Source organism: Salvelinus alpinus, chromosome 35 (assembly GCF_045679555.1).
Source record: "Salvelinus alpinus chromosome 35, SLU_Salpinus.1, whole genome shotgun sequence".
Lineage (NCBI taxonomy): Eukaryota > Metazoa > Chordata > Actinopteri > Salmoniformes > Salmonidae > Salvelinus > Salvelinus alpinus.
The window spans coordinates 15519383-15638759 of record NC_092120.1 but is presented as its reverse complement, the minus strand read 5'-3'; the positions used below and the strand labels follow the sequence as shown (position 1 = coordinate 15638759).

Genomic DNA, 119377 nt, shown 5'->3' with positions numbered 1-119377 from the left:
CCCTGGCTGTGTGTTTCGGGTCGTTGTCATGCTGGAAGACCCAGCCACGACCCATCTTCAATGCTCTTACTGAGGGAAGGAGGTTGTTGGCCAAGATCTCGCGATACATGGCCAAATCCATCCTTCCCTCAATACAGTGCAGTCGTCCTGTCCCCTTTGCAGAAAAGCATCCCCAAAGAATGATGTTTCCACCTCCATGCTTCACGGTTGGGATGGTGTTCTTGGGGTTGTACTCATCCTTCTTCTTCCTCCAAACACGGCGAGTGGAGTTTAGACCAAAAAGCTCTATTTTTGTCTCATCAGACCACATGACCTTCTCCCATTCCTCCTCTGGATCATCCAGATGGTCATTGGCAAACTTCAGACGGGCCTGGACATGCACTGGCTTGAGCAGGGGGACCTTGCGTGCACTGCAGGATTTTAATCCATGACGGCGTGGTGTGTTACTAATGGTTTTCTTTGAGATTGTGGTCCCAGCTCTCTTCAGGTCATTGACCAGGTCCTGCCGTGTAGTTCTGGGCTGATCCCTCACCTTCTTCATGATCATTGATGCCCCACGAGGTGAGATCTTGCATGGAGCCCCAGACCGAGGGTGATTGACCGTCATCTTGAACGTCTTCCATTTTCTAATAATTGCGCCAACAGTTGTTGCCTTCTCACCAAGCTGTTTTTCTATTGTCCTGTAGCCCATCCCAGCCTTGTGCAGGTCTACAATTTTATCCCTGATGTCCTTACACAGCTCTCTGGTCTTGGCCATTGTGGAGAGGTTGGAGTCTGTTTGATTGAGTGTGTGGACAGGTGTCTTTTATACAGGTAACGAGTTCAAACAGGTGGAGTTAATACAGGTAATGAGTGGAGAACAGGAGGGCTTCTCAAAGAAAAACTAACAGGTCTGTGAGAGCCGGAATTCTTACTGGTTGGTAGGTGATCAAATACTTATGTCATGCAATAAAATGCAAATTAATTACTTAAAAATCATACAATGTGATTTTCTGGATTTTTGTTTTAGATTCCATCTCTCACAGTTGAAGTGTACCTATGATAAAATCTATGACAGACCTCTACATGCTTTGTAAGTAGGAAAACCTGCAAAATTGACAGTGTATCAAATACTTGTTCTCCCCACTGTATATATGTGTTTCATATACTAGCAGATTATCCAGAGGACTGAAGGTATGTCGGTAGCACTGTAGTTTACAGTACAGAAATATTTTTGGAATTACCTAGAAATGACATGGTAATAATTGGTTGTTTCTGGTAATTGTTTGTACATGTTTTAGTGACAGTAATAGGTAACTTATTGTAATTACCTAGAAATAACCATTTTAATATTGTTAAACAATCTTTATGTTCTTGATTTCATTATGCTCTAAATATTGTATTATGTGAGGCACTTATTGCAACAAAGGGCCAGGCAGCAGATTATTCATATGCCATCTCCAAAGTGACCTCTACTTATGAGGTCATACAGGTGAGAGCACTCTTTAGGCTAGTATTTGTGATCATTGGCATACATAAAATCACTATAGTTTTCACACTTTTGGAAATGTGTAAATAAGGAATATTTATTTGACCATATAACGTGTGTGTGTGTAAGTGTGTGCGTTTGTGCATGTGTGTGTGTGTCAGATGAAAATGTGGCAGCAGAGGAGCACAGAGAGAGACCAGTAGTAGTGATATGTGAACACTGCAGAGGGGACAGCGGCAGTAACACCATGAGGGTAACTCAGGGATTCACGGTTTCGGCTCTACCTGAGAGACGTGAATACAGGGAACGTGGTAGTAGACCTCATCAAAATCGTTTTAATCTATCAGATACATGTAAATAACAAGCTTAAATCAAGCTTTTCACTTTGTCATCTCCAAATACTTTGGTTTTACCATCCATTTCCACCCTTTATGTCTCTTTCAGTTCATCTGTATTTCAGATTTTATTGCACATTTGTATATTCATTTTGTAATCACATCACATCTATTCATTTCTTGATGATGATTAGGATGATGATGAGTAATTGGTTAATTGTGCTAGATAGTTCTTCACTTGTGGTCCTATGCAGCTCAGTTGGTACAGCATGGCACCAGGATAGTGGGTTTGGTTCCCGGGACAAACCGTATCTAACATGTATGCACACATGACAGTAAGGGACTGTAAAAAAAAGTATTGGGGGAGACGGGATGTCATTAAAAACTATAACAAATAAACATTTTCCCGTGACCCTGCCCTTTGCTTTACCCTCCCTGCGCGACTTCTGTTCTAACTCGCCCTGGTCAACTGTAAGTGCTGTTATTTTGTGAAGTGGAAACATCTAGGAGCAAAAACGTCTCAGCCACAAGGTGGTAGGCCACACAAGCTCACAGAACGGGACCGCAGAGTGCTGAAGCACGTAGCGTGTAAAAAACATTTGTCCTTGGTTGCAACACTCACTACCAAGTTCCAAACTACCTCTGGAAGCAACGTGAGCACAATAACTGTTTGTCGGGTTTCCATGGCTGAGCAGCAGCACATAATTCTAATATCACCATGCGCAATGCCAAGCGTTGACTGAAGTGGTGTAAAGCTCGGCGTGGAAACGCATTCTCTGGAGTGATGAATCAAGCTTCATCATCTGGCAGTCCAACGGACGAATCTGGGTTTAGCATATGCCAGGAGAATGCTAAATGACCCAATGCATAGTGCCAACTGTAAAGTTTGGTGGAGGAGGAATAATGGTCTGGGGCTGTTTATCATGGTTCGGGCTAGGCCTCTTAGTTGCATTGAAGGGAAATCGTAAAGCTACAGCATACAATGACAATCTAGACGATTCTGTTCAACTTTGTGGCAACAGTTTGGGGAAGGCCCTTTCCTGCTTCAGTATGACAATGCCCCCGTGCACAAATCTGTTAATGCAGTATGCGAATTGGAGTGTGTCCATGGTGTCTGGGATGACGGTGTTGATGTGAGCTATGACCAGCCCTTGAAAGCATTTCATGACTACAAATGTGAGTGCTACAGGGCGATAGTGTTGATGGAATTTATATGAATGACTAGAATAGTCCACCCTCAACCCAGAAGCCGTCTAATCGTATGAAAATGAAATTGATTAGAATTATGTATGATCATAGTCTGTACAATATGTCTATAAACCTTATTTGAATAACAGACAGACTGTCTGAGCAAGATTCAGTGCCGACCTTGGCTGGGGACACTGAGAGTACTTTCCAGCGTCTCCCTATCAACACTGAAGGGTTAATATATTGTGTAGAGTAACATTTACATAAATTCATCATCAAAGATACTTTTATTAATTTCTTCATGTAATTTCTCTCTTTCCAAGCCCTTTGAATTGTACGTTTATCATATCCACATAAAGTTTGCTTTTACTTCTTCTTTGAATGGTAGCCCATTGAGTAGTAACTATGGAAAGTAACAAGTTATGCAACATATCAAACGTGTCATTTCCTGCAGCCAAAGATGTCTTGAGCAGTTATTGCCCCATTAAACTGGAACTCGCTGTAAAAATAGACTTGAAACTATATCATTACATTTGTGGATTTAAATCTCTGTATGAATTTCAGTTGGCTGTATTCCTTTAAAATTAAAATTAAAAATTAAAAGAGAAATAAAGAGAAATATTGCAAGGGGCTTTCTGTGTAATTTACAGGTCACTGGGTTAATTGTCTGCATGTATTTCATCTGGAATCATAGGATGTTGCCTTCCTTGTGAAGCTTGATATATTTCACTAGTAAATATGATTAAAAAGAAAATCTGAAAATCATTTGATACTACAGATGAAGGCTAGCGCTTGTGGGTTGACACTTATTCAATGAAGGAAAATGCTGTGTCTCGCAAACAGCAGTGCCACTTCTTCTGAATGTCTGCAGTGACAGGCAGCTAGACAACAGACAGCACTTCAGGTGTCATTTATAAAGCCTGAATTGTGCATTGGATTTGAACAGATGACCATTGCGTGAATACTGGTAAGAGGTCGAAGACACTATTTCTGTTTGTACTATTTCTGTTATGGTAATTAATGTGACTGTCCCAATTTTGTAATGTGGAGAAGCATTTTAAAATGTATGTACATGTGTCCCCACGTGTTGATATTTTGGGATGAGTTGGATTTGGGAACACATTTCAGATATTGATAGCATCTAATTAAAATCGATTGTAGATATTGTCAAGTTCAACCAGGCTACATTTTCTTTAGTGGGTCAGGTGTAGTAGGCTACATCTACATTTTCTTTAGTGGGTCAGGTGTAGGTTACATCTACATTTTCTTTAGTGGGTCAGGTGTAGGCTACATCTACATTTTCTTTAGTGGGTCAGGTGTAGGCTACATCTACATTTTCTTTAGTGGGTCAGGTGTAGGCTACATCTACATTTTCTTTAGTGGGTCAGGTGTAGGCTACATCTACATTTTCTTTAGTGGGTCAGGTGTAGGCTACATCTACATTTGCACAAATATCAACAATATCAACTTTACACTTCATTAATTTGTATTGGTCAGTATTTTCAATGGAAATGAATCTACACCCAAAATATGAACCTGTTTGACTTTATTATGCTTCATTTAGGTATTTATACTTACTCAGAATCAACACAGCTTCATTGGCTTCAGGGTATAATGAAATAATGTATTTTTTATTCTATATTTATGTGAGAAATATGTTCATGTTACTTTGATTCAAATCTCATTATGATACAAATGTTTGTAATGTAGCCAACATGTCCAATAAAAAGCAAGAACACTCACACTGTCTTGTGGAGAATAGGGTCAATGTTGTTTCAGTTCCCTACAATCAAAATCTGTGCGAATCATTCTATTAATGACAAATCAAAACTAAAATGTCAACATTTTGATGTGTTTAACTTTATTTAAAAGTTATTTTCACTGTTGGTTTTATGTTTTAAAATATGAAGACAATGTAATGAAGTGTGTCTGCTGCCTCTGTACTGAACGTGTATGTCTGTCTGTCTGTCCAGACAGTGTTTCATATCAGGTGAGCTCATCTGACCCTTTCTGATACAGAGAATCATGCACATCACAGGAGCTGAAAGACTCATCCTCATTGGTGGTCTGCTGCAAGGTGGGTCGCTGTGGGAAACGCTGGGTCTGATGAACTGCTTTCTTGCGTCTCCCATTGTACTTTACCATTTACGTTTGATAGGTTATCTGTAGCTCGGTTCCCATCCAATTGACGGGATGGGAATATTCAAGTAAATATTAAAAAATCTGCATAAAGAAAATATGAGTTGAAAATGCGATGGAAACACTATGAACTTTAGATTTTGATTTGGTACATAAAAATTTAAGCAAAAATGTACATTTTGTGTGCACTATGTCATCATGCACTGATTTTTATCCACAACAAGTCTATTTGGTGGAAACACACCACTGGTGGGAAAATGCAAATTTTTTCTTTATCGGATTTTAGAATATTCACATGAAAATCTGTCGCCGATTGGATGTAAACCTAGCTACTGCCATCATGATTTTTTGTTGTTATACGGTATGACTTTACTCGCATATAAACTGTGGATGGAAACATGATTAGTGTTCTGATCCTTATTAACAGCCCAGCGCAGTCAACACTCAGTTTTTCCTGTGTTTAGAATCATATTTATACAACAGCTGATGAAACTAACGCTGTAATAATGTGATCGGTGTTATTTCCCGAGAGTGGCTGGTTGAAATACAGGACCTTCTAATCAGCAGGTTGTGCATGGGTGGAGTTTTGTCTTGCCTAGTGACATCACCAGGGGGGTAAAGTTAATAGACAAATACAAAGAGCGTTTCAAACCTCTCTGCCAATAACTTAGTTTTAAGGTTACATATCCCTTCTCTGCTCAGGTGGATTGAGCCACACTGTGGTTAATGCACCATTATGTGCCCTTCCCCACTCCCAGACAGTCCTAGCACAATTCTTGCTTGAGAAATAAATAAATAAAAATTGCTTTATTGTTACCCAGAAATAATTTGATATTGAGATAAAAACGTTTGCGCTGGGCCTTTAAAAGGATAGTTCATACAATCCATGTCTACTAGCATTGCTACATCCCCCCAAAATGCTAGCCAGATTATTCTGCACATCGCTAAATAACTAGCCAACATATTCTTTTACGGTTTGTAGGAAAAAACAACACCCTAGTGAAGTTGAAAATGACCTAACACCCAGTCTAATTTTTGGTTGTGTGTATTTCAGGTGTTCTGTGCCTAGACTTTGCAGCTCTGATGCCTCAGAATATAAAGGCTCTGAGTGGATCTTGTGTGGCCATTCCCTGCTCATTTACACTGCGATCTGGATTTGAGTCGTTCCTCACAACTTCATGTAAAGGAATATGGAGGAAAGGATGGACAGGAGGAAACGTGTTTGATTCTAGTCTCACAGGAACAGGCTTTAACACCATTCAAGGGAATCTAACTGGGAACTTGCAGCAGAAGGAATGCACCACAATCCTGAATGACTTATCTTTTTTCAATGACTACTTTTCATTCAGAATTGAATGTGACAATGCTCTGAGTTATAGTTTTCCAGAACGTGTCACAATTTACGTAAAAGGTAGAGTATCATTAGAATATGCTAGTTTTGTGTTGTGTGTGTAGTGTTCATTTAAGTTGCAGGTTTGAACTGGCTATATTTAATGCACTGCTCATGTTATAAAAGTTATTTTTTTTATTCCATCAGAAAATCCATCCAAACCCACTCTAAGTCCAGAAACAGTAAATGTGATGGAGGGGACCACAGTGAATTTGATCTGCTCTGCTGCAGCCCCCTGTCCCTCACTCCCTCCAACTCTGACATGGACCCCCACATTGACTGACAGTGTGGAGGATTTGCAGGAGACTCCGAATCGAGTCATAACTTCTCTCCTGAACTTTACCGCTTCACATGTCCACCATGGAGAGAATATCTCCTGCACTGCGCTGTACAAACGACAAGCTGGCAAGAGTGATAAATCATCCAAAACATATCTGACAGTCACTGTTCTTTGTAAGTTGATTCATGCATGGTAAGTTTGATTCATGTATGGTAAGTTAATTATTTCTATAGAATTTGACAACTTTCTGTGCACTCTCCCTCAGACTCTCCCAAGAACACCTCAGTGTCAGTCAGTCCCTCTGGTTCAGTGGCAGAGGGCAGCTCTGTGACTCTGACTTGCAGCAGCAATGCTAACCCAGCAGTGGGGCGCTACAACTGGTACAGAGTTATTGGAGAGCAGGTTTCAACAGTGGGGGCTAGCAGAATGCTAACTGTCCAGTTACCAGCAGACAACAGTTATTTCTACTGTGAAGCCATCAATGACCATGGAACCGAGAACTCATCTGCCATTCAACTAGATGGAATGTGTATGTACACAATGAAACCAAATATGAACAATAGTTTCAACTACAGACAGTATCATAACACACACTATATTGACTCTTGACATACAATATCTATTGTTTCTTTTCCCCAGCCCCTCCCAAGAACACCTCTGTGTCAGTCCTTACATCTGGTTCAGTAGGAGGGGTCAGCTCTTTGACTCTGACTTGCAGCAGCAATGCCAACCCACCAGTGAAGACCTACACCTGGTACAGAGTCAATGAGAGCAAGAGGGTCCCAATGGAGTCTAGATCTCCGTTTCTGGTTCTGCAGGATATCAGTGAGAGTGGACTGTTCTCCTGTGAAGCGCAAAATAGCTATGGCAAAGACAGGTCCAACATCTTTCTGTATTTTCACCATTGCCCCTCCACAACTACAGGTAGGCCTACTGCTGTAACAATGAAATTGTACTTAATTTCCATCATAGATTAAACAGATTGTTGTGTATAATTAAACAATTCAATTAATGAAGATGAAATTAATGTTACTTTAAGCAATTCTACAATTTAACGATTATGCTATTACCTGTATAAATTCATTACAAAGACTATTGGTAAACATTCAAAAAGTATAGAGAAAGTGGACTTGGCAACTAACAAAGTAACTCAAACATGTCTTGTAGCAGTAACATCAGTTCCATCCATAATCTGTGGAGTGGTCATTGTCCTGTGGATTCTAACAGTCATCTTCGGAGTCTATAAATATATCAGGTAAAATGGATTTACTGTAATTGCTAAGCAAGTAGAATCTTGTATTTCATTATTTCATGGACATTCTTCAGAAATAGTCTTTTATATAATCTTGGTTAACCCAGAACTAAAATCTAGCGTAATTTGGTCATTGGTAGTCTGTCAATGAGAGATTAATATATCCATATGGTAATATTTCACTTTCAATATTTCCGTTCTAATCTTTGTCTTCATCTCTATTCACTATCAGATTATCCAGAGGACTGAAGGTATGTCGGTAGCACTTTATCTCACAGTACAGAAAATACTTTGGAATTACCTAGAAATCACATAATAATACTTGGTCATTTCTTTTTGTTTGTACAAATTATGAAGACAGTACTAGGTAACTTATTGTAATTACCTGGAAATAACATGGTAATCGTCTTGTGTCTTCTTTTTATTGTGCTTTTGCTAATAAATACTGTATTATGTGTGAGGCACTTACTGTGTGACATGTCCCCATGTCTGCCAACAGGCAGTAGGTGACACATACGCCACACTACAGATCTCAAACGTGACCTCTACTTATGAGGTCATACAGGTGAGAGCACTCTTTAGGCTAGTACTAGTGATTTGCATGTCCAAAAAAGTCCCTGCAGTTTTATCACTTTTGGAATTGTGTATACAAGTAGCATTTATTTGACCACACATAACATGTATGTGTGTGTGTATGTGTGTGTGTGCGCACGTCTGTGTGTGTGTTTGTGTGTGTGTGTGTGTGTGAACGTGCATGTGTTTGTGATGTGTGTGTGTGTGTGTGTGTGTGTCAGAGGAAAGAGTGTGGCAGCAGAGAAGCACAGAGAGAGACCAGTAGTAGTGATATGTGAACACTGCAGAGGGGACAGCGGCAGTAACACCATGAGGGTAACTCTGGATTCACGGTTTCGGCTCTACCTGAGAGACGTGAATACAGGGAACGTGGTAATAGACCTCATCAGAATCGTTTTAATCTATCAGATACATGAAAATAACAAGCTTAAATCAAGCTTTTCACTTTGTCATCTCCAAATATTTTGGTTTTACCATCCATTTCCACCCTTTATGTCTCTTTCAGTTCTTCTGTATTTCAGATTTTATTGCACATTTGTATATTCATTTTGTAATCATATCACATGTATTCATTTCTTGATGATTATTAGGATGATGATGGTTAATTGGTTAAATGTACTAGATAGTTCTTCACTTGTGGTCCTATGCAGCTCAGTTGGTACAGCATGGCACCAGGATAGTGGGTTTGGTTCCCGGGACAAAACGTATGTAAAATGTATGCACACATGACAGTAAGGGACTGTAAAAAATTATTGGGGGAGACGGGATGTCATTAAAAACCAAAGAAATATTTTCACGTGACCCTGCCCTTTGCTTTACCCTCCCCGCATGACTTCTGTTCTAACTCGCCCTGGTCAACTGTAAGTGCTGTTATTTTGTGAAGTGGAAACATCTAGGAGCAACAACGGCTCATCCACAAGGTGGTAGGCCACACAAGCTCACAGAACGGGACCGCAGAGTGCTGAAGCACGTAGCGTGTATAAAGTGTTTGTCCTTGGTTGCAACACTCACTACCAAGTTCCAAACTACCTCTGGAAGCAACGTGAGCACAATAACTGTTTGTCGGGTTTCCATGGCTGAGCAGCAGCACACAATTCTAATATCACCATGCGCAATGCCAAGCGTTGACTGAAGTGGTGTAAAGCTCGGCGTGGAAACGCATTCTCTGGAGTGATGAATCAAGCTTCATCATCTGGCAGTCCAACGGACGAATCTGGGTTTAGCATATGCCAGGAGAATGCTAAAAGACCCAATGCATAGTGCGAACTGTAAAGTTTGGTGGAGGAGGAATAATGGTCTGGGGCTGTTTATCATGGTTCGGGCTAGGCCTCTTAGTTGCATTGAAGGGAAATCGTAAAGCTACAGCATACAATGACAATCTAGACGATTCTGTTCAACTTTGTGGCAACAGTTTGGGGAAGGCCCTTTCCTGCTTCAGTATGACAATGCCCCCGTGCACAAATCTGTTAATGCAGTATGCGAATTGGAGTGTGTCAATGGTGTCTGGGATGACGGTGTTGATGTGAGCTATGACCAGCCCTTGAAAGCATTTCATGACTACAAATGTGAGTGCTACAGGGCGATAGTGTTGATGGAATTTATATGAATGACTAGAATAGTCCACCCTCAACCCAGAAGCCGTCTAATCGTATGAAAATGAAATTGATTAGAATTATGTATGATCATAGTCTGTACAATATGTCTATAAACCTTATTTGAATAACAGACAGACTGTCTGAGCAAGATTCAGTGCCGACCTTGGCTGGGGACACTGAGAGTACTTTCCAGCGTCTCCCTATCAACACTGAAGGGTTAATATATTGTGTAGAGTAACATTTACATAAATTCATCATCAAAGATACTTTTATTAATTTCTTCATGTAATTTCTCTCTTTCCAAGCCCTTTGAATTGTACGTTTATGATATCCACATAAAGTTTGCTTTTACTTCTTCTTTGAATGGTAGCCCATTGAGTAGTAACTATGGAAAGTAACAAGTTATGCAACATATCAAACGTGTCATTTCCTTCAGCCACAGATGTCTTGAGCAGTTATTGCCCCATTAAACTGGAACTCGCTGTAAAAATAGACTTGAAACTATATCATTACATTTGTGGATTTAAATCTCTGTATGAATTTCAGTTGGCTGTATTCCTTTAAAATTACAATTAAAAATAAAAAGAGAAATAAAGAGAAATATTGCAAGGGGCTTTCTGTGTAATTTACAGGTCACTGCATGTATTTCATCTGGAATCATAGGATGTTGCCTTCCTTGTGAAGCTTGATATATTTCACTAGTAAATATGATTAAAAAGAAAATCTGAAAATCATTTGATACTACAGATGAAGGCTAGCGCTTGTGGGTTGACACTTATTCAATGAAGGAAAATTCTGTGTCTCGCAAACAGCAGTGCCACTTCTTCTGAATGTCTGCAGTGACAGGCAGCTAGACAACAGACAGCACTTCAGGTGTCATTTATAAAGCCTGAATTGTGCATTGGATTTGAACAGATGACCATTGCGTGAATACTGGTAAGAGGTCAAAGACACTATTTCTGTTTGTACTATTTCTGTTATGGTAATTCATGTGACTGTCCCAATTTTGTAATGTGGAGAAGCATTTTAAAGTTTATGTACATGTGTCCCCACGTGTTGATATTTTGGGATGAGTTGGATTTGGGAACACATTTCAGATATTGATAGCATCTATTTAAAATCGATTGTAGATATTGTCAAGTTCAACTAGGCTACATTTTCTTTAGTGGGTCAGGTGTAGGCTACATCTACATTTTCTTTAGTGGGTCAGGTGTAGGCTACATCTACATTTTCTTTAGTGGGTCAGGTGTAGGCTACATCTACATTTTCTTTAGTGGGTCAGGTGTAGGCTACATCTACATTTTCTTTAGTGGGTCAGGTGTAGGCTACATCTACATTTTCTTTAGTGGGTCAGGTGTAGGCTACATCTACATTTTCTTTAGTGGGTCAGGTGTAGGCTACATCTACATTTTCTTTAGTGGGTCAGGTGTAGGCTGCATCTACATTTGCACAAATATCAACCTAATCAGCTCACAGCTCTTTACACATCATTAATTTGTATTGGTCGGTATTTTCAATGGAAATGAATCTACACCCAAAATATGAACCTGTTTGACTTTATTATGCTCAATTTAGGTATTTATACTTACTCAGAATCAACACAGCTTCATTGGCTTCAGGGTATAATGAAATAATGTATTTTTTATTCTATATTTATGTGAGAAATATGTTCATGTTACTATGATTCAAATCTCATTATGATACAAATGTTTGTAATGTAGCCAACATGTCCAATAAAAAGCAAGAAAACTCACACTGTCTTGTGGAGAATAGGGTCAATGTTGTTTCAGTTCCCTACAATCAAAATCTGTGTGAATCATTCCATTAATGACAAATCAAAACTAAAATGTCAACATTTTGATGTGTTTAACTTTAATTAAAAGTTATTTTCACTGTTGGTTTTATGTTTTAAAATATGAAGACAATGTAATGAAGTGTGTCTGCTGCCTCTGTACTGAACGTGTATGTCTGTCTGTCTGTCCAGACAGTGTTTCATATCAGGTGAGCTCATCTGACCCTTTCTGATACAGAGAATCATGCACATCACAGGAGCTGAAAGACTCATCCTCATTGGTGGTCTGCTGCAAGGTGGGTCGCTGTGGGAAACGCTGGGTCTGATGAACTGCTTTCTTGCGTCTCCCATTGTACTTTACCATTTACGTTTGATAGGTTATCTGTAGCTCGGTTCCCATCCAATTGACGGGATGGGAATATTCAAGTAAATATTAAAAAATCTGCATAAAGAAAATATGAGTTGAAAATGCGATGGAAACACTATGAACTTTAGATTTTGATTTGGTACATAAAAATTTAAGCAAAAATGTACATTTTGTGTGCACTATGTCATCATGCACTGATTTTTATCCACAACAAGTCTATTTGGTGGAAACACACCACTGGTGGGAAAATGCACATTTTTTCTTTATCGGATTTTAGAATATTCACATGAAAATCTGTCGCCGATTGGATGTAAACCTAGCTACTGCCATCATGATTTTTTGTTGTTATACGGTATGACTTTACTCGCATATAAACTGTGGATGGAAACATGATTAGTGTTCTGATCCTTATTAACAGCCCAGCGCAGTCAACACTCAGTTTTTCCTGTGTTTAGAATCATATTTATACAACAGCTGATGAAACTAACGCTGTAATAATGTGATCGGTGTTATTTCCCGAGAGTGGCTGGTTGAAATACAGGACCTTCTAATCAGCAGGTTGTGCATGGGTGGAGTTTTGTCTTGCCTAGTGACATCACCAGGGGGGTAAAGTTAATAGACAAATACAAAGAGCGTTTCAAACCTCTCTGCCAATAACTTAGTTTTAAGGTTACATATCCCTTCTCTGCTCAGGTGGATTGAGCCACACTGTGGTTAATGCACCATTATGTGCCCTTCCCCACTCCCAGACAGTCCTAGCACAATTCTTGCTTGAGAAATAAATAAATAAAAATTGCTTTATTGTTACCCAGAAATAATTTGATATTGAGATAAAAACGTTTGCGCTGGGCCTTTAAAAGGATAGTTCATACAATCCATGTCTACTAGCATTGCTACATCCCCCCAAAATGCTAGCCAGATTATTCTGCACATCGCTAAATAACTAGCCAACATATTCTTTTACGGTTTGTAGGAAAAAACAACACCCTAGTGAAGTTGAAAATGACCTAACACCCAGTCTAATTTTTGGTTGTGTGTATTTCAGGTGTTCTGTGCCTAGACTTTGCAGCTCTGATGCCTCAGAATATAAAGGCTCTGAGTGGATCTTGTGTGGCAATTCCCTGCTCATTTACACTGCGATCTGGATTTGAGTCGTTCCTCACAACTTCATGTAAAGGAATATGGAGGAAAGGATGGACAGGAGGAAACGTGTTTGATTCTAGTCTCACAGGAACAGGCTTTAACACCATTCAAGGGAATCTAACTGGGAACTTGCAGCAGAAGGAATGCACCACAATCCTGAATGACTTATCTTTTTTCAATGACTACTTTTCATTCAGAATTGAATGTGACAATGCTCTGAGTTATAGTTTTCCAGAACGTGTCACAATTTACGTAAAAGGTAGAGTATCATTAGAATATGCTAGTTTTGTGTTGTGTGTGTAGTGTTCATTTAAGTTGCAGGTTTGAACTGGCTATATTTAATGCACTGCTCATGTTATAAAAGTTATTTTTTTTATTCCATCAGAAAATCCATCCAAACCCACTCTAAGTCCAGAAACAGTAAATGTGATGGAGGGGACCACAGTGAATTTGATCTGCTCTGCTGCAGCCCCCTGTCCCTCACTCCCTCCAACTCTGACATGGACCCCCACATTGAGTGACAGTGTGGAGGATTTGCAGGAGACTCCGAATCGAGTCATAACTTCTCTCCTGAACTTTACCGCTTCACATGTCCACCATGGAGAGAATATCTCCTGCACTGCGCTGTACAAACGACAAGCTGGCAAGAGTGATAAATCATCCAACACTTATCTGACAGTCGCTGTTCTTTGTAAGTTGATTCATGCATGGTAAGTTTGATTCATGTATGGTAAGTTAATTATTTCTATAGAATTTGACAACTGTCTGTGCACTCTCCCTCAGACTCTCCCAAGAACACCTCAGTGTCAGTCAGTCCCTCTGGTTCAGTGGCAGAGGGCAGCTCTGTGACTCTGACTTGCAGCAGCAATGCCAACCCAGCAGTGAAGAACTACACCTGGTACAGAGTTGAGGGAAGTGAGAAGGACATTGTCGGGTCTGATAAGGACCTCAACATCTTCAATGTGACCAGGCTTTCAAATGAACAGTACAACTGTGAGGCTCAGAATGTCCATGGACTGCAGACCTCTGAAGCCATCAGTATCAATGTAACGTGTATGTACTGTATAGTATTTATTCTACTGATTATGAATCACAATCACTCATTAATCTGAATGAACTATTAAGAATAATCGTGTCCTCCCTGTCTGTTCGCTGTAGTTGCTTCAGAGATCCTGAACACCTCTCACTGCATCAGGATTTCAGATACATCTCAGATCAGATGTTTCTGTGATAGCTATGGAAACCCTGCTCCCACACTGGTGTGGCAACTGGCTGGAGAGCCTGTCAATCACTCCACAAACACCATCATCAGGGAGGAACCAATAGGCCGAGCAGGCCTGAGGAGCTCCCTCACCATCCACCAATCACAGGAAGAGGAAATACCGAGTCTGGTCTGCCTCAGCTCCAACTTTGATGTTTTTGACAGCTTCTCATTTGACTTAACATCAATGAAAACATATGAAGGTACAGGTAGGAGACATTTGTCCTGCTCTACACCAGAATTAGTTCCTAACAGTTCCCCGGTCCCACTAACCATTCAAGAGCTTGGTACAATAAGGTTCTATCTTTGTTTTTGTCCAAATGTAATTATTGACATAGCCTTGTTCTGTTTAATGTTCTCTACGTATATAGTAAAAAATACCTCTATTCATGTTCAAAAGAATACAAAATAAAAATGTCTGACACAATTCAAACCAATGACGGTTCGGAACTTTAAAGCCAATTATCTCAGAATCATCTTTTTGAAACAAGAACCTTATAGTCCCAAGCTCTCACATTGCCAAATAAGAAGGATTTTTAGTACTAAGAAGGAATTGTGGCGCTTGTTTTACACCTCATTTGTTTGCGCTATGTTGTGATTGCACAGGTTTCCATCTTCTCTCTCTGTTGATCGGGGCTGGTGTGGGGGCAGGAGTGATGATGCTCCTATGCATCCCACTGCTTCTCATCTGCAAGTAAGTGACTGACACAGGGGCTGGACTGGTATTTGACGCCATTATCTTAACATCTCTGTTGTTTTGCTCTCAGGCATAGGAGAGCCAGGCAGTCACCAAACAAAAGACAGAAGGACACAGCAGAGTTCATAGTGACTGATGAGGTAAGTAACTACACTGACATTCCGACATTGCACATGTGTATGTGCTTACAGTCTAACAATGTGGAAAGGCGTTGATATACATATCTCACAGAAGAGCGTGCATGAACACCCTATTACACATCCTAGATGGCGCACACATTTCAGCACTGGTATTTTTGTTGCAGTGAAAGATAAGAGGTAGCTTGGCTGTGAAAATGCAAAAATCAACCGTGTGCATGAAGAGGAACTCAAGTCAGTTTAGGCTGCGGTGGTACATTACTGTAATCAAGTCTTTTGCAACCATATTGTCTGGATCTCATGTTAAACAACAAGCTAACAACTAGCCCTTTCCTATCCAGTGGTTGACTTGCTCATATGATTGTTTTGCATTGTTTTGTGTGGACACCAGGAAGTTACAGCTAATAGGAGTCCACATAAAAAAACTTGGCCAATAAACATATAAACCCCTCTAATGTGATGCTTACCCCTCAGTCCCTCTTTCAGGAGGAGGACAATGTCTATGCCAATAAAGCCATGCTGGACGAGGCCCTCTGGCCCAACAGGACAGTGGACAGGGAAATTGACGACACAGACCTCCTCCACTACGTCAACTTGAACTTATCCAAACTCCAGGCCAAGGTGGCCGAGCGGGGGGAGGGGGAGGGAGAGATCAGGGGAGTCGCCTCCAAAACGACAGAGTACGCAGTGATCCGCCTGCACTCCACAGGTAGTATCGAGGGAGGGGCTGAGAAGAAGGAGGCCAATCCTGCTCTGGAGCAGGGGGATCACGCTGAAGACCATGGAGCTAAAGTCTTGGAAGAATCCCAGGCAGGGCACGAGAGTGACGGGGAAGAAGAAGTTGCAAAGGATTCTGCGCTGCCTGAGCTACAGGGCGTGACTAATTCTGCCCTCAGTGTCCAGGAGTCTCCAGAGGCCCCACTGGGAGAATCTGAGCAGCACACCACAGCAGAAACCGCTGTGGATGAGGTGACACTGCTTTCTGAGCCGAAAGATTCCTCTAATGGTGAAGAGGAGGAAATGTATGGGAACATATGTCGTGGTCAGGTCATATCTGAAGCAAATTATGGATAACCTGAGTTAGATAGGAGGAAGAGTAGGAGAGTGCACAGTAAGCTGCTGTATAGAGGGAGGAAAGCTTAAATCAAAATCAAATCAAATCAAATCAAACTTTATTTGTCACATACACATGGTTAGCAGATGTTAATGCGAGTGTAGCGAAATGCTTGTGCTTCTAGTTCCGACAATACAGTAATAACCAACGAGTAATCTAACCTAACAATTCCACACCTACTACCTTATACACACAAGTGTAAAGGGATAAAGAATATGTACATAAAGATATATGAATGAGTGATGGTACAGAACGGCATAGGCAAGATGCAATAGATGGTATAGAGTACAGTATATACATATGAGATGAGTAATGTAGGGTATATAAACATAAAGTGGCATAGTTTAAAGTTGCTAGTGATACATGTATTACATAAAGATGGCAAGATGCAGTAGATGATATAGAGTACAGTATATACATATGAGATGAGTAATGTAGGGTATGTAAACATTATATTAAGTGGCATTGTTTAAAGTGGCTAGTGATATATTTTTACATATAATTTAGCCCAAACAACTACCTCTTTACCTACTGTATTCATTTATTTATTTTGCTCCTTTGCACCCCATTATTTCTATCTCTACTTTGCACTTCCTTCCACTGCAAACCAACCATTCCAGTGTTTTTTTATTTTATTAATTTTTTTATTAACTTGCTATATTGTATTTACTTCGCCACCATGGCCTTTTTTATATTTTTATTTATTTATATATATATTTTGTTTGCCTTTCACCTCCCTTACCTCACTTGCTCACATTGTATATAGACTTATTTTTCACTGTATTATTGACTGTATGTTTGTTTTACTCCATGTGTAACCATGTGTTGTTGTATGTGTCGAACTGCTTTGCTTTATCTTGGCCAGGTCGCAATTGTAAATGAGAACGTGTTCTCAATTTGCCTACCTGGTTAAATAAAGGTGAAATAAATAAAATAAATAAACATAAATTTCCATCAATTCCCATTATTAAAGTGGCTGGAGTTGAGTCGGTATGTTGGCAGCAGCCACTAAATGTTAGTGGTGGCTGTTTAACAGTCTGATAGCCTTGAGATAGAAGCTGTCTCTCGGCCCCTGCTTTGATGCACCTGTACTGACCTCGCCTTCTGGATGATAGCGGGGTGAACAGGCAGTGGCTCGGGTGGTTGTTGTCCTTGATGATCTTTATGGCCTTCCTGTGACATCGGGTGGTGTAGGTGTCCTGGAGGGCAGGTAGTTTGGCCCCGGTGATGCGTTGTGCAGACATCACTACCCTCTGGAGAGCCTTACGGTTGTGGGCGGAGCAGTTGCCGTACCAGGCGGTGATACAGCCCGACAGGATACTCTCGATTGTGCATCTGTAGTAGTTTGTGAGTGCTTTTGGTGACAAGCCAAATTTCTTCAGCCTCCTGAGGTTGAAGAGGTGCTGCTGTGCCTTCTTCACAACACTGTCTGTGTGGGTGGACCAATTCAGTTTGTCCGTGATCTGTACGCCGAGGAACTTAAAACTTACTACCCTCTCCACTACTGTCCCGTCGATGTGGATAGGGGGGTGCTCCCTCTGCTATTTCCTGAAGTCCACAATCATCTCCTTTGTTTTGTTGACGTTGAGTGTGAGGTTATTTTCCTGACACCACACTCCGAGGTCCCTCACCTCCTCCCTGTAGGCCGTCTCGTCGTTGTTGGTAATCAAGCCTACCACTGTAGTGTCGTCCGCAAACTTGATGATTGAGTTGGAGGCGTGCATGGCCACGCAGTCGAGGGTGAACAGGGAGTACAGGAGAGGGCTCAGAACGCACCCTTGTGGGGCCCCAGTGTTGAGGATCAGCGGGGTGGAGATGTTGTTACCTACCCTCACCACCTGGGGGCGGCCCGTCAGGAAGTCCAGTACCCAGTTGCACAGGGCGGGGTCGAGGGTTGATGACGAGTTTGGAGGGTACTATGGTGTTAAATGCTGAGCTGTAGTCGATGAACAGCATTCTCACATAGGTATTCCTCTTGTCCAGATGGGTTAGGGCAGTGTGCAGTGTGGTTGCGATTGCGTCGTCTGTGGACCTATTGGGTCGGTAAGCAAATTGGAGTGGGTCTAGGGTGTCAGGTGGGGTGGAGGTGATATGGTCCTTGACTAGTCTCTCAAAGCACTTCATGATGATGGAAGTGAGTGCTGTGGGGCGGTAGTCGTTTAGCTCAGTTACCTTAGCTTTCTTGGGAACAGGAACAATGGTGGCCCTCTTGAAGCATGTGGGAACAGCAGACTGGGATAAGGATTGATTGAATATGTCCGTAAACACACCAGCCAGCTGGTCTGCGCATGCTCTGAGGACGCGGCTGGGAATGCCGTCTGGGCCTGCAGCCTTGCGAGGGTTAACACGTTTAAATGTTTTACTCACCTCGGCTGCAGTGAAGGAGAGCCCGCAGGTTTTGGTAGGGGGCCGTGTCAGTGGCACTGTATTGTCCTCAAAGCGGGCAAAAAAGTTGTTTAGCCTGTCTGGGAGCAAGACATCCTGGTCCGCGACGGGGCTGGTTTTCTTTTTGTAATCCGTGATTGACTGTAGACCCTGCCACATACCTCTTGTGTCTGAGCTGTTGAATTGCGACTCTACTTTGTCTCTATACTGGCACTTAGCTTGTTTGATTACCTTGCGGAGGGAATAGCTACACTGTTTGTATTCGGTCATGTTTCCGGTCACCTTGCCCTGGTTAAAAGCAGTGTTTCGCGCTTTCAGTTTCGTGCGAATGCTGCCATCAATCCACGGTTTCTGGTTTGGGAATGTTTTAATCTTTGCTGTGGGTATTACATCGCTGATGCACTTTCTAATGAATTCGCTCACCGAATCAGCGTATTTGTCAATGTTGTTGTTGGACGCAATGCGGAACATATCCCAATCCACGTGATCGAAGCAGTCTTGAAGCGTGGAATCAGATTGGTCGGACCAGCGTTGAACAGACCTGAGCGCGGGAACTTCTTGTTTTAGTTTCTGTTTGTAGGCCGGAAGCAACAAAATGGAGTCGTGGCAGCTTTTCCGAAAGGAGGGCGGGGGGGGGGGGGGGGGGGGGGGCACAAGTTAGAATAACAATGATCTAGGGTTTTACCAGCCCTGGTAGCACAATCAATATGCTGATAGAATTTTCAGATTAGCCTTGTTAAAATCCCCAACTACGATGAATGCAGCCTCAGGGTGTGTGGTTTCCAGTTTACATAGAGTCAGATAAAGTTCGTTCAGGGCCATCGATGTGTCTGCTTGGGGGGGAATATATAAAGAACGTTACAGAACGTTACAGTCTCTGATGTCTCTCTGGAATGCTACCCTTGCTCGAATTTCATCAACCTTGTTGTCAAGAGACTGGACATTGGCGAGTAGTATGCTAGGGAGTGGAGCGCGGTGTGCCCTTCTCCGGAGCCTGACCAGAAGACCGCTTCGTTTGCCCCTTTTACGGCGTCGTTGTTAAGGGTCGCCGGCTGGGATCTAATCCATTGTACTGGGTGGAAGGCAAAACACAGGTCCGCTTCGGGAGAGTCATATTCCTGGTCGTAATGATAGTGGGTTGACGTTGCTCTTATATTCAGTAGTTCCTCCAGACTGTATGTAATGAAACCTAAGATTACCTGGGGTACCAATGTAAGAAATAACACGTAAAAAAACAAAATACTGCATAGTTTCCTAGGAACGCGAAGCGAGGCGGCCATCTTTGTCGGCGCCGGAAGTAGAAGCAGATAAATGCAGATAAGGTTGTGAAAAATCACCCATAATGCACTGCAGAGACATCCTCGTCACCTTCCAAACTAGAACCAATATGTCCACCTTTTTTTTAACACCAGTTATTCTACAGTGTCTGTTCATCAGTTGGATTTTCATCTCTATATATACAATATATACAAAAGTCTGTGGACACACCTTCAAATTAGTGGATTCGGCTATTTCGGCTTAAAATTAAATCCAATAAGGAAATACATTATATTTTGTCCTGCTGATCTACACAACCAACTCCACATTTTCAAAGTGAAAGAACAATTATATATATTTTTTTCCAATTGAATAAAACAAAAAACAAAGATGTCTTGATTGTGTATGTCTTCACACCCTAGAGGTAATACTTGGTGGAAGCACCTTTGGCCGCCATTATAGCTGTGAATCATTTTGAATAAGATTCTACTAACTTTGCACAACTCTTAGGCTAACACATACCCATTGTTTTTGTCCAAATAGCTCAAGCTCAGTAAATTTGGTTTGGGAGTCATTGATGGACAGCAATATTCAAACATTCTCTAATTGTCAAGCAGATTTAAGTCAGCACAAGCCACAATACTTGAAAATACAGAGGGTTTCACTCTGTGTTGTGTAGTTCTGGATTTGGCCTGTGGTTTTTAATTTAGGCCAGAAAAATGTATTTGCCGTGTTGTCTTGCAGTATTACTTAACAGCCTTGTTGCAAACAGAATGGATGATTTGAAGGTGATTTTTTTTAACACAGGCTTCCTCCTTTTCACTTTTCTATACAGGCTAGTAATGTGGAGTGAATGCAATGTTGTTGATCCTCCTGTTTGTGGTGGAAACATTGTGTTATTGGTGTGCTTGACCTCGGCAGGGATTGGAGAGTTTGTCAGGATCATAATAAATATGAAAGGAGCAAAGCCCAGATAAACAGTTAGAAACCCTCAGTCTTCTGAATACCAAACACTGGGATAGAGTTGTAGTTTTCAGCGAGTCAATTGCACACATTTTAATCTCAAAGACACACAAGAATGGCTTTCCAATAGCTGTTGACTGCTTCTGAATGGTCCAGTGTGGTTCAGTCCTGACTTAAATCTGCATGAAAATTTGAGACAAGGGGCTGGATTCAATCCGTATCGCTGTAGTCAAATCCAATGAAAATCAAATCAAGAAGCTGATTTTCAAGGTTTGAATATTGCTGTCCATCAATGACTCCCAACCAAATTTACTGGGCTTGAGCAATTTTGACAAAAACAATGTGTATATGTTGCCCTATGAGGTGTTCAAAGTTGGTAGAATCTAAATCAAAATGATTCACAGCTCTAATGACTGCCAAAGGTGCTTCCACCAAGTATTTACTCTGGGGTGTGAAGACATACGTAATTAAGACAGCTCCGTTTAATTTTTTTATTTATTAATTTGGAAAATGTTCTGTATTTTTTCTTTCACTTTTAAAATGTAGAGTAAGTTGGGTACATCAGTAGGAAAACTATCAAATGTCATACATTTTTTATTTAATTTTAAGGCACCAAAATGTGAAGACTGTGCAAGGGGGTCTGTACACTTTCACTAGGCACTGTGTATGTTTTTTTATTCTGACTTTTTAACTGTGTTTTTATAGATTAGTGTTGTTCCTTACATACATTTTCAATTAATTAAATGTTCATCTTGCAACAGTTTTTAAGAGTATAATATTTGTTTGTTTTTCAATGAGTTGTTACTCTTCTATGAATTTGTAACTTATTGTTACACAGAAAATGTGTATTTATGAACTGACAAAATGTGTGTGATGGTTATGAATCACTTCAACATGTTGTATTATTGTTTTTATTGTCTTTTTTTATTGAAAATGTATTTACAATGTTTAAAGCGGAATACAGGTGAATACAGGTTAAAAGCAGTCAGTAATTTCAGCATGATTCAGTAACTATGTGAAGTCAGAAGTCAGTAATGATGCACATTGCAATGTTAAACAAATATGAAGACATGGTGTTAGTTGCATAGCATCTACACAATAGCACATCCTGTAATATGGGACATTTCTAAACAGTGAAGCATTTCTGTTTTGACAGCCAAGTAAGCACACATTGCATTGATGTACCACACGATGTTCAAAGCCACTTTGAATGACGTCAATAAACTCTGTTTTCTGCCATTTTGGTCTTGACTGACTTGTAATTTCAAAGTACAGTTAAGGCAACTACCGGTACTTGAATGTGTTTTTATTGCTAACAATCCAGATATAAAGCACTAGTCAAAAGTTTGGACACACTCATTCAAGGTTTTTCTATATTTTTACTATTTTCTACATTGTTGAATATTAGTCAAGACAACAAAATGATGAAATAACACATATGGAATCATGTAGTAACCAAAAAAGTGTTGAACAAATGAAAATATATTTTATATTCTTCAAAGTAGCCATCCTTTGCCTTGATGACAGCTTTGTACACTCTTGGAATTCTGAGGAATGCTTTTCCAACAGTCTTGAAGGCGTTCCCACATATGCTGAGCTCTTGTTGGCTGCTTTTTCTTCACTCTGCGGTCCAACTCATCCCAAACCATCTCAATTGGGTTGAGGTCGGGTGATTGTGGAGGCCAGGTCATCTGATGCAGCACTCCATCACTCTCCTTCTTGGTCAAATAGCTCTTACACAGCCTGGAGGTGTGTTTCGGGTCATTGACATGTTGAAAAACAAATGATAGTCCCACTAAGCACAAACCAGATGGGACAGTGTATCGCTGCAGAATGCTGTGGTAGCCATGCTGGTTAAGCGTGCCTTGAATTCTAAATAAATCAGGGACAGTGTCACCAGCAAAGCACCCCCACACCATAACACCTCCTCCCCCATACGTCACGGATTGGAACCACACATGCGGAGATAATCCGTTCACCTACTCTGCATCTCACAAAGACAACAGTTGGAACCAAAAATCACAAATTTGGACTCATCAGACCAAAGGATAGATTTCCACCGGTCTAATGTGCATTGCTCATGTTTCTTGGCCCAAGCAAGTCTCTTCTTATTATTGGTGTCCTTTAGTAGTGGTTTCTTTGCAGCAATTCGACCATGAAGGCCTGATTCATGCAGTCTCCTCTAAACACTTGATGTTGAGATGTGCCTGTTACTTGAACTCTGTGAGGCATTTATTTGGGCTGCAATGTGAAGTGCAGTTAACTCTAATAAACTTATCCTCTGCAGCAGAGGTAACTCTGGGTCTTCCTTTCCTGTGGCGTGTCCTCATGAGAGCCAGTTTCATCATAGTGCATGATGGTTTTTGCGACATCATTTGAAGAAACTTTCAAAGTTCTTGAAATGTTCCAGATTAAATTACCTTCATGTCTTAAATTAATGATGGACTGCCATTTCTTTTTGCTTATTTGAGCTGTTCTTGACATAATATGGACTTGGTATTTTACCAAATAGGGCTATCTTCTGTATACCACCCCTACCTTGTCACAACATAACTGATTGGCTCAAACGCATTAAGAAGGAAATAAATTCCACAAATGAACTTTTAACAAAGCACACCTGTTAATTGAAATGCATTCCAGGTGACTATCTCATGAAACTGGTTGAGAGAATGCCAAGAGTGTGCAAAACTGTAATCAAGGCAAAGGGTGGCTACTTTGAATAATCTCAAATATAACATACATTTTTATTTATTTAACACTTTTTTAGTTACTCCATGATTCCATATTTGTTATTTCAGAAAGTTGATGTCTTCACTATTATTCTACAATGTAGAAAATAGTAAAAATAAAGAAAAACCATTAAATGAGTAGGTGTGTCCAAACTTTTGACTGGTACTGTAGTTGTGATACAAATATTTACAAACAAACCTTAATACTTTTTTTGGACTATGAATGAAACTTCCTCTTATATTTTAACATCAGAGTACTGGGTTGTGTAGTCTTCTTCATCTGAGCTGCTGCTGTGGCCTGTCCTGCGGTGGCGAGGGTCAGAACTACAGACTGTCTGGTGTCCTGGCTTTTCTCTGAACATGACCTCAGAGTAGCTGATCTCCACGTCCTCCTCACTGCTCCCTGTCTCCGTGTCCATGTTTGGCTCGATGGGGGGCTTCGAAACACACACTTCCTTAATGTTCTCGTAGTCATTGCACTTATTAGTCTGAATATAGAAAGAGATTCATACAAATGAAGCAGCTCGAATGTTGCTATTTTGTAAATCTGGACAATATTAATTGTCTTGGGCAGTCATATTTTTTTCAAAATTATTCTTATCAAATATCTTAAAGCTGTACGAGTTCATTTGCCTTTTCCAAACTATCAAGTGCTAACATCAAGGTCCAGTAAAACACCTTAAGTACTTTTCCAATTTTCTTTGCGGTTGTGATACCCCCTTCTGCTACTGCTGGACTGTCCTTCTAAATGTCCTCTTGCTACAAACGTCCTTCTAAATGTCCTCTTGCTACAAACGTCCTTCTAAATGTCCTCTTGCTACAAACGTCCTTCTAAATGTCCTCTTGCTACAAACGTCCTTCTAAATGTCCTCTTGCTACAAACGTCCTTCTAAATGTCCTCTTGCTACAAACGTCCTTCTAAATGTCCTCTTGCTACAAACGTCCTTCTAAATGTCCTCATGCTACAAACGTCCTTCTAAATGTCCTCTTGCTACAAACGTCCTTCTAAATGTCCTCTTGCTACAAATGTCCTTCTAAATGTCCTCTTGCTACAAACGTCCTTCTAAATGTCCTCTTGCTACAAACGTCCTTCTAAATGTCCTCTTGCTACAAACGTCCTTCTAAATGTCCTCTTGCTACAAACGTCCTTCTAAATGTCCTCTTGCTACAAACGTCCTTCTAAATGTCCTCTTGCTACAAACGTCCTTCTAAATGTCCTCTTGCTACAAACGTCCTTCTAAATGTCCTCTTGCTACAAACGTCCTTCTAAATGTCCTCTGCTTTTTTCCCATCAGTATTTCTCCAACTACACATTTTCTATGATGTAAGATGCACCACAAATAGATTTACATAATTTACAGGATCTCTGTGTACTCTTACCTCAATATCCTGTTTCAGTAACAGCGGAGTTTTGGTTTGTTAGTAGATTTGCAACAAAGTGATTATGACACGTCACTTCAAAGTTTCCATTCACAATTTTTAGTTTAACTTTATATTCAGTCCAACGGATATCATGTGTGTTACATAGTTGCAGAGTAACCATACAAATAATTCAATTGAAGCAGTATTTGACTAGCTTCCTTTAAATTCACTCATTATTATATGCAGCCCTATCTTAGATGCAGTTACAGTGTAAAGCTGAATAATGACATTCTGGTGATCAATGAAGTTATAGTGTAACTTCATGGCATAAGGGCCAATGTGTGATGTTGCCCATTGTTTTGGTTTACACATTTGTTATTACGGTTGACTGACCTTTTCCTTCAGCTTTGGCTTGCCAACCTTAGCATAGACGTCATCCTCTCTCGCTTGGTCTCTAGGACCCAAGCTACCCCTGGAAGACAAGTTGTGTCATTGTATGCGTTTGACTCATATTTGTTGTCTCATCAGGTTATTTCCCTACGTACGTGTTGGTCGACTACTACAGTCATTTTCACATTAGTGGTTTCAATACATTACTACATTATGGTAGGATAATATCAATTTATGATGTATTTGAGGTCATTTGTATGTTTTCCCACATCATATGCATTCACCTTTTGGAATGACTGAAGAATGCTCTCTATTGTACTGTAGTTCGGTGTTGATTTTAGGACACCCTCAGCCTCAAAGGGTTAGGCTGGAGCCTGGGGGTGCCCTAAAATGGACACCATACTGTCAATGTGAAGTGATTTGTTTTTTATTATTATAATTTTTTGGTACTTTTTACCCGTTTTTCGTGATATCCAATTGGTAGTTACAGTCTTGTCCAATTACTGCAACTACCGTACGGACTCGGGAGAGGCGAAGATTGAGAGCCATGCATCCTCCAAGCCACACTGCTTCTTGACACACTGCTCACTTAACCCGGAAGCCAGCCACACCAATGTGTCAGAGGAAACAACATACAGCTGGAGACCGAAGTCAGCATGCATGCGCCCAGCAGTTACAAGGTGTCGCTAGATGGGACAAGGACATCCCGGCCGGCCAAACCCTGCCCTAACCCGGACAATGCTGGGCCAATTGTGCGCCACCTCATGGGTCTCACAGTCCCAGCCTGCTGCAACACAGCCCGGGATCGAACCCGGGTCTATAGTGACTGCGATGCAGTGCTTTAGACCGCTGCCCTACTCGGGAGGCCAATGTGATGGGTTTTAATTTGAACCTATCCTGGTTTCATCTGCCTTCCCCACATTCTCAGAAAAATGTTCAATCTTACATCTCCTGGCCCCTGAATTGCAGCGAGGCATAGTTGACTTCAGGTTCCTGCGTTTGTCCAGTGTGTTCATCTTTGTTTCTGATTGGATGGCTTGGTGAAAGACCCTGAATAAATGAGATGGAATGCATTAAAAAGAATGTCAAGAATTGAAATAGTTAATTCATCCCTTCATTCATAACTGTACAATATATATGCTACTTATTTGTTTATATTTAACTAGGCAAGTTAGTTAAGAACACATTTTTATTTACAATGACAGCCTAGGAACAGTGGATTAACTGCTTTGCTCACAGTCAGAAAAACTGATTTTTACCTTGTCAGCTTGGGGTTTTGATCTAGCAACCTTTCGGTTACTGGCCCAACGCTCTAACTACTAGGCTACCTGCCACTACGCTCAGTCATTCTTGCCATACTGAATACTGAATGATTGTAACAGTCATTGATTGAGTAAACTCTAGAGTTACAGTATACACAGCAAATAAAGGCCTCTTTCGTCCATATTTCACCCCTTCAACAACATTGTTCGATTTCTCTCACCTGCTTTCCACCTGGTACCTTCAGAACACTGTATGCAGTGTATATGGCAGAGGTCGACCTTTAAAGAAAAAACAAACTAATTGAATCACTCTGACAAGTAGACACAGGTCTATATCTTCCTTTAGATGTTCAAACTGAGACAGAAAGTAGTGGTGATCCACAGTAACTTGTATAATGGAATCCCATTGTGAGTGAGGGAGGCCTGCTAAATTGACTCATTGAGATTTCCGTATGTCTGCCCAACCAGATGTGTGTGTGCATGCAAACGTGGGTGCTTATGTGTGTTTGTCTACAGTGGGATCTTGTCTGTGTGAGACCATGTCTGATGCTCTTACGTGCTGTCTGGACACGACGTCCTGCTGGGATGAGGATGCTGCGGTTGGGGCAGAGGCTCTGGGTGGTACGGGCCGTCTGGCCACAGCTGATCTCTGCTGCTCCCCGGGGGGTCTGATGCCGCTGCACCCCCTTCACTCACCAGGTTCTCACTTGTTCCATTACGCCAGCCCTGACGGTGACACAGACACACACATGTACAATTAACTAGGGGTTTTCACAAAATGAACTACAGAATAAATAGAAGAGAATAATGCAGTATTTGTGAAATGCAACAGTACCAGAAAACCAAAGTGAACACAACATGGCAGTTTATTTGATGTCCCCTGCTGGATCGATTTGATTCTCTTGTGTCTGAAAAACGCAAAACAAAAAGTGGATATTTCACACAAACAGTGTTGTGGTGAGTTTCCAGTCATTGCTAACTGTAGTCAATACGTATGTTTAAGAAATATATGTATTTTCTAAATAAGAGGAGTGAAGTGAGTGTTGACGGAGGACTCACCTGTAGACCAGAAAGATGAGTAAAAGAAGAAGCGGAACACAGCAGAAAGGAAGGACGAGAGAGAGGACATGGAAGACACTTCCTGTGATGAGAGAAGAGAGGGAGGAGAAACGATAAAGAGAAATGGATCAATATTGGACCATTCAGACTCTGGCTACAGTCTTTGGCATTTTGTGTGGAACTGTGACTTTAAATGCCAATGCCACCTATGTGTTGTTACATACTCTCTTACTGTATGCATACAATACATTTCGCATCTTGAAGGATGGTTTTTAAGGCCTGTATCATCATTGATTCATACATTTAGGTAGCATATCAGGGGGAGAATGAAATATGCAACACTCTTAGAAAGAAAGGTTCTATCTAGAACCTTAAAGGGTTCTTTGGCTGTCCTCATCGTAGAAGCCTTTGAAGAACCCTATTTGGTTCTAGGTAGAAACCTTCTCAACAGAGGGTTCTACCTGGAACCAAAAAGGGTTCTATCTGGAACCAAAAAGGGTTCTATCTGGAACCAAAAAGGGCTATCTTATGGGGATAGCCGAAAACCTCTTTTGGAACCCTTTTTTTCTAAGAGTGTAGGCATCAGATGAATATCAAAAGTGAGATAGAAATACTGAGGTAAAAATGTTAGTCAGAATAAGTCACACTTCTGTACTCTATTGATTTTCCAAAGTGGCTGTCAGTCACTATGCACTCACGGTTGAGAAACAGCTCGACTCTTCCAGATTCTTTCCCCCCCATGTCATTGATGGCGACACAGTAGTACGTCCCGGGCTTGTCTGGGTGAACAGTGATGTTCTGGTGATTGATAATGAAATGCTCCCTTTCCTCGACCAGCCTGTACCACTTGTAGTTGTCGACAGGGGGGTAACTGTGACTGTGGCAGGTCAGTGCCACAGGGCTCCCTCCATCACTCTGCCACCTATTGGTCATGTTGTGAATGACCTCTGTGAGCTTTGGAGCATCTGTGATGGAAGATAATGGAAGAAAACGATTCTTATACATTTGAATAGAAATATGCATTTGCATTTTCCTCGTGTTGAATTGTCTTTAGTTATAGTATTAGAAGAATATAAGTTCAAGCTCTACACAAATTACCACTTAAGTCTTTATTCCAGAAAGTTATAGAGGACCTGAACCCATTTGAAAGGATGACTCTGATCCCAAATGTAGATCTGAGAGGATTGCAGTAAGCAGTATGGTTCATCTCCCTCCATCTTGCCCTCTGATAGGCCAGGTGGAATTATCACCTTATTAATAACATCTATTCATTCCTCTCAGATCTACATAGGGTGTATATTCTATGGGTAGTTGTCATAAAGCAGCGACAGATATGTACTCACACTTGACTTTAATGTCAACCTCTTGGGATTTCCCAGTTCCTAAGGGGTTCTGGGCAGTGCACGTGTACAGTCCACTATGGGATGGGGTTGTGGACATCACCGTCAACTTCTGGACCAGCCCCACTATCCTGGTCTCTCCTGCGATGATCCGGAGCCAGGTGTAGTTGGTGGCACGGGGGTTGGAACGAGTCGTGCAGGTAAGAACCAGCTGGCTGTTTTCAGTCACGACCGTGTCAGGGTGAGCAGAGGCCGTCACATTTTTGGGGCTGTCTGTAGGTGTCATAGCAGAGAAAGCATCATGGAAAATGTTTATCTTGGAAATCAAATATGTTTGACTATTTCATCATCATAATAATAGAAGGATGATGATGGTGATGATGGTGACGATGCGTTGTACTCACATGTAATCTCCAGTTCCTCCTCTGTGCTGTTCTTCCCCTCAGAGTTCTGCGCTCTACAGGTGTAAACCCCTCCTTGCAGTAATGTAACATTAAAAGAACCCCAGACAACATTGGTAGAATGTTGGAGGAACCCAAGAACTGGTTGAGGCTGCATTTGAAGAAGGGAGCTAGACATAGGTGAGACAGAGGGACGGGGAGTCCATGTCAGAGTGAGCTGAGAGTCTGGGAAACTCTGCACAGTGCAGTTGATATTAACCAGGTGGCCCTCCTGGGCCGTACGCACCATCGAAAGCACTGGTTTGGTTGGGCCATCTGTGGAGAGGAGGATAGCTTTGAAAAAAACATCTATTCAAATTTTGAATTGTACCTATTCAAATGTTTGTCAGAGAGGACTGTAGATACAACATACACATTTCAAATATGAACACAAACATGAACACAGAGGCTGCCATGTGTAAAACGTCATCATGAATAAGCTAACCAAAATATCTTCTATGACATCTATTAATCTATTAGCTGTTCTTTTTGAAAGGGGAAATGGGCTCAGCAGTGCTCAGATACCGAGTAAGAGGAGGCTATGATATGAGATCTGGATGCATTTATACAATAAGAACAGATTTTACAGCTACTCACATAGAACACTGAAGCATGACCAGCTGCTGTTCTGTCCCGTGCCGATGTCATTGGTGGCCCTACACATGTAACACCCCTCGTCTGTTACGCCCACCCTAACCCAGGATAGGGCCTGTGTGTGGTCTGTGAGGGAGCGTAGTCTCTGTGGTAATACTCCACTACGATGGTACCAGGTGTAGACACCGGGGGCAGGATGGGCATCAGCCTCACAGGTGAGATATAGCTGAGAGCCTGCCTTCACCTGGTTGCCGTGGTAACCTCCGCTTTGGGTGATTTGAGTGCCTCTTGGAACATCTGCAAAAGATAACGGATACAATATATATACATATACATATATATATATATATATATATATATATATATACACTGCTCAAAAAAATAAAGGGAACACTTAAACAACACAATGTAACTCCAAGTCAATCACACTTCTGTGAAATCAAACTGTCCAATTAGGAAGCAACACTGATTGACAATAAATTTCACATGCTGTTGTGCAAATGGAATAGACAAAAGGTGGAAATTATAGGCAATTAGCAAGACACCCCCAAAAAAGGAGTGATTCTGCAGGTGGTGACCACAGACCACTTCTCAGTTCCTATGCTTCCTGGCTGATGTTTTGGTCACTTTTGAATGCTGGCGGTGCTCTCACTCTAGTGGTAGCATGAGACGGAGTCTACAACCCACACAAGTGGCTCAGGTAGTGCAGTTCATCCAGGATGGCACATCAATGCGAGCTGTGGCAAAAAGGTTTGCTGTGTCTGTCAGCGTAGTGTCCAGAGCATGGAGGCGCTACCAGGAGACAGGCCAGTACATCAGGAGACGTGGAGGAGGCCGTAGGAGGGCAACAACCCAGCAGCAGGACCGCTACCTCCGCCTTTGTGCCAGGAGGTGCACTGCCAGAGCCCTGCAAAATGACCTCCAGCAGGCCACAAATGTGCATGTGTCTGCTCAAACGGTCAGAAACAGACTCCATGAGGGTGGTATGAGGGCCCGACGTCCACAGTTGGGGGATGTGCTTACAGCCCAGCACCGTGCAGGACGTTTGGCATTTGCCAGAGAACACCAAGATTGGCAAATTCGCCTTCCTATGCTTCCTGGCTGATGTTTTGGTCACTTTTGAATGCTGGCGGTGCTCTCACTCTAGTGGTAGCATGAGACGGAGTCTACAACCCACACAAGTGGCTCAGGTAGTGCAGTTCATCCAGGATGGCACATCAATGCGAGCTGTGGCAAAAAGGTTTGCTGTGTCTGTCAGCGTAGTGTCCAGAGCATGGAGGCGCTACCAGGAGACAGGCCAGTACATCAGGAGACGTGGAGGAGGCCGTAGGAGGGCAACAACCCAGCAGCAGGACCACTACCTCCGCCTTTGTGCCAGGAGGTGCACTGCCAGAGCCCTGCAAAATGACCTCCAGCAGGCCACAAATGTGCATGTGTCTGCTCAAACGGTCAGAAACAGACTCCATGAGGGTGGTATGAGGGCCCGACGTCCACAGTTGGGGGATGTGCTCACAGCCCAGCACCGTGCAGGACGTTTGGCATTTGCCAGAGAACACCAAGATTGGCAAATTCGCCACTGGCGCCCTGTGCTCTTCACAGATGAAGGCAGGTTCACACTGAGCACATGAGCACATGTGACAGACGTGACAGAGTCTGGAGACGCCGTGGAAAACGTTCTGCTGCCTGCAACATCCTCCAGCATGACCGGTTTGGCGGTGGGTCAGTCATGGTGTGGGGTGGCATTTCTTTGTGGGGCCGCACAGCCCTCCATGTGCTCGCCAGAGGTAGCCTGACTGCCATTAGGTACCGAGATGAGATCCTCAGACCCCTTGTGAGACCATATGCTGACACATGCACATTTGTGGCCTGCTGGAGGTCATTTTGCAGGGCTCTGGCAGTGCACCTCCTTGCACAAAGGCGGAGGTAGCGGTCCTGCTGCTGGGTTGTTGCCCTCCTACGGCCTCCTCCACGTCTCCTGATGTACTGGCCTGTCTCCTGGTAGCGCCTCCATGCTCTGGACACTACGCTGACAGACACAGCAAACCTTTTTGCCACAGCTCGCATTGATGTGCCATCCTGGATGAACTACCTGAGCCACTTGTGTGGGTTGTAGACTCCGTCTCATGCTACCACTAGAGTGAGAGCACCGCCAGCATTCAAAAGTGACCAAAACATCAGCCAGGAAGCATAGGAACTGAGAAGTGGTCTGTGGTCACCACCTGCAGAATCACTCCTTTTTTGGGGGTGTCTTGCTAATTGCCTATAATTTCTACCTGTTGTCTATTCCATTTGCACAACAGCATGTGGAATTTATTGTCAATCAGTGTTGCTTCCTAAGTGGACAGTTTGATTTCACAGAAGTGTGATTGACTTGGAGTTACATTGTGTTGTTTAAGTGTTCCCTTTATTTTTTGGAGCAGTGTATATATAGTATCAATCAAAAGTTTGGACACACCTACTCATTCAAGGGTTTTTCTTTATTTTTTACTATTTTCTAATAATGAAGACATCAAAACTATGAATTAACACATATGGAATCATGTAGTAACCAAAAAAGTATTAAACAAATCAAAATATATTTTAGATTCTTCAAAGTAGCCACCCTTTGCCTTGATGACAGCTTGCACACTCTTGGCATTCTCTCAACCAGCTTCACCTGGTTGAAAGTCTTGAAGGACTTCCCACATATGGGCCCCCGAGTGGTGCTGCGGTCTAAGGCACTGTATCTCAGTGCTAGAGGTGTCACTACAGACCCTGGTTCGATTCCAGGCTGTATCATAACCGGTTGTGATTGGGAGTCCTTTATGGAGGTGCACAATTGGTCAAGCGTGGTTAAGATTTTCCTGGGGTAGGCGGTCATTGTAAATAAGAATTTGTTCTCAACTGACTTGCCTCATTAAAATAAAAATATCCTGTTCACTTGTTGGCTGCTTTTCCTGTGGTCCAACTCATCCCAAACCATCTCAATTGGGTTGAGGTTGGGAGATTGTGGAGGCCAGGTCATTTGATGCAGCCCTCCATTACTCTCCTTCTTGGTCAAATAGCCCTTACACAGCCTGGAGGTGTGTTGGGTCATTGTCTTGTTGAAAAACAAACAATAGTCCCACGAAGCGCAAACCAGATGGATGCCGTATTGCTGCAGAATGCTGTGGTAGCCATGCTGGTTAAGTGTGCCTTGAATTCTAAATAAATCACAGAGAGTGTCACCAGCAAAGCACCCCCAAACCATCACACCTCCTACTCCATGCTTCATGGTGGGAACCACAGACCAAAGGACAAATTTCCACCAGTCAAATGTCCATTGCTCGTGTTTCTTGGCCAAAGCAAGTCTCTTCTTCTTATTGGTGTCCTTTAGTAGTGGTTTCTTTGCTGCAATTCAACGATGAAGGCCTGATTCACACAGTCTCCTCTGAACAGTTGATGCTGAGATGTGTCTGGTACTTGAACTCTGTGAAGCATTTATTTGGGCTGCAAAGTGAAGTGCAGTTAACTCTAATGAACTTATCCTCTGCAGCAGAGGTGACATAGTTTCCTGTGGCGGTCCTCATGAGAGCCAGTTTCATCATAGCGGTATTTGCGACTGCACTTTAAGAAACTTTCAAAGTTCTTGAAATGTTCCGGATTGACTGATCTTCATGTCCTGAAGGAATGTCATTTCTCTTTGCTTATTTGAGCTGTTCTTGCCATAATATGGACTTGGTCTTTTACCAAATAGGGCTATCTTCTTTACCACCCTACCTTGTCACAACACGACTGATTGGCTCAAACGCATTAAGAAGGAAAGAAATTCCACAAATTAACGTTTAACAAGGCACACCTGTTAATTAAAATGTATTCCAGGTGACTACCTCATGAAACTGGTTGAGAGAATGCCAAGAGTGAGCAAAGCTGTCATCAAGGCAAAGGGTGGCTACTTTAAAGAATCTCAAATATAAAATATATTTTGATTTGTTTAACACTTTTGTGGTTATTACATGATTCCATATGTGTAATTTCATAGTTTTGATGTCTTCACTATTATTCTAAAATGTAGAAAATAGTAAAAATAAAGAAAAACCTTTGAATAAGTAGGTTTGTCCAAACTTTTGACTGGTACTGTTTATTAATTTATTCAGCACTGTGTATATTACTGAGTAGTTCCTGATATTGATATGGGATGGATGTAAGAATTTGACATTCAGCATATATTTTAATTGATAATTGTTGTTCCCTGTACAGTGTTTGAACATGGTAAAATGGGAAAAGACGTACAAGAAACCGTTATCTCATATATTGATGATGACCTTCTACTGCCAACATCATTCCTCGCCTCACAGGAGTAACGACCTTTGTCCTTTGGCTGTACACTGCTGAAGGTGTACTCCTTTAAAGCATTGGTTATTGTGTTGTTGTCTTTGAACCAAGACCATGAACGCACTTCAGGGTTGCTTTGCTGCACCATGCAAGTTAATTTGATTTGATCTCCTTCTTTGATTGTAGAGAGATCCTTATATGTTTCAATGTGCACTCCGACAGGAGCATCTGAAAGAGAAAGTATTCCAATTGAATAAAATCTGTGTAGGCTGCCTTCATTGTCTATGTATTAAAAAGTCAATTCCACAATGTATATAAGCCTGGATGTGAGACAGAGACTGCCTAAAACATTATTTAAATGAATTCTTCCTTGATTGCATTTCCCTATGATACAAAATGTACATCTGGACTACACAAATAGGGAATATCTCACATTTAACATTTATTGTAACAACGTTTGAGTCGTGGGTCCCATGTTGGTTTACAGCTTTGCAGTAGTAATTCCCGCCCTGTGTAGATGTGATAGATCGGATCAACAATACTGTTCCAATGAATTTGGTCTTTTGACTGTCTTTAAACCAGGAGTAGGTAGCATTGGGGTGCCCTCTGCTGGAACAAGTGAGGGTGACAGGCTGTCCTTCCTTGACATTTGACAAATCTACAACAGCCTTCGTCTCCTTAGGGGCATCTTTTAAAGAGAAGACAAAAAAAGTCAAGTGATCATAGAAATTGCTCAACTCTGAAAACAAGAAGCACAAAACATCAAATCAAATTAGTAGGGTAATTTCTTTGTAATAGAAAATGGTTGAAACAAAAAGAATGGAATGGTTATGATAAGGCTAATCAAGCGCTTTACTCTATCTGTGTCGCTGAAGCGGTACAGATTGTAGGATATACATTTAAAGGTAATTCCCGATTTGAGACGACATATGCCGCGTTTATCGTGAATGCAGTCTCTGCTAACACAGGAACATTGCCTTTAAATTTCAATCATGCTGTAACGCTGAACTTCCGCGATACGATAAACACAGTTTGAACTAGAAAGTCAGTAATGAACTCACATTCAACCGTCAGCTCGATGCTCTTCCTCACACACTGGTCTTTGGTCCCCTGTGGTTGACAGGAGAGCACCCTCCCATCATCCTGCCAGCTAGCATTAAAGCTGAACGCACTGCTTCTACGGTTATCCTCGTAGGTGTGAACAGGCATTACGGTCTGACCAAGCCCTGTGAACTCTGGGTGTGATCCACATGCCCCTGACGTGAAGCATCGAATGGTCACAGGCTCAGACTCTTTAACTGTTGATGGTTTCAACTTCTGAACTCTAACCTGGCACGGATCATCTACAGTGGCAAGACATTAGACAGAGACAGAACACCATATTGTACATTACAACACTGTCAATCGAATAGCTGTGATTATTTGGATTATTATTGGAAATTTATATCCAGATGTATCTGTAAGGTGAACTTGCCTTCAACTGTAAGATTCAGACCTGCTTGAGTCATCCATTTTGCATTTTCCATTTTCTTTCCTATATATCTGAATTTGTAGATCCCACTGTCAGTCTTTTCCAGGTTGTTGATGAGTAGGCTGCAGTCGCTTTGCCTTCCAAAATTCACAGAACCAATGTACTTTACTCTGTCTGCAAATTCAGGGGCAGGGGTTTGGGCCTTCATGTTACTGTTTACAATTGTGCCAGTGAAATCCTTCATGGTTTCATTCCACTTTGCATTTTTCATCCAAAACCATTGCTCTTGTTCATCTTTCACCAAGCCGGTAGCAGTGCATTTGATTGTAATGCAGGAACCCTCCTTTGCGGCCAAGTGCTCTTCAGTTATTTTGAAGGGTATTTCAAGATAGCAAAAAGAAACTATGATGGACAAAGAGGAAAGCAAGATTAGAATAGTACAGTTTTTTTGTATGCAATTTTCACAAGTATATGGTATATTTTCACAACGCTTAGTACAAAACTCAGGACAGATTTATCAAAAAGGCAGTTCAAACCTCGAAGCACATTTTCAATAAGTACAACACAGAATCGTACAGTCACTTTTTCACCAAACGTAATCAGTGTTTCATCTAGAAAGACATGTTTCACATGTTCATAGAGAGAAATTGCTTTTCACAATGCAATGCTCACATTACTTTTGATATGATTGTCTTCTCATTCGTTCAAATACATTTCACGATTACTTAATCCGACTGCTCTTAATTTATAATCACTTAACCGTTTGGTAAACCTATAGATTTTAAATTGGTCAGTCTAGAACTACATAATGAAAATGTATGTTTGTAATGTATTAACATATAAAGTATGATACTTTAATGTACTATTATGATGATGACTATTCTGATTATATTCACAGTAAGTAAAAAAATATCAGATATTGACAAGATCAGAGATGTACTGTCACACCCTGATCTGTTTCACCTGTCCTCGTTATTGTCTCCACCCCCTCCAGGTGTCGCTTGTTTTTTCCAGTGTATTTATCCCTGTGTTTCCTGTCTCTCTGTGCCAGTTCATCTTGTTTCCCCCAGTGTATTTATCCCTGTGTTTCCTGTCTCTCTGTGCCAGTTCATCTTGTTTCCCCCAGTGTATTTATCCCTGTGTTTCCTGTCTCTCTGTGCCAGTTCGTCTTGTATGTTCCAAGTCCACCAGTGGCTTTCCTGTACTCCTGCCTTTGCTATTCTCTTTTTTTCTGCAGTAGTTTATGTGTCGGGGGGCTAGGGTCAGTTGGTTATATCTGGAGTACTTCTCCTGTCCTATCCAGTGTCCTGTGTGAATTTAAGTATGCTCTCTCTAATTCTCTCCTTCTCTCTTTCTTTCTCTCTCTCGGAGGACCTGAGCCCTAGGACCATGCGTCAGGACGACCGGGCATGATGACTCCTTGCTGTCCCCAGTCCACCTGGCCTTGCTGCTGTTCCAGTTTCAACTGTTCTGCCTGCGGTTATGGAACCCTGACCTGTCCACCGGACGTGCTACCTGTCCCAGACCTGCTGTTTTCAACTCTTAATGATCGGCTATGAAAAGCCAACTGACATTTATTCCTGATTATTATTTGACCATGCTGGTAATTTATGAACATTTTGAACATCTTGGCCATGTTCTGTTATAATCTCCACCCGGCACAGCCAGAAGAGGACTGGCCACCCCTCATAGCCTGGTTCCTCTCTAGGTTTCTTCCTAGGTTTTGGCCTTTCTAGGGAGTTTTTCCCAGCCACCGTGCTTCTACACCTGCATTGCTTGCTGTTTGGGTTTTAGGCTGGGTTTCTGTACAGCACTTCGAGATATTAGCTGATGTACGAAGGGCTATATAAAATAAAATAAAATAAACTTGATTCTAGTCCTCCCGGTTTTCATCCTTGCCTGTTCTGGACGCTGTCAGCTCAGAGGCTGCCTGCCACCTCTGAAAAAACCCAATCACCCAGTAATTTTTTCCCTCTCTGTGGTGAGTTGGTACAGCCTATCCCGGCTCCATGAGAACCCTGCTTACCTCCTCTGGAGCGATATTCGGGGAATCCTGGTGCCTGCCGGGGTTTTCTTTCTCAGTGCTCACTTATTTTTGAGTTACAGCCATCTTCGTTTCCTTCAGACCAATCGAAGATAGCGTATATCATTACGCTAATGTCGGGAAGTGCGCTCTCCTGGGCTACGGCAGTTTGGGAGCAACAATCTGCCATTTGTGGTCATCTGGAGGAATTTATGGCAGAGATGAGAAAGGTATTTGAGTCTCCGGTATCTGGGAGAAAGGCGGCCAGTAAACTGCTTGACTTACGTCAAAACTCCTGTAGTGTGGCAGACTACGCGGTTGATTTTCGCACGTTGGCCCGCCGTGAGTGCCTGGAATCCGGAGTCTCTTTTCGATACTTTTCTGCACGGATTATCTGAGGATGTCAAGGATGCGCTAGCTGCTCGGGAATTACCGGAGGACCTCGACTACCTTATCGCTCTAACCATCAAAATCGATGGACGCCTAATGGAACGTAGGAGTGAGAGGAGGTCTGGTATCGGGCACACTAGTGCACCCGCTATGGCTCGTTCACCTTCGAGGGAATCTATGATGTTTCTGAAGGCAGCTTTTCCGAGAGGATTTGAAGCCACCTGAGCCCTCCCGTGAATCTATGATGGGTGAGTTGGATACTCCTGAGGCTATGCAGTTGGGAAGAGCTAGGTTATCAGTTGGGGAACACTCACGGAGGATGAACAGTAATTGTTGTCTGCACTGTGGAGGGGCAGGACACTTTATAGCTAACTGTCCTATTAGGAAACCCTTGTCTTGAGTGGGTACCAGTGCTATGGTGAATCAGACTGGGAGTTCCCTAATTCCCATCACCTGCACACCCTTTTTTGTGCTTGTGCTGTGGGGAGACCAATCCAAGTCTCTCTGAGTGGTCACTGACTCTGGGGCTGATGAATGTCTTATGGATGCCACGATAACTTCGGAGCTTGGTTTTCCCACTCTATAGGGGAAGTCACCCATAGTACTGTGCCCGTTCAATGACGGGTTTCTGGTAACCACAGTGAGACCGTACAGTTCCTCCTCATTGCATCTCCCCATGTTCCAGTCATTTTTGTATTTTCCTGGCTACAAAAACACAATCCTGTGATTGACTGGACCACAAGCTCCATCCTGGGTTGGAGCCCATTTTGCCATTCCCACTGCCTTCAAGCAGCACAGCCTTCCCCAAGTCGTCTTCCTCAGGACGTTAGCAAGACTGTGGATGTTTCTGCTGTTCCCACTGAGTACCATGACCTCCTGGAGGTCTTCAGTAAGGCACGTGCTACTTCCCTTCCCCCGCACCGTCCTTATGACTGTGCGACTGACATTCTCCCAGGCATTACACCACCTCAGGGTATGTTGTATTCTCTGTCCGGACCAGAGACCAAAGCTATGGAGGAGTACATAGAGGAGTCTCTGGTCACTGGGGCCGTCCGTCCGTCCGTCTGCATCTCCTGCCGGCGCAGGGTTTTTCTTTGTGGAGAAGAAGGACAAGAACCTGCGTACGTGCATTGACTACCGGGGACTTAACGACATTACTGTCAAGAATCGTTACCCCCTACCTCTCCTCTGCGTTTGAACCTCCCCAGGGGGCCACCATATTTTCCAAGTTGGACCTTCTAAATGCCTACCACCTGGTTCAGATACGCGAGGGGGATGAGTGGAAGACAGCCTTCAACACAGCAAGTGGACATTTTGATTACCAGGTCATGCCATTTGGACTCACCAACGCCACTGCTTCGGGACATGCTAAACCGATTTGTGTTCATGTACCTTGATGACATCCTGTTTTTTTCCCGATCAGCACAAGAACATGTTCTTCATGTCAGACAGGTCCTTCAGCGCTTCGCGGAGAACCAACTGTTTGTGAAAGCCGAGAAGTGTGCGTTTCAGCGCTCTACAATCACCTTTCTGGGATATGTCATTGCTGAGGACAATGTTCAGATGGATCCTGGAAAGGTGAAAGCAGTAGTGGATTGACCTCAACCAACGTCCAGGGTACAGTTGCAACGATTTCTTGGATTTACAAACTTCTACCGCCATTTCATTCAGGGTTACATCCTCATCCATCCGGACCCCTCACGTCAATTTGTGGTGGAAGTGGATGCTTCGAATGTTGGAGTGGGGGCCATCCTGACCCAGCAATCTGCCCAGGACCAGAAGCTTCATCCCTGTGCCTTCCTGTCCCATTGTCTCAATCCTGCTGAAAGGATCTACAATGTTGGCAACCGAGAACTCCTAGCAGTGAAGATGGCGTTGGAAGAGTGGAGGCACTGGCTGGAAGGAGCAGAGCAGCCATTCCTGGTCTGGACCAACCATAAAAACCTGGAATATCTCCGTACAGCCAAGTGCCTTAGCTTCAGACAGGCCCGGTGAGCCCTCCTGTTCACCAGATTTAACTTCACCATCTCCTACCGCCCAGGGTCAAAGAATGTGAAGCCTGACAAGCTCCCCCGCCTATACAGTTCCTTTGCCACACCCTCGACCTCTGAAACCATTCTCTCTACCTCATGCCTTGCTGCCACTGTGGATTGGGGTATTGAGAACCTGGTCCGAGGCACAACGCTCCCAGCTTGGACCTGAATGGGGCCCGACTAACCGGCTGTTTGTCCCTAATCCAGTCCGGTCCCGGGTCCTGGAATGGACTCATTCCTCCAGGCTGACCTGTCATCCAGGGTCCCATTGTACACTAGCCTTCCTTCGACAACGTTTCTGGTGGCCCACAATGATCCCTGACGTCTCTACCTTCGTCACCGCATGCACGGTGTGTGCTCAAAACAAGACTCCACGGCAAGCTCCTTCTGGCCTCCTGCAGCCACTACCGTTCCCTTATCGTCCTTGGTCTCATATATCTCTGGACTTTGTCACTGGGCTCCCTCCGTCTGATGGCAACACTGTCATTCTGATGGTAGTCGACCAGTTCTCCAAGGCTGCCCATTTCATCCCTCTCCCCTAACTACCTTCTGCCAAGGAGACGGCCCAGCTTATAGTGCAGCATGTCTTCCGGATCCATGGACTCTCGGTAGACATGGTCTCCGATCAGGGTCCTCAGTTCTCGTCTCAGTTCTGGGTCGTCGGCCAGCCTGTCATCCGGATTCCATCCCCAAACTAATGGTCAGTCGGAGCGATCCAATCAAGACCTGGAGACCACCATAAGGTGCCTGGTCTCAACCAACGCCACTACCTGGAGCCGCCAACTTGTCTGGGTGGAGTATGCCCAGAACACTCTTCCCAGTTCTTCCACGGGACTCTCCACGGGACTCTCTTTCGAGTGCTCCATGAGGTATCAGCCTCCCCTCTTCCCTGAACTAGAGCAGGAGGTCAGCGTACCCTCGGCCCAGATGTTTGTCCGCCGCTGTCGACGTACCTGGTGAAGAGCCAGGGCGGTTATAAGCGGACCGTTGCCGAACCCCAGCTCCTCGCTACCGCATTGGGCAGAGGGTATGGCTGTCCACACGGGACCTGCCCCTTCGGGTAGAGTCCGTCAAACTATCCCCTCGTTTCATTGGTCCTTTTCCCATCTCCAGAGTCCTGAATTCCACTGCTGTCCGTCTTGTGTTACCCCGTACCCTCCGTATTCACCCTACCTTCCGTGGAGAGACTGTGTCTTAGTTTTAAGCCTGTGTCTCACTGTTCTTTGTCTTATGTGTTGTGACAAGGTAGGGGTGGTATACAGAAGATAGCCTTATTTGGTAAAAGACCAAGTCCATATTATGGCAAGAACAACTCAAATAAGAAAAAAGAAATGACAGTCCATCATTACTTTAAGACATGAAGGTCAGTCAATCCGGAACATTTGAAAGTTTCTTCAAGTGCAGTCGCAAAAACCATCAAGAGCTATGATGAAACTGGCTTTCATGAGAACGGCCACAGTTAAGGAAGACCCAGAGTTACTGCTGCTGAGGATAAGTATATTAGAGTTACCAGCCTCGGAAATTGCAGCCCAAATAAATGCTTCACAGAGTTCAAGTAACAGATGCATCTCAACATCAACTGTTCAGTGGAACATGCGTGAATCATGCCTTCATGGTCAAATCGCTGTAAAGAAACCAATACTAAAGGACAGAATAAGAAGAGACTTGATTGGGCCAAGATGTCCAAATTTGATATTTTTGGTTCCAACCGCCGAGTCTTTGTGAGAAGCAGAGTAGGTGAATGGATGATCTCTGCATGTGTGGTTCCCACCTTGAAGCATGGAGGAGGTGGTGTGGTGGTGCTTTGCTGGTGACACTGTTCATGATTTTTTTTAGAATTGAAGGCATACTTAACCAGCATTGCTACCACAGCATCCTGCAGCAATACGCCATTGCATCTGGTTTACGTTTAGTGGGACTGTCATTTGTTTTTCAACAGGACAATGACCCAACACACCTTCAGGCTGTGTAATGGCTATTTGACCAAGAAGGAGTCTGACGGAGTGCTGCATCAGATGACCTGGCCTCCACAATCACCCGACCTCAAACCAATTGAGATGGTTTGGGATGAGTTGAACTGCAGAGTGAAGGAACAGCAGCCAAGAAGTGCTTATCATATGTGAGAACTCCAGGTGAAGCTGATTGAGAGAATGCCAAGAGTGTGCAAAGAGTGGTTACTTTGAAGAATCTAAAATCTAAAATCTATTTTGATTTAACACTTTTTTGGTTACTACATGATTCCATATGTGTTATTTCATAGTTTTGATGTCTTCACTATTATTCTACAATGTAGAAAATAGTAAAAATAAATAAAAACCCTTGAGTGAGTAGGTGTGTCCAAACTTTTGACTGGTACTGTGTGTATATATACAGTGGGGAGAACAAGTATTTGACACACTGCCGATTTTGCAGGTTTTCCTACTTACAAAGCCTGTAGAGATCTGTAATTTTTTATCATAGGTACACATCAACTGTGAGAGACGGAATCTAAAACAAAAATCCAGAAAATCACATTGTATGATTTTTAAGTATTTCATTTGCATTTTATTGCATGACATAAGTATTTGATACATCAGAAAAGCAGAACTTAATATTTGGTACCGAAACCTTTGTTTGCAATTACAGAGATCATACGTTTCCTGTAGTTCTTGACCAGGTTTGCACACACTGCAGCAGGGATTTTGGCCCACTCCTCCATACAGACCTTCTCCAGATCCTTCAGGTTTCGGGGCTGTCGCTGGGCAATACGGACTTTCAGCTCCCTCCAAAGATTTTCTATTGGGTTCAGGTCTGGAGACTGGCTAAGCCACTCCAGGACCTTGAGATGCTTCTTACGGAGCCACTCCTTAGTTGCCCTGGCTGTGTGTTTCGGGTTGTTGTCATGCTGGAAGACCCAGCCACGACCCATCTTCAATGCTCTTACTGAGGGAAGGAGGTTGTTGGCCAAGATCTCGCGATACATGGCCCCATCCATCCTCTCCTCAATACGGTGCAGTCATCCTGTTCCCTTTGCAGAAAAGCATCCCCAAAGAATGATGTTTCCACCTTCATTCTTCACAGTTGGGATGGTATTGAGGAGAGGATGGATCCAAACACGGCGAGTGGAGTTTAGACCAAAAAGCTCTATTCTTGTCTCATCAGACCACATGACCTTCTCCCATTCCTCCTCTGGATCATCCAGATGGTCATTGGCAAACTTCAGACGGGCCTGGACATGCGCTGGCTTGAGCAGGGGGACCTTGCGTGCGATGCAGGACTTTAATCCATGACGGCGTAGTGTGTTACTAATGGTTTTCTTTGAGACTGTGGTCCCAGCTCTCTTCAGGTCATTGAACAGGTCCTGCCGTGTAGTTCTGGGCTGATCCCTCACCTTCCTCATGATCATTGATGCCCCACGAGGTGAGATCTTGCATGGAGCCCCAGACCGAGGGTGATTGACCGTCATCTTGAACTTCTTCCATTTTCTAATAATTGCGCCAACAGGTGTTGCCTTCTCACCAAGCTGCTTGCCTATTGTTCTGTAGCCCATCCCAGCCTTGTGCAGGTCTACAATTTTATCCCTGATGTCCTTAGACAGCTCTCTGGTCTTAGCCATTGTGGAGAAGTTGGAGTCTGTTTGATTGAGTGTGTGGACAGGTGTCTTTTATACAGGTAACGAGTTCAAACAGGTGCAGTTAATACAGGTAATGAGTGGAGAACAGGAGGGCTTCTTAAAGAAAAACTAACAGGTCTGTGAGAGCCAGAATTCTTACTGGTTGGTAGGTGATCAAATACTTATGTCATGCAATAAAATGCAAATTAATCACTTAAAAATCATACAATGTGATTTTCTGGATTTTTGTACATGCTTTGTAAGTAGGAAAACCTGCAAAATCGGCAGTGTATCAAATACCTGTTCTCCCCACTGTATGTATACAGTATATGCCATTAAATGTAGCAAGCACTTGTATCCAAAGTAACAACAGTGAGTCAACACATTTTCGTATGTGACCCCTGTCACGGCCGTTGAATGAAGAGGACCAAGGTGCAGCGTGGTGAGCGTACATAATCATTTATTTATTATGACGCCGACAAAAACAATAAACAATCCAAAACAACCGTGAAGGTAAAGGGCTATGAGCCACAAACAAAGTTAACTGTACTGTTCTCAATCAGAGACAACGATAGACAGCTGTCCCTGATTGAGAACCCTACCCGGCCAAAACATAGAAATTCAAATAATAGAACTAAAGAACATAGAATACCCACCTCAAATCACACCCTGACCAAACCAAATAGAGACATAAAAAGGATCTCTAAGGTCAGGGCGTGACAGTACCCCCCCCCCCCAAAGTTGCGGACTCTGGCCGCAAAACCTAAACCTATAGGGGAGGGTCTGGGTGGGCAGCTATCCGCGGTGGCGGCTCAGGTGCGGGACGCAGACCCCGCTCCACCACTGGCTCACCCCACTTTGGTGGCACCTCTGGTGCAGGGACCCTCGTTGCGGGCCCCGGACTGGGGACCCTCGTAGCGGACCCCGGACTGGGCACCCTCGTTGCGGGCCCCGGACTGGGCACCCTAGTTGCGGTACGTGTGGTACGTGGAGCTGCCACAGGGCTCACCAGGCTGGGGAGACATACAGGAGGCCTGGTTCTGGCAGCAGGCAGAGAACTCACCAGGCTGGAGAGACATACAGGAGGCTTTGTCCTTGGCAGAGGCACCGGATACACTGGGCCATGGAGGCACACTGGAGGTCTCGAGCTTAGAGCTGGCACAACCCGTTCTGGCTGGATGCTCACCCTAGCCCGGCAGATGCGGGGAGCTGGGATGTAGCGTACCGGGCTGTGAACACGCACTGGAGACACTGTGCGCTCCACCGCATAACACGGTGCCTGACCAGTACGACGCTCGCCACGGTAAGCACGGGGAGTTGGCTCAGGTCTCCAACCTGATTTCCTCGTGTGCCCCCCGGGCTTCCTTGCTAAGCCTCTCGGGGTTCCTTGCTAGCCGTGTTCCCTTGTAGCACTGGGCCCCTTTACTCGCTACCTCCGCCTTCCTCATTGCTTCCACCTGCTCCCACGGCAGGCGATCCTTTCCGGCCAGGATCTCCTCCCATGTCCAGGATCCTTTGCCGTCCAGGATGTCCTCCCATGTCCAGTCCTCCTGAAAATGCTGCTCCCCCTTACCACGCTGCTTGGTCCTTTGGTGGTGGGAAGTTCTGTCACAGCCGTCAACAGAAGAGGACCAAGGTGCAGCGTGGTGAGCGTACATATTCCTTTTATTTAGAATGACGCCGACAAAACAATATACAATACCAAAACGACCGTGAAGCTTAAGGCTATAGTGCCACAAACAAAGTTAACTTCTCACACTGAAAGGAGGGAAAAAGGGCTACTTAATTAAGTATGGTTCCCAATCAGAGACAACGATAGACAGCTGTCCCTGATTGAGAACCATGCCCGGCCAAAACATAGAAATACAAAATCATAGAAAACAAAAACATAGAATGCCCACCCCAAATCACACCCTGATCAAACCAAATAGAGACATAAAAAGGCTCTCTAAGGGCAGGGCGTGACAACCCCAGTGAAAATCAAACCCACAACTCAGATGTTGCTAGTGCCTTGCTCTTACTAATTGAGCCACACACGACCACTACAATACATAAGTACACTACAATACTGTAAAATACCGTATATATGATATGATTACAATACAAGTGGAAGGTGTATGATTGCCTTCCCGATGAGTGTGTCACCTTCTTTCAGGCTATGGATGAGGCATGCAATGACATCAATCCAGACCGACAGTATGTAGGGCTTAGATTCGCCATGCCTAAAGGTTTTTCCCCCAGGGTCTTGAACAATGAGGACATCTACTGTGATGTTGATGAGATGGCCAAATGATCAAGACAGGCTTGATGAAAACTAGTTCCTGTTATGATTTTAAAGTGTAATTTTATATTAACAATGCATACTTTTTTGCATCAATGTTTTGATCACACATGGGATAGAAATTTTGGAAATTGGATTTTCAGTCCATTTTGATGGGTGTGAAAACGTCCTGTAATTTACTGTACCGCAGCGTATTACATTCGAAAGGCAATTTTGAAATACACCACATGACCAAAAGTATGTGGACACCTGCTCGTCGAACATCTCATTCCAAAATCATGGGCATTAATATGGAGTTGGTCCCCCCTTTGCTGCTATAACAGCCTCCACTCTTCTGGGAAGGCTCTCCACTAGATGTTGGAACAGTACTACTGATTCACCCACAAGAACATTAGTGAGGTCAGACACTGATGTTGGGCGATTAGGCCTGGCTTGCAGTCTTCATTCCAATTCATCCCAAAGGTGTTTAATGTGGTTGAGGTCAGGGCTCTGTGCAGGCCAGTCAAGTTCTTTCACATCGATCTCGACAAACCATTTCCTTATGGACCTTTCTTTGTGCACAGGACACAGGTCAAGATTTCTCTTCACTGGAACTAAGGGGCCTAGCCCGAACCTGAACCGAAAACTGCCCCAGACCATTATTCCTCCTCCAGCAAACTTTACAGTAGGCACTATGCATTCGGGTAGGTAGTGTTCGCCTGGCATCTGGCAAACTCAGATTCGTCTTTCGGACTGCCAGATTGTGAAGCGTAATTCATCACTCCAGAGAACGCATTCCACTGCTCCAGAGTCCAATGGCGGCGAGCTTTACAGCACTCCAGCCGACGCTTGGCATTGTGCATGGTGATCTTAGGCCTGTGTGCGGTTGCTCGCCCATGGGAACCTATTTCATGAAGCTTCCATCAAACAGGTCTTGTGCTGACATTGCAACTGACGACAGACGATTTTTTCTCGCTATGTTCTTCAGCGGTCCCATTCTGTGAGCTTGTGTGGCCTACCACTTCGCGGCTGAGCCGTTGTTGCTCCTATACGTTTCCACTTCACAATAACAGCATTTACAGTTGACAGGGCAGCTCTAGCAGAGCAGAAATTTGATGAACTGATTTGTTGGAAAGGTGGCATCCTATAACGATGCCACGTTGAAAGTCAATGTGCTCTTCAGTTAGGCCAGTCTACTGCCAATGGTTGTCTATGGAGATTGCATGGCTGTGTGCTCGATTTTATAAATGTGGCTGAAATAGTCGAACCCACTAATTTGAAGGGGTGTCCACATACTTTTGTATATATAGTGTATGTATCTTGCATTTTTTTGCTATTGGATTAACTGGTTGTTAAAATAACTCAATTGAGAAAATATCAATATGTTGTGTTTTGGTGATTAAATCAATGTTCCCATGGTATTTCACAGTAAATGTATATTTTCTTCCAAAGGTGGTGTGGTTAAAGATATGTCCAAACAAACTGAATGCACAATAAAAGGTTTTGAATATGAGACTCGCTGTGTTACAAGTGTTACCAGTTTGGAGTTTTGTACTAAGAGTTTTGAAAATCCACCTCATACTTCAAAAATAACACCAAAGCAATTGAAACATTTATAAAATGATATGGAATATATGGTTTTCAGTGCACCTGACAGTAACAGTTACAGTGCATTCTCAAAGTGTAAGAACCGACGCTGGAGATGAGAAGCAGGTACGGAGAGTGAACATTTACTTTTGCACAGACATGGAACAGGACAGGAACATCATCAGAACCGGGTAATACAAAGACATACGACAATTATTGCTGAAGCGGGGAACAGAGCTGGGAAACAGACAGATATAGGGGAGGTAATAACACAGGTGATTGAGCCCAAGTGAGTCCAATGAATCTCTGATGCGCGTGACGAGGGAAGCAGGAGTGTGTAGTGCTGGGCAGCCTGTTGCCCTCGAGCGCCAGGGAGGAAGAGCGGGAGCAGGCGTGACAGGAAAGTATTCAGACTCCTTGACTTTTTCCACATTTTGTAACTTTACAGCCTTATTTGAAAAATGATTAAATTAATTGTTTTTCTCATAAATCTACACACAATACCACATAATGAAAAAGCAAAAACGGATTTTTAGAAATGTTTGCAAATGTATTGAAAATAAAAACAGAAATACCTTATTTACATAGGTATTCAGAGCCTTTGCTATACGACTCGAAATGGAGCTCAGGTGCATCCTGTTTCCATTGATCATCCTTGAGATTTTTCTACAACTTGATTGGAGTCCATCTGTGGAAAATGCTATTGTTGGACATAATTTGGAAAGACACACGCCTGTCTATATAAGATCCCACAGTTGACAGTGCATGTCAGAGCAAAAACCAAGCCATGGGGTCAAAGGAATTGTCCGTAGAGCTCTGAGACAGGATTGTGTCGAGGCATAGATCTGGGGAAGGGTACCAAATCATTTATACAGCATTGAAGGTCCCCAAGAACACATTGGCCTCTATCATTCTTAAATGAAAGAAGTTTGGAACCACCAAGACTCTTACTAGAGCTAGCTGCCCAGCCAAACTGAGCAATCGGGGGAGAAGGGCCCTGGTCAGGGAGGGGACCAAGAACTTGATTTTCACTTGGACAGAGCTACAGAGTTCCTCTGTGGAGATGGGAGAACCTTACAGAAGGACAACCATCTCTGCAGCCCTCCACCAATCAGGCCTTCGTGTTAGAGTGGCCAGACAGAAGCCACTCTTCGATAAAAGGCACATGACATTCCGCTTGGAGTTTGCCAAAAGGCACCTAAAGGAATCTCAGACCATGAGAAACAAGATTCTCTGGTCTGATGAAACCAAGATTGAACTCTATGGCCTGAATGCCAAGCATAATGTCTGGAGGAAACCTGGCACCATGCCTACGGTGAAGCATGGTGGTGGCAACGGCATGGTGTGGGGATGTTTTTCAGCGGCAGGGACTGGATCCTAGTCAGGATCCAGGGAAAGATGAACGGAGCTAAGTACAGAGAAATCCTTGATGAAAACCTGCTCCAGAGCGCTCAGGACCTTAGACTGGGGTGAAGGTTCACCTTCCAACAGGACAATAACCCTAAGCACACAGACAAGAAAATGCAGGTGTTGCTTCGGGACAAGTCTCTGAATGTCCTTGATTGACCCAGCCAGAGCCCGGACTTGAACCCAATCAAACATCTCTGGAGAGACCTGAAAATAGCTGTGCAGCGACGCTTCACATCCAACCTGACAGACCTCGAGAGTATCTGCAAAGAAGAATGGGAAAAACGTTCCAAATACATGTGTGCCAAGCTTGTAGCGTCACACCCAAGAAGACTCAAAGCTGTAATTGATGCCGAAAGTGCTTCAACAAAGTACTGACTAAAGGGTCTGAATACTTATGTAAATGCAATATTTTTTTATTTTATCATTTTGTCATTATGGGGTATTGTGTGTAGTTTGAAGAAATAAACAATTTAATCCGGTTTAGAATAAGGTTGTAAAGTAACAGAATGTGGAAAAAGTCAAGAGGTCTGAACACTTTCTTAATGCACTGTATATTTCATATGTAACTAAATAAGATAAAATGTTTACCTACCATTTAACAGCATCAGAAGAACTCTCAAGAAATGGAACATTTCAACTGTTCTCTTGAGTATCATGATTATTACTGGATATCTGTATTAGAAACATACTATTAGTGTGTGTGTGTGTGTGTGTGTGTGTGTGTGTGTGTGTGTGTGTGTGTGTGTGTGTGTGTGTGTGTGTGTGTGTGTGTGTGTGTGTGTGTGTGTGTGTGTGTACGTACGTATGTGGGGGTGTGAGTGTATGTGTATGTGTGTGTGTGTGTGTGTGTGTGTGTATCTGTGTACGCACGTGGGAGTGTGTGTGTGTGTGTGTGTGTACGTACGTATGTGGGGGTGTGAGTGTATGTGTATCTGTGTACGCACGTGGGAGTGTGTGTGTGTGTGTGTGTGTGTGTGTGTGTGTGTGTGTGTGTGTGTGTGTGTGTGTGTGTGTGTGTGTGTGTGTGTGTGTGTGTGTGTGTGTGTGTGTGTGTGTGTGTGCAAAGCATATCTCAGCTGCATATGCCTCTCTGGTTCACTGGTTAAGTAGACAGTCTGAAATAAACTCTATGCCACACCCATAACACTGCCCTTGATGCTCAAGACATGAGGTGACATTTTTTCAGCTGTTCTTTTGGTTATTCAATTCCATGCCTTTTTTTTACACCAACAACAGAGACCTATATTGGTAAAAATGTATAATAACTGTATTAAAACACATACTTTATAAATAACATATTAATGGCTTAAAGTAGAACTAACAGCATTGTATCTACTTTGCAGATATGAAACAAACAGATCATATCAGTGAAAAATATAAAATTCCCAGTTTATGCTACAAAACCAACTTCATAAGAGGTTTTAAAAATCGGTAATTTTTGAATCAACATTCCATGACGTACACTAAGGCATTGTTGGCAGAATAGATGGACGCAGTTCAATGCATGATTAATATAATTCACCAATACATTTCTTGGTAGTCCAACAAATATTGCTATCAGGTTGTAAATCACAGCTGGCCTGGTACGTTGTTTGCTGCCTCCATTCGGGATGCACTGTTTCACTTTCAATTTCTCAATATTTTGGGAAAAACTGACGAATGTAACTAAGGCTGGGAATGTCAACACAATCCAACTAGCAAGGGCAGTGATCACAAGTCAGTCGTAACGTGGCTACTAGGCTAGCGTATCTATTTATGGAGCGTGATACATGCCAAAAGGTTGAACGTACGTATCGTTAGGATCGTAATAAAATCCATATGTAAATTGTTAGGATCGTAAGAAAAGCCTAGCGTGAAACATGAAAGGTAAACGTGAAATTTCATCTGTGAACTTTCAAACACCATGTTGTGATTACAGACTAATATTTTAGGGTTGAACAAATCTTGTGTTGCAATTCTGATGTACAATAATACCTTTCGGAGTTTTGGCAGTTTCATCTCACCAACAACAAAAAAAGTACACCAAACGGCCTGTGAGGAGTTCCACGCAAACAAGCATAACACAGTATAAAAAAAACGCAAGTCAGGGAAACCGGAAAGAGTTATCCTGCACGTTTTCAAGTTAAAAGTCTCCATTCTCTGTTACTCCTCAGTTCAGTTTACTTCACATTAGTTAGCTAATGTAATGGATTTGTTTACCAGCGCAAGTCTAGAAAGCTGTACTATGCCTACAACAGTGACGTTTCAGTCTGCTAGGTGTATCGCTACAGCATGGGCATGTCTCTGGGTGACGTGGACATCCCCATGCATGCACCTTATCAAAATATGACTCATTCAATATTGCACCATCCTCTGGACTCTGTCTGTTATCATAGCCAGTAGTATCTACCAGGAATAATGAAACGTAGATTAATAATAATAGATGTTTGGTGAATATATGAATTATGTATGACCACTGGAGTCTTGCCACTAAAATTTGTTTTTAATAGAATATTTTGACATTTCTTTCATCACTCAAAATCATGCCAAAGCATACTCTGTAGTAGGGGTTAATATGAACATAAAATAATTTGACATGATTTATATGAATCGGGTCATGAACATATGGACTTTCAAATGAACAAGGGAGAGGTTAAATGTAGGCTAAGTCTGGCATAAGCTTATTACCACATTTTACAGTAACTCTGTTGCAGTAGTCTTAGGAAGTCTCCATATAGCCTACTTCCTCCATTGCGACACTGCTGCCCAGTTGATGAGCTTGTCATCTCCATGCAGCACCATGCGCCTTCGGAAAAGCACCCCTCAGTCTCAGAAGATGCCTTTCTGAAGGCATACAGCCATAGAGTCATTATTCCCTAATGTAGGCCTATTTGCCTACTAGCCAAATAAAGGGCAGAGCATGCATGCTGCTTGCAACTCGTCCTTCCAACGTATTTGATCATTTCATTCATCCTTCATTCAGTTCAGTCAGTCAGTCAATATGTCATCCATTCAGTCATTTGTCTGAGTTAGGATAGGACCTAAATTGAAGAGAATAGAACAGTCTTATCCATTTGTTTACTGAAATCCATGTGTGTATCAAAATGATCTACATTCTCCAAAGTTCTTTAGCCTATCACTTTAATATTTCAATGTTTCCTTTAGGCCTGTCCAAATACAAAATAAGCCTTCAACTTGTAGGCATTGCAATCTAGGTAATCATTTTGGGTACTCGTGTGTTGCGGAATAATTTTGTTACTCTATTTGTGTTTTCTAACTGTTTTTATTATAGGGCTCCCTTTAAAAAGAGACCCCAACCCACAGGCCTCTAGATATAGCCTCTAAATACATTTTAAACAAAATAGTTGAAGAAGCAGTGGCTGATTGGGAAAACAGATCTTGCAATAAGAATACTGTAGCCTAAACCATATTTACTTTCTATTTTGCAGCTCAAGGCTCTTCTGTGTCTTTATCATTCTCACGCAAGTCATTTGCTGAAGGCCCAAGCCTATACTACGCCATCTACTGGTATAACGTCGTTATTGAATGCAATTCTAAAACAAGCTCTCTAGAATTGTATTTTGGAAATGAAACCGGAAGCTGCAAAGCAACTCTAACGTCTGTGCCAGAGGTGCTTGACTGACTAGCTAACTTCGACTAGCTACGTTCGGTTCATGTCCTTTGCAGATGCCACATTACTGACAAAAGTTTGTATTTATAAAAAAGATCTGTAACTGAGTAAAGGGAGATGTAAAGTAAGAATTTTAACATATAAATGTTCATTCATAGTCGTAACATACAGATCATTTTTTACCCCTTTTTCTCCCAATTTCGTAATATCCGATTGGTAGTTACAGTCTTGTCCAATCGCTGCAACTACCCTTATGGACTCAGGAGAGGCGAAGGTCGAGAGCCATGCATCCTCTGAAACACGACCCTGCCAAGCCGCAATGCTTCTTGTCACAGACTCGCTTAACCCGAAAACCAGCCGCACCAATGTGTCGTAGGAAACACCATCCAGCTGGCGTCCACAAGGAGTCACTAGAGCGCGATGGGACAAGGAAATTCTGGCCGGTCAAACCCACCCATAATCCGGACGACGCTGGCCAAATGTTCGCCGCCTCATGAGTCTCCTGGTCTGTAGTGATGCCTCATGCACTGCGATGCAGTGCCTTAGACCGCTGAGCCACTCGGAAGACGTTTATAGATCTAATTTAACATTTACGTTTCATGTTTCACGCATGGCTTTTCTTAAGATATGTATGTTCAACCTTTTGGCAGCTATCTAGCTCCATACTTTTTTCTCATACAGTTTTTCTATGGCTAGACACAGCTAGAGATGCGGGTGTCATTTGGTTGGCTAGCAAGAACTTGAATGACTGTTATCCAGTTAGCATATCTCTTGCGTTCGCAAATTCACTCTGGCTATCTACTCTAATTTCAGAGCACTCTCCTCTGAGTGTGCCAGAGCGCAGAATAACTGATGTATTTATGAATGCACAACACTTGCTGCATATGACCGGTGTCTGTAATTGTAGACAAAAAAGTAATAGATAACATGTAAACAGCCTAACCAGCTCTGCTACGGCAAGTATAATGGTCAGAGTGAGGTGTTCTCTCATTTGTGTCTGGAAGTAGCTAGCTAGCAAGCTAGCCAACTTTAGCCAGTTAGCTGCTTGGTTGGGACAAGCATACATTGGCAGGCAAGCTGCAGGACGAGTGTGCTACAATTCCCCATCGTTTATCAGTGCAATTTTGTGAAAAACTTTGAGAGGGTTTATCTAATGTTCCTTTGTTACTGTAGATTTTAGCTAGCATTAGTTGTTGATCTTGTTGTTGATGTGCATAATAACTGAGGGAGAGAGAGACTACCTTTTCATGGATGTTTGATCAATAGGACTGTACATTTCCCAAATGTAAGAGAACTCCCGTGGTGTTTACATATTTGCAGAAATACATTCAGGTGTATTTGGTATCTTTTGGCGAATGAGTTATAATGATCTAAAGTCACGCTGTTGCAACTGCCTGTTAACACACAGTCCAATACAAAGTGAATGATGGCAGGCCCATGCAGGGTTGCCAGGTCTAACTAAAATGTATTTGATCTCTGAAAATCCTCCCACACTGCCTAAAAACTAGCCCCCCCAAAAAAGAAATTGCGAGAGAGTTGCCACATTTATCCAATAAACCCTTTTTCCATAACGTTACTGAGCGAATTAAGAACATTTAACATTAACATTTAAGTCATTTAGCAGACGCTCTTATCCAGAGCGACTTACAAATTGGTGCATTCACCTTATGATATCCAGTGGAACAACCACTTTACAATAGTGCATCTAACTCTTTTAAGGGGGGGGGGGGGGGGGGGGGGTTTAGAAGGATTACTTTATCCTATCCTAGGTATTCCTTAAAGAGGTGGGGTTTCAGGTGTCTCCGGAAGGTGGTGATTGACTCCGCTGACCTGGCGTCGTGAGGGAGTTTGTTCCACCATTGGGGTGCCAGAGCAGCGAACAGTTTTGACTGGGCTGAGCGGGAACTGTACTTCCTCAGAGGTAGGGAGGCGAGCAGGCCAGAGGTGGATGAACGCAGTGCCCTTGTTTGGGTGTAGGGCCAGATCAGAGCCTGAAGGTACGGAGGTGCCGTTCCCCTCACAGCTCCGTAGGCAAGCACCATGGTCTTGTAAGAAGAAATATAAAGTAATTTTTAAACGCTAAGAAGAAAAATGTGGTTTTCCATCAGAATAATAATTATTGCTAGTTTAAGAATATGTCACAAGAGAAAAGATAAATCGCCCTTATTAAATTCTCCAGATCATTTTCCATCAATGGATGTTGATTTAACCTGTTTTGACTGCTATGATTAAGCAATAAGGCTCTGGGAGGTGTGGTCTATTGCCAATATACCATGGCTAAGCGCAGTTAGGTCTTAGGTCATAGCCCTTAGCCATGGTATATTGGCCATATACCACAAACCCCTGAGGTGCCTTATTGCTATTATAAACTCGTTACCAACGTAATTAGAGCACAAAACAGTTGTCATTCCCTTGGTACACATCTGATATACCACAGCTTTCAACCAATCAGCATTCAGGGCTCAAACCACCCAGTTCAAATAAATCCTGTTTGCATATGTTCATAACTACAGATAAATCCGACAGGAGAGTTTGAGTGATGAAAGTTAGACAGAGGATCTCGAAATCTCTGTGCAAGAAACACTTAGATGAACTTCAAAAAACAAATGTTATGCTATTTTCTGGCAATTGCGTCATAATTATGTGCCAGATGTTTAAGACTACAAATGGTTATAAATGGCCTATTTGCGTAATTGACTTGTTATTTCAATAGGCATAGGCTACTGACTAAAATCTGGGATTATAATTGCAATTTAATTTTGCCATGGTTTGTTGAGCTAGATGCAGGAAGCCTATAGCCCTGATAGGCCAACATGCCTACATCTCATTTCAGGGAAAAATCCACAATGAAACTGACATTAAATGTGGAGAATGATACATTTGTGATAGAGCTGTGACCATGATCACAATTGATAACTTCCAATTTAATTAACTAAACATGACAATTTAGAACTTAATAATAGCACAAGGCTACAACAACATCTTGGCCATGTACTGTTACAATCTCCACCTGCCACAGCCAGAAGAGGACTGGCCACCCCTTAGAGCCTGGTTCCTCTCTATGTTTCTTCCTAGGTTCCGGACGTTCTAGGGAGTTATTCCTAGCCACCGTGCTTCTACATCTGAATTGCTTGCTGTTTGGGGTTTTAGGCTGGGTGTACAGCACTTTGTGACATCAGCTGATGTAAAAAGGGCTTTATTAATACATTTGATTGATTGAACTGAGTTATAGTTTATTAAATCAACTCGCCCGCTCCAGCTAGGCTACACAAGTGGCACAAATTGATTTGCAATCACTCCAGTGATATCGTCATTTCAATACACATGTATATATTTATTATATCAAATGGTAAGCTACAGTAGGCTGCAATGGCATAGAAATTAATAGCCAACTTGATGACCAACAGATGCAAATGTTGCCTATCATTCTCCACATATAATGTAATTTCATTGTCCATAACACACGCACGTGAGGGAGTTCAATAACTTCTACTTCATATTTCCACATCTGGAACACTCCAGAACCTAGAACTGAGCATGAGTAAAACCTTTCACTTGATACTATTATCCATAAGAAAAGTCGACATTAGAATGCAGTAGAGGACCTTGTGCATTTCAGGTAAAATAACAACTCAATGTTTATATCCCAGGACAAATTAGCTAGCAACAGCAAGCTAGAGAGCTAAATAGGACACATTAGCTAGCAAATGCAAGCTAACTAGCTAAATTTCCATAAATGTTTAATGCTAAATTGTCCTGGGATATAAACGTTGAGTTGTTATTTTACCTGAAATGCACAAGGTCCTCTTCTCCGACAATTAATCCACACATAAAACGGTCAACCGAATCGTTTCTAGTCATCTCTCCTCCTTTCAGGCCTTTTCTTTTTTGGACTTTATATGGCGATTGGCATCTAATTTTCATAATAAGGTGTATTACCACAACCGACCGACCTCAGTTTGTCTTTCAATCACCCACGTGGGTATAACCAATGAGGAGATAGCACATGGGTATACAGTGCCTTGCAAAAGTATTTATCCCCCTTGGCGTTTTTCCTATTTTGTTGCATTACAACCTGTAATTTAAATATATTTTTATTTGGATTTCATGTAATGGACATACTCAAAATAGTCGAAATTGGTGAAGTGAAAAAAATAGCTTGTTTCAAAAATAAACAACTGGAAAGTGGTGGGTGCATATTTATTCACCCCTTTGCTATGAAGCCCCTAAATAAGATCTGGTGCGACCAATTACCTTCAGAAGTCACATTATTAGTTAAATAAAGTCCACCTGTGTGCAATCTAAGTGTCACATGATCTGTCACAAGTTCTCAAGTATATATACTGTACACCTGTTCTGAAAGGCCCCAGAGTCTGCAACACCACTAAGCAAGGGGCACCACCAAGCAAGCGGCACCATGAAGACCAAGGAGCTCTCCAAACAGGTCAGGGACAAAGTTGTGCAGAAGTACAGATCAGGGTTGGGTTATAAAAAAATATCCAAAACTTTGAACATCCCACGGAGCACCATTAAATCCATTATTAAAAAATTGAAAGAATATGGCACCACAACAAACCTGCTAAGAGAGGGCCGCCCACCAAAACTCATGGACCAGGCAAGGAGGGCATTAATCAGAGAGGCATAAAAGAGACCAAAGATAACCCCGAAGTAGCTGCAAAGCTCCACAGCGGAGATTGGAGTATCTGTCCATAGGACCACTTTAAGCTGTACACTTCACAGAGCTGGGCTTTACGGAAGAGTGTCCAGAAAAAAGCCATTGCTTAAAGAAAAAAATAGTCAAACACATTTGGTGGTCACCAAAAGGCACGTGGGAGACTCCCCAAGCAGATGGAAGAAGGTGCTCTGGTTAGATGAGACTAAAATTGAGCTTTTTGGCCATCAAGGAAAACGTTATGTCTGGTGCAAACCCAACACCTCTCATCACCCCGAGATCAACATCCCCACAGTGAAGCATGGTGGTGGCAGCATCATGCTGTAGGGATGTTTTTCATCGGCAGGGACTGGAAAACTGGTCAAGCTTGAAGGAATGATGGCGCTAAATACAGGGAAATTCCTGAGGGAAAACTGTTTCACTCTTCCAGAGATTTGAGGCTGGGATGGAGGTTCACCTTCCAGCAGGACAATGACACTAAGCACACTGCTGAAGCAACACTTGAGTGGTTTAAGGGGAAACATTTAAATGTCTTGGAATGGCCTAGTCAAAGCTCAGACCTCAATCCAATTGAGTATCTGTGGTATGACTTAAAGATTGCTGTACACCAGCGGAACCCATCCAACTTGAAGGAGCTGGAGCAGTTTTGCCTTGAAGAATGGGCAGAAATCCCAGTGGCTAGATGTGCCAAGCTTATAGAGACATACCCCAAGAGACTTTCAGCTGTAATTGCTGCAAAAGGTGGCTCTACAAAGTATTGACTTTTGGGGGGGTGAATAGTTATGCACACTCAAGTTTTCCGTTTTTTGTTTGTTTCACAAGAAAAAATATTTTGCATCTTCAAAGTGGTAGGTATGTTGTGTAAATCAAATGATACAAACCCCCCAAAAATCTATTTTATTTCCAGGTTGTAAGGCAACAAAATAGGAAAAATGGCCAAGGGGGTGAATACTTTCGCATGCCACTGTCTGCTTCTAAACGCCAATGAGGAGATGGGAGAGGCTGGACTTGCATAGCGTTTGTTGTCACAAATAGAAGCAACTTCTATTTTAGAGCTTGGCAAAGCAGGCGCTTCATGGCGCACGCCTGCAGTGTGGGTGCAATGATTGAATAACATGTAGGTGTACATTTATTTTGCAACGCTTGCTCACATGACATATCCGGTAAGTTTGTAAACCAGCTTTAGTATAGTGTCGCCATAATATTTGAATTCATAAAAGTCATAATCATTGGGATATGTTTGCGATCCACAGTAGAAGACGTCCTAAATGCCCCCCCCCCCCCCCACAGCCTATGTCAGCTGAACACTGAAGCACTTGCGCTTGATATGCGTTTATAAACTGTGAATGAGAAAGTGAACTTGTCATTTAGCTCAGTTGTATGCTGCTTTGCGATCTAACAGCAAGGGCTGCATGAAATATGCACAATATTTGTTTTATGATGCACTTGGCGATGTTCAATTAATTCGCACAAAACGTAATGTAATGAAACAGGCAGGGAGCAGGTCTCGAACACTCAACCTTCTAGCCCGAAGTCCAGAGCTATCGACTGTACCACAAAAATGTGCTCAAGGAATGCCCTCCGACGAACCATCAAACAGGCAAAGTGTCAATACAGGACTAAGATCGAATCGTAGTACACCGGCTCCGATGCTCGTCGGATGTGGCAGGGCTTGCAAAACATTACAGACCATAAAAGGAAGCACAGCCGAAAGCTGCCCATTGACACGAGCATACCAGACGAGCTAAAATACTTCTATGCTCGCTTCGAGGCAAATAACACTGAAGCATGCATGAGAGCACCAGCTGTTCCGGAAGACTGTGTGATCACGCTTCTTCCTGCCATCCAGGACCTCTATACCAGGCGGTGTCAGAGGAAGGCCCTAAAAATGGTCAAAGACTCCAGCCACCCTAGTCATAGACTGTTCTCTCTGCTACCACCAGAGCACCAAGTCTAGGTCCAAGAGGCTTCTAAAGAGCTTCTACCCCCAAGCCATACGACTCCTGAACACCTAATCAAATGGCTACCCAGACTATTTGCATTGCCCCGCCCACCTCCTCCTCTTTCACACCGCTGCTACACTTTGTTGTTGTCATCTATGCATAGTCACTTTAATAACTCTACCTTCATGTACATATTACCTCAACTAACCGGTGCCCCCTTACATTGACTCTGTACCGGTACCCCCCTGTATATAGTCTCGCTATTGTTATTTTACTGCTGTTCTTTAATTACTTGTTACTTTTATTTCTTATTCTTAGCCGTTTTTTTAACCTCTCTAGGCTAGGGGGTGGTATTTTCACATCCGGATGAAAAGCATGCCCAAAGTAAACTGCCTGCTACTCAGGCCCAGAAGCTAGGATATGCATATTATTAGTAGATTTGGATAGAAAACACTCTGAAGTTTCTAAAACTGTTTGAATGATGTCTGTGAGTATAACAGAACATATTTGGCAGGCGAAACCCAGAGGACAAACCAACCAGGATATTTTTGTTGTTGAGGTCACTCTCTTTCAATGGGTTTTCTATGGGGATCTTGCTTGCCGTTCCTATCGCTTCCACTGGATGTCAACAGTCTTTAGAAATTGGTTGATGTTTTTCCTTTGAGAAATGAAGAAGTAGGGCAGTTCAGAACGAGGGCCGAGTGAAGTGTACTCTTTGATAGAGTGAAGTGTACTGTTGTGGTTGGGGCGCATGACCTGAAAGCTCGCTCCACTTTGTTTTTATCCGCTATTGAACGCAGTTTATCCCGTCTTAAATGTTTTCGATTATTTACGTAAAAAAATACCTAACGTTGTATTAGGAAAGTTGTTTGAAATGTTTGGACAAAGATTACAGGTAATTTATTAGATATTTTGTAGTCATGTTGCGCGAGTTGGAACCAGTGTTTTTCTGGATCAAACGCGCCAAATAAATTGACATTTTGGAGATACAACGACGGAATTAATTGAACAAAAGGACCATTTCTGATGTTTATGGGACATATTGGAGTGCCAACAAAAGAAGATCTTCAAAGGTAAGGCATGAATTATATAGTTATTTCTGAGTTTTGTGTCGCGCCTGGCGGGATGAAATAGGATTGTCTGTGTTTGTTTGATGGGGTGCTATCCTCAGATAATAGCATGGTTTGCTTTCGCCGTAAAGCCTTTTTGAAATCTGACACGGTGGCTGTATTAACAAGAAGTAAAGCTTTAATTTGGTGTATTGCACTTGTGATTGTATGAAAGTTAAATATTTCGAATAATTTAATTTGAATTTGGCGCTCTGCCATTTCACTGGATGTTGTCAAATCGATCCCGTTATCGGGATTTGAGCCCTAAGACGTTTTTTTAACTCCATCAAAACAATAGGTTTTTAGGGCTGGGATAATAACCTTCCTGCCAAAAAAAATGACTGACATGGCAGATTCAGACCGGACTAAAATTACGGTGATTACGGTGATTTGTGCTGGTGTACATAATTACATTACCTGAGCACCCCCAGTCAAATTTATCCCGTCCTTATTGGGCTTTCTACTGCCCATCGCTAAATTATCCTCATGATTATGATCACACTTCCTCAATTCAAATATTATGTGGACACTATACCAAAGATGGCTTTGTATGGTTTAGAAACTTGGGAACCAAGCTCGAGTTATTAGTGTCACCTGTCGCCAGGACTTGTTGAAATATCTTCACTCCTATAAAAAAAACTGCCACTGTATAAAAAAAATATATAATTACAGGTGGCAGTTTGGAAAAAACTCATTCAGTCCGAATCCTCTGGAATAACGGCCATTCGGGGGTAATACATGCATAACCAACGTTATCTGGTAATATTAGTCCCGTGCGAATAGGGCTACAATATTCTTCCTGGGACTGGAGGTGTATATGGGTTGGGCGATGTCTGGAATGACACATCGTCCCATCAACCTGTCCAAACATCGTTGATATACGATTGTATTGTCTTTTTTTCTTCTTTTTTTACAGGGGAAGGGGGGAGTGCTTTGTTGCGTTGCCTACCAACGCGGTAAATGGTCTACAATGCAGCTTGTGTCATGCACAAACCACCGAATAATGTGGAAATCATTTGACCAATATTGTATTTTCATGTGTGCAAATAAATAAACACATATAAACTGTAGTGTCTTAGCTCTTATTACTTATTTATATAATAAGAAAGACTCTGAATACAAGAAATGGAACTGGAGCTTCACATTTTACTGGAATCAGTTAGTACCAGAATAACATAGAACAACACTGCGCATGACCAAGGGTGCTCCATTCTTACAGGGGACATCAGTAATTCACAGAACATAACATAAACCAATCATATGGTGATATGTGGTACTGATAACTTTGAATGGTGATTTGTAATCAAACGTTGTAGACCCTCAGGGTGATACGAGACCCTTTCAATGGTGATTTTGGACAATTAGAACAGAGATCGAGTGCGCATGTTCACCATAGAAGACATCACGGGGCAGTGTTCTTGCACAACAGCGGGCCAGCGCAGAGCTCACATCCACCCCAAAAAATGTAAATGTATGACCCAGTGGCATGGTGGAGAGGGAATGAGGGTCGATGTCCGCTCTTTGTCAACATAGCGCTCAAATACCTCTGCATCCGTGCAAAAAGTTCCCGTCTGAATGTCTTTTCAGTAGGCCTACAGCAGGCAATATTGTTACCCCACTCTGCAGTCTATTAAACCAGAAAAGGTGAACATGATTTTGTTCCATGCCAGAAACCTTTAGGTAGGTTAATATATAATGAAAAGAAAAATAGGCCGAATGGTTCTTGTTGCACTTTTATTTTATTAATTTTCAAAGCCTGTATTCACAGTGCGTCTTAATCTAAATAAATGTAGCCTTTGCCAGAATATTATGTTGTGTGCCTTAAACGTATTTGCACTGTATTTATTTGGTTAATTCCGTACTTATTTTGATTACTTTATTTATTTTGTAATTAGTAGCCTATCTAAATGTGGATAATTATTTTTATAGGTGACATTTTTTTATGTTCTCGCTTTCGAAAGCAAAGCTGTGAATTCTTATTTAATCCCCGTTGCTCACTTCAAGGAGAGTAATAAACACTTCCACAATAATATAAATATCTGTTTAGAAGTTTCACTTGTACAAGTAACGTTTACTGCAAATTTTATTGGCAGTAACCTAGTGTAGGCCTATATTATTGCCTTGTTTGGTGGCGGCACACAATTCGTTTTTCCTAAAGTTTTTGTCAGGTGGAGGGCCAGGAACTTAAATTTACACTTCCCATTCGATTATTCTGTCTTGCAATTGTTGGTTCTCTCTCTCTCATTATTACCATATCATCGAGACATAAATATCTAAATGAACTTTAAAGTGGAACTGACAGCATTTGAGCAACGTTCCTATCTCAATGTGCACATGAGGTATTTCACATTATCAGCTCAGTATGACCGTAAATAAACATGTATCCAGGATACATTTCTCACTTTATAATGGGTAGACATGCGTAAAAGAAATAGCAAACATTCACAAAGTTGTTTCTTCTTACCTCAGAAGGGATTCGCTGTGATGACTGTCTCGTGAAAGATACTGTATCTGCAGAATATCTGTCTTCTCAAAATAAGGATGAGAAACTAAAAGAGGAACCCAATTGTCTGCCAGGCTTTGCATTCGATTTCCGCTCTTTGTCAACATAGCGCTCAAATACCTCTGCATCCGTGCAAAAAGTTCCCGTCTGAATGTTTTTTCAGTAGGCCTACAGCAGGCAATATTGTTACCCCACTCTGCAGTCTATTAAACCAGAAAAGGTGAACATGATTTTGTTCCATGCCAGAAACCTTTAGGTAGGTTAATATATAATGAAAAGAAAAATAGGCCGAATGGTTCTTGTTGCACTTTTATTTTATTAATTTTCAAAGCCTGTATTCACAGTGCGTCTTAATCTAAATAAATGTAGCCTTTGCCAGAATATTATGTTGTGTGCCTTAAACGTATTTGCACTGTATTTATTTGGTTAATTCCGTACTTATTTTGATTACTTTATTTATTTTGTAATTAGTAGCCTATCTAAATGTGGATAATTATTTTTATAGGTGACATTTTTTTATGTTCTCGCTTTCGAAAGCAAAGCTGTGAATTCTTATTTAATCCCCTTTGCTCACTTCAAGGAGAGTAATAAACACTTCCACAATAATATAAATATCTGTTTAGAAGTTTCACTTGTACAAGTAACGTTTACTGCAAATTTTATTGGCAGTAACCTAGTGTAGGCCTATATTATTGCCTTGTTTGGTGGCGGCACACAATTCGTTTTTCCTAAAGTTTTTGTCAGGTGGAGGGCCAGGAACTTAAATTTACACTTCCCATTCGATTATTCTGTCTTGCAATTGTTGGTTCTCTCTCTCTCATTATTACCATATCATCGAGACATAAATATCTAAATGAACTTTAAAGTGGAACTGACAGCATTTGAGCAACGTTCCTATCTCAATGTGCACATGAGGTATTTCACATTATCAGCTCAGTATGACCATAAATAAACATGTATCCAGGATACATTTCTCACTTTATAATGGGTAGACATGCGTAAAAGAAATAGCAAACATTCACAAAGTTGTTTCTTCTTACCTCAGAAGGGATTCGCTGTGATGACTGTCTCGTGAAAGATACTGTATCTGCAGCATATCTGTCTTCTCAAAATAAGGATGAGAAACTAAAAGAGGAACCCAATTGTCTGCCAGGCTTTGCATTTGTTTTTGCATGTCCATCCAAGCATGACAGACAGAAGTGTCTATTTGTATGATTTGGGGTTGATGATGGAGTGAGGTACTGTATCTATTTTCCATTCTGCGCTGTTCAGAACTGTATTTGTGAAGTGAGCTTTGACTCGCTTCATTTGTCAGGTGTTTTGTTCAAATTTACAGTATGTGTAGTGTGTGTGGTTGTTGTACATGAAGAACATGAGGTACTGTACTGTACAATACTTTCTGAGTAAAACCTTGCTGATTTAAGCAGAAATACAGTACTGACTCATATTTGTCTGTGAAAATATTTTATTGCATATAAAGACGACATGCTATACTGCCCAAGTTATTGGATTCAAGTTGAATAACTTCTATTCACATAGAAGGCACTGCTTTCGATTGTGGATGACAAAATATGTAAAAGCCCATAAATGCACTCACAGCAAATGTAATATCTGAGTATGAATACAAACTGGGCAAAAGTGATATGAAAAGAACAGGGTCACATTCATTAGGCACCTAATGGAAGAAAAGTTACTGAAACAAGGACTTGGATTTTGCTGCAGTGGTCGAAATCAGGATCACACAGAGTGTTTCTTGGTAGTCTTCTACAAATCTACTTTGAAACAAAGGCATATTTTGGGGCGGCAGGTAGCCTAGTGGTTAGAGCATTGGGCCAGTAACCCGAAAGGTTGCTGAATCGAATCCCTGAGCTGGCAAGGTAAATATCTGTCAGTCTGCCCCTGCTACTGTTCCCAGGTAGGCCGTCGTTGTAAAAAAGAATTTGTTCTTAACTGACTTGCCTAGTTAAATAAAGGTAAAAAAATAAAAATACAACTCACACACATGGTTATGGGCTGAAAAAAAAAGAAACCTGTACCCTGTCAGCTATATGATGACAGCTTTGCACACTCTTGGCATTCTCTCAACCAGCTTCATGAGGTAGTCACCTGGAATGCATTTCAATTAACAGGTTAAAAGTTCATTTGTGGAATTTCTTTCCTTCTTAATGCGTTTGAGCCGATCAGTTCTGTTGTGCCAAGGTAGGGGTGGTATACAGAAGATAGCCCTATTTGATAAAAGACCAAGTCGATATTATGGCAAGAACAACTCAAATAAGAAAAGAGAAACGACTGTCCATCATTACTTTAAGAAATGAAGGTCAGTCAACATGGAACATTTTAAGAACTTTGAAAGTTTCTTCAAGTGCAGTCGCAAAAACCATCAAGCTCTATGATGAAACTGTCTCTAATGAGGACCGCCACAGGAAATGAAGACCCAGAGTTACCTCTGCTGCAGAGGATAAGTTCATTAGAGTTAACAGCCTCAGAAATTCCAGCCAAAATAAATTCTTCACAGAATTAAAGTAACAGAAACATCTTAACATCAACTGTTCAGAGGAGACTGCGTGAAGCAAATCATATCAAATAACATTTTATTAATCACATCTGCCGATACAACAGAAACCTTACAATAACCTTACAGTGAAATGATTACTTACAAGCCCCTAACCAACAATGCAGTAAAAAAATAAATAATATGAAATAAAAGTAATAAGTAGTTAAAGAGCAGCAATAAAATAACAATAGAGAGACTATATACAAGGGGTACATGTACAGAGTCAATGTGCGGGGGCACTGGTTAGTCGAGGTAATTGAGGAAATATGTACATGTAGGTAGAGTTTATTAAAGTGACAATGCATCGATAATACCAGAGTAGCAGCAGCATGGGGGGGGGGGGGGGGGGTGCAAATAGTCTGGGTAGCCATTTGATTAGATGTTCAGGAATCTTATGGCTTGGTTGTAGAAGCTGTTTAGAAGCCTCTTGGACCTAGACTTGGAGCTCCAGAACCGCTTGCCATGCGGTAACAGAGAGAACAGTCTATGACTTGGGTGGCTGGAGTCTTCGACAATTTTTAGGGCCTTTCCTCTGACACCGCCTGGTATAGAGGTCCTGGATGGCAAGAAGCTTGGCCCCAGTGATGTACTGGGCCGTACGCACTACCCTCTGTAGTGCCTTGCGGTCGGAGGCCAAGCAGTTGCCATACCAGGCAGTGATGCAACCAGTCAGGATGCTCTCGATATTGCAGCTGTAGAATCTTTTGAGGATCTGAGGACCCATGCCAAATCTTTTCAGTCTCCTGAGGGGGAATAGATTTTGTCATGCCCTCTTCACGACTGTCTTGGTGTGCTTGGACCATGTTAGTTTGTTGGCGATGTGTACACCAAAGAGCTTGAAGCTCTCAACCTGCTCCACTACAGCCCCGTCGATGAGAATGGGGGCGTGCTTGGTCCTCCTTTTCCTGTAGTCCACAATCATCTCCTTTGTCTTGAAATGACTTACATCAGCTGTGGAGAGCATGATCACACAGTCAACCGGAACAGCTGGTGCTCTCATGCATGTCTCAGTGTTATTTGCAAGCATAGAAGTATTTTAGCTCGTCTGGTATGCTCGTGTTACTGGGCAGCTCTCGGCTGTGCTTCCCTTTGTAGACTGTAATGGTTTGCAAGCCCTGCCACATCCAACGAGCTTCGGAGCCAGTGTACTACGATTCGATCTTAGTCCTGTATTGACACTTTGCCTGTTTGATGGTTCGTCAGAGGGCATAGCGGGATTTCTTATAAGCTTCCAGGTTAGAGTCCCGCTCCTTGAAAGTGGCAGCTCTAGCCTTTAGCTCGGTGCGGATGTTGCCTGTAATCCATGGATTCTGGTTGGGGTATGTACGTATGGTCACTATGGGGACGACGTCATCAATGCACTTATTGATGAAGCCAATGACTAATGTGGTGTACACCTCAATGCCATAGGAAAAATCCTGGAACATATTCCAGTTTGTGCTAGCAAAACAGTCCTGTTGCTTATCATCTGCTTCATCTGACCACTTTCTTGTTGACCGAGTCACTAGTGCTTCCTGCTTGTATGCAGGAATCAGGAGGATAGAATTATGGTCAGATTTGCCAAATGGAGGGCGAGCGAGAGCTTTGTACACTTCTCTGTGTGTGGAGTATAGGGAGACAGCCTATACGGAGGAGGTCAGAGACCTGGCCGGGTGGTGCCAGAATAACAACCTATCCCTCAACGTAACCAAGATTAAGGAGATGACTGTGGACTACAGGAAAAGGAGGACCGAGCACGCCCCCATTCTCATCGACGGGGCTGTAGTGGAGCAGGTTGAGAGCTTCAATATCCTTGGTGTCCACATCATCAACAAACTAGAATGGTCCAAACACACGAAGATAGTCGTGAAGAGGGCACGACAAAGCCTATTCCCCCTCAGGAAACTAAAAACATTTGTCATGGGTCCTCAGATCCTCAAAAGGTTCTACAGTTGCAACATCGAGAGCATCCTAACTGGTTGCATCACTGCCTTGTACGGCAATTGCAACTGCTTGGCCTCCGACCGCAAGGCACTACAGAGGGTAGTGCACACGGCCCAGTACATCACTGGGGCTAAGCTGCCTGCCATCCAGGACCTCTATACCAGGCGGTGTCAGAGGAAGGCCCTAAAAATTGTCGAAGACTCCAGCCACATAGACTGTTCTCTCTACTACCACATGGCAAGCGGTACCGGAGTGCCAAGACTAGGACAAAAAGGCTTCTCAACAGTTTTTACCCCCGAGCCATAAGACTCCTGAACAGGTAATCAAATGGCTACCTGGACTATTTGCATTGTATGCCCCCCCCCCCAACCCCTCTTTTACGCTACTGCTACTCTCTGTTTATCATATATGCATAGTCACTTTAACCATATCTACATGTACATACTACCTCAATCAGCACGACTAACCAGTGCCTCTATATAACCTCGCTACTGTTATCTTTCACTGTCTTTTTACTGTTGTTTTTATTTCTTTACTTACCTATTGTTCACCTAATACGTTTTTGCACTGTTGGTTAGAGCCTGTAATTAAGCATTTCACTGTAAGGTTGTATTGGCTGTAAGGTTGTATTGAATACCTGTTGAATTCAGTGCACGTGACAAATAAACTTTGATTTGATTTGAGTAAAGGTGGTCTAGAGTTTTTTTCCTACTGGTTACATGTTTAACATGCTGATAGAAATTTTGTAAAAGAGATTTTAGTTTCCCTGCATTAAAGTCCCCGGCCACTAGGAGTGCTTCCTCTGGATGAGCGTTTTCCTGTTTGCTTATGGCGGAATACTGCTCATTGAGTGCGCTCTTAGTGCCAGCATTGGTCTGTGGTGGTATGTAGACAGCTACGAAAAATACAGATGAAAACTCTCTAGGTAGATAGTGTAGATAGACACCAATAATAAGAAAATACTTGGTTGGTCCAAGAAACACAAGCAATGGACATTAGACCAGTGGAAATCTGTCCTTTTGTCTGACGAGTCCAAATTTGAGATTTGTGGTTCCAACCGCTATGTCTTTGTGAGACGCAGAGAAGGTGAAGGGATGATCTCTGCATGTGTGGTTCCCACTGTGAAGCATGGAGGAGGAGGTGTTATGGTGTGGGGGTGCTTTGCTCGTGACACTGTCAGTGATTTATTTAGAATTGAAGGCGCACTTAACCAGCCTGGCTACTGCAGCATTCTGCAGCGATACACCATCTAATATGGTTTGGGCTTAGTGTGACTGTCATTTGTTTTTCAACAGGACAATGACCCAACATACCTCCAGGCTGTGTAAGGGCTATTTGACCAGGATGGTGAGTGATGGAGTTTTCATCAGATGACCTGGCCTCCACAATCACCCGACCTCAAACCAATTGAGATGGTTTGGGATGCGTTGGATCGCAGAGTGAAGGAAAAGCAGCCAACAAGTGGGACCTCCTTCAAGACTGTTGGAAAAGCATTCCAGGTGAAGCTGATTGAGAGAATGCCAAGAGTGTGCAAAGCTGTCATCAAGGCAAAGGGTGGATACTTTGAAGAATCTCAAATATATTTAGATTTGTTTCATTCTTTTTTGGTCTCTACATGGTTCCATATGTGTTATTTCATAGTTTTGAAGTCTCCACTATTATTCTACAATGTAGAAAATAGTAAAAAATAAAGAAAAACCCTTGGATGGGACGTTAAACGGGTGTGCTGACTCTCTGTGGTCACTAAAGATCCCATGGCACTTATCGTAAGAGTAGGGGTGTTAAAAAAAAGAAGAAAAAAAAGAAAAACCCTTGAATGAATAGGTGTGTCCTAACTTTTGACTGGTACTGTACATTACAGAAGACTGAAATATAACAAAACCCTTTGACATAGAAACACCTGATTTTCTGCAGGGTTTTTGAAATAATGTTTATTAATGATGAAATTATGAAAAATATTAATAACATTTGACCCATGAAGCAACTAGATAATTTGACTGCAGGAAAGTCCTACGCAATGCACATTTGCATTTCCATTGCAAATGTTTTAAAACATTTTTCATTGCACTATTTCTAGCCCTCCTCTTGACCTCCTTCATTTCCCCTCTCCTATACCAGCAGCAGCCAGTATCTTCTCTGTGTCAACCACCATCTCATCGATGGCCCCATTGAGAGCCTGCAGCATGACAGTGAAGGAACGACCGGCTGAGCGGGCGTGCCTGGGCATGGCCATCTCCACCAGCCGGGTTGTGTTGGTGGTCAACTCCTTCTCTGCCGCTGCCAGCCGTAGCTTTACCTCCCCCTTAGTGACTTCAACCGACAGGTTACACGTCCGCAGGGCTTTGAGCCGTGCCGGCTCCATGCCGCGTTGCCGTGCCAACCGCTCAACAGACTCGTCGTCCAGACAGAGCGAGGCCCTGGCCTTGGTGAGGATCCTCACACCCACTCTGGCGTCCACCATGGAGGCCACCAGGGGCACAGGGATGGTCGACACCCCACCAGAGAGTGACGCGGCAGCCCAGACCAAGGCCTTGAAGGCGTCCCTCTTCTGGGTGACCAGGACTGGGGAGAGAGTGGGCAGGGCCAGGAGGAGAGCGTGGGCCCGGATCTCTGGTAGGTCCCTCTCCATCTCCTCCAGGAGTCCTGGGAAGTCAAGTTTCTCCAGACAGGAGGGCCTCACTAGGAACACCTTAGGCAGGGCCACCCCCTGGGCCTTCAACAACTCCAGGCTGGCCTTCCGTCTCTCCTCCAGACCCTTTTCTGTGTCCTTCTCTGAGGCCAGCAAGGCGAAGTACACAGTGTCCCTCTGCACAGAGCGGGCTTCCAGGAACACCGCCACGCTGTTGGCCTGGAGACTCTGTGTGAACGCCATGACCACCACGTTGTACCGCAGGAACTTCACCCGCTCCATGTACCCTTCCAGGTCAAAGGGTGAGGCTGCGGGGGTGGGTGGCAAGTCCCAGAGCCTGAAGTCAGGGTGCTTGGGGTTGGGATAGATGGCCATCTCCTCTGGAGAAGTGGGGCAGGGGGATAGGGCGGCTCCTTCATCCTCAGGCCCCAGGCCACGGAGGGCGTTGATGAATGCAGACTTCTCTGGCCCCCGCTCTCCTGCCACGGCCAGGTTGATCCGGCTGATCAGGAGGTCCTCCACAGCATCCTTGACGTCCGACAGCTTGTTGTTCTCAATAGACTCTTTGAGAGTCTCCAGGAGGTTCAGGCTGTGAGAAACAACATCCGCCGCCATGGCTGTGAGAGAGGTGAGGATGGTCATTAGCATAGAACAACATGTAGGAGCACTCACACATCTTAATAGTGGAGGATTACATTTCTTGGGCACGTAATTGATCAATTCAATTGATAATTGATTGGCTGTTATGTCCACACAGTTTAATACTGAGGTATTTATTAGTCTCTGAATAGAAGGCAAGAACAAACACTGACATACAGTGCAGCCCTCGAGGACCTGGAACACAAAATCCCTTACTGCTTAATCAATTCGGGATAAGTGGGAACACAATAAAACAGTTTCTTTACACAATTATTCAGATTTAATGTATTTAACTACTTTTTTTTTACAGAATTGGTCAAATGACAGTATTGGATAGTGGTAAGTGTTGTGTAAACAAACACACAATCTTAGCTCCAAGTAACTGGCTGGTCTACAGTACTAATGTATGCTACTGCTTATGCCTTACCTTTGACCTGGATGAAAAAACCTAAGGACAGACCTTAGTAGGGAAATACATCCTTATCCAATGATCAATAGCAGATATATCCTCAATACAAGCGAAGTGAGCTGACTGTGTCTGTTAGATCTATTTACAGGCTCTGTACTGTGAGTGGAACATTCTAATCCTGTAATCCCATCCTTAATCCAGTATGAGTGTGAGCACATACTGTACACACGACAGAGTCCATGATGCTCACACTGACAATTGGCAGGTGACGTAAACTCTAAATGAACAGTTAACAGCAAAGGGACATGTTCATTTTCTTTTCATCCAAACCTGAGGAACAACACAGGTGTTTGTACGTGGGTTTGTTCGGTAGCTCAGTGACAGGTACAGTACAACAGAAACAACCACCACAACACAGACAGATTTACAATGTGAAAGGGAGTGTCCATTTTTTGCTACTGTGACTCACACACACACACCTCTTGGTGTTTTTTTGTTCAGAGGAAACCATGCGAGATACCTCTGCCAACATCTGAGAGTTTCAGGTTTAATTTTAAACATCTGCCTTCTAATCAGAGCCTGTTGTTCTGTCTTCACTTACACCAGCAGATGGTTGAGATCACCTTAAATCAGTTTCCTTTTCTGATAAATGAGTATTATGATTAAAGCTCAAACTGAGAAGGGGTTAAGAAGTGGGCTTGTAAATGATGTGGCTTTGCGGTTATCATGTCAAATAGAGTGTCTCTATCTAGTGGTTGTTTGTAGGATATTCATATTTTTTACATTTTAATTTCATTTAAATGTAACCTTTATTTAACTAGGCAAGTCAGTTAAGAACAAATTCTTATTTACAATGATCGTGAACGTATACATCTTGATTATGTCAACATAGAATACACGGTGGAGGAACTGGGTGAGTTCCATAGAAAACATCTACTGTTCTCTGCAGTCATACCATCTGTGTAATCACTGTCGAATACAATTTGTGGAGATAATAAATAGACATCCAACTTCTGACACCATGTATCACAGAGGAGGCTGGTGTGATGAGCTATAGGAGGACAGGCTTGTTTTAATGGCTGGAATGGAATTAATGGAACAGAGTCATACATGTGGTTTCCATATACAGTTTCAAGTATTCCATTCCAGCCATTACAATTAACGTGTCCTCCTATAACTCCTACCACCAGCCTCCTCTGATGTATTAATACGTAGACGGGACACCATAGTGTTAGCTTTAGGAACGTCTTTACCAAGATAAAACCGTATATTGATACAGAGCATTATGGGTACTGTAATACATCATGCTACAAGACAGTTAAAACAATTTTGAAATTCTTTGAACAAATTTCAGATAGCAAACAACTAAAATACACACAAACATCAAAAGTAAGGTAGTGCCTCAATATATAGGGTTAGGGTTAAATCAAAATGCAAAAACAGGAAGGAACAGAGGAGAAGAAAACGACATGGTTTGACCTCTCTACTTCTCCAAACTACGTTTTTGTCAGTCCTTCCATGGTGACACAAAAACAGAATCATTACAAAACTAACATTACATTAGACAATGCTGAAAAATAAGGAATTACCAAAACTATTACCTACAGTAGTTTCAGTTAAACAAAGTCTCTATCATCATAAAACCTTCAATCTAGAATATGAGAAAATACCGCAGGGCTGTATATTAGAAGCCATAGTACTGTGCGCTATCTCCCACATTGCTGTGTCACTCTCTCACTCTCCACCCATAATAGCCTTGACGTTGGAGTAAAGTGCTGTATCCTCATCTGTCTCTCGTAATGGCTTACCGTTCTCTTTCTCCTCATCCTTCCCTATCATCTCCTCCCCTTCTTCCCATTCCACCTCCTCCATCACACCACTCCCCTCTCCACTATCTTCTTCCTCCTCTTTCTTCTTCTCTCGTTTGATTTCGGCGTAGTCTGTCTCTGTGCTGGTGGTCTTCTTCTCTGCCTCCTCAGGAGTCTTCTTCTTCAGCAGGGAGTAGTTGATTCTGGCGTAGTCCACTTCATTTAGTTCTTCCCCTGTGGTAGATTTTCCTGCGGTTCCACTGGTCTGGGGCCCTCCGTTTTCTTCTCCCTTCCTCAGCTCCACCTGCAGATGGGTCTGTTTGCCCCCTACAGCCTGTCCTGCATCCGTCTATGGAGTAAATGACAGAAAGCACTGTGTTAGGAGTATTTTGTTAGCTTGGTGGTCCCAGACCTTTTTGTGTTGCCTTGTAAACTCATATTGGCATGTTAATGCTAACTGAATGTTGGTAAAGCTGAATAAAGAAAGTAACTGGTACTGCACCTGTTGGTCTTCACATGTCACCATCTCCAGGTTCATGAAAGGGCTTTTGGAGTCTGAGTGCTTTGGGATCATTTCTTTGCGTCTAAGGAAAAGAGTACAAATGAAATGTCTCAATAACTGTATTTTGGAGGGGTTAGCAAGCACTTCCATTACAATATGGTTGTCACACCCTGACCTTAGAGAGCCTTTTTATTTCTCTATTTGGTTAGGTCAGGGTGTGATTTGGGTGGGCATTCTAGGTTGTCTATTTCTTTGTCTATTTCTTTGTATGGTTCCCAATCAGAGGCAGCTGTCTATCGTTGTCTCTGATTGGGGATCATACTTAGGCAGCCCTTTTTCCCACCTTCAGTTGTGGGATCTTGTCTTTGTTTAGTTGCTGTTTAGCACTACAGAGCTTTACGTTCGTTTTGTGATTTGTTGTTTTTTGGTGTCATTTGAAAATAAAGTAAAATGTACGCCTACCACGCTGCACCTTGGCCTCCTAACAACGGACGTAACAATGGTGCAAGACATTGGTACTTTTGACAATAAATATGATGTTCTTGATAATAAATATGAATAAATCAGTAAGACAATCTGTAATTGATTTTTAAAATAACATATTCAGTGAATAGCAACTGTACATCAGTAATAGAATGCATGTACCTTTTACATTTCCCTTTCAAACACAGGAAGATACAACAGATGGTGGCTGAGAGGGCTGCACCAATCACAAATGCAGTAATCAGTTTTAGGTCCGACAGCATAGCCATGATGTCTTTAGACACATCCTCTATAAAGAGAACAACACGTTGGGTTTTAGAAGTGGCGCACAACTTTTCTCAATCCAAGAGTGCAAATGCTCTATGTTGCATTGATATTGGGAAGCTGTGGCTCTCTAACAAAGTATATTAACTTATATCTTTACCTTCTTGTTTTTCTATTTGGTTGACTTGCAGCTTCTCTCTCACTCTGCCCGCTTCATTTCTGCTGACACACTCCATAGTGGCATTGGTGTGGTTTCTGACAGTCGGGCTGATGGTGCTGTTCACTGAGAACATCAACACTGATGTAGTAAAACTGTACTCTTTTAGTGTTAACCATCTTATGAAGGGTAAGGGAACTCCCTGAGTTACACACACACACACACACGTCATGAGAGGGGAGATAAATCATAGGCAATTTAAAGGTACCAGCATGTCACAAGCCATTTTCAATAAGTCTGTACAGTGCTGCTTGTACTCACACATCACAGTGACAACCGTGGAAGCTGTCAGAGATCTCTTGTGGTGTTGAGCTGTACACACATACTCCCCAGCATGTTCTCTTGTCATGTTAGAGATGATGAGAGTGGCCAGTCCAGAGTTATTCCGTTCCAAAGCTGCTGTCCCCTTCTTACTCCAGGTGATGTTAGATGATGAGGGTGGGTAGCTGTCATCACTGCAGGTCAGATTCAGGGTATCACCCTCTCTCACTGTGTTACTACCTGAGATCTTGGGTTCCTTCACATCTAGAAAATAAAGAACAGTACATACAAATCATGTTCATGAAATAGAAGTGTTGCAGCACAAGGTCAGATAATGTACAATACATACGTGCCACATTCATTGTCAGTGTCTTCTTAGTGGTGATGTTGCCATTGAAGGTCACCAGACATGTGACGTTGGTGCCGTCATGCTTAGCTGAGGGGGTAAAGGTCAATTTTGAGAAGTGTGTTGTTGTCACATTGGTCAGGTCCTCTCTAATCTGTATGGTGGTGTTGTCTCTGAGCTCAGTGATGTTGCCTCCTGTTCCTCTCCATGTCCATGTGATGTGAGGAGGAGTTCCAGAGCAGATCCCCGGGGCGGTGCAGGTCAGAGTAGCTGGTTCTCCCTCTGTCAGAGGAGGAGTCAACACTGAGGGCTTCTGGGTCAGAGCTGGAGGCAGGAAATACAAACACAGAAGTTACATCTGTGTACCAGACATCAGAGAAACAGAATCAGACGCAGTGTGACAGCATCCTAACAATCCTACCCATGTTAATTAAACTGCTCCAAATAATGCCCCCACAAATCCCACCATTGTTTATAAAAAAGCAGACATTGGAAAGGGAGACTTGGGGAGGGGAATCTTGGCATTTGTGAATTGGAGGAATGTACCTGTATGTTACAGTCAGTGTACATAACTAACTACAGTAATAGTCATGTCAATGTAACTGAGAGTAATAGTCATGCTGTACCTGTCACTGTGATTTTCATTTTCTGTGGGTATGTAAATGGTCCTTCTAACATTCTGAATTGATACTCTCCAGTATCCTTCTTTCTGATGTCGTTGATGATCACACTACAGTTCTTCTTTGTCAGATCAGTCTCCAGTAGAGACACTCTCTGTTTAAAATCCTCCTGAGCTTTATAGGGAGTTTCAGAGTGGAAAATTATGTTTTTATCCTCATCACATCTGTGCTTTCTAGGGCACTTGAACCATATTGCAGTGGTAGGCTTGATGTCATCAGGGTGAGTGAAAGTACATGAAATAACAGCACATAGTCCCTTCTCTGCTGTTATTTCTGCTGGACTGAAGGTGATGGTCCAGGGTGTTGATGTCTGTGGTGGTTGTTGCTGTCCTGATGGAGGGAAATGAATACAGTCATGAGTAATACAGAAAGCACTTGGATACTACTTCACTTGTACTGAACTGTTTTGATGATACAGAATCAGTTTAGATTAAAATGGGTTTTAATTACCATACTGTACCACTACGATTACCACATGTATACATCTACTAAAGATTTCAATATTAACAATACTTTAATGATGAAAGGAACCCTACTGTGACATGTTGCTCTCCCTGTCAGAGAGAAGAGTAGAGCTGCCCAGATGAGGACCCACATCCTGCCTCGATTAATCAACCACAACACCAGGGTCTGTCCTCTTTTACCTCTTTCTCTGGTCCCCTTGTCTGTGTCCACAAGTCTGGAGCACAGAAAGAGAATAACACAGAATAACACAAAATAACATGATAAGAGTGTTATACAAGCAGTGAACATTTCAAATTCACTCTCACCTTTGATGCATGAAACAAGTTTTCTGAACATTTTGATAAAGAGGGAGGGGGAGGGCTTCAGCTCGGACCTAAACAGGAAGCCGACGGACAGGAATTCCTTGTTACCCGGAGACAGCTTCCACCCTTAGACCCCTAAAAAAGAGCCTCCCCATCAGCCAATACAGTCGCATACGCAGGATTTGTAGTACACAGAGTGACTATAACAAGCAAGCCATTACCCAGAGGAATGTCTGCATGAAGCAGGGGAACGTTATAAAAATATGACCCTTGATGACTCCCTCATGCCAAAAACTCCCCGCCCTCCTGACCAACGCGTTCAATGCTTCCTTCAAAACTCCCCACTTGGTAAACAGTTTGACCACATCATTAAAAAACCCTGGTACATCTTGAGCACTGATCCACAACTGGAAAAGAGGTTAAAGAACCTCCGTGGGTCGTCTTCAGATGCGCCCCCAACATCAGTCAAATGGTGGTGAGGTCTGATCTTCCACTGGTGCCACGTAGCATCTTCCTAGACAATGTGCCGGACGGTAATTACATATGTGGTCGATGTACCCAGTGTAACTTTACGAACAAATGCACAATGTTCAATCACCCTATCACGGGCAAGGCCATCAAGATTAAGGACGTCATTACACGTTCCACAAAAAATGTGATATACCTGATCAAGTGTATTTGTGGTCGATGCTATGCAGGAGAAACGAACCGCTCTCTGAAACATGAATAGCAGAACACAGGAGTAATATCAGGACCCTTGACCAGAGAAACCCTGTGGCTGCACATTTCATGGATGCCCGTCACAACATTAGCTCTCTGAGATACATTGGTATCGAACATGTTAAGACTCATGGGGGGGGGGGGGGGGGGGGGTACTGATAATCTATTATTGAGAAGAGAATTGTATTGGAATCACCGTTTGTGCACCACGTCTCCTAAAGGTCTGAACCAAGAGTTTGATATCAGACCCTTTCTTACATACTGTATGTCACTTTGATTTGTCTTGCCTTCCAGGTCTCCTAGTTGGTCATTTTGTACATACTGTATATATTAGATTCTGTAACTACTATATCTGCCCATCTCATTGATATCAAATGATTAGAGATACACTAATTGTTTTTGAAATAGGTCACTGGAATTATACCTACGGCCACCTCACCTCCTGCTCAGTATAGTCATATGGGCGGGTATTCCAAACGTTCTCAACAATCTTTTTACTACTGTTGCCAAGATTTTTTAACTTGAATCCATTTGTATGTATATAATCCTTTATGAGCATTTGTACCTCTGAGATGAATTATGATTGCTTGTGCAACATGTTTTATTGTTTCCACGCCCAACACGCGTCATGTGCATAATGGTCATGTGAGATGGAATGTGTATATTTTGGGAAGTGAGTACTCAGTTTGTTTGACCTGACGAAGATCTGTTCCGGATCGAAACGTTGTCAATAAAGCAGTGAATTGGGAGCTTCAACCGTGTGCGGGCCTTCTTGTTCTTTAGTATGATAATATCGACACATCCCGTTGCCAGCTGTGTAAGGAAATACATATCCTAACAACTGACATGAACGTTTCATGACACGTTTATGATTGTCACAACCTTCTTACCTCATTTTTTTCAACTGTAATTTAATGCATGGAGAGATGTCAAACTCCTAGTTATGCTTGATTTTACCTTAATTGTCTGGAACTTATTTTGAAACCACATGGTAACAGAGTAATCACATACTTTTTAAGTCACATGGGGAGTCATTGTAACAAACAAAGTGCCAATTGTTTCTACCAAGGACTAAGGAGTTACTAGTTTTGTTAAATAATTAAGTAATGTCCAGAGTTGTCCATTTTCTCCAAGCACTTTAAAAAAGACATATTTGCCATGCAAAGAATAAGACTGAATCAGCACATTACCTCTCTCTGTATGCTCTCTTTTCTTGTTGTCTGTGAGCCCCGTGTGAGTCTCTGAGGAGTGTGAACTGTCACTTCATGTCCCCAGTCTGTTACTCCTCCCTCTAACCTGGTGCTGCATCCAGGAAGTCCCTCTGTACTGCATACTGCCCAGCCATACTGGACTGTATATAGACCATAATCAACCCAAACCCATCAACCAACCCATCATTTGGGTTATACCGATCAACCAACACTACAATCCCCGTAGCTTATATATTCAGATAAAATATGAAGTAAAAATATAATTTGTAACTTATTCAAAACCAGTAATAGTGTCATTTTGTGTAGTTGTACAGCAAATGTGCATGTAGTCATAAATCAACATAATTGACCGCTACTGTTCATGCAGAGATCGAACTGCAATTCCTCTGAAAACAGTATTACTGTAAAATCCATTATGCTCCATGTTTTGGGGCAGCAGGTAGCCTAGTGGTTAGAGTGTTGGGCCAGTAACCAAAAGGTTGCTGGATCAAATCCCCGAGCTGACAAGGTCTGTCGTTCTGCCCCTGAACAAGGCAGTTCCCCAGTAGGCCGTCATTGTAAATAAGAATTTGTTCTTAATAACTGACTTGCCTAGCTAAAAGAAGGTAATAAAATGATGCCTTGGTCTCCAGCTCATGATGTGTTTTACTTTAAGATCTGATAGTTAGCCTTACTGAGTTTGACCAAGGCTTTTACAACACTCTGTCGGCCTCAGTTAAGTTTCTCTTCACACTTTAAGACTTTGTTTAAGTACCCCCAACCTTACTATATTATATAGGTGGGGTTTTACTTCTCCCAAATAATTACATTTGAACTATAATCCCTAAAATACAGTATGTGTTGCTGCTATTAGAAAAAAAGTATGTTCAGATTAGAACATGACTCATGCCTCAACATGGACATTTATTGTGGTATATTTTCTTTGCAATATGACTGGATATTCCTTTTCTTTGGATGTTCTAAATGTCTGATGGCCTGGTGACTAAATCTTTAAATCGTCTTCCACCCAGTGGTGGCCGCTGATAGTCTAAATTCCCAAGTTCATCCCATCTACAGAGAAGCCATCTATCTTCGATTTCAAGCTAAAATAAATGAAGAAAACAACAGAAAATGTTTTGTTCGAAAATCTGTTTTCTCAACACATCTCCTAAACAGTAAGGTAGAAATACCCCCTCCAATTACAGTTCTCCATTACTTTATTAACAGTTATCCTCACGCCACCTCTCCATTGTTTACAGTACTACTGTACATCACACAAATATGTTTTTAACCATTTAACTTGCCAATAGTTGCAACTGCAGTATCCGAATCAGGCCGGGATTCAATCCGCGCCACAACGCCTCTTTTAATAGTTTTGGTAAATGCTTTATTTTACAGCCCTGTGTCAGCTGGTACTGTATGTGCCTGGTGGTTGTACAATTTCAATACAATTATTTACTTGTTGTACAATGAGGCAAGTTTGGAAGGTGTTTCTGTAATGTTTTTTAAGGAAGTGTAATTTTACTTGCGCAATGTTTCTGTTTTTTCACCATGGGGAAGGACTAACAAAGATGTGGTTTGGAAAAGTAGAGATCAAATCATTTCTCCTTTCTTTTTTTGCATTTCAATTGCAAAACTTTCAAGTGGGCAAAACCATTCATCTTGAGACAACAGGCGTGTACATTACTAATCACTGAAAATATCAAAATACCTCATGGATCATGATACTTTCTAGTTTAAAGGGGTACAAAAACATACACTACTGGTCAAAAGTTTTAGAACACCTCATTACAGGGTTTTTCTTATTTTTTTACTATTTTCTATCATGTAGAATAATAGTAAAGACATCAAAACCACGAAATAACACATATGGAATCATGTAGTAACCAAAAAATTGTTAAACAAATCAAAATATATTTTATATTTGAGATTCTTCAAATAGCTACCCTTTGCCTTTATGATAGCTTGCACACTCTTGGCATTCTCCCAACCAGCTTCACCTGGAATGCTTTCCCAACAGTTTTGAAGGAGTTCCCACATATACTGAGCTGCTTTTGGCTTCACTCTGTGGTTCGACTCATCCCAAACCATCTCAATTTGAATGAAGTCGGGGGATTGTGGAGGCCATGTCATCTGATACACTGTTTTCTACATTGCTCAGGTGCAGCCACTGTTTTGGTTCAGTGTCTTAAAAGGCTTTGCATGGTCAATCTGGCATCTACTGCAATATGGCCTCTGCAGAAGTCAGGGCATTTAAAGTGCATTCGGAAATGATTCAGACCTCTTGACTCTTTCCACATTTAGTTAAGTTAAAGCCGTACTCAAAAATTGATTTAAAAACAAAATCCTCATCAATCTACACAGAATACCCAATAATAACAAAGCCAAAACTGTTTTTTTAGAAATGTTTGCAAAAGTAAAAAAATTATAACAGAAATACCTTGTTTACCTAGAGAAATTGAGCTCAGGTGCATCCTGTTTCCATTGATCATTCTTGAGATGTTTCTACAACTTCATTGGAGTCCACCTGTGGTAAATTAAATTGATCAGACATGATTTGGAAAGGCACACACCTGTCTATATAAGTTCCCACAGTAAATGGTGCATGTCAGAGCAAAAACCAAGCCATGAGGTTGAAGGAATTGTCCGTAGAGCTCCGATACAAGATTATGTCGAGGTACAGATCTGGGGAAGGGTACCAAAACATTTCTGCAGCATTGAAGGTCCCCAAGAACACAATAGCCTCTGTCATTCTTAAATGGAAGAAGTTTGGAACCACCAAGACCTCTTCCTAGAGCTGGTCGCCCAGCCAAAACGGGGGAGAAGGGCCTTGGTCAGGGAGGTGACCAAGAACCCGATGGTCACTCTGACAGAGCTCCAGAGATCCTCTGTGGAGATGGGAGAACCTTCCAGAAGGACAACCATCTCTGCAGCACCTCACCAATCAGGCCTTTATGGTAAAATGTCCAGATGGAAGCCATTCCTCAGTAAAAGGCACATGACCTGCCAGCTTGGAGTTTGCCAAAAGGAACCTAAAGGACTCTCACACCATCAGAAACAACATTCTCTGGTCTGATGAAACCAAGATCTCTTTGACCTGAATGTCAAGTGTCACTTCTGGAGGAAACCTGACACTATCCCAACGGTAAAGCATGGTGGTGGCAGCGTCATGCTGTGGGGATGTTTTCAGTGGCAGGGACTGGGAAACTAGTCATAATCGAGGGAAAGATGAAGTTGAAGAGATGAAGAGAAGTACAGAGATCCTTGATGAAAACCTGCTCCCGAGAGCTCAGGACCTCAGACTGTGGCGAAGGTTCACCTTCCCACAGGACAACAACCCTAAGCACACAGCCAAGACAACGCAGGAGTGGCTTCGGGACACATCTCTAAATGTCCTTGAGTGGTCCAGCCAGAGGCCGGATTTGAACCCGTTTGAAAATCTCTGGTGAGACCTGATGATAGCTGTGCAGTGATGCTCTCTGCAGTGATGCTCCCCATCCAACCTGACAGAGCTTGAGAGGATCTGCAGAGACGAATGGAAGAAACTCCCTAAATATAGGTGTGCCAAGCTTGTAGTCATACCCAAGAAGACTTGAGGCTGTGATCGCTGCCAAAGGTGCTTCAACAAAGTAGTGAGTATAGGGTCAGAATACTTACAGTTGAAGTCGGAAGTTTACATCACCTTAGCCAAATACATTTAAACTCCGTTTTTCACAATTCCTGACATTTAATCATAGTAAAAATTCCCTGTCTTAGGTCAGTTAGGATCACCACTTTATTTTAAGAATGTGAAATGTCAGAATAATAGCAGAGAGAATGATTTATTTCAGCTTTTATTTCTTTCATCACATTCCCAGTGGGTCAAAGGTTTACACACTCTCCATTAGTACTTTGTACTTTGTTTGTACTTTTTTCGGGTAGCCTTCTACAAGCTTCCCACAATAAGTTGGGTGAATTTTGGGAACAATTGAATCCATATTAGAATAAGGCTGTAAAGTAACAAAATGTGGAAAAAGTCAAGGGGTCTGAATACTTTCGAATGCACTGTATACTTCTTGCATAGCTGTTGTGAAGGAAGTTGTCAAGGAAGTGAGTTTGTGTTTATTCTGGACATCCTGCCCCTCCCGCCCCCTCCTAGCTTCCACCAATCATGTCAATGCGGAGCTATATGGAGCCCTCCACATTGTTACAAAACTGTGGAGGTGCACGGCTATGCGGTACGGAGCTACATTTGGCCTCTGCATGCCTCCGGGGGCTCCACAATTGCGTCATATGGCGCCTCCGACCACATTTCCAGATAAAGCATAAATTGACTTTTGAAGGCAATTCGTGGTCAGAGTCTGCATTGTCCGTGCAGGATTTACAGTAATACAGCCTCTGCAGAAGTCAGGGCATTCATACTTCTTGCTCTTTGTGCAGCAGCACAGAGCTCTGGTGAAAGAAGTTGTCAAGGAAGTGAGTTTGTGTCACACCCTCCATATGAAGCCTCCGACCACATTTTCAGATCAAGCACAAATTGGCTTTTAGAAAGCACTAGTTTCACCACTGGTGTTTAAAATGAAAAGACACCTGCAAAAGAACATTGCTTATCTACTTTGTTGTGCTGTTACATTTGTTTCGTTGTTTCATGTTCGATGCACTCAGGGTGTTGTTACCTTTCATTTGAGAGGCGTTCACCACAAGAAAATGGTGTCATGTCACTATGCCTGATTTAAATACTGTATATGAAATATTTGTTCTCCCTGAGCTGTTTATAGGCATTTGACACCATTCTGCATTTTATCATCTATTTTCCCAACATCAATCAGTCCAATCACATTACATGTTGAAATGGGTTCATTCAGTTGCAGAAGTCACAGTCCTGGCTGAGCCCGTATGTGAGCTCACCGTGGCCTCTTTGCGGTTACAATGTAGCCAAGCTGTCTGTATGCGCCTATCAAATAAAATAAAATGTTATTGGTCACATAGAAATATTAAGCAGATGTTATTGCGGGTGTAGCGAAATGCTTGTGTTTCAATGTCGGGTTGACTAAATACAGTAGAATAGAATACAGTATATACCTATGAGATGAGTAAAGTAGTATGTAAACATTTATTAAAGTGACTAGTGTTCCATTATTTAAAGTGGCCAGTGATTCCATGTCTATGTATATAGGGCAGCAGCCTCTAAGGTGCAGGGTTGAGTGGCCGGTTGGTACCCGGCTTGTGATAGCTATTTAACAGACTGATGTCCTTGAGATAGAAGCTGTTTTTCAGGCTCTCGGTCCCAGCTTTGATGCACCTGTACTGACCTCACCTTCTGGATGATAGTGGGGGAACAGGCCGTGGCTCGGGTGGTTGTTGTCCTTGATTATCTTTTTGGCCTTCCTGTGACACTGGGTGCTGTAGGTCTCCATGTCTCAGTTGTCTCAAGGCTTAAAAATCATTATTTCGGTCTCCTAAATCGGTCTCCTCCCCTTCATCTACACTGATTGAAGTGGATTTAACAAGTGACATCAATAAGGGATCATAGCTTTCATCTGGTCAGTCTGTCATGGAAAGAGCAGATGTTCTTAATGTTTTGTACACTCAGTGTATATGTAGCAATTTAGCAATTAGGATTTATCTGTAATGGTTATGATAAATACATTGTTGCTCAATGTTGGCATAAAGATAAACACACACTTTTCTGCCCTTGTGTTACATCATTTAAGTACTCTCGTTCAATTGTAACGGCTGTTGGTGGAAGAAGGAGTGGACCAAAACACAGCGTGGTAAGTGTCCATGTTAATATTTATTTTAACGCTAAAACAAAATAGCAAAAATAGACCAACACGAAACAGTTCTGTCTGGTGCAGACACAGAGACAGAAAACAACTACCCACAAACACAGGTGGGAACAGCCTACCTAAGTATGGTTCTCAATCAGAGACAACGATTGACAGCTGCCTCTGATTAGGAACCACACCAGGCCAAACACATAGAAGTACAAAACATAGAACAAAACATAGAATGCCCACCCCAACTCACGCCATGACCAAACCAAAATAGAGACATAAACAAGGAACTAAAGTCAGGGCGTGACATCAATATCATTTATTGTGGAAGAACCTAGGATAAATTGTTGTGCTCTGTTCATAAATGGTGTCAATGCAAATCAATCAATCAATCAAATGTATTTATAAATCCCTTTTTACATCAGCCGATTTCACAAGGTGCTCTACAGAAACCTAGCCTAAAACCCCAAACCGCAAGCAATGCAGATGTAGATGGTGGCTAGGAAAATAGTCTGGGTGGCCATTTGATTAATTGTTCAGCAGTCTTATGGCTTGGGGGTAGAAGCTGTTAAGGAGCCTTTTGGACCTAGACTTGGTGCTCCGGTACCGCTTGCCGTGTGATAGCAGAGAGAACGCCTAATATGACACGCCTAATATATAGGTCCTGGATGGCAGGAAGCTTGGACCAAGTGATAGCGCCTTTGCGGTTGGATTATATATTTCTGAACATAGAATACTCATAGTGCAGAATAATGCTGCAATATACAAGAAATAAATCTAATTTGGACGAGCAAGAAAAAAAGACAAAAAAGTACATTATGCTTTTAAGTTGTATACTATCAGAATATTTAGATATTTATGTATGAGTCTGTACATCATTGCAGTATTGTTTTGTTATTGAGACACTACCTCACTTTGGTTTTGTGTATTTTAATTTGTATGTTCTCTGACATCTGTTCAAATAATGTATAATGGTGCATTTTTTTAAATTATTTTCAACCTATCGTCTCCAGAAAAATTGTTTTCAACAGTAATTATACCGATGGTATTAATGTTAAGCACAATTTATTTTAAAAAACAAACCAAAAAATCATGATTTTTATCAAATTCAAATCTGGACCTCGAAGCCAGTTCCTGTACTTTTTTCCTTTTTCCCAAACTGATTTTGACCTGGGATACCAGTGGGTGCAATAAATCAGGCAAAACAGAAAACCAGCAGTAATCTGGACCTTGTAGGGTAAGAGTTGAATACCACTGATGTATATGGTTTCCTCTGAACACAAAACCAGCAGTAATCTGGACCTTGTAGGGTAAGAGTTGAATACCACTGATGTATATGGTTTCCTCTGAACACAAAACCAGCAGTAATCTGGACCTTGTAGGGTAAGAGTTGAATACCACTGATGTATATGGTTTCCTCTGAACACAAAACCAGCAGTAATCTGGACCTTGTAGGGTAAGAGTTGAATACCACTGATGTATATGGTTTCCTCTGAACACAAAACCAGCAGTAATCTGGACCTTGTAGGGTAAGAGTTGAATACCACTGATGTATATGGTTTCCTCTGAACACAAAACCAGCAGTAATCTGGACCTTGTAGGGTAAGAGTTGAATACCACTGATGTATATGGTTTCCTCTGAACACAAAACCAGCAGTAATCTGGACCTTGTAGGGTAAGAGTTGAATACCACTGATGTATATGGTTTCCTCTGAACACAAAACCAGCAGTAATCTGGACCTTGTAGGGTAAGAGTTGAATACCACTGATGTATATGGTTTCCTCTGAACACAAAACCAGCAGTAATCTGGACCTTGTAGGGTAAGAGTTGAATACCACTGATGTATATGGTTTCCTCTGAACACAAAACCAGCAGTAATCTGGACCTTGTAGGGTAAGAGTTGAATACCACTGATGTATATGGTTTCCTCTGAACACAAAACCAGCAGTAATCTGGACCTTGTAGGGTAAGAGTTGAATACCACTGATGTATATGGTTTCCTCTGAACACAAAACCAGCAGTAATCTGGACCTTGTAGGGTAAGAGTTGAATACCACTGATGTATATGGTTTCCTCTGAACACAAAACCAACAGTAATCTGGACCTTGTAGGGTAAGAGTTGAATACCACTGATGTATATGGTTTCCTCTGAACACAAAACCAGCAGTAATCTGGACCTTGTAGGGTAAGAGTTGAATACCACTGATGTATATGGTTTCCTCTGAACACAAAACCAGCAGTAATCTGGACCTTGTAGGGTAAGAGTTGAATACCACTGATGTATATGGTTTCCTCTGAACACAAAACCAGCAGTAATCTGGACCTTGTAGGGTAAGAGTTGAATACCACTGATGTATATGGTTTCCTCTGAACACAAAACCAGCAGTAATCTGGACCTTGTAGGGTAAGAGTTGAATACCACTGATGTATATGGTTTCCTCTGAACACAAAACCAGCAGTAATCTGGACCTTGTAGGGTAAGAGTTGAATACCACTGATGTATATGGTTTCCTCTGAACACAAAACCAACAGTAATCTGGACCTTGTAGGGTAAGAGTTGAATACCACTGATGTATATGGTTTCCTCTGAACACAAAACCAGCAGTAATCTGGACCTTGTAGGGTAAGAGTTGAATACCACTGATGTATATGGTTTCCTCTGAACACAAAACCAGCAGTAATCTGGACCTTGTAGGGTAAGAGTTGAATACCACTGATGTATATGGTTTCCTCTGAACACAAAACCAGCAGTAATCTGGACCTTGTAGGGTAAGAGTTGAATACCACTGATGTATATGGTTTCCTCTGAACACAAAACCAGCAGTAATCTGGACCTTGTAGGGTAAGAGTTGAATACCACTGATGTATATGGTTTCCTCTGAACACAAAACCAACAGTAATCTGGACCTTGTAGGGTAAGAGTTGAATACCACTGATGTATATGGTTTCCTCTGAACACAAAACCAGCAGTAATCTGGACCTTGTAGGGTAAGAGTTGAATACCACTGATGTATATGGTTTCCTCTGAACACAAAACCAGCAGTAATCTGGACCTTGTAGGGTAAGAGTTGAATACCACTGATGTATATGGTTTCCTCTGAACACAAAACCAACAGAGGTGTGTGGTGTGGGTTACATTAGCAGAAAATGGAGACAATCCAACTGCCTTTCACACAGAACATCTGATTGTGTGGTGGTTGTTGTTTCTTTGGTTCTGTAGGAAGTTGCTGAGTATATACGACTGCTACGTTCTCGGATATCCAGGCATGAGGCCCTGTTTAAAAACTCACATCAGACTAAGTATTGTTAGAGTAAATTAAGGCATTATCATAGAAGTGAAACAGAAATTCTAATAAATATCCCTTTGTTTTAATACTAAACTGTGAAAATATAATGCATTTCCTTTGAGTGTCACAGGTTGAAGAAGAGAAACTAATATGTCACAATCAAGGAATTCTAAAAGAGCTACCGGAAAAACTCTCTGTTAACACATATATTAGACGTCGATTAAGACAGACCCCCCCACATCTCTGATTCAGAGGGGTTGGGTGAAATGCGGAGGACACATTTCGATTGAATGCATTCAATTGTGCAACTGGCTAGGTATGACAAGACAGTTAGTTGGATCTAAGATTGTGTGTTTGTTTACCCAATACTTACCAATTACACAATACTTTCATTTGACCAGTTAAGTAGTATACATTGTTATTCCGTAAAATGTTATGAATTTTGTTCAAACAGTTTTTTTCTGTTCCCACTTATCCCCAAATGATTAAGCAGTAAGGTCCACGTTTACCAGTCCACGTGGGCTGTGAATGTCAGAGTTTGTCCTTGCCTCCTAATCCAATACCTCGGTATTAAACTGTGTGGACCTAACAGCCAGTCAATGACATTAATTGATATGCCAATGAATGATCAATTGAATTGATCAATTACATGCCCAGGAAATGTAATCCTCCACGATTAAGAAGTATATTCCTATGTGTTGTCCTATGGTAATGACCATCCTCTCCTCTCTCACAGCCATGGCGGTGAATGTTGTATCTCACAGCCTGAATCTCCTGGAGAACCTCAAAGACTCCATTGAGAACAACAAGGTGTCGGACGTCAAAGGATGCTGTGGAGGACCTCCTGATAAGCCGGATCAACTTGGTCTTGGCGGGGAAACCGGGAGCCAGAGAAGGCTGCCTTCCTTAACGCCCTCCGTAGTGTGGGCCCTTTGGATTAAAACCCCTTCTCCCCCACCCCTCCAAAGGATCTGGCCATCTACACAAACCCAAACACCCAGACTTCTGCCTGAGGGACCTGCCACCCGTCCCTGGAGCCTTGCCCTTTGACCCGGAAGCTTACATGGGGCTAGTCAAGTTCCTGCGGTACAACGTGGTGGTCATGGTGTTCACTCAGTCTCCAGGCCAACAGCGTGGTGGTGTTCCTGGAGGCCCTCTCGGTGCAGAGGGACATGGTGTACTTTGCCCTGCTGGCCTTCGATATTGACATGGAGAAGAGCCTGGAAGAGAGGCGGAAGGCCAGCCTGGCGGTGCAGAAGGCCAAGGGGGTGGCCCTGCCTAAGGTGTTCCTAGTGAGGCCCTCCTGTCTGGAGAAACTTGACTCCTGGAGCCTTTTGGACCTAGACTTGGCACTCCGGTACCGTTTGCTGTGCTGTAGCAGAGAGAACAGTCTACAGTATATCCGGGCCCACGCCCTCCTCAAGGCCTTGCCCACTCTCTCCCCAGCTCAGCTGGTCACCCAGAAGAAGGACACCTTCAAGGCCCTGGTGTGGGCGGTCGCCTCGCTCTTTGGAGTGGTGTCAGCCATCCCTGTGCCCCTTGTGGCCTAGTATGGTGGATGGCAGTGTGGGTGTGAGGATTCTCACCAAGAAATAAAGGAGAGCCGCACACTCTAGGAGCTTAGATGCAAAAATGTAATGTCCAATGTTTCGACAGACAAGCTGTCTTCATCAGGGTATAATGACAAACACTGAGGGGTGACTCGTTTATATCGTGTCAAAAGACACACACAGATGTCTGTAATCATGGCCGGGTGTGGTCATGTTTCCTTCAAAAACCCCCAAACAGGGAAACAGATTCCAATCAAAGGTGTGATCACGTGCTCCACTAAGGCAGTTATTCATCTTATAACTTGTCCTTGTGGTAAAAATGATGTGGGTAAAACAAAGCACAAATTAAAAGTACGAATCTCAGAGCATCGTAGCACCATTAGGTGCAAAAACTTGACTTACCCAGTTGCGGCCCACATTTTGGAAGCAAACCACTCGATTTCGTCTCTACATTATATTGGCATTGAACATGTCACCCTCCCTAGGAGAGGGGGTGACCTCGACAAATTATTGTTAAAACGAGAGGCTGCCTGGATCTTTAATTTAAAGACCCTTGCTCCCTTCGGTCTCAACGTAGACTTTGTTCTGAAGCCATTGTTGTGATTACTGTGCTATTGTAAATGTTTGCTGGCTTATGTAGCCAAGTTGTATCTATGATTGTACACTATCCATTTATGTTTTTAAATGCTATTTTGATATATGAGAATTAACCAATGATATCAGGCCACACCCGGCTATGATTACAGACACCTATGTGTCTTTTGACACTATGTAAATGAGTCATCCCGCAGTGTTTGTCATTATACCCTGATGAAGACAGCTTGTCTGTCGAAACGTTGGACATAACATTTTTGCATCTGAGCTCCTAGAGTGTGCGGCTCTCCTTTATTTTTCAAAGTGTTCTACTCCGCTAGCTAGCACCTCGCCTAAATAGGTGTGCGTTTCTTTCGCCTCTAGAGGATTCTCACCAAGACCAGGGCCTTGCTCTGTTTGGATGACGAGTCCTTGGAGCTGTTGGCAGGGAAACACGGCATGGAACCTATTTCGTGAACATGATTAACTGAGTATGCACTTTGTTTTCTAGATGTGAAGAAACCCAAGAGCTCAGGTAGTAACACAGTGAGAGAGGGTGATACCCTGAATCTGACCTGCAGTGATGACAGCTACCCACCATAATCATCAAACATCACCTGGAGTAAGAATGTGTAGAATTGCAGGAAATTTGCTGTAAACTGCTAATTATTCTCTCCGCCCCATGGCAAAATAATTATAATAGGATGAAATGAGTTATAAAATTGCAAAATCTTCTCTGAACCCCTTGGCAGAATGTGTATATTTACAGCATTTCTCTAAGTCCCATGGCAAAATTAGGTCAAGAGTGGGGCCCTAAAATGTTGTGCTCGCAAGGTAGGGGAAACAACATTTTTCTTAGGGCCCCCAAAAGGCTACCGCCAGCTCTGACTACATGTGTGGGTATGGATGTTGTTAAGCAGACCCGTGAGCCACTGCTGCCCCCCTGATGAGTTCAGATTTTTTGTGGCCCGCACCCCCATCAAAGTTGCCCATTCCTGATTTATACCATTGGTAGCCTGTAATTATTGTTGAGTGAAATTTGTGGAGATGGTAGGTTGGAAATAGCAAAAAAAGAAATACACCATTTATACATGCTTTGAACAGATTTCAGAGAACAAACAAATGAAAAAAGTGAGGTAGTGTCTCAATATAAAATAATGTTGAAATTAAGAACACCTATAAATAGAAAAATAGTATCAGATACGGGTGAGCTGACAATGTCAAAAACGATACACACGCTTCAATGGGGCAGAAGGCCGTGTGTTGTGGTGATTCTGGATGGTCAGATAGCTACAGTAGCAACAGTGACACAAAGCTGCCATGTGGGGAATCATTGGTGGCTCGTTTCAACTTGTTGTATCTTGTTCTTGATACCATGTCTTGTTTTGACTGATGTCACGTCTATGTTAATATGTTAAAACAAAATGCTGGCTATAGCTAACCAACAACTGTAATAGTGTATTTGTATTTTCAATAAACATTGGAGAAGAAATATACTTTACATGTTGTCAACGATCTAAGTGAACCTGTCTCTACCATTCCAAACCACATCTTTGTCAGTCCTTCCTCATGGTGACAAAACAGAATTATTACAGAAGTCAAATGACACTTCCTTGAAAAACATTAACAAAACTTGCTTCTATGTACAACTAGAAAATATTCTTATTGAATTTGTACAACCAACAGGAACATACAGTACCAGGGCTGTAAAATAAAGCATTTACCAAAACTATTAACTACACTAGTTTCAGTTGAACAAAAGTCCCAGTATCATCATAAAACTCAATCCGGATTCAGAAAATGATATAAGAACCCATGGCTAATACTGTGTGCCATCCCCACGCTTCTAGCGAAAATTGCTTTGTCACTCACCACCCATAATAGCCTTGACGTTGGAGTAAAGCGCTGTATCCTCATCTGTCTCTGCTGCTGGCTTACCGTTCCCTTTCTCCTCATCCTTCCCCATAATCACACCACTCCCCTCTCCTCCATCTTCATTCCCTTCTTTCTTCTTCTCTCTTTTGATTTTGGCGTAGTCTGACTCTGTGGTAGTGGTCTTCTTCTCTGCCTCCTCAGGAGTCTTGTTCTTCAGCAGGGAGTAGTTGATTCTGGCGTAGTCCACTTCATTTAGTTCTTCCTCTGTGGCAAATTTTCCCGCGGCTCCACTGGTCTGGGGCCCTCCATTTTCAGCTCCCTCCCTCAGCTCCAACTGCAGAGGGGTCTGTTCGCCGTCCACAGCCTGTCCTGCATTCGTCTATGGAGTAGATGACAAAGTACTGTGTTAGGAGTCTTTTGTTAGCTTGGTGATGTTACGGCTGTCGTCGGAATGAGACAAAGGTACAGCGTGGTAGGCGTACATTTTGAATTTATTAAATGAACACCAATAAAACAAGAAAGATAAACGACACGTAAAGTATTGTAGCGCTAAACCAGCAGCTAACAAAAACAAGATCCCACAACAGAAAGTGGGAAAAAGGGCTGCCTAAGTATGATTCCCAATCAGAGACAACGATAGAATGCCGCCTCTGATTGGGAACCATACTCGGCCAAAAACAAAGAAATAGACAATATAGAATGCCCACCCCAAATCACACCCTGAACTAACCAAATAGAGAAATAAAACGTCTCTCTAAGGTCAGGGCGTGACAGGTGATCTCAGATCTGTTTATACTGTCTTATCAACTCATATTGGCATGTCAATGCTAACTAAATGTTGGTAAAGCTGAATAAAGAAAGAAACTGGTACTGCACCTGTTGGTCTTCACATGTCACCATCTCCAGGTTCATGAAAGGGCTTTTGGAGTCTGAGTCCTTTGGGATCCTCTCTTTTTGCCTAAGGAAAATATTGCAAATGAAATTTCTCTGTATCTTGGAGGGGTTAGCAAGCACGCCCATTACATTATGGTGCAAGGCGTTGGTGCATTCGACAACGTATCTGATTCTCTTGATAGTAAATATGAATTTCTAAAGACAATCTGCAATTGATTTAAAAAACAACACTCAGTTAACACTAACTCTACATAAGTAATAGAATGCATTTACCTTTTACATTTCCCTTTCAAACACAGGAAGATACAACAGATGGTGGCTGAGAGGGCTGCACCAATCACAAATGCAGTAATCAGTTTTAGGTCCGACAGCATAGCTATAATGCCTTCCCATTCCTTCTCTAAAAAGAGAACAACAAATCAAATCAAATCAAATTTTATTTGTCACATACACATGGTTAGCAGATGTTAATGCGAGTGTAGCGAAATGCTTGTGCTTCTAGTTTTGACCGTGCAGTAATAACCAACGAGTAATCTAACCTAACAATTTCACAACAGCTACCTTATACACACAAGTGTAAAGGGATGAAGAATATGTACATAAAGATATATGAATGAGTGATGGTACAGAACGGCATAGGCAAGATGCAGTAGATGGTATCGAGTACAGTATATACATATGAGATGAGTAATGTAGGGTATGTAAACAAAGTGGCATAGTTTAAAGTGGCTAGTGATACATGTATTACATAAAGACGCAGTAGATGATATAGAGTACAGTATATACATATACATATGAGATGAGATGAGTAATGTAGGGTATGTAAACATTTTATTAAGTAGCATTGTTTAAAGTGGCTAGTGATATATTGTTACATCAATTTCCAACTCTGAATGGGAAGTGGCTCATTACTTCATATCTCCTGGAAGAAAATATAAATGTCTCTAAGCCTAAATGTACATAACATCATCAATATTGCAAACATTGGGTGGGAATGGGAAGCTGTGACTCTCTAACCAAGTAACTTGACTTATATATTTACCTCCTTGCTTTTCTTGGCTCTTATTTTGCGTGACCTGCAGCTTCTCTCTCACTACACCCACAACATTTCTGCTGACACACTCCACAGTGGTGTTGTTGTGGTTTCTAACAGGCAGGCTGATGGTGCTGTTCACTGAGGAACCCAACACTGATGTAGTGGCGCTGCACCTCTCTGTGTTGAGCTCCAGCAGTGGCCACTCTATGAGGGGTAAGGGAACCCCCTGACTGACACACACACAGATCATGACCTCTGCCTGGTCCACACACCCAGAGCCAGGAAGAATCACAGGAAGGTCTGGAAAAAGACAGTGAAGAGAGAGATATCAGTGATAGATTGATGCTAAAAACATGCCTCTGTCACGATCGTCTTGATGAGGAAGAGTGGACCAAGGCGCAGCGTGATACAAATACATCTTCTTTTATGAGAGAAGACGAAACACGAAACAAATACTTTTACAAAACTAAACAAAACAACAGTGACGCTACAAACAAAAGTGCATACACAAGCTACTAACGTTAGACATAGACAATTACCCACAACAGCCTAATGCCTATGGCTGCCTTAAATATGGCTCCCAATCAGAGACAACAATAAACAGCTGTCTCTGATTGAGAACCAAACCAGGCAACCATAGACTTTCCTAAATACCTACACTGAACACAACCCCATACACTCTACAAAACCCCCTATACAATACAACCACCCAAGACGAGACAAATACACACAAACATCCCCCATGTCACACCCTGACCTAACTAAAATAATACAGAAAACAAAGATAACTAAGGCCAGGGCGTGACAGCCAGAGTGATTCCAGATCATAAAATATGACATGAGTTTGTATATTTCAGTCCAGTTTGTACTTTCACATCACAGTGACAACAGTGGAAGCTGTCAAAGTCCTGTTAAGCTGTTGAACTGTACACACATACTCCCCAGCATGTTCTCTTGTCACATTGGAGATGGTGAGAGCAGCATTTTCCGTGAAATTCTGAAGTGGGGCACTTGTCCCGTTCTTACTCCAAGTGATGTCAGATGGAGGGTAACTGTTAACACTGCAGGTCAGATCCAGGGTACCTTCCTCCTTCACCTTTTCATTTCCAGTTATTTGGGGGTCTTTCACATCTTTAAGTGCAAAGAGTTTCTAATTGTACACATTTATTTTTAAACATACACTAAATTCAGACTATGTTGGTTGAGGGACTAATAACAATGGATCATGATTAAAAAGGGAAAAGGTCAAAGCCATGACATAACTGCAGGTGGAGCCTTTATACTGTATAATTTGCTTATTATCAAGGTTATTCCTAGGTTTCAAAGATTCTCTGGAATAAGGTGTTTCATGTAGAATGTAGGATAGGTGGTACTCACATGTCACATTCAAAGTTACTGTCTCTTCAATTTGATATTTTTTCTGGAAGGTTACTTGACACGTAACCATCATGTTGTGGTGTTCAGCTGAGGGGGTAAAGGTCAACGTTGAGAAGTGGGTTGTTGTCACATGGGTGAGGTCCTCTCTAATCTGTATGGTGGTGTTGTCTCTGAGCTCAGTGATGTTGTCTCCTGTTCCTCTCCATGTCCATGTGATGTTAGGAGGAGTTCCAGAGCAGATCCCCGGGGCGGTGCAGGTCAGTGTAGCTGGTTCTCCCTCTGTCAGAGGAGGAGTCAACACTGAGGGCTTCTGGGTCAGAGCTGGAGGCAGGAAATACAAACACAGAAGTGAGTTTTACACCTGTGTACAAAACAGCAGTGACACATAATCAGCCGTAGGAGAGCAGCATGCATGTGATGACTCTGAATGGGAGTTTTCCCAGTAAATGTCCTCTTATGATAGAACTTTATAATAAGGGAGACCTGAGGGGGAACTTGACAAGTATGTACTGTATACAATTAACTACAATAATAGGTTGTCACTGTAACTGGTAATAATAGTCATAGTACCGCTCACTGTGATTTTCACTTTCTTCGAGTATGAATATGAACTTAGCAGTCTGAATTGATACTCTCCAGCATCATTCTCTCTGATGTCGTTGATGATCACACTACAGTTCTTCTTTGTCAGATCAGTCTCCAGTAGAGACACTCTCTGTTTAAAATCCTCCTGAACTTCATGGGGAGTTTCAGAGTGGAAAATTATGTTTTTATCCTTATCACATCTGTCATTTGTAGGGCACTTGAACCATATTGCAGTGGTTGGCTTGATGTTATCAGGGTGAGTGAATGTACATGAAATAACAGCACATAGTCCCTTCTCTGCTGTTATTTCTGCTGGACTGAAGGTGATGGTCCAGGGTGATGCTGTTGCTGGTGGTTGTTGCTGTCCTGATGGAGGGAAATGAATACAGTCATGAGTAATACAGAAAGCACTTAGATACTCCTTAACTTGTTCGTAAACCTTTTTTATGAGATAGTGTCTACTGAGATATTTGCCCTACATCTACTACTACCACATCTACTTATGATTATCATATCAACATTAGTTGTGATAAAAGGGACGTTACCGTTGCATGGGGCTCTCTCTGTCAGAGAGAGAAGTAGAGCTGCCGAGATGAGGACCCACATCCTGCTTCCACTGCCTTGATGAATCAATCACAGTACCGGGGTCTCTTTCCTCTTTCTCTTATTGTCACTATCTCTGTCGGTGTCCACTGGTCTGGAGCACAGGTGTGAAATAAAATATGAAATGGTGTTGTGATAATAACAACACATAGCAATACACATCCGATATTAATGTTTCATTACATCTTTATGAGTGCTACAGTGTCATTCATAACAACCGTCTTATAGCATGTTTATTCAACTAAGACGTATTTTGCTGTAATGTAAGAGAGTATGTCAAAGAAAAATGTATGGTCTCAGTGTCACGACTTCCACCGAAGGTGGCTCCCCTGCCTGTTCTAGCGGCGCTCGGCGGTCGTTAGCGGTCTACTAGCTGCCAACGATCCCCTTTTCCTATTCTGTTTATTTTGTCTTATTGGTTGCACCTGTTTCTTGTTTGAGTTTTGTTTCAGGGCTATTTAAGCCTGTTAGGCCCGCCTGCTTTTGTGCGGGCTTGTTCTCTGTTTGTCTATGTTGGTTGCGTGTTATGTTCACTGACTGTTTGGTGTCCAGTTTTGGGTTGGACATGTTTATTTTCGCCTGTCGTTTTTGGCGTTACTTTTGGATACCGTAATAACGTTTGTTTTTCCCCATTATCCTCTGCTCTCTGCGCCTGACTCCGCACCCACCACTCCTAGCTGTGTGACACTCAGTTCCTATGACCACCTTCTTCATAATGCATTCCAAGCACATTTATAACTCCTTATGAGTGACTCCTTATAAAACATTATAATGCCCAGCATAAGCGTTAATAACTGCTCCAAAATATCTTTAACTGCATTCATACATTTTTATGCATAAGCTACAGTTGAAGTCGGAGGTTTACACACACTTAGGTTGGAGTCATTAAAATTCGTTTTTCAACCACTCCACAAATTTCTTGTTAACAAACTATAGTTTTGGCAAGTCGGTTAGGACATCTACTTTGTGGATGACACAAGTAATCTTTCCAACAATTGTTTACAGACAGATTATTTCACTTACTTCACCGTATCACAATTCCACTGGGAAAGAAGTTTACATACACTAAGTTGACTAGGCCTTTAAACAGCTTGGAAAATTCCAGAAAATCATGTCATGGCTCTAGAAGCTTCTGATAGGCTGATTGACATTGTTTGAGTCAATTGGAGGTGGATGTATTTCAAGGCCTACCTTCAAACTCAGTGCCTCTGTGCTTGACATCATGGGAAAATCAAAAGAAATCAGCCAAGACCTCCACAAGTCTGGTTCATCCTTGGGAGCAATTTACAAACGCCTGAATGTACCACGTTCATCTGTACAAACAATAGTACACAAGTTTAAACACCATGGGACCACGCAGCCGTCATACCGCTCAGGAAGGATACGCGTTCTGTCTCCTAGAGATTAATGTACTTTGGTGCAAAAAAGTGCAAATCAATCCCAGAACAACAGCAAATTACCTTGTGACGATGCTGGAAGAAAACAGGTACAAAAGTATCTATATCCAAAGTAAAACAAGTCCTATATCGACATAAACTGAAAGGCTGCCGCTGCTCCAAGGAAGAAGCCACTGCTCCAAAACTGCCATAACTTCTTATGGCTGCAGGGGCAGTATTGAGTAGCTTGGATGAAAGGTGCACAGAGTTGCCCATAGTAAACTGCCTGCTCCTCAGTCCCAGTTGCTAATATATGCATATTATTATTTGTATTGGATAGAAAACACTCTGAAGTTTCTAAAACTGTTTGAATGATGTCTGTGAGTATAACAGAATTCACATGGCAGGCAAAACCTGAGAGAAAAATCCAAACAGGAAGTGGGAATTCTGAGGCTGGTCGATTTTCAACCAAGATCCTATTGAATTCACAGCGAGATATGGATGAGTTTGCACTTCCTACTGCTTCCACTAGATGTCAACAGTCTGTAGAACCTTGTCTGATGCCTCTACTGTGAAGAGGGGCCGAATGAGAGGGGAATTAGTCAGTTCTGCCATGACCTGACCATGCTCTGACCATGAGCGTTCACATGAGAGGGAGCTCTGTTCCATCGCTCATCTGAAGTCAATGTAATTCTCCGGTTGGAACGTTATTCAAATTTATGTTAAAAACATTCTAAAGATTGATTCAATACATCGTTTGACATGTTTCTACTGACTGTTACGGAACTTTTGGACATTTCGTCAGCTTTTAGTGAGCGCGCTTCCTGACGTTGGATTTGTTTACCAAACACGCTAACAAAAATAGCTATTTGGACATTAATTATGGACATTAACGAACAAAACAAACATTTCTTGTGGAAGTGAATGTAATGTAAAATAATAGTTTGTGGTGCTTTCGCTGAAAAGCCTATTTGAAATGGGACATTTTGGTGGGATTAACAACGAGAATACATTTAAAATGGTATAAAATACATGTGTGTTTGAGGAATTTTAATTATGAGATTTCTGTTGTTTGAATTTGGCGCCCTGCACTTTCACTGGCTGTTGTCATATCATCCCGTTAACGGGATTGTAGCCATAAGAGTTTAATAAAAAAAGCCAGACTACGGTTTGCAACTGCACATGGGGACAAAGATTGCACTTTTGGAGAAATGTCCTCTGGTCTGATGAAACAAAAACTGTTTGGTCATAATGACCATCGTTATGTTTGGAGGAAAAAGGGGGATGTTTGCAAGCTGAAGAACACCATCCCAAGCGTGAAGCACGGGGGTGGCAGCATCATGTTGTGGGGGTGCTTTGCTGCAGGAGGGACTGGTGCACTTCACAAAATAGATGGCACCATGAGGAGGGAAAATTATGTGGATATATTGAAGCAACATCTCAAGACATCAGTCAGGAAGTTAAAGCTTGGTCACAAATGGGTCTTCCAAATGGATAATGACCCCAAGCATACTTCCAAAGTTGTGGCAAAATGGCTTAAGGACAACAAAGTCAAGGTATTGGAGTGGCCATCACAAAGCCCTGACCTCAATTCTATAGAAAATGTGTGGGCAGAACTGAAAAAGCATGTGCGAGCATGGAGGCCTACAAACCTGACTCAGTTACACCATCTCTGTCAGGAGGAATGGGCCAAAATTCACCCAACTTATTGTGGGAGGCTTGTGGAAGGCTACCCGAAAGGTTTGACCTAAGTTAAACAATTTAAAGGCCATGCTACCAAATATTAATTCAGTGTATGTTAACTTCTGACCCATTGGGAATGTGATGAAAGAAATAAAAGCTGAAATAAATCATTCTCTCTGCTATTATTGTGACATTTCACATTCTTAAAATGAAGTGGTGATCCTAACTGACCTAAGACAGGGAATTTGTACTCTGATTAAATGTCAGGAATTGTGAAAAACTGAGTTTAAATGTATTTGGCTAAGGTGTATGTAAACTTCCGACTTCAACTGTATATAAAGCCTTTTGAAGCAATGTGTTGTAATGCCCTAAAGGGTTAATAGAAAATTACCATTACATTAAGTAGTCATAATCAAGTTTTAACAGTCATTCAATGTAACAAAACAAAACTATATAATGGTTCAATAGCTTGTCTTTCGATCCAATGCAGAAAGTTAGACTGAATCAGCACATTACCTCTCTGTGTGCTCTCTCCTCCTGTTGATCAGGAGCCCTGTGTGTCTCTGATGGGTGTGAACTGTCACTTCATGTCCCCAGTCTGTTACTCTCTCTGACCTGGTGCTGCAATCCAGGAAGTCCCTCTGTACTGTATACCGCCCAGCCATACTGTATATAGACCATAATCAACCTACCCATCAAACCAACTTTAAGTCATTTAGCAGACACTCATATCCAGAGAAACTTACAGTAGTGAGTCAATGCATTTTTGTACTTTTTCCTGTATTGGTCCCCCGTGGGAATCAAACCCACAACCCAGGCATTGCAAGCACCGTACTCAAACAACTGAGCCACAGACTGCAATACCAACACACACTGCAATACCCATGCCTTTTATATTTACATGCAGTTTCATTTTACTATAAGACAGATTTACACAAGAAAATGTGTACATATTTCAAGATTGGCCGTTTGTAACAAGTACATGTGAATAATATGCAAAATGCCTTGCATTGGATAGAGATACACTTGCAATATTCTCTGTCTTTTTAACCCCTCTGTGGTCTGAAAGATGAAGTCATTTCCTCAATATGCAAGATCTGCTGCAAAAAGGGTACTTCCCTTTATATGCGTTAAAAACACATTCGCTGACATATTCTTAAGTAACTCACAAGCATGCTGAATGCATTTATTATGAGCGACAGGTAGCCTAGAGTTTAAAAGCGTTGAGGCAGTAACTGAAAAGTTCCTAGTTTGATTAACCAAGCAGCCAAAGTGAAAAAACCTGCGAAATAGGGTTTAATGCATTCAGTTCCGCAACTGACTATGTATTCCGTTCATTATTAACGTTAGCGGCTACTGGGTTGTATTCAATATACACTACATGACCAAAAGTATGTGGACACCTGTTTCGTCAAACATCTCATTCCAAAATCCTGGCCATTGATATGGAGTTGGTCCCCCCTTTGCTGCTATAAAGGCCTCCCGTCTTCTGGGAAGGCTTTCCACTAGATGCTGGGTCATTGCTTCTGGGACTTGCTTCCATTCAGCTACAAGAGCATTAGTGAGGTCGGGCACTGATGTTGGTCGATTAGGCCTGGCTCGCAGTCGGCATTCTAATTCATCCCAAATGTGTTCGATGGGGTTGAGGTCAAGGCTCTGTGCAGGCCAGTCAAGTATTTCCACCCTGATCTCGACAAACCATTTCTGTACGGACCTCTCGTGGTGCATGAGGGCATTGTCATGCTAAAGAAGGAAAGGGCCTTCCCCAAACTGTTTCCACAAAGTTGGATGCACAGAATCATCTAGAATGTCATTGTATGCTGTAGCGTTAAGCTTTCCCTTCACTGGAGCTAAGGGGCATGGCCCGAACAATGAAAACAGCCCCAGGCCATTATTTGTCCTCCACCAAACTTTACAGTTGGCATTATGCATTGGGGCAGGTAGCGTTCTAGTGGCATCCGCCAAACCCAGATATGTCCGTCGGACTACCAGATGGTGAAGCATGATTCATTACTCCCGAGAAAGCGTTTCCACTGCTTCAGAGTCCAATGGTGGCGAGCTTTACGACACTCCAGCCGACTCTTGGCATTGCACATGGTGATTTTAGGCTTGTGTGCGGCTGCTTGGCCATGGAAACCCATTTCATGAAGCTCCCGATGAACAGTTCTTGTGCTGACGCTGCTTTCTGAGGCAGTTTGGAACTCGGTAGTGAGTGTTGCATCCGAGGACAGACAATTTTTAAGCGCTACACGCCTACCAATTTGCGGCTGAGCCATTGTTGCTCCTAGACATTTCCACTTCACAATAACAGCACTTATAGTCGACAGGGCAGCTCTAGCAGGGCAGAAATTTGACGAACTGACTTGTTGGTAATATGAAACCCTATGACGGTGCCACGTTGAAAGTCACTCAGCTCTTCAGTTAGGCCATTCTGCTGCCAATGTTTGTCTATGGAGAATGCATGACTGTGTGCTCAATTTTATACATCTGTCAGAAACAGGTGTGGCTGAAATAGCCGAATCCACTAATTTGAAGGGGTTTCGACATACTTTTGAAAAAATAGTGTATTTTGTGATGATTTTATAGCTTATTCAAAATCAGGAACATGTTAGATTTTTTTTCTTCCACAATCATTCACTTATACATTTATATCAGACCCACATTTGAAGAGTGATGATTCCTCTTTCACAGTTGCATTATTTTTTAAATGTTAAAAAAATATTTGACCATTACTGCAATTCCTCTATAAACAATATTACCGTAAAAGTCATGCCTTCTTGGACTTCAACTCAGTTTCCCATTACATTTTTATTGTATTTTAACCAGACCTGTTAGTGCATCTTCACAGAGTTTGACCAACCCTTACAACACTCTGTGGGCCCTAGTTAAGTTCCTCTTCACACTTTGAGACTGTGTTGAAGTGCTATGGTCTTGCTATATTTGTTAGGTGGGGTTTTACTTCTCCTAAATACTTCCGTTTAAACTCTACACCATGTTCCCTGAAATATATGTGTTGCTGCTGTTGAAAAAGGTTGGGCAGGCTCGGTGCTTAAGAGCTCCTGTACGCCTTCACGGTCCGGTATATCCGGCGCCACCTCCTCGCCCCAGCCCAGTTCCGCCAGTGCCTACACCACGCACCAGGCTTCCAGTGCGTCCCCAGAGCCCTGTTCCTCCTCCACGCACTCGCCCTGTGGTGCGTGTCTCCAGCCCGGTACCACCAGTTCCGGCACCACGCACCAGGCCTACTGTGCGCCTCAGCCGGCCAGAGTCTGCCGTCTGCCCAGCGCCATTTGCGCTGTCCGTCTGCCCAGCGCCGTTTGCGCTGTCCGTCTGCCCAGCGCCGTCTGAGCTGCCCGTCTGCCCAGCGCCATCTGAGCTGCCCGTCTGCCCAGCGCCATCTGAGCTGCCCGTCTGTCCCGAGCCGTCAGAGCCGTCCGTCAGTCAGGAGCCGCTAGAGCCGCCCGCCAGTCAGGAGCCGCCAGAGCCGCCCGCCAATCAGGAGCCGCCAGAGCCGCCCGCCAGTCAGGAGCCGCCAGAGCCGCCCGCCAGTCAGGAGCCGCCAGAGCCGCCCGCCAGTCAGGAGCCGCCAGAGCCTCCCGCCAGTCAGGAGCCGCCAGAGCCGCCCGGCAGTCAGGAGCCACCAGAGCCACCCGCCAGTCAGGAGCCGCCAGAGCCGCTCGCCAGTCAGAAGCCGCCAGAGCCGCCCGCCAGTTAGGAGCCGCCAGAGCCGCCCGCCAGTCAGGAGCCGCCAGAGCCGCCCGCCAGTCAGGAGCCGCCAGAGCCACCCGCCAGTCAGGAGCCGCCCGCCAGTCAGGAGCCGTCCGCCAGTCAGGAGCCGCCCGCCAGTCAGGAGCCGCCCGCCAGTCATGAGCCGCCCTCCAGTCATGAGCCGCCCTCCAGTCATGAGCCGCCATCCAGTCATGAGCCGCCCTCCAGTCCGGGGCCGCCCTCCAGTCATGAGCCGCCCTTCAGTCATGAGCCGCCCTCCAGTCATGATCTGCCCTTCAGTCCGGAGCTGCGCTTCAGTCCGGAGCTGCCCTTCAGTCCTGAGCTGCCCTTCAGTCCGGAGCTGCCCCTCAGTCCGGAGCTGCCCCTCAGTCCGGAGCTGCCCCTCAGTCCGGAGCTGCCCCTCAGTCCGGAGCTGCCCCTCAGTCCGGAGCTACCACTCAGTCCGGAGCTGCCCCTCCGTCCAGTGGCGTCCCCTACGATGGTCTTCAGTCCGGGACTCGCTGCAAGGGTCCTCGTTCCTGGGAGGCCACCTAAGCGGGTATTGACTATGGTGGAGTGGGGTCCACATCCCACACCCAAGCCGCCGCCGTAGGAAGGCCCACCCGGACCCTCCCCTTCTGTGCCAGGTTTTGCAGCCGGAGTCCGCACCTTTGGGGGGGGTACTGTCACGGCCTGGCCTTAGTTATCTTTGTTTTCTTTATTATTTTAGTTAGGTCAGGGTGTGACATGGGGGATGTTTGTGTGTTTTTGTCTCGTCTAGGGTGTTTGTATTGTCTAGGGGGTTTTTGTAGAGTTCATGGGGTTGTGTTCAGTGTAGGTGTTTATGTAAGTCTATGGTTGCCTAGATTGGTTCTCAATTAGAGACAGCTGTCTATCGTTGTCTCTGATTGGGAGCCATATTTAGGCAGCCGTAGTCATTAGGTAGGTTGTGGGTGATTGTCTATGTATACGTTGCCAGTGTCTGCACTTAGTGTTTGTATAGCTTCATGTTCGTCGGTTTGTTGTTTTTGTTTAGTGTGTAAAGTGTTGTTCGTTTCGTCTTCATTAAAAAGGAAGATGTATAGATATCATGCTGCGCCTTGGTCCTCTTCTCCTCCACAATACGACGATCGTGACATTTGTACTCAGTTTATGCACAGTTTACTGAACTATAGTTTCATAATCACCTCCTTATAACACACATTGTTGAAGAAAATTGTTAAATTAAATCACACCACGAGATTATTACTGTCACGCCCTGTTCTGTTTCATCTGTCCTTGTGCTTGTCTCCACCCCCTCCAGGTGTCGCCCATCTTCCCCATTATCCCCTGGGTACTTATACCTGTGTTCTCTGTTTGTCTGTTGCCAGTTTGTCTTGTTTGTCAAGTCAACCAGCGTTTTTGTCTCAGTTCCTGCTTTTCCCCAGTCTCTCTTTTTCACGCCCTCCTGGTTTTGACCCTTGCCTGTCCTGACTCTGAGCCCGGCTGCCTGACCACTCTGCCTGCCCCCCTGTACCTTTGCGTCTACTCTGGATTACCGACCTCTGCCTGCCCTGACCTTTCATTTGCCTGCCCCTGTTGCTGTAATAAACATTGTTACTTCAACACAGTCTGCATGTGGGTCTTATCTGAAGCATGACAGTACGAACTGGCCATGACTGACCCAGCAGACTTGGACCAGCTCCGCAGCGCCATCTCCTCCCAAGGAGCCACCATTGGTAGGCACGAGGAGTTGCTTCGCGGTCTGATGGAAGTGTTCCAGGCCGTGGTCGAACGTCATGACCTAGCATTGGACGCATTGCGGGAGCAATTGCGTGGGTTGCCTACTAGGCAGCCTACCATGATGGTAACTTCCCAGCCCCAGCTGGTAGCAGCGCCGTCACCCCGGTTTCCTGGGAACCCCGATTACCTCCCCCGGAGCGCTACAATGGAGATTCCAGAACCTGCCGGGCCTTTCTCTCCCAGTGCTCCCTCGTTTTCTAGCTGCAGCATTCTTCGTTCCCCTTGGACCGCTTGAGGATAGTGTATATCATTACGCTGATGTCCGGGAGGGCACTCGCCTGGGCCACGGCGGTGTTGGAGCAACAATCTGCCGTCTGCCTCAGTCTGAAGGGATTTGTGGCGGAGGTGACCGGCCTCTGCCTGACTTGATCCTGAGCCTGCCTGCCGTCCTGTACCTTTGCCCCACTACTCTGGTTTATCGACCCCTGCCTGCCTTGACCTGTCGTTTGCCTGCCCCTGTTGCTGTAATTAACATTGTTACTTCAACACAGCATTTGGGTCTTACCTGAAGCGTGACAATTATGAAGTTCATTGTATTTTTTGTACACCTTTTCCACTTTGAAAATGTCACCTGAAGTGTGAAAAGACAATTGTTTTAAAAAAGTATATCAGTAACCACATTTCCATCCAAATATTTTTGCTAGTAAAGCCATACCGTATTAAAAAAAATCATGACATCTGTGATGAAAACAGGAAGTTTCGGTACAATTTTATAAAAGGTAAAACTACAATCCCACAGTTTCACACATGGGGACATATGGCATGAGGTCAGGTGGCATAAAATTCTTATCATTGTTATATTTAGCTTTTTTATCAATAAATTATGCAATGTAGGACTAGAAAGCCAGCATCCCGGAGTCGCCTCTTCACTGTTGATGTTGAGACTGGTGTTTTGCAGGTACTATTTAATGAAGCTGCCAGTTGAGGACTTGTGAGGCATCTGTTTCTCAAACTAGACAGTTATGTACTTGTCCTCTTGCTCAGTTGTGCACCTCCTACTCCTCTTTCTATTCTGGTTAGAGCCAGTTTGCGCTGTTCTGTGAAGGGAGTAGTACAGGCGTTGTACAAGATTTTCAGTTTCTTGGCAATTTCTCGCATGGAATAGCCTTCATTTCTCAGAACAAGAACAGACTGATGAGTTTCAGAAGAAAGTTATTTGTTTCTAGCCATTTTGAGTCTGTAAACGAACCCACAAATGCTGATGCTCAAGATACTCAACTAGTCTAACGAAGGCCAGTTTTATTGCTTCATTAATCAGAACAACAGTTTTCAGCTGTGCTAACATAATTGCAAAATGGTTTTCTAATGATCAATTAGTCTTTTAAAATGATAAACTTGGATTAGCTAACACAACGTGCCATTGGAACACAGGAGTGATGGTTGCTGATAATGGGCCCCTGTACACCTATGTAGATATTCCATAAAAAATCAGCTACAATAGTCATTTACAACATTAACAATGTCTACACTGTATTTCTGATCAATTATATGTTATTTTAATGGACAAAAATGTGCTTTTGATTAAAAAATAAGGACATTTCTAAGTAACAACAAACTTTTGAAGGGTAGTGTATATTGAAGTCAAAGAATGGCACAGTGGCAGAGTGCAAATTGGCAGGTGAAGGAATCTACAGGAATCTTCAGCAATGTAGAGAATGCAATGAGCAAATGTACAGTTTCATGAAAGTGCAGAGTGCACAGAATCATTATATCTCCATATTTCATTCACATAGTTTATCTAAAGTAAAAATAGAAACATTTATGTGCTTTTCCATTCACTTATCATACAGTACTTATGCGCCTTTCCATGAAATTCAAAATAAATGTTATTATAAAAATTGTGCCTCAACTTATACATTTATTGCATGCAAATGTTAAACTTTACAAAGAAGAACAGTATTAATTATTTCACATGAAAATGATCTCAGTGCACTGAAAACTCTCAGCATAAGCTTAGGAGTGGAGGGAGAACAGGTGTTCAATCATCTTGGACGCCTGGCAATGACCTCATACTCTTCCTGAACGACATGTCTTTTTTATCCAATGAGATGTAAGTGCTCTTCTTTTGCTTATAGAAAGCATCTTATCAGACAGTGTCTGGGCTTATAACAGATCATTTGAGAAATAAAGTTTCATTTTCATGTAAAAATACTTATATATTCTGTCTTTGAACTAGATGTGAAATACTTTAGCAGAACATAAGTAATATAATTATCCACATTTTTTCTCTATTGTGTAATAAGTAAAAAGGATCCTTTGCATTTGTAGACAGGTAGATGAAGAGGGCAACTGTCACACCCTGACCTTAGAGCCTTTTAATTTCTCTATTTGGTTAGGTCAGGGTGTGATTTGGGTGGGCATTCTATGTTTTCTGTTTCTTTTTTTTGGGCCGAGTGTGGTTCCCAATCAGAGGCAGCTGTCTATCGTTGTCTCTGATTGGGGATGATACTTAGGCAGCCCTTTTTCCCACATTTAGGTTGTGGGATCTTGTCTTCGTTTGTTGCATGTGTTGCACTCCGAAGCTTTACGTTCGTTGTGTTGTTTATTGTTTTTTTGGTGGAACATGTAATAAAGAAAATGTACGCCTACCACGCTGCACCTTGGTCCGGTCATTCTACCACTAACGACAGACGCAACAGTCACACCGAGAGACACACCAGCTACATTTATGGTCCAGGGGAGAACTGCATTCCCACATCCTTCAGAAAGATCTACAATATATGAAGAGAGAAACAGTATCATCAGAGCAGTCTTAGACCTCTTGCAATAACCACACCACAACCTTGACACAACACAATTGCAAGCTAATACTGTCTATGGGAAAATGCATGTTTTTTCTTAAAATTATAGCACTTCTCTGTTTCCCTCCTTTTTGGGTGACCTGCAACTTCTCTCTCACTCCTACCACCACATTTCTGCTGACACACTCCACAGTGGTGGTGTTGGTGTGGTTTCCAACAGGCAGGCTGATGGTGCTGTTCACTGAGGACCCGAACACTGATGTAGTGAGGCTTTACTTCTCTGTGTTGAGCTCCAGCAGTGGCCACTCTATGAGGGGTAAGGGAACCCCCTGAGTCATAACCTCTGCCTGGATCACACACCCAGAGCCATTGAGCGTCACAGGGCTATCTGGAAAAAAAACAGTGAAGAGCGAGGTATCAGTGATAGATTGATGTTAACATCACAACAAATAAGAGTGATTCCCATGTCATATCAAGGTGTATGTTTCAATCAGGGTTGTACAGTGATGTTTGTATTTACACATCACAGTTACAACAGTGAAAGCTGGAAGTCCTGTTGAGGTGTTGAGCACACAAACTCCACAGCATGTTCTCCTGTCACATTAGAGATTGTGAGTGTCCAGTCCAGATTGATTCTGTTCCAAAGCTGTTGATCTGTTATTACTTCAGGTGATGTTAGGTGATAGTGGTGAGTAGCTGTCAACACTGCAGGTCAGATTCAGGGTGTCACCCTCTCTCGCTGTGTTACTACTTGAGCTCTTGGGTTTCTTCACATCGAGAAAACAAAGTGCATACTCAGTTAATCATGTTCATGAAATAGGGTCCACGTCGCGTTGCCTTTCCATCCGCTCCATAGGCAAACATAGTGAGGCCCTGGCCTAGGTGAGGATCCTCAAACCCATGATGGCCTCCACCATGCAGACCACCAGGGGAACAGGGTTGTCTGACACCTCGCCAGAGAACGAGGTGGCCGCACAGACCAGGGTCTTCAAGGCGTCCGTCTCTGGGGAGAGAGTGGGCAAGGCCAGGAGGAGGGCGTGGGCCTGGATCTCTGGGAGGTCCCTCCATCTCCTCCAGGAGGCCTGGGAAGTCAAGTTTCTTCAGAAAGGAGGGCCTCACCAGGAACACCTTAGGCCAGATACGGCTAATCAGGAGGTTTTCCACAGCCTCCTCGACATCTGACAGCTTGTTGTTCTCTATGGACTCTTTGAGGGTCTCCAGGAAGTTCAGGCTGTGAGAAACAACATCCGCTGCCATGGTTGTAGGAGAGGGGAGGTTGGTTATTAGCATAGGGCATAGAGCAAACACCACAAACCTGCTTCAATCCTGGATGATTTAATACCATTTTCCTAGGCACTTAATATATTTAATCGAATTCATCATTGATTGGCAATTCAATTCATGTCCAAACACTAGAATACAGACATATTTATCAGTCTCTGATTAGAAAGAAATAAACACTTACATGCACTGCAGCCCTTGAGGCCCGGGAAACACTATCCCTAACTGCTTAATTTAGAGATAAGTAGTAACATCTCAGCCTGCTAATAAAACATTGTATCAAAATGTAGGAGGTTCAATCTATGAATGTATGAATATAAATACGCTTAATTGGCAAAACTAAAAGTATTCTAAGTGTTAGGTAAACAAACACACAATCTTAGATCCAACTAACTGTCTGGTCTACAATACTAATGTATACTTCCTCCTATGCCTTACCTTTGACCTGGATGAAAAACCTAAGGACAGACCCTAGTAGGGAAATACATCTTCATTATTAATAGCAGATACGGTATATCCTCAATACAAGCGAAGTGTGCTGACTGTGTCTGTTAGATCTATTTACAGGCTCTGTACTGTGTGTGGAACATTCTAATCCTGTAGTCTCACCCTTAATACAGTATGACTCCATGATGCTCACACTGACAAGTGGCAGGTGATGTAATCTGTAAATTAACAGTTTATTTTATTTTAGTGCACACAATACCGTGCGAATGTGTAATAACTGTTGATCTTAGCGCCACCCATTGAATTGTATTGACGACAATGATGGTATCATTTCAAACAAATAAAAACATGAACAGAGCTTTCATTGTCTGTGAGTACGTAGTACAACCATTGAACATTAGGAAAACACAAATTATTACAAAAAAAACTAATTCCCTCTCTGGACATAAATATTTGACTCCTGAGCAAGAAGGATGTATACAAGAACGAGTAGGCAACGGTATTTCCTCTAAAACAATCATCAAAGTTTGTAATTCCTTTCCCAGTAGGGTGTATTTATGTATTCGAATTTCTGTTTGACTTCCATGATAATGCTTTCATTTACTCTATCGATACTTAGTCCGAGGTGTTTTCAAACAGGGCCTCATGCCCGATATCTGCAAAAGTATCACTTCTCTAAAACAGTGGTTCTCAACTGGTTTTGCCTGGGCCCCAAATTGAGTCACGCCCCAACATTATATACTGTTGATGACTCCGTTTTGTAATGTTGTATTGCAGCTGCCTTCTTGGGCAGGCTTCACTTGCAAAATAGACTCTATCTCACGGTCTACTCTTATGGTATTAAAGAAAGTCATTACTCAGCCATATTAACTGAGAAAACATTTACCAATTGAAGAGAATAAGCCATTTTAATTAGGAGACCAGTTCAGGAGTTGGGTGTAATACATTATCACTCATCACATGACATCAAAACCAGTCCAATAATGTTAATGAACAGTAACACATACCCGTTTTTAAAATGTATTGAACTGGTTAAAAACTTACACCTTTAAAAAAAACTTTAAGGTTGTGAAACTATTCACCTTGTAATTGGTGATTAAGAATTCCTAATGATTGCTGTTTTTTCAAATGTAATGTGAATGTCAGTATTAATTAACAATAACAATTAGCATAGTGAACAATAACTCATTAACCTGTGTGTGTGTGTGTCCTATCAGTGGGAAAGCTGGGGGTGTTTCTTCAGTTTGATACGTTTATTGAAGTCTGGGGTGATGGTTGACAGGGCAACTCGGGGGTCATGCTGGCTGTCCAGTTTGTTTCTGCTTTTAGCTTTCAGCACGGCCATAGCAGAGAAGCCACTTTCACACAGATAGGTAGTGCTGAACGGCAGCATGATTCTGGTTGCATGACAGGCGAGAGCAGGATATTCTCTTACTATGCTGCACCAGAACTGTGGAGTGTCATTTCCGGGAAGCGCATGCTCAGTCCGTGATCAAATGACAGCTCCACCAGCTGATCCTCTTCGTTGCTTGGCAACGTGACGCTTCCCATCTCCACTCGAAAGGGGTCCCCGTATCCAGTCGTCTTGTCTGCTGTTCTCCTCCGGGAAGTAGTCGCAAAACTTTCTCTGCAGCTTGAGAAGATGCCGTTTAACGTTTTTTTTCTTCAGTGTGTCGCCGTGTGCTTTGTTGATCAGATTCTGAATCTCGAAATCAGCATTGGGAAACATGTCAATATTCTTGTTAGAAACATGATTTTCCCAAACGGTAAGCTTCATCTTGAAGGCATCCATTTCGTCCCTCTGTTCAAATCGATTGTGCCCCCTCCATTGCATTGACACATTGAGAGAATTCAGATTATCAAAAATATCCACCAGGTAGGCAACCTGTGCGAGCCATTCCTCACAATCGAAATGTTCGGCCAGAGGTGACTTGTTTTCCGAAAGAAATCTCTGCTCGAAGCTCATAAAAGCGACCCAACACTTTACCCCTGGAAAGCCAGCGGACCTCTGCATGATAAAGCACATGCTGGTGCTCGCTCCTCATATCCCTACAGAAGGCCTGGAAACACCTGCTTTTCGTGGAACTCTTTTTGATATAGTTGACACACTTGATCACATCCTGGAGAGTGGCGTGGAGCTCAGGCACCATGTCCTTCGCTGCCAATGCCTCCCTGTGTAGGAAGCAGTGGTTCCACGTCGCACTTGTTGCTCTCTCCAGGATCCGCTTTACTACGCCGGAGTGCTTTCCCGTCATGGCAGCTGCCCCATCAGCAGCAGTGGTCACACCGACGTACCCATCCCAGTCCAGTCCCACGGAGCCCATGTGCATATCCATTGTGTTAAAGATAGCCACTGCAGTGGTGGTGGTGGGCAAATCAGCACTAAAAAGGAACTGCTCCTCGAAGTTATTATCCCACACGTGTCTGACATAGACCATTAGAATTTATGGTGAGCCACATCTGTGGATTCATCAAGCTGCAGTGCGTAATGCCATTTTCACTGATGCGTTCTGATGTCTGGCACGTTATGTCCTCAGACATGTCCTGAATTCTCCTCATGGTGTCATTAGATAGGGGTATAGTTTTAAGTTTGTTAGCGGCTGACTCTCCCAAGATTTCAGTTCACATATCAATCGCTGCAGGGAGTATGAGATCCTCTGCGCTGGCGTGGGCTTTTTTGCACTTAGAAATGCGCTGGGCCACAAGGTATGATGCGCGAAGTGGCTTTTCTTGTACTGTGCATACGTTCTTCAATTAATCTTGTGAGGCCTCTAGATATTGACACCTCAAGAATGGTATTGTATTGGTCAGTGAGTGTGTGCAGCGCGAAAATCCACCAAGTCCGAACGCAGCTTGCCATTTCACCACTGTAAAGTCAGCAGCAATAAGCGGTGAGGCAGTATCCTTTCAAAATAAAAGTTTTGGTGTAGAGGTTACCTTTCAAAATAGTTTGGATATTCTTGCACAAGTCCCACGACCCCTTAAAATCCTCCCGGGACGACCCCCCCCCCCCCCCAGTTAAGAATCCCTGCCCTAAAACACAACAACTTCCAAAGAAACAACCACCACAAGCTCACAACCAGACTTTCAGTGGGACTTGAATAGTGTCAGTTTCCTGCTACTGTAACCCACACCACACACCTTGGTTTTATGTTCTGTGTCAAAACAAATGTTCTTTTATTTTCACATACACATGGTTAGCAGATGTCATTGCGAGTGTAGTGAAATGCGTGTGCTTCTAGTTCCAACAGTGCAGCAATATCTAACAAGTAATATCTAACAATTCCACAACAGATACACACAAATCTAAGTAAAGGAATGGAATAAGAATATATAAATATATGGATTAGCAATGACAGAGTGGCATAGGCTAAGATGCAACAGATAGTATAGAATACAGTATATACTGTAATGAAACAGGCAGGGAGCAGGTCTCGAACCCTCGACCTTCTAGCCAGAAGTCCAGCGTGTTATCGACTGTGCCCCAAAAGCATGCTCAAGCGGCAGAGTCGATATCCGCGCTTATAAACCCAGGGTCGTTACAATACATATGAGATGAGTAGTACAAGATATGTAAACATTATTAAAGTGGCATTATTAAAGTGACTAGTGTTCCATTTATTAAGGTGGCCAATGATTTTCAGTCTGTATGGAGGCAGCAGCCTCTGTGTTAGTGGTGGCTGTTTAACAGTCTGATGGCCAAGCGATAGAAGCTGTTTTTCAGTCTCTCGGTCCCAGCTTTGATGCACCTGCACTGACCTCGCCTTCTGGGTCATAGCGGGGTGAACAGGCAGTGACTCGGGTGGTTGTTGTCCTTGATGATCTTTTTGACCTTCCTGTGACATCGGGTGCTATAGGTGTCCTGGAGGGCAGGTAGTTTGCCCCCGGTGATGCGTTGTGCAAACCGCACCACCCTCTGGAGAGTCCTGCGGTTGTGGGCGGTGCAGTTGCTGTACCAAGCGGTGATACAGCCCGACAGGATGCTCTCAATTGTAAAAGCTTTCAGGATTAATTTTAAACATCTGCCTTCTAATCAGAGCCTGTTGTTCTGTCTTCACTTACACCAGCAGATGGTTGAGATCACCTTAAATCAGTTTCCTTTTCTGATAAATGAGTATTATGATTAAAGCTCAAACTGAGAAGGGGTTAAGAAGTATATAGGCTTGTAAGTAATGTGGCTTTGCAGTTGTCATGTTTAATGGATTGTCTCCATCTAGTGGAGTTGTTGGTAGGATATGATCTCGAACCATAGAGATAGATGGAGGACTCTAGCGCCCAAAAGCCAGTTTTAGCATGGGCAGAGCCGTTGAGGACTTTCACCATTTTGAAGTTGTTAACTGGGTGGGACTTCCTATGGGTTAAAGAAGGATCACATGATTCCATCTGGGTCATCAGGAGGGATCAGCCAATTAATTATACCTGTGAGCAAATATTCCCTAACTGCATGCGGGAGTATATCGCCAACCTTGGCTTTATGCCTGTGCATATAACACACTCATGGTGGCGGTATGCACCCTTTGAGTTTGCTTGCCAACTCATAGAAGTTGTAAGAAGAAAATTGACTACTTCAAAATGGAGATGGCCTCAATGGCGCTGTCCATGCTCTCACAGACGCCTTAATGGGACAGATATAATGATGTGAAAACTATCTGAGTCTATGTGTCGAACAGATACATGTTCCAAAGTAAACGTAGAATAAATGGTGAATGAACTGAAATAGATTTTTTTTAAAGCATTTCTTCATTTTGAAGAAGAAAAAAACTCTTCTGATGAACATTTGTTTTTACCTTTATTTAACTAGGCAAGTCAGTTAAGAACAAATTCTTATTTTTAATGACGGCCTAGGAACAGTGGGTTCACTGCCTTGTTCAGGGGCAGAACGGCAGATTTTTACCTTGTCAGCTCGGGGATTCAATCTTGCAACCTTTCGGTTACCAGTCCAATGCTCTAAACACTAGGCTACCTGCCAGGGACGTCCAATTGGTGGTGCCCCCCCCCCCCCTTTTGTAGGACCACAGATCAATTTCCAAAGACAAAAAAATATATACAATAATAATATTTTGTGGGGGAGGGGAACTCAGTTGGGGTCTCAACTTACTGTTGAGGTGCATTTTTTAAATGTGGTTTTGTATCAGCAGTTTTTCTCTTGTTATGTCATTCAATGACAGTCACTCAACTAGACCATGTCAGCCAAAAATCTTTTCAATTGGTTAGTTAGTCTAGCGGCCAGCTATCTAAACTTGTAACAATCATGGTCGAATTGCCAACCGAGGGGTCTCCATTGAATTTGTTAGTCACTCTCACTCAGATATCATATTAAAAAACTGCAAACCTTTTTCTCCACCCTATGGCAAAATGTGTAGATTTTCAGTAAACTTGCTTTAAAACTGCAACATTTTCTCTACAACCCATGGCAAAATGTGTAGTTGCAGGAAATGACCTCTAAAACCTTCATTTTTCTCTCCGCTGTCAAGAGGGGAGACCTAAAATGTTGTGCTCGCAAGGTGGGGGAAACAACATTTTGCTTAGGGCTCCCAAAAGGATAGGTCCGGCTCTGACTACATGTGTGTGTATGGATGTGGGTATGCAGACCCGTGAGCCACTGCGGCCCCCGTGATGAGTTCAGATTAATTGTGGCCTCCAACCCCCATCAAAGTTGCCCATCCCTGATTTATACCACTGGTAGCCTAAAGTTACTGTTGAAGGAAATTTGTGGAGATGGTAGGTTGGAAATAGCAACAACAAAAAACACACCATTAAACATTCTTTGAACAGATTTTGGAGAACAACAACTGGAAATACACAAAACCATGAAATGAGGTAGTGCCTCCATATAAAACAATTCTGCAATAATGCACACTTATAAATAGAAACATATTCCCATAGATGGGATAGCTGACAATGTCATAAAAACGATATGCATGATGATGATTCTGGATGGCCAGACATCTAGCATCGTAGGTGGCACGTTCCAGCATGTTTTATGTTCTTCTTGATACTACTTTTTTTAGGTGTTTTTTGCTAATTTGGCAAAAAACTGCTAGCCCTAACCAACAACTGTAACAATGTATTTGAGAGACAACTACTCACTATTTTCAAAAAACATTGGAGATAAAATATAGTTTACAAGTTGTCACAATCTAAGCCAACCTATCTGTTTTACCCCATAGTTTGGTTGCTAAACAAGCCAACACGTCGATAGCACACAACTTTTGAAATCATAATGTACTTTTTTTCTTGATTCATTTAATTTGAGGTCTCTGGCTAGCTCAAAATGAGATTACTTTATTACATTTTGCCAAAATGTTCTGCAGCATATCAGTATTCTATGTACAGAAATATATTGGTTACAACCATACATACTACCTAATATTCCCACCCACTTGTCAATTAGAAATGCAAATATGAAAGAAAGAGGAGAAAAACAAGAAATGGTTTGATCTCTACTTTTCCAAACCACATCTTTGTCAGTCCTTCCACCTGGTGACAAAGCAGAATCATTACAAAAGTAAAATGACACTTCCTTGAAAAACATTACCAAAACATTACCAAAATTTGCTTCTACAGTATGTACAACTAGGAAGTATTCTTATTGAAAATGTACAACCACCAGGCACATACAGTACCAGCTGACACAGTGCTGTAAAACAAAGCATTTACCAAAGCTACTAACTACAGTAGTTTCAGTTATTATACAAAGTCTCTGTACTTTCATAAAACATTCAAACTGGATTCAGCACATGAGGAAACAACACCAAAACTATTAACTACTGTAGTTTCAGTTGAACAAAAGTCCCAGTATCATCATAAAACTTTCAATCTGGATTCAGAAACTGATATAAGAACCCATGGCTGTATAATACTGTATGCCATCCCCCACGTTTCTAGCAAAAATTGCTTTGTCACTCACCACCACCCATAATAGCCTTGACGTTGGAGTAAAGCACTGTATCCTCATCTGTCTCTGCTGCTGGCTTACTGTTCTCTTTCTCCTCATTCTTCCCCATCATCTCCTTCCCGTCTACCCCCTCCTCCATCACTCCACTCCCATCTCCTCCATCTTCTTCTCCCTCTTTCTACTCTCATTTGATTTCAGCGTAGTTCGACTCTGTGGTAGTGGTCTTCTTCTCTGCCTCCTCAGGAGTCTTCTTCTTCAGCAGGGAGTAGTTGATTCTGGCGTAGTCCACATCATTTGGTTCTTCCCCTGTTGCAAATTTTCCCGTGGCTCCACTGGTCTGGGGCCCTCTGATTTCTGCTCCCTCCCTCAGCACCACCTGCAGAGGGGTCTGTTCACACCCCACAGCCTGTCCTTCATCTGTCTATGGAGTACATTACACAAAGAACTGTGTTAGGAGTCTTATGTTAGCTTGGTGGTCCCAGATCTGTTTATGCTGTCTTATCAACTCATATTGGCATGTCAATGCTAACTGAATGTTGATAAAGCTGAATAAAGAATGTAACTGGTACTGCACCTGTTGGCCTTCACATGCCACCATCTCCAGGTTCATGAAAGGGCTTTTGGAGTCTGAGTCCTTTAGGGTCCTCTCTTTATGTCTAGCAGGGACGTCCATTACATTATCGTGCAAGGCGTTGGTGCATTTGACAACGTATCTGATTCTCTTGATAGTAAATATGAATTTCTAAAGACAATCTGCAATTGATTTAAAAAACAACACTCAGTTAACACTAACTGTACATCAGTAATAGAATGCATTTACCTTTCACTGACCTTTTACCTTTTTACCTCTCACTGTCAACTGCGTTTATTTTCAGCAAACTATATTTGTATGAACATGACAAGATTCAACAACTGAGACATAAACTGAACAAGTTCCACAGACATGTGACTAACAGAAATGGAATAATGTGTCCCTGAACAAAGGGGTGGTCAAAATCAAAAGTAAGAGTCAGTATCTGGTGTGGCCACCAGCTACATTAAGTACTACAGTGCATCTCCTCCTCATGGACTGCACCAGATTAGCCAGTTCTTGCTGGTGAGATGTTACTTCTTGTGAGATGTTACCCCACTCTTTCACCAAGGCACCTGCAAGTTCCCAGACATTTCTGGGGGGAATGGCCCTATCCCTCACCCTCCGATCCTCACCCTCCGATCCTCTTTGCTGGCCATGGCAGATCACTGACATTCTTGTCGTGCAGGAAATCCCACACAGAACGAGCAGTATGGCTGGTGGCATTGTCATGCTGGAGGGTCATATCAGAATGAGCCTATAGGAAGGGTACCACATGAGAGAGGAGGATATCGTCCCTGTAACGCACAGGGTTGAGATTGCCTGCAATGACAACAAGCTCAGTCTGATGACGCTGTGACGCACCACCCCAGACCATGACGGACCCTCCACCTCCAAATCGATCCCGCTCCAGAGTACAGGCCTCGGTGTAACGCTCATTCCTTCGACAATAAATGCGAATCCGACCATCACCCCTGGTGAGATAAAACCGCAACTCGTCAGTGAAGAGCACTTTTTGCCAGTCCTGTCTGGCCCAGCGACGGTGGGTTTGTGCGCATAGGCGACGTTGTTGCCGGTGATGTCTAGTGAGGACCTGCTTTACAACATGCCAACAAGCCTTCAGTCCAGCCTCTCTTAGCCTATTACGGACAGTCTGAGCACTGATGAAGGGATTGTGCGTTCCTGGTGTAACTCGGGCAGTTGTTGTTGCCATCCTGTACCTGTCCCGCAGGTGTGATGTTCGGATGTACCGATCCTGTGCAGGTGTTGTTACACGTGGTCTGCCACTGCGAGGACAATCAGCTGTCCGTCCTGTCTCCCTGTAGCGCTGTCTTAGGCGTCTCACAGTATGGACATCACAATTTATTGCCCTGTCCACATCTGCAGTCCTCATGCCTCCTTGCAGCATGCCTATGGCACGTTCAAGCAGATGAGCAGGGACCCTGGGCATCTTTCTTTTGGTGTTTTTCAGAGTCAGTAGAAAGGTCTCTTTAGTGTCCTAAGTTTTCATAACTGTGACCTTAATTGCCTACCGTCTGTAAGTTGTTAGTGTCTTAACGACCGTCACACAGGTGCATGTTCATTAATTGTCCATGATTCAGTGAACAAGCATGGGAAACAGTGTTGAAACCCTTTACAATGAAGATCTGTGAAGTTATTTGGATTTTTACGAATTATCATTGAAAGACAGGGTCCTGAAAAAGGGACGTTTCTTTTTTTGCTGAGTTTAGTCCCACCTGACAAACATCCAGTGAAAGTGCAGGGCGCCAAATTCAAACTACAGAATTGTAAATATTTAACATTCTTGAAAATACACATGCAATATGTCAAAATAAAGCTTAACTTCTTGTTAATCCAGCCGTGGTGTCAGATTTCAAAAAGGCTTTACGGCGAAAGCAAACCATGCGATTATCTGAGGACAGCGCCCAGCGTACAAATGCATAACAATCATTTTCAACCAGGCAGGTGGCGACACAAAAGTCAGAAATAACGATATAATTCATGCCTTACCTTTGAAGATCTTCTTCTGTTGGCACTCCAATATGTCCCAGAAACATCACAAATGGTCCTTTTGTTCGATAAACTCCTTTTTTATATCCCCAAAATGTCCATTTATTTGGCACGTTTGATTCAGAAAAACACCGGTTCCAACTCGCCCAACATGACTACAAATGATGTAATAAGTTACCTGTAAACTTTGTCCAAACATTTCAAACAACGTTCCTAATCCATCCTTAGGTATCCTAAAACGTAAATAATCGATAATATTTAATACGGAATATACTGTGTTCAATAGCGGATAAAATCAAAGTGGAGTGAGCTACAGGTCACGCGCACCAAACAAAAAAGTACACTTGGCTTGATTCTCATTCTGAATAGCTGTACTTCTTCATTTCTCAAAGGAAACACATCAACCAATTTCTAAAGACTGTTGACATCTAGTGGAAGCCATAGGAACTGCAACCAAGTGCCTCATAAATCTAGTTACCCATAGAAAACCAATTGAAAACAGTCAGCTCAACAACAACAAAATCCTGGATGGTTTGTCCTCGG

At 42.7% G+C, this 119377-nt stretch overlaps 5 protein-coding genes and 1 pseudogene across 12 annotated transcripts; 2 read left to right on the top strand and 4 right to left on the bottom strand.

The window, feature by feature from the left end:
- Positions 1-2516: 2516 nt before the first annotated feature.
- Positions 2517-17679, top strand: LOC139564105 (sialoadhesin-like). The gene is made up of 17 exons (XM_071383304.1): positions 2517-3958; positions 4965-5068; positions 6185-6541; positions 6668-6973; positions 7066-7329; positions 7440-7724; positions 7968-8055; positions 8285-8303; positions 8552-8716; positions 12251-12308; positions 13425-13781; positions 13908-14213; positions 14306-14575; positions 14681-14992; positions 15390-15477; positions 15551-15620; positions 16092-17679. Exons 2-17 carry the CDS (start codon positions 5017-5019, stop codon positions 16689-16691), a joined length of 3597 nt encoding a protein of 1198 aa, XP_071239405.1. The 5' UTR covers positions 2517-3958; positions 4965-5016; the 3' UTR covers positions 16692-17679.
- A 4559-nt stretch (positions 17680-22238) lies between these two features.
- LOC139564697 (B-cell receptor CD22) lies at positions 22239-64515 on the bottom strand. Of its 4 annotated transcripts, none has more exons than XM_071384462.1 (17): positions 64449-64515; positions 50164-50243; positions 36280-36678; positions 35867-36148; positions 35239-35493; positions 34764-35033; positions 30516-30809; positions 29883-30194; positions 29482-29751; positions 28837-29103; positions 28139-28220; positions 27915-27987; positions 27636-27805; positions 27301-27358; positions 26764-26867; positions 25821-25899; positions 22239-24553 (listed from the first exon to the last, which is right to left on the bottom strand). In XM_071384462.1, the coding sequence occupies exons 1-17, from the start codon at positions 64502-64504 to the stop codon at positions 24302-24304; spliced, it is 3303 nt and encodes a 1100-aa protein (XP_071240563.1). In that variant the 5' UTR covers positions 64505-64515; the 3' UTR covers positions 22239-24301. The 4 variants fall into 4 exon arrangements, with proteins under 4 accessions (XP_071240563.1, XP_071240562.1, XP_071240564.1 ...); XM_071384461.1 differs by lacking the exon at positions 64449-64515 and adding an exon at positions 63370-63601; XM_071384463.1 differs by lacking the exon at positions 64449-64515 and adding an exon at positions 51546-51564.
- A 5349-nt stretch (positions 64516-69864) lies between these two features.
- irgq2 (immunity-related GTPase family, q2) lies at positions 69865-71293 on the bottom strand. Its single transcript, XM_071383775.1, has one exon. It carries the CDS (start codon positions 71160-71162, stop codon positions 69981-69983), a length of 1182 nt encoding a protein of 393 aa, XP_071239876.1. The 5' UTR covers positions 71163-71293; the 3' UTR covers positions 69865-69980.
- A 1498-nt stretch (positions 71294-72791) lies between these two features.
- Positions 72792-78892, bottom strand: LOC139564323 (sialic acid-binding Ig-like lectin 9). Of its 5 annotated transcripts, XM_071383771.1 has the most exons (11): positions 78801-78864; positions 77555-77605; positions 77319-77404; positions 76660-76802; positions 76070-76453; positions 75447-75767; positions 75098-75361; positions 74780-74902; positions 74518-74644; positions 73873-73954; positions 72792-73719 (listed from the first exon to the last, which is right to left on the bottom strand). In XM_071383771.1, the coding sequence occupies exons 4-11, from the start codon at positions 76718-76720 to the stop codon at positions 73297-73299; spliced, it is 1785 nt and encodes a 594-aa protein (XP_071239872.1). In that variant the 5' UTR covers positions 76721-76802; positions 77319-77404; positions 77555-77605; positions 78801-78864; the 3' UTR covers positions 72792-73296. The 5 variants fall into 5 exon arrangements, with proteins under 5 accessions (XP_071239872.1, XP_071239875.1, XP_071239874.1 ...); XM_071383774.1 differs by lacking the exon at positions 77319-77404 and having other exon boundaries at positions 78801-78832; XM_071383773.1 differs by lacking the exon at positions 78801-78864 and having other exon boundaries at positions 77319-77400.
- A 9018-nt stretch (positions 78893-87910) lies between these two features.
- Positions 87911-100039, bottom strand: LOC139564410 (sialic acid-binding Ig-like lectin 7). The gene is made up of 8 exons (XM_071383923.1): positions 99913-100039; positions 96280-96431; positions 95720-96100; positions 95150-95470; positions 93779-94072; positions 93010-93136; positions 92719-92800; positions 87911-92221 (listed from the first exon to the last, which is right to left on the bottom strand). The coding sequence occupies exons 2-8, from the start codon at positions 96338-96340 to the stop codon at positions 91832-91834; spliced, it is 1656 nt and encodes a 551-aa protein (XP_071240024.1). The 5' UTR covers positions 96341-96431; positions 99913-100039; the 3' UTR covers positions 87911-91831.
- Positions 88583-89440, top strand: LOC139564104 (interferon-inducible GTPase 5-like; annotated as a pseudogene).
- Positions 100040-119377: the final 19338 nt, after the last annotated feature.

Excerpts from the sequence above, each read along its gene's own strand:
- LOC139564105 (XM_071383304.1), top strand. The coding sequence starts at position 5,017 with ATGCACATCACAGGAGCTGAAAGACTCATCCTCATTGGTGGTCTGCTG. Across the intron at positions 6,974-7,065 it reads TCTGACAGTCACTGTTCTTT|ACTCTCCCAAGAACACCTCA; the intron begins GTAAGTTGATTC and ends ACTCTCCCTCAG. Across the intron at positions 14,576-14,680 it reads CATCAGTATCAATGTAACGT|TTGCTTCAGAGATCCTGAAC; the intron begins GTATGTACTGTA and ends TGTTCGCTGTAG.
- LOC139564410 (XM_071383923.1), bottom strand. The coding sequence starts at position 96,340 with ATGTGGGTCCTCATCTCGGCAGCTCTACTTCTCTCTCTGACAGAGAGA. Across the intron at positions 95,471-95,719 it reads AGTGAAAATCACAGTGAGCG|CTCTGACCCAGAAGCCCTCA; the intron begins GTACTATGACTA and ends TCCTGCCTCCAG. Across the intron at positions 92,801-93,009 it reads TTGAAAGGGAAATGTAAAAG|GCAAAAAGAGAGGATCCCAA; the intron begins GTAAATGCATTC and ends TATTTTCCTTAG.
- irgq2 (XM_071383775.1), bottom strand. The coding sequence starts at position 71,162 with ATGCTAATGACCATCCTCACCTCTCTCACAGCCATGGCGGCGGATGTT.
- LOC139564323 (XM_071383769.1), bottom strand. Across the intron at positions 74,903-75,097 it reads CACGGTTGTCACTGTGATGT|TGAACAGCACCATCAGCCCG; the intron begins GTGAGTACAAGC and ends TGATGTTCTCAG. Across the intron at positions 74,645-74,779 it reads CCAAATAGAAAAACAAGAAG|AGGATGTGTCTAAAGACATC; the intron begins GTAAAGATATAA and ends TTCTCTTTATAG.
- LOC139564697 (XM_071384461.1), bottom strand. The coding sequence starts at position 63,536 with ATGCAGAGGTATTTGAGCGCTATGTTGACAAAGAGCGGAAATCGAATG. Across the intron at positions 30,195-30,515 it reads GTCATGCTTCAGTGTTCTAT|ATGGCCCAACCAAACCAGTG; the intron begins GTGAGTAGCTGT and ends TCCTCTCCACAG. Across the intron at positions 29,104-29,481 it reads GGTTGACATTAAAGTCAAGT|ATGCTCCAAAGCTCACAGAG; the intron begins GTGAGTACATAT and ends CTTCCATCACAG.